Source organism: Mytilus edulis, chromosome 14, assembly GCF_963676685.1.
Source record: "Mytilus edulis chromosome 14, xbMytEdul2.2, whole genome shotgun sequence".
NCBI lineage: Eukaryota > Metazoa > Mollusca > Bivalvia > Mytilida > Mytilidae > Mytilus > Mytilus edulis.
In genome coordinates, this window is record NC_092357.1 from 64,825,684 (window position 1) to 64,931,845 (window position 106,162).

General features: G+C 32.5%; 5 protein-coding genes and 1 long non-coding RNA gene across 6 annotated transcripts; 4 read left to right on the forward strand and 2 right to left on the reverse strand.

Moving 5' to 3' along the window:
* The first annotated feature begins 31,761 nt into the window (after positions 1-31,761).
* LOC139503839 (uncharacterized) lies at positions 31,762-34,691 on the forward strand. Its single transcript, XM_071293780.1, has 3 exons — positions 31,762-32,317; positions 33,052-33,228; positions 33,985-34,691. Exons 1-3 carry the CDS (start codon positions 31,868-31,870, stop codon positions 34,495-34,497), a joined length of 1,140 nt encoding a protein of 379 aa, XP_071149881.1. The 5' UTR covers positions 31,762-31,867; the 3' UTR covers positions 34,498-34,691.
* A 3,319-nt stretch (positions 34,692-38,010) lies between these two features.
* On the reverse strand, positions 38,011-42,510 carry LOC139503840 (uncharacterized). The gene is made up of 4 exons (XM_071293781.1): positions 42,358-42,510; positions 40,508-40,596; positions 39,374-39,555; positions 38,011-38,911 (listed from the first exon to the last, which is right to left on the reverse strand). The coding sequence occupies exons 1-4, from the start codon at positions 42,378-42,380 to the stop codon at positions 38,327-38,329; spliced, it is 879 nt and encodes a 292-aa protein (XP_071149882.1). The 5' UTR covers positions 42,381-42,510; the 3' UTR covers positions 38,011-38,326.
* An 81-nt stretch (positions 42,511-42,591) lies between these two features.
* LOC139503843 (tubulin delta chain-like) lies at positions 42,592-60,336 on the forward strand. Its single transcript, XM_071293785.1, has 12 exons — positions 42,592-42,795; positions 46,276-46,371; positions 47,073-47,125; positions 48,321-48,399; positions 49,366-49,424; positions 50,990-51,131; positions 52,188-52,340; positions 53,432-53,527; positions 55,336-55,408; positions 56,354-56,498; positions 57,470-57,630; positions 60,205-60,336. The coding sequence occupies exons 1-12, from the start codon at positions 42,701-42,703 to the stop codon at positions 60,271-60,273; spliced, it is 1,221 nt and encodes a 406-aa protein (XP_071149886.1). The 5' UTR covers positions 42,592-42,700; the 3' UTR covers positions 60,274-60,336.
* Positions 60,337-63,222: 2,886 nt separating this feature from the next.
* Positions 63,223-68,316, forward strand: LOC139503842 (tereporin-Ca1-like). Its single transcript, XM_071293784.1, has 3 exons — positions 63,223-63,307; positions 65,880-66,133; positions 67,829-68,316. The coding sequence occupies exons 1-3, from the start codon at positions 63,274-63,276 to the stop codon at positions 68,231-68,233; spliced, it is 693 nt and encodes a 230-aa protein (XP_071149885.1). The 5' UTR covers positions 63,223-63,273; the 3' UTR covers positions 68,234-68,316.
* Positions 68,317-69,801: 1,485 nt separating this feature from the next.
* On the reverse strand, positions 69,802-78,839 carry LOC139503841 (uncharacterized oxidoreductase YtbE-like). The gene is made up of 7 exons (XM_071293783.1): positions 78,750-78,839; positions 77,131-77,332; positions 76,358-76,486; positions 74,057-74,164; positions 73,217-73,435; positions 70,983-71,130; positions 69,802-69,959 (listed from the first exon to the last, which is right to left on the reverse strand). Exons 2-7 carry the CDS (start codon positions 77,319-77,321, stop codon positions 69,900-69,902), a joined length of 855 nt encoding a protein of 284 aa, XP_071149884.1. The 5' UTR covers positions 77,322-77,332; positions 78,750-78,839; the 3' UTR covers positions 69,802-69,899.
* A 2,518-nt stretch (positions 78,840-81,357) lies between these two features.
* Positions 81,358-96,564, forward strand: LOC139503844 (uncharacterized). The gene is made up of 3 exons (XR_011659202.1): positions 81,358-82,482; positions 94,456-94,581; positions 96,320-96,564. It is a non-coding gene; the product is annotated as an uncharacterized lncRNA (long non-coding RNA).
* Positions 96,565-106,162: the final 9,598 nt, after the last annotated feature.

Sequence of the window (106,162 nt, forward strand, 5' to 3'; positions counted from 1 at the left end):
GGTCTGTTCGAATAGCTTTTTTTTACAAAACGTTCTTGACGACAGTTTTGTAAGTTGGATGATGAAAATGAATATCTTTGAAAAAATATATTTGTTTAGTGTGTGTAAACTAGGTTTTATATTCTTCAACCACTGAACATTTTTAGTCTGCCCTTCCATGAAATATTTATTAGAATTTTTTTAAATGTTTAAGAATTTTCGAAAATTCCACGGGAGAATTTTTTTAAATGATTAAGAATTTTCGAAAATTCCACCACATAACCGATCAAACAATAGTTTTAAGTTGAATCAATGCAGAGAAGATCATTAACTGATGCCCGTTAGCTAGTAGATACGTGTACATTTGTAATTTATCGGTTTTTAAGGGCAAAATTGGAATGGCTTCATCCCTACAATGGCTTCCATTTCTACGATTGTGAAAATGAACTGGCGTAATGGGGAGATAATTTTGACGAAGTAGAATCTTGACTGTCTCAGACTTAACCCGTACTTATTTTATAAACACCGTTTTAAGGCTTAGCTATGAATGAATAAATTTCACACCAAGTTAACAAATTATACAATTGGTTTGCTCGTAGTCAGTTTGTGTCAGAAAGCACTTTACCATGATGCGAAATAAATATGCAGACACCTGATATGATAAAATATATAGCAGGTCAATTTCTTTTAAATGTCTTACTTCATCTTCAATAAAAGAAATAAAGGAAATCTCCTAGACGCCAAACTTCATGAAATGCTCACTTTGCATGTAACGAGTTAGTTTGACAAGAAATCTGTATAATTAAAATGCAAAAAAATAGACCAAGTTTTTTTTTTAATTATAAATACGATTTAAAACGTTTTAAATATCTTTTCAAAAGAAAAATCATTGTCAAGCTTATTGACTGAAATGTATTATATTTAATTAGAACACTATTAAAATAATACATATAAGTGTAATGGTATGATTATGTGGGTCTTAATTTTAGCAAAACAAGGTTTTATTGTTGTTATGACATAATTTTTTTGTAATTTTTAAAATATTCAAATGATCTTATTTAAAAGTTGGGATTTTTTTTTCTGTTGCATTGGCAGTATTCGACATGTCACAGTTTAACTTGTTTGTTTTATCAAAAATGCACTAAACACCAGATAGACAAAATAAATTTAGTTTACATTGCTCCGTGTTAAAGGACGTACTTTGACCTACAATTGTTACTATTTATATACTCTGACTTGCATAGTTTTTTCGTTTGCATTGTTTTGCATTTGTTAGTTCGAGGCGTTTAACAGCTGACTATGCGGTATAGGTATTTATCATTGTTGAAGGCATTACGATGACAAAATGTTGGTAATGTCTGTGTCATTAGGCCTCCTTTGGATATATACATATCCTATCTTTTTGTTTTATATTATGACCACGGCCATGGTTCTTCAAAAGGCCTTCGTCAGTTAAAATGTAGCATCTGTTTACGTAATGGTTTTTATCTAAGATACCACGTGTTCCTGGGCTAGCTTTTATTCTATGTATTTAAATAAGATGACTCATGTTTCTGGAAAGCTTTAAAAGTTATGTTGGAGAATACAACTTCCCTGAACGTATTTCGTCAGTAATAACACGTGTTTCCGGTAGGGAAAATGTCAAACAGTGTGGGCTGGTACAACTTCTCCTCCGAGTGGACAGTCTGTCATCACCAGACTGAGCGGCCTGTAACAACTTGTCCTCCGAGTTGGACAATTTGTCACAATCGGACATTATTGCTGGTTGGTACAGCCTGCACCAAATACAAAGTAACCATCGACATTATAGCTCTACTAGCACTTGATATTACTACCGCCTAGTGGCCTAATTTTTTTTGTAACTCTGCATTTGAAATTTTTCAGTAATATAACATATTTGAAAGCATGCCCATCCTTTAAGTTGAAGCACTTTTAAGCTATATGATTGACCTGTAAACATACATTTACTGACTTTCCTCTTACAAATATGATGGACTTGTACAAATACATGTATTGACTTACTTCTTAGCTATATGATGGACCTGTACATATACATGTACTAACTTACCTTTTAGCTACATGACATACCTATACTAATGTAATAAACCTTTTTAAATTGCTTCCATTTTTCTAATTTTCAAATATCTCAAATCGTACTGTCTTGTTCATTTTACCTGTTGATACTATTTGCAATGATTTTTTGTCACTTTATGTTTACTTATTATTACATACGATATATTTATTATGAGATTTTCTTAAATTCACATTGTATCAAAAATCACTATAATAGCAAGATGCGGAATAAATACGAAGAAACCTGATTAATGTATTTAACTGGTTAACATGCTGAAATATAGTCTATTTTTATTAAATGTCTTACTTGATCGTCAGTAAAAAAAAGTCTTCTATACGCAAACCTTTATAAAATGCTTACTAAGCATGCCGTTGATTATGGTAGAACTTTAACAACATAAGTTAAACTTAAAATCAAAAAAGTCAATTAGACATGAATTCTGTATATTAAAAATGCAAAAAAAAATATCGACCAAGGATTTGCATTGTAAATAGGATTTCAATAAACGTTTCAAAATGTATTTTTAAAAGAAAATCATTGTCAAGATTGTTGACTGAAATGTATTATATTTGTTTAGTGCACTATTTAAATAACACTTGGAAGTGTAATGATATGTTATGTAGGGTCTTATATTTTAGCAAAACAAGGTTTTATTGTTATACGGACATATATGCGTTGTAATTTTTAAAATTTACAATTTATCTTATTCAAAAGGTTTGGTTTTTTCCTTCTTAACATTGGCAGTATACGATATGTCACAGTTTGTCATTTTTGTACTGAACATTAGATCTTTAAAAAGACAAAATTTAGTTTGAATTTTCTATGAGACGACGAAATGTTCTAACGCATTTTAAAAGTCAATTTGACTCGGATTCAAAAACAAAAATATATAAATATATATATGTCGTGTACATTTTGTTATTTTGTACAGGTTATTACTTGTACAAAAACTTTGTACAGGTAATGACTTGTATGACGTGATCACGATCATACAAGTAATTACAAATATAACTATACAAGTAATTACTTGTACATTTTTTGTGGAGAAAAAGATAATAACTTGTACAACTCCCTATCTTTAAGTTGTATTTGTAACTTCTTTTGTTTCAAATGATTTATTCGAACACTTCTTTCTTTGGCTTTGTTAGATTGGGATACTTTTGTCATTTGTAAGGGTTTTTTTCATTTACTATTTTTTCGTATTTATTCATTTGTTTGTTTGTTTTTTCTTTGTAAATATCACTCAGTGTATGTATTTTAAAATTTTATTGTGTTTGTTTTTCTTTTCTTTCAAGTGTTTATTTGTGTTGATTTTGAAATGTGAGAAGATTTCCGACGAATGCAATGTATTAAAATAACATAAGCTAACATGACACCTTAGGCTAATTTAGCTAAAGAGATATGCATTTGCCTGTATTGCACCCACCCCGATAGCTGCGGAGAACATCGCCTTGACCACCATTTGCAATTGATATTGTACTGCTCTCCTGATGTTAACTTAGTTTAGTGAGAGAACATCATTCATATAGCGCAAAGTAAAGTTAATGGATACTACTAACTTTATTTTCTTTCTTCTTAAGAAGTTCCCTTATGAAGTCAACCTCATAAGAATACAGTAATAAGTAGGCAAGAAGATGGCCACAGTTTGTTCTCATTGAAATGCCGGTAGTTTGTTGAAAAACACGTCGACCAAACATAACAAATAAGTTGTCAATCAAGAAATCAAGCATCTTGATGATTAAAAGATAAAGGCTCCAATGAGCCTGTATCGCTCACATGATATTTTTATTTACAATTAATGCATGAAATAATGCAACCGTTGTACTTTTGCTCCAGTTTCAGAGATACAAGTCAAAAACTGAAGTTTCCCTCTATGATCTATTCAGTCTAGCCATGTCTGCCATGTTGGTTGACAGGCAGGGTAATCGGACACATTTTTGAAAATTAAATACCCTTATGCTTATTGAGGCCAAGTTTGGTTAAATTTGTTTCAATTAAGGAGAAGACTTTTGTAAAAGCTGACAATTTGTTTTACTTTAAAGAGACATAACTCTTTATGGGGTCAATTGACCATTTTGGTCATTTGACTTATTTGTAGATCTTACTTTGCTGAACATTATTGCTGTTTACAAATGATCTCTATCTATAATGATATTCAAATAATAACCAAAAGCAAGAACATTTCCTTAATATTACTAATTCAGGGACAGCAATCTCACAATAGTTTGGTCGATTTGTCTGTAAATTACAGGACAAAGATATATCTTAACCTGAAAAACATTTTTATCAACGTCAAAATTGCTCTAAATGCCTTAATTTCAGAGATATAAGTCAAAACATTTTACGAATATGTTCTAGTTTTAGCTATGTCGGCCATGTTGGTAGGCAAGTGAATTCCTCGAACATATTTTTTTTTTGACAAGATACCCTTATAATGAGTGTGACCAAGTTTGGCTAAAATTGTCTCAGTAGTTTCAGAGGAGACGATTTTTGTAAGATTACAACTTTTACTATAAAGGACAATAACTCCTTAAGGGGTCAATTGACCATTTTTGTCATGTTGACTTATTTGTAGATCTTACTTTGCTAACCTGGGAAGTGTGGTGTAACAGTTCAACAGCCTTAAAGCTAAGTAATACATTACTTGTTTAAAGGGAAACGATTTCATGTTAACATCAAATAACTCATAGAAGAATAATGATTTGTAAAAGTTATTATCTTTTTCTGAGTACAAATTATACTAGTAATTACTTGTACAATTGTCTTTGTACAAATAAAAACCTGTATGATGGCTTCATACAAGTAATTACTTGTATACAAATTTTGTACAAGTAATAGCCTGTACAAAATAACAACATGTACACGATATATATATATTTATATATACTAGAACACACCCGTGATATCGCGAGTCCGTGACTGAATTAAAGTAAATCACTATGCGTATGCCTTTTTTTAGTATTTGTATTGTCATCTGATAAAGTCATGCCGATTATAAGATGCACAGTTTTCTCGTCTTTCAAAATCTTTCTGTTTGAATCCGTCGACCTGGAACCTATCAATTATTGGTGATATTAATAATTTGGAAAACAAAAGGGCCTGGAATGGAGTATTTTTTACTCAACAGTATACAGCAAAATTCTGAATACACCGTTTAGTGGTGCGCCTGTCAGATGCGGAACTTACAGATAAGGTAATTACGTGGAAAACAAATGGGCCTGGAGTGGTGTAATTTTTAATCAACACCATTGAACTATATTAGTTATATATGAAGTTGAATTATTTGATTCATCGTTTTTACTCGATGACGGCTGACAAATTGGACCTCGTTATTTTAGTATTATAGATAAGAAACTCGAATTTCATTTATTGTTCATTACTTAAAAAGATGTCATCATAATGTTCATACTAGATATATTCAACAAACACACGTTAAAAGTATATTTAGCGTTTCATTATACATTTTTTTCCCTATTTGAAATGTTTTACACTTCTAATTTTTTAGAGGGTGTTTTGAAGTCTACTGTTCGATATGAGTCCAGGCTCCGTGTTGAAGGCCGTACTTTGACCTACAATTGTTACTGTTGATATATTGTGACTCGCATAATTTTTTCGTCAGTTGGGGCGTTAAAAGCTGACTTTGCAGTACAGGTATGTCTCATTGGTAACTGCCTTGCTCTAACCTATGATGTGTCATTAGACCTCCTGTAGATATATATAGCTGTCCCATCTTTTTATTTTTATGACCATGACCAGTGTTCTTCAAATGTCCATTGCAAGGTATAATATAACACCTGTTTCCGTAATGGTTTTCATTTAACAGGACTCATACTCTGCTCATGACATCTTTCTTTTAAAAAAAAATGAGGTAAAAATACCCCTCCTTTGCATTAAAGAACGCTTAATATATGTCGATTGAGATATTCATTAAAGGGAAAATTCACGATTTTTTACTTATGGTTTAAATATGTTCATTATGACATAATATATATATTCACAAAGTTTTATCGCTATATGTGCAGTAATAAAGGAGAAATTCAATAATTAATGAAAAAATATCAACTACTTCCTGTAGGTCGTGACGTTTTCTCCTGATTTTTGCATGCCGGGATTTAAAATACAATCATTAAAAGTCTTGGTTTTTAATCATATTTTAACGTAATCGTAAGCGCGCCGATGACTTATGCTTTATCTAATAACCATCCGATAATAAGAAGATAAAACGCACAGACGTTCAATTGTACTCATTCGTGAGATAAATTATCTATGTCAAACGTATATATTCGAATTATATTTGTAGACAACACAAAAAGTTATAAATTTATTTTTAATAAATGCATTTTCGGACTGATAAGGTGAACAAATTAAAGTACAATAATCTGTAAAGACAATATGTTGGTGTACTATTATTGACCTTTTACTATCTCTGCTATGGCTAGGTTTATACGATGTGTGTATTCACGGTTCTGTGGCAATACTCGTAGATGGCTTGTTGAAAGGTAAATTGTTATTTGCACTTCGGTATTTAACCACGCCTCTAGGGCACACCTTGCTAGGTGTGACTGTCTATTCGGATCAGTGGTAGCATTTAATACACACATTAAAAATACATATTCAAGTTGGTGACAAATAAAAATTGGTCGCCGTGGAATTATTTAATTATATTTGGTGCTATTATTTATTTGAATTCAAATAAGTTAATTTACTAAGAAATACACAATTTTCGGTTAAAGACGGGAAACTTAATTCATATGTCAGAATGAAATGATATACAAGTCTTGTCCTTGATTTATGTCTCATAAAAAAGGGGGACTTAGAAATTAGAAATAGCTTTACTAAATCATTTTTATTTGTCTTTATTAGGCGAAAAAATGTACGAGAACACTTACATTTAGACTTTTGAAAGCCATGTATTAATTAATATATGAAACTATCTGAAGATAACTCTACCGAAGCGGAATATAATATGTACGAATAAAGAAAAAAATATTTTTGTAATGGAATCGAAAAATTACGAATAGATATTCTTTTCAAGTGTGATAAACGTCAACCAAATTTATTCATAATGGGGAACGTCCTTATTAAAATCTGAGACAACTATAATAATCGTCGTCTCCCAACGTATATATATACTTAAATAACTATTTGATCAACGATGTTTAAAATTAAAAGACAACGAATTTAATGTTATCTTTCCCTATTTTTGAATGTTATTATAAGTCTGTTCAACTTGCAAGAATACCCCTAAAGCGGACAAATATCCGACAAGCAGTTTATTCTTTAAATTGCTGTCATTGAATATCAAGAAAGAAAATAAATCCCGAAATTGATACTCAATAGTTTTCCTAGAAAATATTCACATTCCTTGGGGATTATAAGTGTACGTCCAGTTGCATATATTTTACATGAATGTTGGAACAATTGTGATGATGACGAATTTCGTCCTTTATTCGAGAACAATTTAATTGATATATAAATTTGTGAGTTTACTATGTTCTTAACTTCGATGAACCAAAGCAAGTTATAAATTGACCTGTATTTAAATCAATTTGTTTCTTTTTTTTCTTCTTCTTCTTTTGGTATACAATAGTCTATCGAATTCGTTGATTACATACTGTTGGCATACATGGACTAGTCTATTTACAAAACTTTTACCACAATTTACACAAAATGTATGTTTCTTTCTTATGTTCAATGTATACATGTATACACATTTTAAATTGCGCTACTGACTATAGTTCCGTAACTTTCTACCAGGCGTATGTATACACGAATCGTCGACAAGTGCGCACATTTTTTTAGATCAATAATTCTGGTATGTTCCAATCTGTCCTAAACTATTGACAACGAGTATATATTACATTTTCCCAAATTAACCCTTGGAAAAATATGTAAATAGATTTGTATTTCTTCAATTATTTTTTTTTGTATTATTTTTTTTTTATAAATAATATTCTTTACACCAGAAATGTTATTTATAATCAAGCGTATGAGTTCAGTAATGACTAGTATATTATATCACTTTCGGACACGCAAGACAAAAATGTATATTATACATGCACCTGATAGTTCAAAATGGAAAGTTATAAGTAACGGTCGTGTACACTGATCAGAAACGATGCATGAACTTGCAAGCCCGCCGGACAGGAAATCGATTGAATACCTGGACCTTACACCCCTTCCAATACCTTTGGGAGTAATACCTTTAGCCATGCTGGTGATCAGATAAGGGAAGATCCGAATTTATTTAAATAAAGTTTATTACTTGAAAGAATTATGAACGAATTAGATTTTCGAAAACAATTTCCACGGAACACTTATTTATCATTTTATGATTTGAACTTTGACTTTTTAACTAATTACAATATTATCAGTTTAAAAATAACAGACTATATGGTTATTTAAAAATATAAGACCATTTTCCGTATCAAGTTAGTCAGTCAGATAAAACAACCGTACGATTGACAAGATATCGACACGCAATTACGACTACATCGTTTACTGTAGTTTTGTTCCTTTGTGGTTTATTGACATATCGGGATTTTTCATCGGAGAAGGTGACAAGATGGCGGAGAGTAGAGAACTGATACTCAAAATTTAAAATCGATGGTGATCTCTTATTTAGCGGAATAAAACTTTAATATCTATAAATTTGAGCATTTTTATACAGAATGGACATAATATCAATTTTTGATTTTTTTGCGAAGTTTCCCTTTAAATGTCCTTTGGTAGATTTTCTGTACAAATACATGTATAAACTTACATCTTAACCATACAATGAACCTGTACTCAAACATGTACAGACTTACCTTATACACATATGATGGACATGTACACATACATGTACAGACTTACTTTTTAGCCATATGATAGATATGTTCACATACAAGTACAGAATGACATTTAGCCATATGTTTGATATGTAAACATACAGGTACAGACTTACCTTTTAGCCATATGGTGGACATGTACCCATACAAATACAGACTTACCTTTTAGCCATATGGTAGACATGTTCAAATACATGTACAGACTTACCTTTTAGTTATTTGGTTAACATATATAAAAACTTACCTTTTAGTCATATGGTGGACCTATACAATACATGTCCTTACCTTGACAAGCAGTGGTTTACTTTTTTAAATTGTTTCTTGGAAAGATAGTTGTCTAATGGCACTCATACAACATATTCCTATATCTACAAACTAACATCTTAACCATACGTTCTCGTACCTGTACTGGCGTACATCTTAACTATATGATTGACTTGTACATTTATTGTATGACAAAATATCCGTCTGACGTCATAGTAATATCAGACTGTGTAAGTGAGAGTGGCTAGGGTATTGACTGTCATGCATCTCAATTCCGTAGGATTAAGGTATGTCCCTTGAAAATTATGCTTATCAAATTGCACTGAATAATGTGTTAGATACCATCTCCCATATCAAAATCGTATCATGCAGTTATGCACATAATCATGATATTGTGTTCCTCTCCTCACTTTCAAATCATGCATTTTATCATTATCATTTGGTAGTCAATGGAATTATAGTGGTAGCATGACAGTCTTGGACATTAAAGCTTAATATTAAATAAACAACAATCTAAATGTTTGGTGTTTGGTTCTGGCTGTTATGGTTCAACACAATTAAATATAGAACCCCATTGTAAAAACAGACAACTCTCTACTGTCAGAAAACACTGCCAAACATCCAAACATATTAACCACACTGATCTGTGTCCACACTTGTTATTATTTGAAAGATGAACAGACATTGTAATTAAAACTAGAACATAAGCTTCATTTTTTAAATCTTAAGATAAGGCAAACCGATTTACTTAGTGCAGTTGCAAATAGCATGCCCGTATTTATAGAAAGAACGAATTTCAGCCATATTGTAAATTTTTAAAACTGAGCATGTGTGTATCTGAATATCAGTCAGTCAAATAAAACGGATTTATTGTAAAGACGTTATAAACAATCAGAGAAAAGCACAAACTTTTTCTATGACAACATATATTAAGTAAATAGTGTAGACATGATGAAAGATCATAAGTTGTTATATATTATTGCCAAATAAATAATAAAACTTTAGACATGTTTACATCTTATGGTATCTATTTTAACCGTACGGCCTTCAACAACGAGAACAATAACAAATATCGTATAGTATGTTATAAAAGGCCCCAACATGAAATATATGAATTAATTCAATTGAGGAAACTTTCAATGCCTACCTTTATATCACAAAAACATATTCAAGATTTGCAATAAACTGCTTCTCATCACAATACAATAACAAGAATGTGTCCATAGTACACGAATGCCCTATCGGACTATCCTTTTATATGTTCATTGGACCGTAACATTGGGCTCAAAACTCTTATTCGGTGTTAAAATTAGAAAGATCATATCATAGGGAGCATGTGTACTAAACATCAAGTTGATTAGACTTCAACTTCATGAAAAAACTACCTAGACCAAATCTTTTTAATCTGAAGCGGGACACACGGACGAACGGACGAAAGAATGGACCCACAGACCAAAAAAACATAATGCCCCTCTACTATTGTAGGTGGGGCCTAAAACGTAGTTATTCAGCGCATCACATCAAGATCTGTGTAAGTGAGAGTGGCTGGGTAGTTGGCTGTCATGCATCTCAATTCCGTGTGACTAAGTTATGTCCCTAGATAATTATGCTTACTAAAGGAAACAGAATTATGTGTTAGTTTTTTACATCCTGTAGGATTTTAATTTGTAAAGTATCATTGGTTCTTATTTATTAATGCTTTCATATCTGAAATGCAATGGTGTTGTCGATTTGATAACGTATAATTTGTTAAACAGGTAACTACATGTACTACAACTGTTTTGTGTGACAATTATAACAATTAACTTAAATTATTATGAATTTTAAAGATTAGAAAGAGACAGCAACCAACAACACAAGAATTCAGAGAGCTTGTTGAATAAAGATAAAATAGAAAAAATTCAGAGATCTTGTTATGGACATTTTACAACTAAAACCTACTAGAATGGGTTACTCTTTATCATTAAAGTTAGCTATATTAAATGTACGTCTAAACGCCTTCCAAATACATCTCTTCCGATGCATGCAATATACATGATATACCTGATATGTTTATTAATATACTTTTGTTTTACTTTTACCAGGCTTCGGAGAAGACATTTTCAAAAGAGAAGAACTAAATAAAAATAACAAAAGCTGACTTTCTAGCTCATCTAGCTGATAAGCATCATGTCATGCATTGTAAACTTTTTACTATCGATGCTAAAACAGAAAAGAAGGATCCTTCGCTATTTTTGTGGACAATCCAAAGTAAGAAATCACAACCACAACAGAATACAAATAAACTCATACAAATAGTACATGCATGCGTATTCTCAAACACCATCTCCCATATCAAAATCACATCATGCAGAAATGCACATAATGTGTTCCTCTCCTAACTTTTAAAAATCAAAGATGTGGAACACATTTTATCATTATCATTTGGTGGTCAATGAAATTAATGTCTCCATGACAGTCTTGGAAATTAACACTAAATACCAAATAAACAAAACTGATAATGATTAGTGTTCGTTTCTGACAGTCATTGTGCAACACATTTAAATATAGAACCCTATTGTAAAAACAGACAAATCTCTACTGTCAGAAAACACTGTCAAACATCCAAACATATTATCCACACTGATCGGTGTCCACACTTATTATTTGAAAGTTGAACAGAAATTGTAATTAAAACTAGAACATAAGCTTACAGTTTTTTACAATCTTAAGAAAGGCAAACTGAATTAGTAAATGCAGTTGCAAATTACATGCCCATATTTATAGAAAGAACGAATTTCAGCCATATTGTAAATTCTTAAAAAACTCAACATGTAAGTATCTGAATATTAGTCAGTCAAATAAAACATCAGAGAAATTTAAAGCACAACCATTTTCTATGCCAACATATGCGACCTACCGAATTGGACTATTTGCCGGATTTGTTATAACATGAGTAACACGACGGGTGCTACATGTGGAGCAGGATCTGCTTACCCTTCAGGAGCAGCTAAGATCACCCCCAGTTTTTGGTGGGGTTCGTGTTGCTTATTCTTTAGTTTTATATGTTGTGTCATAAGTACTATTGTTTTGTCTGTTTGTGTTTTTTTTATTTTTAGCCATGGCGTTGTCATTTTATTTTCGATTTATGAGTTTGACTGTCCCTCTTGTATCTTTCGTCCCTCTTTTAGGTAAATAGTGTAGACAAGATGAAAGACCATAAGTTTTTATATATTTGCATAGCAATACTTATAAGTTATGTTTTAAGAATTTAACAAGAACATCATTCAAAGATCTAACTACGGTGTTAAATGGGTCATTATTTTATAAAAGGCCCAGACATAAAAAAAGGAAAAATTTCAATTGAGAAAACTAAGGGAACGACGTTTTAACTTAAAAAGAACAGGTGGGTAAATTTTCCCCCTACAAAAAATATTCTGATGGAGAAAATATAAAAGGTCACCCTGATGGACAAAAAGAAAAGTATTCTGAATTCGGATTTTTAACATACTTTATGTGGTTAATTTTTGACGAAAAAATTGATTTGATAGACAAACTAAAAAAAATCTGACTCGAATAAAAAAAATATCCTCCCGCCTTTTGAAGTTTAATGGTTACTCCCTAACGGCCTCACATATAACAATTATATGTTTTGCAATATTCATCGTCTCACAAAATTACAAGAAAACGTAGTTACTCAACGTATCCCATCCAGATCTTTTTAAGTGAGAGTGGCTAGGTAGTGGGCTGTCATGAGGCTGAAGCCAGTAGAACTGGTTTATGTCCCTTTAAAATGCTTGTGAGATGACACTTAATAGTGTGTTAGTTTCGTTCATCTTGTATGATTTTGATTTGTGAAAATAGCATTGATTCTTATTTATATAGGCTGTCATTTTTGAAAAAAACAAAATTATTGTCAACTGGAAGTTGCATGATTTGTTAAACAGGTTACTACTGCAACTACATGTTTTGTGTGACAATTATAACAAACTTTGGATTTTGAATTTGCTACTGTTTAAATTGACAGCAACCAACAGTAACACACACAATTAAACATAGATCTTAATATGGACGGTCTACATCTCAAACTACTAGAAGTGGGTTACTTATTGTCAATAAAGTTGAATGTTACGTTATGATTTCTTCGAAGAAAAAAACCCTTTAAAAATTTAAACGCCCTCCAAATATGTCTCAGGAGTCTTCAGTTGCATACAATATCCATGATATATTTATTGATATTTTTATTTTTATTTAACCAGGATTTTGAGAAGTCATTTTTGAAGGAATAACTTATACAAAATAACACAGAAGTTCACCTTCTAGCTCATCTAGCTGAAAAGCATCATGTCAGTCATTTTCATTGCTTAAAACCATTAAATATCTTTTGAGAAATATTTCGATATGTAGACGAAATTATATACTAATGATACTGAAACAGAAATGATGGATCCTTCACTATTTTTTCCAACGTAAAAATCACCACCACAACGGAACACAAAAAAAAAACCATGTAAATAGTACACCCATGCGTATTATCAGACCCATCTCCCATATCAAAATCACATCATGCTGAAATGTATACAATGTGTTCCTCTCCTAACTTTCAATAATCAAAGATGTGGAACACATTTTATCATTATCATTTGGTAGTCAATGAAATTAGTGTCTCCATAACAGTCTTGGAAATTAAAACTAAATATTAAATACATAACACTGCTAATGCTTAGTGATCGGTTCTGACTGCCATTGTGCAACACACTTAAACTGGAAGATGTATGATTTGTTAAACAGGTAACTAGTACAACTGTTTTGTGTGACAATTGAAACAACGATAATGAAGACCAAAAAAAAACAAAACAAAAAAACCAAAAAAAACACCTGAATTATCAGCAAGAGAAAGACATGTTAGAGTAGCAATAAAGTATCGAAACACACATGCAACCCACGTACGTATACAGCCTTCAGCAATGAAAAAATGATAAACAATATCGCGTATAGTATGTTAAAACTTATTATAGGCCCGACATAAACAAAATATGAAAGAATTCCATGGAGAAAACTAGCGACTTAGTTTATAACAAAACAATTATTCAATATATAAAAAGAAGATGTGGTATGATAGCTAATGAAACAACTCTCCACAAGAGACAACAATAACACAGACATTAACAACTATAGGTCACCGTACGGCCTTTAACAATGAGCAAAACCCATACCTCATAGTCAGCTATAAAAGGCCCTGAAATTACAATGTAGCACTTTTCAAAGAAAAAAACTTATTTATGTACAAAAAATGAACGAAAAACAAATATGTAACACATAAACAAACGAAAACAACTGAATTATAGACTCCTTACTTGGTATAGGCACATACATACAGAATGTGGCGGGTTAAACATGTTTGCGGGACCCCCTAAACCTGGGACAGTGGTATAACAGTACAACCTAAGAACGAACTATATAAAAATCAGTTGAAAAGGCTTAATGAGTTAACGTATCACATCAGAATCAGTGTAAGTGGGAGTGGCTGATGAGTGGTATGTCATACATCTCAATTCCCTTGAACTGAGTTATATCCAGGGGTCGAAATTAGCGCTGGTCCGGTGATCCGAGACCAGTAGAAGTTGCGTCGGACCAGTAGATTTTGAGTCATTTCGAATACCGGTATGGAAATGAGACTGTTCAATGACGACTTTTATTTATTGAAGGCACTAATTTATAAAACACAAAATTATTGTATTTATTGGCTCTTAGTGATGTTCAATAGCGTATTTGAATAAAATATCAAAGAGTTAAATTAACTACAATACAAACAATTATTATCTCTATTTTAGAACATGTAATTTAAACTTGTTGAAATGAAGTTAGTTTAAAAGAAATTGTCAAAGTAAACTTTAAGAATTCCTTTTTTTTATTCTAGATTTATTATGCATGTCTCTAAACATAGTATGCGACGCGAAACAGTTTATGAGGTGTTCTCATATATGCATTTGATACGGTGAATTTATTATGGATATATTTCAGACTTCATTTATGTAAAAAATCTTTAGAGGAGAGCATTTTTTGTTTTGTTTGTAGCTCTATTTTAGAATATGTAATTTAAACTTGTTGAAATATGTTTAAAATTTGTCAAAATAAGCTTTAAGAATTCCTTTTTTTAATGTAAATTTATTATGCTTGTCTCTTTACATAGTATGCGACGCGTAACAGTTTATAAGTAGGTGTTCTCTTATCTGCATTTGATACGGTGCATTTATTATGGATATATTTCAGACTTCATTTATGAAAGGAAATCTATAGAGCAGAAATTTAATTTTCTTTTGTATCAATTTAAAATGTAGATTCAAATATTTTTCACTTCAAACGATAAACTAAAACTTCTTCAAAACTTATATATGATGTATAGTTCGGCGTCCGCAAAAAAGAAGCCAAGGAAAGTGTTTATCTCTTCTTCACAATCCGTATTTCATTGAATCTCGATATTTATCATGTTTATGATTTTTCTAACAATGACGTTTTACATCCATAAGCCTACAAATGACATAGCGGGTCACATATATAGATTTTGAAAACTGTTTATTAGAAAGAGACAGCAACCAACAACACAAAAAAACCCAGTAAGAATGTCTGGGACATTTTACATCTGAAACCTACTAGAAGTAGGTTACTTATTAATTATAGGGATGACCTTTATTCACGATAATTAATTAGTGATGAATTGAATATGGAAATGGGGAATGTGTCAAATAGACAACAACCAAGCAAACGAGCTTAAACACAGCCCAGGGCCCCCAATTGGTTCTCAACACAGTAAGAAAACTTACAGCGACAGGCGGTCTTCTTCGTATGGCCTCCAAACAAAAATGTGTAATTCTCAGTAGAAATGGACATTACACTAAACGAAACATATAAATGAACTAAAATTTAAAAAAAATAAAACCAACAGACTAATTAACAAAGGCTAAAGGTTCCTGGCTTGACACATGCGCAAACGCAAAGCAGGGTTTAACATGTTTGGTGAGATCTCAACCATCCCCTGTACCTCTACTAGCCTCTTGTAGAATAAACAAAAATACGACAATACCTACAGTAAACTCAGTTTCGACTAAATCTACATACATGTATTTATAAGTGAAATGTGCGAAATAATCAGTCGACTACAAAGCATATCAATTCCGTAGGACTGAGTTATGTCCCTTGATAATTATGCTCAGTAAATGACACTGAATAATGTGCTAGTTATATATATACACATCCTGTAGGATTTTAATTTGTAAAATAGCATTGATTCTTATTTATATAGGCTGTCATATTTGAAAAACAATGCAATTGCCAGTTGGAACATGTATGATTTGTTAAACAAGTAACTATATATATAGGACCCTATGGCAATAACACACGACAACTCTTTTTGTCAGAAAACACTGTCAACATCAAAACATACTATCCACACTGATCTGTGTCCACACTTGTTATTATTTGAAAGATTTAAAAAAAATCTCAATTAAACTAGAACGTAAACTTACAGTTTTTTTCAATCTTAAGAAAGGCAAACTGAATTAATATGTACAGTTGAAAATAACCGTACGATGACCTATATAATTACTTCATTTGTGTAATATATCACGTCTAATTTTGTTAGCCCCTTCGTGGAGTTTTTGATGATGTGATGACTTGGTCGTTTTTATAGTGATTAATTCATTTGATTATAGACCATGCGAATATTTGATGATTAATTGATTATTAATTCCATGATATCTAGGACTGTGTTTCTGATTATTTGAGTTATCTTGTTTTTTTATAAAAAAATAATGCCGATTATGTGATAATATTGACAAAAACATTTTGCGATTATGTGTTTACCTATCTGTCTATTAAATATTATCTCAATACACACCAAAAACTACCTCCCTTGACCAGAACAAAATTTCATATCATTCATCTGGAAAATTGTGTCCTCAGTGCATAAAGACAAAATTTCACCCAAAATGTATATATATATACAACTCGTCTAAACATCAACCCAACAATGTTAGATCTGTAAATTTGCTTTCGCAAATTTTTGGTTCTTCCCTCGTCGGGATTCGAACCCATGCTACTGTGATATCGTGACACCAAATCGCCTGCACTGTAGCCTTCCCGCTAGACCACACGACCACCAGGGCTCTCAAAAAAAGAGCTTTCGCTATATATGTTTTGTAATCTTTAAAATATTCAATTCATCTTATTTATAAAAGTTTGGTTTTTTTTTTCTCTCTCTACATTGGCATTATCGACATGTCACAGTTGAACTTTTTATTGTATGACAAAATGTACTTAACACCAGATCTTTAACAAGACAAAATAAATTTAGCTTAAATTGAGACAAAGAAATGTGCTAATGCAGTTTAGAAGTCAATTTGACACGGATTCAAAAACAAAAAGCGATATATATAAGAAACTCGAATTTTATTTCATTGTTTTTTACAGGACAAGATGTCTTCGTAATTTTTATGCATAAAGATATTCCACAAGCACACGTTATAAGTATATCTGGCGTTTCATAAGACCGTTGTTTTTCCCTGTTTAAATTTTTTTTCACTGATAATTTTGGGGTGTTGTATAGCCTACTGATCGATGTGTGTTAAAAGCCGAATTTTGACCTACAATTGTTACTGTTGATATATTATGACTTGCATAAATATTTTCGTTTGAATTATTTTACATTTGTCAGTTCGAGGCGTTAAATAGCTGACTATGCGGTAATGGTATATATCATTGGTAAAGGTCTTGCGCTGACCTATGATGTGTCATTGGGCCTCTTGTGGATATGTAAAGTTGTCCCGTCTTTTTATTTTTATATTATGACCATGGTCAGTAATCTTCAAAAAGGCCTTCGTCAGGTACAATATAACACCTGTTTCCGTAATGGCTTTAATCTAAGATGACATAAATGTATGTTCTTGAACTATATTTTATTCTGTATACTCTTCTCATGAAATCTTTCTGTGAAAAAAAAAATTAAGGTAAGAAATACACCTCTTTTGAATTAAAGCACACTTTATGCAAGTCAACTGGGATATTCATTGATTGTCACTTGGTATATTCTCTGTACAATTGTTAGGACCCGTACAAATGCATGTATAAACTTACATCTTAACCATACAATGAACCTGTACTCATACATGTACAGACTTACCTTTTAGCCATATATGATGGACATATGTACACATACACGTACAGACTTATTAAAAGTATGCCAAGACTTAAAGAAAATTAATAGAAACAGATAATACCCGCAAATATCAGCAACACGAAGACATGTTAGAGTATCAATAGAGTATCGAAACACACACGCAACGGTACGGCCTTCAACAGTGAGAAAAAACCCTAAAGCGTAAAGTATGTTATTTAAGGCTCTAACATAAAAAATATGAAACAATTCAATTGAGATAACTAGCGACTTAATTTATAAATAACGAAACAAGTATTCAGGTTTTGCCATAAACTACGTCTCATTACATGTTAACAATTAGTTAGTCGACGTGTAACATCAAGACCTGTGTTATTCAGAGTGGCTGAGGAGTGGAATGTCATGCATCTCAATTCAGTAGGACGGAGTTATGTCACTTGGTAATTATTCTTAAGAAATGACACATAATAATGCGTTAATTTTGTACATCATGTAGGATTTTAATTTGTGGAATAGCATATTCTTACTTATATCTGAAAAGCATAATATATAATTTGTAACTACTACAACACTGTTTTGTGTGGCAATTATATAACAACATTAAAGATTATAAATTTATAATATTAAAGAGACAACAACCAACGGCACAAGAAACCAAAGAAAAAAATACCAGGCTTTTGAGAAGACATTTCTGGAAGGAAGAACTAATAAAAAAAAAAGTAACACAATTGTTTGCCTTCTAGCTCATTAGCTGAAAAGCATCACGTAAGTCATTGGCATTACTTCAAATCATTAAATATCTTCTGCGAAACAATCTTGACATTTGTGCGAAATCCTTGCGAATGATACTTGGAGGATCCTTAGGTTATTTACAGTTTCATGAAAATAACGGGAATATTTTTTGTTTACTTTAAAATTAAAAATGCCATCATATTTAAATGGTTCACGGCATACATTACGCGAAAAGAAAAGAAAAACAGATAAAACCCACAAATATCAGCAAAAGGAAGACAACTTGGAGTATCAATACACATACGCAACCGTACGGCCTTCAACAGTGAGAAAAAAAATATTGCGTATAAAGATATAGAAATATGTTTTATGACTGCCATTGCGACAACGTACTCTCCATCCAAGTCACAATTTATAAAGGTAAACCAGTATAGATCAGGTCTTCAACGCGGAGCCTTGGCTCATACCAAACAGCAATCTATATTATGTTATTAAAGGCCCCGACATGAAAATTCTGAAAGAATTCAATTGAGGAAAATTAATGCCTAATTTTATATAACAAAAACACATTCAAGTTTTGCCATAAACTACGTCTCGTAAAATTACAATAAAACTTAGTTAGGAAGCTACCATTTGATTTTAGGGGGGTATAGGATGAAACTGGGTAAAAGGCAGGTCATGAATTTTGATTCAAGAAAGGCAGGATGCAAAACTTTGCGAAAAATGGCAGATAGACAATTTATGTAAAAAAATAAAAGTCAGGATAATCTAATACAATGAAAAATAAAAAAAGGCAGGAAAGAGATTGAATAAAAAATAGAACAAAATTGTTCATCCTAGATTCCTCCCCCTTATTTTTACCGGTCTAAAACTCAAATTGTAGCTCCCAAAGTCAAAGTTTAACATCAAGATTTACTTGGGAGTTGACTGTCATGCATCTCAAATCTCAATAAGACTGTGTTATGTCCCTTGATAATTATGCTTACGAAAAGACACTGAATAATGTGTTAGTTTTATGCGTTCTGTATGATTTTAATTTGTGGAATATCATTGATTCTTACATTTAAATGATGTCGAATCAGAAAATCAATAGTATTGTCAACAAGAACATGTATGATTTGTTAAACAGGTAACTAGGACAACTGTTTTTGTAGCAATAATAATAACATTAAAGATTGTGAACTTACACATTTGATTGAGACAGCAACGAACAACACAAGAATCCAGAGAGCTTGTTATGTACAGTTTACATCTTCAACCTACTAGAAGTAGGTTACTTTTTATCATTAACGTAAATGGCAGCTATAAAGTTTGAGATAGAATATGTAAACGCCTTCTAAATATATCTCTTCAGTTGCATACTATATACTGATACATTTATTAATAATTTTTTTTATTTTACCATGCTTTGGAAAAGACATTTTCGAAGGGTGAACTAATAAGAAAATAATAGAAAGGTAGCTCCTAGCTCATTGAGCACAAAGGCATCATGTCAGGCATTGTTATTACTTAAAACCATTAAATATCTTCTGAGAAACAATTTCGACATGTAAACGAAATTTTTACTAATGATACTGAAACAGAAATGAAAGATCCTTCACTATTTTTGTGGAAAACCCAAAAGTAAGAAATCACTACCACAACGAAACATAAATACACCCATGTAAACATGCGTATTCTCAGAAACCATCTCCCATATCAGAATCACATCATGCAGAAATAATGCGTTCCTCTCCTAATTTTCAACAAGAGTGCACACGCTAAAATGTCTCGCCTTCTTTACTAATCATTGATATTATGTTGATACTCCTAAATATAAAGCTTTATTACGACTGTCGCATAAACTTAACATGAACCATGAAAATGAGGTCAAGGTCCGTTGAACCATATACCAGGCAGACATGTACAGCTAACAATGCTTCCATACACCAAATATAGTTGACCTATTGCTTACAGTTTAAGAAAATAGACCAAAAAACAAAAACTTAACACTGAGCAATGAACCGTGAAAACCAGGTCAAGGTCAAATAAAACCTGCACATTTAGATCATAAAATATTTCCATACACCAAATATAGTTGACCTATGACATATAGTATTAGATAAAAAGACCAAAACTCAAAAACTTAACTTTGACCACTGAACCATGAAAATGAGGTCAAGGTCAGATGACATCTGCCCGCTAGACATGTACACCTTACAATCATTCCATACAACAAATATAGTAAACCTATTGCATAAAGTATGAGAAAAACAGACCAAAACACAAAAACTTAACTATAACCACTGAACCATGAAAATGAGGTCAAGGTCAGATGACATCTGCCCGCTAGACATGTACACCTTACAATCATTCCATACAACAAATATACTAGACCTATTGCTTATAGTATCTGAGATATGGACTTGACCACCAAAACTTAACCTTGTTCACTGATCCATGAAATGAGGTCGAGGTCAAGTGAAAACTGTCTGATGGGCATGAGGATCTTGCAAGGTACGCACATACTAAATATAGTTATCCTATTACTTACAGTAAGAGAGAATTTAACATTACAAAAAATCTGAACTTTTTTTTCAAGTGATCACTGAACCATGAAAATGAGGTCAAGGACAATGGACATGTGACTGACGGAAACTTCGTAACATGAGGCATCTATATACAAAATATGAAGCATCCAGGTCTTCCACCTTCTAAAATATATAGCATTTAAGAAGTGAGCTAACATCGCCGCCGCCGCCGTAGCCGCCGCCGGATCACTATCCCTATGTCGAGCTTTCTGCAACAAAAGTTGCAGGCTCGACAAAAATCAAATATGTGGTACACACTTAATCATTATCATTTGGTAATCAATGAAATTAGTGTCTCCATGACAGTCTTGGACATTAAAACTAAATATTAAATACATAACACTGCTAATGCTTAGTGATCGGTTCTGGTTGTCATGCATGGTGCAACACAATTAAATATAGAACCTTATATATGGGAAAACAGACAACTCATTCTGTCAAAAAACACTCCTAAACATCCAAACATACTTTTCATACTGATCTGTGTCCACACTTATTATTAAACAAAAACCGTAATTAGAATTATAATGTAAGCTTACATTTTTTTACAATCTTAAGAAAAGGCAAACCGAATAACTTAGTGCAGTTGCAAATAACATGCCAATATTTCTAGAAAACACGAATTTCAGCCTTATGTAAATTCTGAAAAACTGAGCATGTGTGTATCTGAATAACAGATTAGTCAAATCCTAATGAATTTATTGTAAAGAAGTTATAAACAATTTAAGTTAATAGTGTAGACAAGATGAAAGATCATAAGTTGTAATTTGTTATGGACAAATAAACAATAAAACTGCAGACATTTCCACATCTTTTGGTATTTATTTTTTTTTAAATCACTCAGACAGTTACTTGGTAATTTTTTGGGGGGAAATATCGATTTTAGTTGAAATGATAGAACATTTTTTGAGTGAGAACTCACTTTTTCAGACATTAATAAAAAGAAAAAATTTCAATTGAGAAACTTAAGGTAATAAGGGCCGGGGGTAATTTTCCTCTAAAAAAATTCTGACACCAAATTTGAAGGAAAAAAAAAGTATTGTGGTCACGCAGATGACAAAAAACAAATATATTCTGAATCCAGTTTCCCCATACTTTATATGGTTCAGTTTTGACGGGAAAAAAATGATTTGATAGACAGACTAAAAAAATCTGACTCGTACAAAAAAAAACCAATACCCTCCCGCCTTTTGAAGTTTAATGGTTACTACATGTACCTATCGGCCTACCTTATAACAAAACCATTCAAGTTTTGCAATAAACAGCGTCTCACAAAATTACAATCAAACGTAGTTAGTTTACTCAACGTATCAAATCAAGATCTGTTTAAGTGAGAGTTACTCGGAAGTGGGCTGTCCTGCAACTTAATTCCGAAGGACTGAGTTATGTCCCTTGACAATTATTCTTATCAAATGACACTGAAAAATGTGTTCGTTTTGTGCATCCTGTAGGATTTTAATTTGAGGAATAGCATTGATTCTAACTAATATCGCCTGTCATAGTTGCAAAACAAGGTTATTGTCAACTTGAATATGTATAATTTGTTAAACAGGTAACTAGTACAACTGTTTTGTGTGGCAATTATATAATAACATTAAAGATTATGAATTTACATGTTCCTTAGAGACAGCAACCAACGATACAAAAATACCAGCAGCAAGCATGTCTGGGACAGTTTACATTTCAAACTTACTAGAAGTAGGTTATTTATTAATTATAGGGATGGCCTTTATTCAAGAGATGATAAAATAGTGATACATTGAAAATGGAAATGGGGAATGTGGCAAAGAAACAACCAATCTAATTAAAAACCGATCTCTCATTGCTCCCGTTTTCTGATATGTCACGCGACATATCAGAAAACGGGAGCGATGAGAGATCGGTTTTTAATTAGATTGAGAAACAACAACCCAACAAAAGAGCTAAAAAAACAGCCCAAGGCAACCAATTGGTCCTCAACACAGCGAGAAAACTTGCAGCGGCAGGCGGTCTTCGTATGGCCGCCAAACAAAAATGTGTTACTAGTAGAAATGGACGTTACACTAAACGAGACATATAAATGAACTGAAATTTTAAAAAAAACAACACCAGACTAACATATACCAGACGCTCCTGGCTCCTGGCTTGACACATGCGCAAAAGTAAAGCGGATTTTAACATGTTTCGTGAGATCTCAGCCATCCCTGTACCTCAAGTCTCTTGAAGAATAAACAAAAACACGACAATATCTACAATAAAACTCAGTTTAGACTAAATGTACAATACATATATTTATAAGTGAAATGTGTGAGAAAATCAGTCGACAACAAAACATTATATGTTAGCTCCTCATTCATGACTATGATATTTATTGTATATTTAGTGTGAGTTCGTGGTCTAGTGGTTAAGACCGATGGCTATAGTACTGAATGTCCTGAGTTCGATTCTAACGCGGGGTGCTGAAAATATCAGTACATCAGAAGGATAATTTACAACCTCTCACACACATCTCTGGTACCCAGACTGGAGTTTAAAACTAGAATGGGTACTTTGGGGGCCTCGGTTGGTCAAAGTTGTCCGCTACTTTGACCCCGAGATCAAGCATCTGATATCTCTCTGGTTTGTCTGTTTCCACCGAGTGGCTTCCTCCACCATACTAGCACTACCTTTGTGTTGGGTGGGGATTGATTGTCCTTGTAAAAATAATTGTCGTAAAAAATAATAATATACGTTAGTGACACACGTCTCCATTAATCCCTATTCTAATGCAATTTGGATGTAACTATTTTTTTCATTGGCTAAAAGTTGCCGTCAAATCCACAGTTGACCAGGCGTAACTAAGGAGGGACCCGCCATTTTGAATTGATTGAATCAACAAATGTTCGATTACTACTACATAATTGAAAATAAAACAACACCAACCTCGAATATGCCGTTTTAATGTAATTTTATCCCAATTTGAAGCGTACAGGTAACGTAATAACCTCCAGTTTGTAAGTTTTCATTTGTATGACGTCACGTTTAGCCATGACGTCTTTGTGCCAAAATCATTCATGAAGTTTCGCGGATTTTTTTCTTTTTGTCAAATTTAGACATTTTTTCAAGTTTTATCGTATTTTTTCTTTTTGTAATGCATTAGAATCGGAATAACAGTACTGTAGTTGAAGAGTGTCCACCGTCAATTTTGATTTGACGGTCGCAAATCTCCGTTTTACTGTCTCCGCTACGCGTCGCCAGTAAAACTTCATTTGCGACCGTCAAATCTACAATTGACGGTGGCAACTCTTCAACTACAGTACTGTTATTCCTTAATTAAAGCTTTCTTACAAATTGACGAAAGGTACGTATGCTTGACGAATCATACGTAAGACTCGTTTTAGGGATCCTTTATTTTGACATATTTAGATAATAGTCGTGGAATTTCGGACAATTGTTCTACATGCAACGACACTTATTAAATTGGACTTTTCTTGAGATATATTTAGAATTACGGGACGTACGATAGGTTAAAATATGATACCACCAGGTCGGAGGAGGTAACACTACAAAATATCCTAAATACATCTAGTAGTCAGATGAATAAAATGTCCCTAAAAGACTAAAAACCGACCCCTCCCCTACTCTTCAATATTACAATGTTGCACTGTTTAACCTCAGAAAATGTCAAAGCAAATACATTGTCTTCTTCACTTACAGAAAAATAAGAAAAAATTAAATAAAACACAAATACTTCAATTCAAATTTTTCAACGCTCAAAATAATAAAATGAAAATGAACAAAAAGGATTATCTTCATACTTTGCCATATGCTGGAGCTCGTTTAATAACTTTTGAATCATCGCCTCTCCTCTGGTAATATTCATCCACCCCTAAATGTGTATATATGATACACCGCAGCAATGGAACGAATATTTTAGCGTATAATTGCGTTTTGCCTATAGTCCTGAACATTCATGAAATATTAGCCACTGGACGATAAGTGACAACTTCGCGTCTATCTTCCAAACATGTGTACTGTTAAATCGTCATTATATTAAAATCCACAATGTATATTGTGCAAAATTGTAGATTTATTTTCTTGATATACAAAATCTGTTTTTCTAGATTTATTCAACATTACTTTTTAAAAACATTGTAGCATCAAATTTTTTTTTTATCAAATCTCGATATTCCACTTTGACAATTTGCTGAAAGTGTACTATACAAAATATAAAAATAAATGTGAATCTTGTCGTTAAATTTAGACTAACGTACTTCAAAATGCCATTGAAAAGTTAATCGTGAAACTCGTGCTTAAAAAATTCACGCTGAAATGTGTGTACTCGTGGATTACGGAAGTAACGTATCGGACGTAAGTGTATTTGACACTATTTTTTTCTGTTTGATTATATTAAAATCGTGTATTATTTGCAATATTATTATTTTTGAAAAATAAACTTGATTTAGAAAAGAATGCTGTTTTACTGGATAAAACAAAGACTCTTTTAACTGTTATTGTGGAAATGAAATGCGTGCTTCCTTTACGTTCGTTCGTACCTTCCGTCAATTTGTAAGAAAGCTCTACTGAGAGAGTATACATGGATGCCACTGTACGTGGCAGCTTTCGAGTGGTTGTTCGGATAACGGAGGCATTTACCAGTACATATATATACATACATACTCCGTTATATGATGTTCCTTATATTTGAAGTCCGGTCCACATTCTTCTCTACACGTTGGCGCCCAGTATTCTCTATTCTTTATTTACTATTCGCGATATCCCATAAACGATCATTTCATGTAAAATACGAATAAACATTTGTTTTTACTTTCAAATTCACACTAAATTAAAAATGCATTCATATTTAAATATTTTATATATAACCCGAAAACAGTTAAAAAAGATGAAAAAACTGAACTATCAGCAATAGTGAGACACGTTAGAGTGTCGATGTATAGAGTATCGAAACACACACGGAACTGAACGGCCTTCAACAACAAGAAAAAAACCACATATACCGTATAGTATGTTATTAAAGACCCCGACATGAAAAACATGAAACAATACAATTGCGAAAAATAACGACCTATAACATTACAATAATCTAAGTTTTACAAAAAAACTGTGTCTCATAATATTCCAATTAAAAGTATTCAGTCAACGAATTCACAAAGATATTTTAATTGAAAGTGGCTGACAAGTTAACTGTCGTGCATCTCCATACCGTGGAACTGAGTTATGTCCCTTGATAATTATGCTTACAAAATGACACTGAATAATGTGTTAGATTTGTACATCTTGTAGGATTTTAATTGATTGGCTTGACACATACGCAAAAGTAAAGCGTTTTTTTTTAACATGTTTGGTGAGATCTCAACCATCCCCTGTACCTCTTAATAGCCTCTTGTAGAATAAACAAAAACACAACAAGTGCTAATACCTACAGTAAACTCAGCTTAGACTAAATATACAATGCATGTATTTATAAGTGAAATGTGTGAGAAAATCAGACGACTACAAAACAATATATGTTAGCTCCTCATTCATCTCCATTCTCTTTATTTTATGTTGTAGCACCCCGTTATATTATATTCTTTATATTTGACCTCCGGTTCCCATTCTTCTCTACACGTTATATGTTGGCGCCCAGGGGTTGAAGACATAAAACTTGGCTCAGTGCTCGGAGCACAAAATTCATGCTCGAAATATGAAATCCAGCATTTTGATTGGTTGATTTTAGAGTATGAATACACAAAACTGACTCGAAAGTTTTATGACTTCAAGGCCAGTATTCTCTATTCTTTATTTCCTATTTCCGAAACCCCATCCAGACTATCATAAATGATCGTACAATTTGGAAATTAGTATGGAGTTCATTATCACTGAACTAGCATATATTTGTTTAGGGGTCAGCTTAAGGACGCCTCCGGGTGCGGGAATTTCTCGTTACATTGAAGACCTGTTGGTGACCTTCTGCTGTTGTTTTTTTTTCTATGGTCGGGTTGTTGTCTCTTTGGCATATTCCCCATTTCCATTCTCAATTTTTTCATGTAAAATACGGAAAGATTTTTTTTACTGTCAAATTCACACTAAATTAAAAATGCATTCATATTTAAATATTTTATATATAACGCGAAAACCAGGGACTTTCTATAAAAAAAAATAAACTGAACTATCAGCAATAGTAAGACACGTTATAGTGTCGATCAATAGAGATTCGAAACAGCAACGAAAAAAAAATCACATACCGCTTAGTATATTATACATTTTGTAAAAGGCCCGAACACGAAATATATATATGAAAGAATTTAATTCAGGATTCCGAAACTTAATGCCTAAGGAAGCTACAATTTGATTTTAGGGGGTTTAGGATGAAGCTTCGAAAAAAGGCAGGCCAGGAGTTTTGATTTAAAAAATTTAGGATGTGACACTTGACAGTTTATGTAGAAACAAAAGTCAGGATAATCTCATAAAAAAGGTAGGATCGAATAGAATGAAAAATAAAAAGGCAGGACAGATTGAACAAAAAAATAAAAACACAATTTTACATTCTAGACCCCCCCCTTTTTTTTCTTCACCGGCCTAAAAATCAAATAGTAATTTAATTAACGTATAACATCAATATTTGTTTTAATGAGAGTGGCTGAGAAGTGGGATGTCATGCATCTCAAATCTCAATAGGACTGAGTTATGTCCCTTGATAATTATGCTTACGAAATAGCATTGAATAATGTGTTAGTTGTGTACATCTTGTAGGATTTCAATTTATGGAATAGCATTGATTCTTACTTATATATGTTGGCATATCAGAAAATCAATGGTATTGCCAATTGGAAGATGTTTATTTGTTAAACAGGTAACTAGTACAACTGTTTTGTGTGGCAATTATTACAACATTAAAGATTATGAATTTACATGTACCTAAAAACCAGCAACAAACGACTTAACCAGAAAGCTTGTGATGATGATTTTAAAACACACACCTACTAGAAATAGGTTACATTAAGTTTTTTCAGTTGAGGTTAACTATGAAGATATCTCTATAATTGCATGCAGTATACATGATAATTTCTTAATTGTAAGAAAAAACAAAAATTGTAATTTCGTTCTATTGTTGTACTATTATACCACTGCCCAGGTTATAGGAGGGTTGGGATCCCTCTAACATGTTAAACCCCTCCACATTATTTATGTATGTGCCTGTCCCAAGTCAGGAGCTAGTAATTCAGTGGTTGTTGTTTGTTTATGTGTTACATATTTGTTTGTTCGTTCATTTTTTGTACATAAATAAGGCCGTTAGTTTTCTCGTTTGCATGGTTTTACATTGTCATTTCGGGGCCTTTTATAGCTGACTATGCGATATGGACTTTGATCATTGTTGGAGGCCGTACGGTGACCTATAGTTGTTAATTTCTGTGTCATTTTGGTCTCTTGTGGTGAGTTGTCTCATTGGCAATCATACCACATCTTCTTTTTTATATGAACTAGAACATAAGCAAACTTAAAATGATCAAAACAAACAGACAACGTCATAGCGTATGGCAACACATCGATCTTCGGGCTTTTTGGATAGAAACTTTAAAACATCATGTCAGAACAACAAAACTCAGACATATCTGGCGCTAGTTCGACAAAATCTGGAATATTCATGTTCAGTATGGAACCGTCACACACTTGAACAAACGTCTAAAATCGAAATGCCTTTTGTGTCTGTAACAGGTACCATAACATCAGTAGTCCGACAGACATGATATACTCATTAAACTGGCCCACACTACAAGAAAGAAGACCACGCACAAGATTAACAAAATATATGTTCTTTAAAATAGTACATCAAATCGTAGCAATCCCATCTGATATTCTCATACCATCAGAAAGTAGAACCAGCTTAAATCATCATATGTAATTTCACTTTCAGACCCATTTCAACCAAAGTACTTACATTTAAAAAAAAACCATCCATATTCCATAACCCAGTGGAATTTAATGCCAATTCACACAGTCACTTTCAGAGAAAGCTCACACCAGCTGCTCTCCACAAATCTATAGCTATAAGTAGAACAATCCGATATATACAAGCAATGCTAGGCATTATAGAATTTCACACCAAAAGGAACAAGGAAAGAAAGAACAGCATCTGCAGCAGTATATATATACTCATAGGAGCTAAGCCCTTTGGGTCGGTTTTAGACAAAAACATGCAAGCATTATTTCTCTCAATCTCTCGCCTGGATGGCTCGATAGAACGTAAAATACTGGGAATTGGAAATTAGTTCGAATTTTGACAACTCTTTTATTTGTCGTATAAATAAAATTTTACAAAAATATCAACTGCCAAAAGCAGAAGAAATTATTGAACATCCTCCATCAAAATATATGTGGAAAAAAACAATTGAAAACATCAATAAATGAATACTGGTCTTCAATTTGAACAAAAGAATGTAACACAAAATCTACGCTTAAATATTTATCTCTTCAAAAAGATAAGATCAATAATCCACATAACATTTGGAAATGTGTTAGAAATAACCAATATGACATAAAAAAAAAAAAAGGCAGAATTGAAATGTTAGCTAGTACATGCTCCAAAGTACTAGGGCAACATTTAGTAAAAATACTATTCATCCAAATTGCAAGCTATGCAATGAATCTGAAGAAACATTGGAACATTTCCTACATTTCCTGCATTGTTAAAGCATAATTGATGTTAGGCAGCAATATATGGATAAATTATTCAAAATACTACGAGAGATAGAAAGGGGTAGTAAAACAAATGTTATGATAAATAATCAACAGTTACTATTACTTAAAATTGTATTAGACTGCTCAGCACTATACACAATGAGTAATCAGCCAATAGACAAATTGCTAGATATAGAAAGGAAAACACAAGACTTATGCTACCATTTACACATGAAGCGTACACAACTTTTTTAATGTGATATCAAGTGACATGAAAATATAACAGTAATATTAAATATAATAGTCTAAACAGCCTGCATGGGATGCCAAGCTAACTAGTTCAGTGTATGAATATCAATATACAAAATAATATGATACAATTTAACATTTGCCTTGGCAGGGCACCTATTGGCTAGAAATTACTAGGTTGTAAAATTTATTTATTCATATAGTGGTAAACCAAAGTGCCGCAATTTGTGATGTGTGCACTGATATTTTTTATTAATATCTTTTAATATATTATCAAAGACATTTTAAAAAATTATATTTTTCATATCGTAAATATAGAAATATCCACTTTTTCGGGTATTTAGAATTGTAATACTCAAACGACTTACCTCCCCCTTTTCTCATACCGTCACGGTGACGCAAAACTCAAGTTGAAATAGTGACAATAGTTATAGTACTATACTGTTTTGTGAAACCCAAAACTCTTTTTCATTCTTTTCTTTATAAATATATACTTCTACAGTTATGCATTTATTGCCTTCTAATAACGATTTTTTTTTTTTATATAGGCCTACTGTGAGTAAATAAGTTAACGTTGATTCAATGTTGAATAAACGTTCCAATTACAACGTTGAAATGATCAACGTTAATTCAACGTTGAATGTTGGTTTATTCCTGAACGTTGAAAATGTTACGTTGTTTCAACGTTGAATATACGTTGATCACATTTCAACCTCATTTCAACGTTTATTAAAACGTTGAGTGCCTGCTGGGCATTCAACAAGTGGAGTGCTCCGATAAAACGGAGGTATATACCAGAACAGAACAGAACAGAACAGAACCAGACCAAATGTTTCATAATGATGATTTGATTATTTGATATCTAGAACTTTTATTTTGTTATAATTTAATTTTGGATGTAACACGTCTTCTGATTGGCTGACGTTATTTTGTTATCAGCCCATTGACATAATTTAGTCATGTGACCGTGACGTCATCAACGTTTTTTCATTGTTTTCTACGGTTTAAAATGGAATAAGTGTTATATTTTTTCTGTCTATTCGAAATAACATATATAAAAAATGTGGTGCACACTGTAAAATAACCCGCTACGCGCGTTATTCAGTGTGCAGCAAATTTTTTATGTTATTTCTTCATAGACAGAAAAAATATTACAGTCATTCCTTAATTAAAAAAAATAATGATTATGTGATAATATTGACAGAAAATTTTTACGATTATGGACTCCCCTACGAGGGGCCTCTATTTTCAGAGGCTGTGTTCAGGTGAAAAACTCTAGTTAACTCTAGTGTAGAGTTGATCTAAAAATAACCTCATTATAATATGCGCACGATCTATTTCGCCAAAACACTTACTCTAGAGTAGAGTCTCAACAAACATGGATGATCCTGTTCTCATAACAATTTTGTGTGAAACGTTTTTAAATGAAAATGACCATTGTACACTCCCGATTCAACTATTATCACACAATAATGTTATGGGAGCCCTTTTTCAGTTACTGCACGGGAAACGCTGGGATGTACCTCGTATTGAAGGCTATTCGGAACGAGTTATTGCAAGGTTCATTACTGAGGACTACAGGGTACATTTTAGAATCAGCAAGGACATGTTTGAAACCATTCATGAGGCAATTCAACCGAAATTAATATTTGAACACAGAGGAGGAAATGAACAAATATCGCCACGAAAACAGCTCTTACTTTTTCTGTGTTACATGGCCAACAATGAAACATTCAGAGAGCTTGGACAGTACTTCGGAGTCGGGAAATCTACTGCACATGTTTGTATTGCAAGGGTTTTGGAAGCCTTTTGTGAAATCTTTTTAGATGTATGTATACAAATTGTAGTAGGAATAAGATGTATTTTGTTTTTTCATCGTGTCCATTGATTTTTTTCCATTTTTTTTCCTTCCGTGATAAGTAAATATTTATATATGATTTACAATATATTCAAACTTGTGTTATTACATGTGCCTGCTCAGCGTGTACATTTTATTATACATGATCTATTTATGAACAAAATAGGAATTAATGAAATGAAGAAACCTCATTGATATAACACAAGTTTGAGATACAATGTACCCCTAGATTTTTATATTGATAAAACAAAAGTATCAGTATTAAATTAATTAACTTTATCAGAGACATATAATACAAAAATGACCACAAATTTTATACAGATCTACGTATACACATCCATACCAATCTGATTTGCTAGGCAACTATAAATGCATAGACCATAGTGAAATTCAAATTCATATTCAAAGTTTTATTTAAAGTTAATCATGTCAATATTATTATTCAGCAAACATTCATAATACACAAGCTGTAATGAGCTACATGTATATTACACACAAATTGCATATATCAACACAATTAATTCATACACTACAGCGTATTATCGTTGTTTAACATATTCATTGTCATGATCATGTGTTTATCTGTATATGGTTTATGTATACTTGTGATATGTGTTGAATAATTTTACTTATTCAATGCCTTGTAAGCTTAATTTAATGTAGGTAATCACTAAATTCTTTGCTATTGTCTTGTATATTTTCAGATAATACAGTGGCCTAGTCTCCAGAGGCAAGATGAATTATCAAGAGAAATTCAACTTCTACATATGCTTCCAAACATCATTGGGGCAATAGATGGAACTCACATAAGGCTTAGTTCTTGTCCTTCTAATGACAATGACTATTACAATAGAAAGGGGTTCCCATCAATGCAGCTGCAGGTATGATAGTCATCTGAATTAATGCAATATCATATTCAAGACAAGACAAGACAATTTATTCTTTAAAACCACTGTATACACATTGGTACAAAGAAACACTTATTGCCGATTTTTAAATTTTATCATCTCTTGACACAAAATTAAAACATACAAAATATAAAAGTTGCAGCAAAGGAGCTGTGTTCTGTGTCAATACTGAATAAGTTACAGATTTGAAATCTAAGGAAAAGAAAAGTTGGACAGTGTAACACACAAACACAAAGATACATTAACTAAAAGATTATAAAAAAAAGTACAGTTAGCCAACCAAAAATAGAACAAGACAGCATATATACTGAACTCCCATTGAAGGGCACAATTGGCTTGTCCTCTCAGAATCCCCATCATACTGCAAGTTGGCCTGTTTTACACTCACTCAGGTACACTTCAAAATACAGGGATAATCCTATATATATAGTATATACCATGTGACATAGGTTACTAGCAGTTAATTTATTCCAATAGTATTGAAAGCAATGGATGCATCCAGGTTAAACATAAAACACTAACATGAGTAAAATTAGAAATACAATACGTGTACTGGTATATTTATATCACAATATTATGAGATAGAATATATAAATAAATGTCGCAACTCTGTCTCCTGATATCTCACATAAAATTTTCATTGTAATGATGTACATGTAAGCAATATATTGTTATGAGTTTTTCCATTATTTTTGTAAATAAAAAGTCTATTTTTTTTTTATAACACAGCTAGTTGTTGACAACACCTTGAAAATTTTGGATGTATACAGTGGATGGCCAGGTTGTACACACGATGCTAGAGTTCTACGAAATAGCTCCTTGTGTAGAAGAGCTGAAGGTGGAGAACTTTTTGGACCAAATAAAGTTATAGTAGGAGACAGTGCTTATCCTGTTAAAAATTGGCTGATAACACCGTTTAAAGATAATGGTCACTTGTCAGCAAGACAGAGAAGATTTAACAAAGCACTTTCTTCCTTTCGTCAGGCTGTAGAGAGGACTATTGGCCATGTAAAAGGACGTTTCCGAAGATTGCGGGAGTTGACTATTCATGAACCAAAACAGATAGTTCTTACTATTCTGGCAGGATGTATTCTACATAACTTGTGCATTATTGCTCACGAAGACATTGACCTGTATATTGATAGAGACAATGACAATCACCCAAATAATTATGTAAACATTTTCCAAAATGATGTAGGTGGAGTTGAAATCAGACAGCAAATGATGGCCAATCTACCATAATTGTAATAAATAAACTTCCACTGTAACATGTGTAATGATTTCGTTTTGTTTAATGTTATCTAGATAAAGGCAGATGTGGTGTGAGTGCCAATGAGACAACTCTCCATCCAAATAACAATTTAAAAAAGTAAACCATTATAGGTTAAAGTACGGCCTTCAACACGGAGCCTTGGCTCACACCGAACAACAAGCTATAAATCTGCATTAACTTGTTCAATTTACAATCACACCTTAATGCAGTGAGTCTTGATTTATCCTTATAAATGTAAAGCTATATGCAAACAAAAACAAAATTCTACACATTCTAAGTACAAAGAAATTTGTTTAACATTATCACCTCAGTTGTGTTTTTAGTATTTTGTTGGAGTGTCAAGCTTATAAAATTTTGTGTTTATTGGTTTTGATTTTTATTGTTTTTATATTCTTTTAAACCACTGGCCTAGGATTGAGAGGGAGGGTTGAGTACTCACAAACAAGTTTTAACACCATTAAATGTACCAAGCCTGCATCCTGTATTTTCAGTGGTTATTCCATGTTGTTATATTTTTTATGTGAAATACTTTATTTACTTTAGCATTTGTGACAGTTTTTGAATATTTGACATATTTCCTTCGCCATTAAGTGCTCTTTATGTGGTATGGGCTATTGCTCACTGTTGAAGGCCACATATAAAAAGAAAGGATTGATTGGTTGTTGGCTGCTTTACGCCACATTAGTAAAACGAAAGGACATGGGGGTAAATGTACACGAGACAATATCCCATCGTTTCAATATTAAAGTAAATATCTGAAAGACACTGGATGTTCTTCAACCATGAGACTACCTGTACATTGAAGCAAGCTCACTGATAAAGCAAAAAATAACTATCTAAGAACAAACACACTGAAACAATAATAACACATACCAAGAAGTTAACAACAAAACAAAGATATCCACTGAGAGGCAGTTGACAAGATCTGTACCATACCCTTATGTTCAAAAAGTGGAAACACTAAAAAAAAAAATAGCAAAGATACAATAATAACCAATACAGAATAAGAGCTTATTCAGCAGGTAATATCATAGAACCATCTAAGACAAGTTTGGTTAAAATATTCATAGTGGTTCCTTGAGTAATTAGGCCCAGTTTTAAACTATGCTCATCTATGGCGACCACCTTGGTTCTTGAACAGGTTACGGTACACAATTCTGAAAGAATGCCACCCTAAGTATCCTTCATGCAAAGTTTGGTTCAAATTAGCACAGTTGGTTCAGAAATCAATTGTGGACAGACACAAACTGTGATGGGGTGATTACATGCCCTTTTTCATGTTTGGCACAGGAGAGCTAAAACAAATATCTAGTACACTACAGCCCCAACTGGTATGGATAAATTCTGTCAATGTTATTCCATTCTGCTGTACATTTTAGATTGCATATATGTAAACTTTACATTTATGAATGCAGAATCTACTATCCAAAATTCCGTATAAATGCACTGCCAATGTATGTTAAGCATCAATTAATCTTCTTGATAAATGATCAAAGGCCAGTAATGACCCCTGTACTTGAAAATCAAAAGTGGTTCATCCTTTCTAGTGGTGAACTATTGTACCAAATTTGAAGCTGACCAGATGCAAGATCTTAAGGGCCTGTAAGATAGTTATGGACCAACAGTATGGGCTTTGCTCATTGTTGAAGGCCCTATGGTTACCTAATATTGGTACTTCCTGTGTTATTTTTGTCTCTTGGGGAGAGTTGTCTCATTGGAAATCACAACACCACTTTTTTTTCATATACACTCATACATGAACCAATGTACTACTACATCACCTTCATAATATTGTTGCCTGTGTGTAATAAATAAATTTTATAGCTCCACAAGAAATGCCTTAGATACGAGCTAAAAAATATTGAAACAAAATTGTTAAAACTTTTATTTCAACAGAAACATAAACAAAAATTGTAAATTGGTACATACCATTGTACATTTTAAAAATAAATTTGTAAAGTAACAATAAAAAAAACATTTTGTATATAAAATGTATGTTTTTGGCGTATAAAAACACAAACAGTAAAAAACAACTGTAGATGGCGACATTAGAAACAATGTCCATCCAGCACTACAAAGCCCTTATCAATTCATTTTTTACGGTCCAAATGTTGGAACTCTTCAAAGAAATCTGAAATCCAAAGCCTTACTGCATATCTACAATCATTTGCACAAAGTAAAGAACAATGCCATAAATAAATAAAATTACTGAAACAAAAAATGAATGGAGATTTCAGAAGAAGAAAAAAACTAGTAACATGAGTAATTCGACAATTTTTATCTACATATAGTATTAAGGAACAATACTTTATAGAAATAAATTTGCTGAAACAAAAAATGAACAAGGAGTGATGGAGACAAGGTAATCTACAAATGTAACACATGGAGGGACAGACAGACCGATTACAAATATCTCTGAACTTCCTTTGAACATGTACAGTAAGAATAAAAATAGCACTAAACATTGCATAATGAAATATTCAGCAGATTTACAGCTTGATAACAGTTTTACATCTAAAATGCAAAAGACCCAGGACCTGACAAAAAAAATCACACCCAAGTTTGAGAACTATAAATTTTACTCAGCTGAAATAAGTAAAAATACCCTGATTTTTCAAATTCGATTTATGATTACTTTTCTAAAACATGTGAAAGGACAATAGCTATAAAATGGGTCAATGATCCTTTTTTGAAATTCAGTTATATGCTTATCATCTGTACCCGACAGATTTTTTATATTTCATATTTTTAAATATTTTCTAATCATAAAGCAAACCCTGATCTTTGATCTCTCTGATCTAATTTTAGACATGTCTTTTCTGTTCTACAAGACGACAAAAAATTGTAAATTGATACCAATTATGATTATTGTTATTAGAATTTTTTTTAAATTATCAAAAAGGTTGATATAAATCCCATGAAATATTTTGGAAACACCTAATATTTAACGTTTTTGAATAACTGTTATGTGAAATAAGACAAATGGCAAAATAGAAAACGATCAGAGTTAAAAAAAATTATAAAGATATATTTGATGTTACATCTACATCTGTTGTTCAGGGTGTTACCATTACAAAAAAAGCAATTATTTCTTTTATTATAATATCAACCCCTATACAACATACAATATTAAGGATTATGTACCCTTTAGAGCCCAGAACTTCAAAAGTGAGATTCAAACAACATTTTAAACAATTAAATCTGATTCATTTTAAAATTTTGATGAAAAAGCACCAAAATTATGAAATTACCTAACCTATTATAAACTTATAATATGCACATTGTTTTCAATATAATTATGAACAATTGAGAAACATTAAGGTGGTAATTTAAACTACAGGGAGATATCTCTGTAAAATCAGCAGAACGTTTTAATGCCCTTGTGTTCTTAAGGGAATATTAAGCTTCTCAGTGATCAAAATAAATGTTTGTCAAACTGCTATATAACCAGTGTAATTTTTCTGATTAAACGGTTGGTTCAATTTTTTTGTTTTTTTTATATCTTTGTCAAAGGGTCAAAGTAAATCCTTTGTCAAAATTTTAAGAAAATCAAAAGAGCCAAATTACTTTTAGTTAAGGTGTTAGGTACCACCTTAATTTCATTAAAATCTGTCGAGTATGAATCTCTCAACATTTGAAGTCCTGGGCTGAAAAGGGGTATATAATCCTTAACCAAAGACAATTCTCACAAGACTGCTTCTCTTTCAGCAAGGTGAGCTCAAAATGAAGTAACGGTTATCAATAACAAACAAGAATCAATAAGACCTTATATTAAATATCAACATTGGTAAAAAACAATTATTCTTTATCTATGGATTTCTCCAAAATGTCCAAAAGTCTATCCATCCTTTTAATTCTATCACCATGCTGTTCTTTCATCAAGTTCACGACATTGTTATTTGTGTCTTGAATTTCAGTTATTATTGTTGAAATTCTATCAGATTTACATTTTGTTTCCTTCTTCATTCTCTTCACACTCTCTTTTCCAGGCTTGGTAGATGATGATGTACCAGGGGCATCTTCATCGGCCGTACTAAATTTCTCCACAACAACATTTCCACTTTTTTTACTAGTATCTACCATCACACAGGGCATTGTTGAAGCCTTGTTTCCATATAGCCTGTTAAATGCATCAAAATGCTTCCACGTACATCGGTTATTGCCTGTGTGATTGTTTGAATCCATTACTTCTTTGTATTTTTTTTTAAGATTTTTCCATTTATTGATAACCTGTTTACTAGAAACAGTTACTCCTTCCTGATTCATTTGTTTTACTATTTTTCCCCACAGTGTATCATGTTGTTTTGTGCCATTGAATGCATCTTCCATATCTCCACGAATGGTCATCAATAACTTCTCTTCTTTTTCGGTCCAATTGTGGATCTAAGTAAAATATAAATAATTTAATGGCATATGATCACTACCAGAAACAACATGTACAATTTTGAATATATATATTTTATTTCAACTTAGTTTTTCCATTAGTATTTTATGAAATTCTTCAAAATTTAAGACCAGTGAATCTGTTATCTGTACATGATTCACTGGGACAGATTGGAGTCCGTAGGCAGATTCAATACTTTGTAAGGTACTGACATTATCAGAATTTGAAAGAGACGAAAAACATACTGTTTCCTCATCGGAATAATCAGGGGTACATTTTGTAGCATGGATAACTTTTTGTCTATATAAATATAATTTCTCATGTGTAGCAATGTTTGCGTTCAGGTTCCTTTCCATCAGTTGTTCTTTTGAAAGACCTTTTATTAATTTCTTGGTCTTTTTCTTTATCTTCTTTTTTTCTTTTTTCTTTTGTTTCTTATCACAGATATTTAAATTGTTTACCGAATCAGTAATTTCCTGAACTGGAGGGTTTTCAGTTTCTGCTGGGCTCTCAGGCTGAACATTGGTGCTTCCAGGCTCATTTTCTGGGTTCACAGGTAGAACTGCTTGCATGGTATCAAAGGGATCTTCATTTCCAGTGTTTCTTATAATGGCACCATATACTACTTTTTTCAATTCTGGATCTGTAATTAATAATTCTATACTCTTAATATATTAAAAACACAAGTTAAAAAGAATTTATACAATGTATATAATAAAATAAAAGAAAAATGCCTATATATCATGTATATGAATTTCAATAGTAATTAGCACCAATCACTTTTTGTGAAAACAGACAGATTGTTCTAGCAGATATGATCTACATGCATATGTCAAAAATATCATAAATACTGGTATGTCCATCATGCAACAGTCTTCAGGAAAAAAAATTCAACTTGCATTTTAAAAAATTTCTTAACATCAAACTGGCTTGATATTTCTCATTTTTTGGAAAATTTTGAAAGCCTGACCATGATGTATCTGACCTGGGTCGTCAGGCTAGTGGCCAATTCAAATACAGCTGCAGGGAATAAATCAGAGGCAGGCTCATTTTAGAAACCTGTATAGCTCACCTGAAGACAAAGTGATTTTTTACAGAAGAGTTTAAATTGACTTTTTCATAAGGTCTTCTGTTAGTTTGTTTCAAATTGGTAAAGTGGGCTCAGAAAAAGATCTTAGTGGTTTTCCTGCAGGTTCCTTTGTTCGGATTTGTCTGTGTTTAAGCACTAATGCACATTTGAACATTTTATTATTCTACACATAATTTTGAATGAAGTTTAACCCTACTATTTTATAAAATGTTAGATATTGCCTTGTATCTTTGCAGGTGTGATGCTGTCTTCTCAAACCGGTACTACAGTCATTGCCAGTGTTGAAGGCATCTTGAACTTGCATTAAGACGAGAATATTTTCTATGTGTAGAAGATCTCACTTCACATTTCAAGATGAAGAATAGCAATGAAAGTGCTGTTCCTTTGCTCCAATATTCTTCTTGTACATGTAGTTTCCATTTTATGTCAGGGTCATGTACACAGTCACTATTTCCTTCCTTACACATTTAGTATACTAAAATAACATTGATCAACTTAAACTTACCACAATCAGGAGCGTTTATCATAGCAGCCAACTCTGTAGTTATATTGCCTTCATAAGTTTTATTAGGGCCTACGATTTTTATTTTCACACTGAAATTGAAAATTTACATTTTAATTCTAGATTCAAAAGTGCATCATAAATATTTCTCCTCTGCTAACCATATTTTACATTATATATAAAGTCATATATAAGCATCTAAAAAAGAAGCAAAACACCATAAAAAATAAAGGGCTGCAGCATGATAGGATTGAATTTTTTGACAAGGGAAAGCTGAACAAGTCTGTCGAGAGCAAGTATGGACATTTATTCGTTCATAGTGTATTAATCAACTTTTTTTGATGGAGTTAAGCCTGTCAATTGAAATTTTATCGTGTGGTTTTTCTATGTTGTGAACTCATGCTATTGTTTCAGAAAAAGGGAGAAGGGTTTGGTACCATAAAAACGTTTAATCCAGCTGCAAATGTTTGCACCTGTTCTAAGTCAGGAATCTGATGTACAGCAGTTGTCGTTTGTTTATGTAATTTATATGTGTTTCTCGATTTTTTTATATAGATTAGACAGTTGGTTTTCCAGTTTGAATGGTTTTACACTAGTAATTTTGGGGCCCTTTATAGCTTGTTGTTCGGTGTGAGCCAAGGCTCCGTGTTGAAGGCCGTACATTGACCTATAACGGTTTACTTTTTTAAATTGTCATTTGGATGGAGAGTTATCTCATTGGCACTTACACAACATCTTCCTATATCTATAGTACCCGGTACTTGTTTAAAATTGTACCTCTTGTAAAGAGAATCTCAATATGGTCAATGAAAAAATTACATCCAAATTCGATGCTGAATGGCAAGCTACTTTTCAGGTACTTTGCATGCATGATGGAGTTTGAATGGTAAACAGGACATTTTCATTTTGATTGCCCCTTGCTGTCGATTTTATTGATTGGGTCTATTCATTTGTTAGTCAAACTAGATTAGTAGATAGCCTTCCATGTCTGATGTTCAGGCCTATGCTTTAGCGTACATCAAAAGCGTTCATCAATGTTATAATAGTGAACAGAAATGCCTATGATATGGAAATCTATGTGATAATAAGAAATGAGAACTGTAACTGTGTAGATAAAGTGTTGGTGGGGTATGTACAGTGTACAAAGTTTTGGTTCAACCAATATATTTTTTTATCTAACAAATCATTGGCAGATCCACAGGGAAGGGGGGCTTCCGGGGGTTGGAACCCCACTTTTTTTTTTTGCCGATCAATGCATTTGAATGAGAACTTATAGTTGGAACCACCCACCTTTTTAAAATGGCCGGATCCGCCCCTGCAGATTGTATTAGCAGCTGATTAGTGCACCATTGTTATTGTGACCGTGTATCTATAAAGTGGCAATAATTCATAGTATTTTAAAGAGTATAATTCACACTGACTTAAGACAACAGTGTCAGTGGAATCATCTGACAGAGTTGGCAAATACATGAATACCATACCTGGAGCCAGGGGTTGGTTGGACGAACCCCCCCCCCCCCCCCCCCCCCTTGAAAACAAATAAGCACTGTTAAAGTCAATGTTCGGTTCGAATTGTGACTGTTAAGGTCGAGTTTGTGAGTCAAACCAACCCCCCTTTGGAGATTCCTGGCTACGGGCCTGAATACAGGATAGGTACATGTATTCATGTAATATAAAAAAAGGTATAAACATTTTGACTATTTATTTCATAATTTGTATGAAAAATGACCGCCTGCTGATTTCAAATAATTCAATTCATCAAGCGTTTTCATGAAATTGTTGTTATTTATGTCAACGATGTGATGAAAATCTTTAAACAAGAGTAAAGTTCTTTTTTACAATCTGCAACTTACATATTACTTCCACCGGTCGCCATTTTGAAACTCTTCCAACCCTGACAAGAATCTGGGTTCCACGAGTTAACGGGTCACAGGTCACATTACGTCACGAGAGTACGGATCTTACTTGTCCAGGTGTTGATCGAGTACCTAGAGTTAACTCTAGAGTTTCACCTGAACACGGCCATAGTGAAGATATTAAACGCGGAAACTTTTTACCGGAGTTGTTTTTTATTTTTTATTTTATTCATAACATCCGGTTAAAATTCAGATCTCGGTCTGTTTTCAATGGTTTTCAATTATACATTGTTTTGCAGGACAACGGCATTGTTATGAACAATGACTATTTTAACTGAAGATGTCAGCAGTATTTCTACATGTCGGTCAATGCGGAAACCAAATAGGAAAGGCTTTCTGGAAGAAAACATCACAAGACAAAGCTGTTCATGAAGGGTACACAAAATAAAAATCTAGTCACTTCGGCACCCACTGACCCAGTGACCTAGTCAAATTTGCACCCCATACAGTTATTTCGTCTCTGAGTATTAACAACTTTTTATGTTTTGCGGGTAAACTATTAATGACCTTTTAACTTATATTTTCTCCTCCATGATAGACCATGTAGACTGTCTGATTGAATTGGACCGACTTGTCTCCGGGCCAAGTTGTCCAGCATTCTTTTTGTCACCCCTAAAAGAAGTTCCAACTAAAACAGAAACTTTGTTATAAACATGATAAACAATGCCATACTATCCAGCTATCTGTTCCCCTATTTAAAATTACACAACCATAACAAAGGAACTTCTTTTTCATGACTACTGCACAATTGCTAGCAAAAAATTGGCTAGTAAACGTACAAAATTGGTGCAGGAAAAAAACCAAAACAATTTAGATTACAAAGAAGTCTTTTTTTTTATATTAATGGTCATGAATTATGAGATATTAATTAAACAATATAAAAGAAAATAAGAAACATAAGCCATAAGCATGATAGGGCCTCACCCTTTTATATTAGGCACTGGCTACGGTTACATGGAAATGTAACAATAATAAAAATATTATTGTTACATTGGAGAGTCAGACTAAATGCCGGAATGCATTGTTGGGTAAGGACCTGATTAATTACGAATGTAACAATAATTATTGAGGCTACGGTTACATTGTGTTATTGTTACATGAAAAACAGCAATGTACGATGGGACTAGAAATATGTACTACGTCTAGTAAATAATAAAAGTTGAAGACATTTATTTTATATATACAATACTATAGGGTTATTGCATGAATATTGGGGAATATTGTCCCGAGTAGAATCTTATATTGCACGAGCTTGCGAGTGCAATATATGTTCTACGAGGGACAATATTCCTCAATATTCATGCAATAACCCTTTTATTGTATAGCAATATAATATTTGAAAGTAAAAATTGGTTTAAACTAAGATTTTGTCGTTGATGACGTCATGAATTTTGAAGATTTATTGCACTAGTGCAATATTAGAATTTATTGCACGCTAACTTGTGGTTACTTTCTGTGGGAAATATTATATTGCTATACAATAAATACAATTATCATATACTTAGACTAAATAACATATGATTTTTACCGTATGATAATAGCATTAAATTAAAGTATTTTCCATATTTTTCGAATTGGTGCTAAGCGGGCTGATATGAAAAGTTTATCACATGCTTCGATTGTTATCACATGCCTTTCCGTAACGTTATCACATGGCATTCCGGTGATACTCGGCAAATTCCGGAAACTACACCTCAATGCTACGTTTTCAGTGAAAAACATTACAAAGTAGTGTACAAAACAATTATTTGAATACTGGAAAGTATGTTGTGTAAAATAATTAAATAAGTTTTTCTGAAACATTATTTAGAAAGTTACTTTAAAAAAGTTGACTTTTCTATACAATGTTCATTATGTATATTGTTGAATTATTTTTTTGTCGATTTTTCCATATTAAAATGTGGGTTTTTTTTCTCTGTTGAGGCATATGATAGAAAGATTTCATATTGAATGAATCAAATTTTGGGTCCGACGTCCGTGAACTTTTTACTCTTTCAACTTCTTTTTGGGAACTACGTAGAAGGATCAATATATGAATCTGTTATTTTTCTCTACTGTTGAAGCATATGATAAAAAGATCATAACATGTCATTTTTCATATCGCATGTATTATCAGCCCTCGGTCAATATCAGCCCTCGAGCCATGCGGCTCTTGGGCTGATATTGAACCTAGGGCTGATAATACATGCGATATGAAAAATGCCATGTAATAATCTGATATTATATTACATACACTTTCTTTATTTTGTATTTACAATGACACGGTTTCTACATATCCAGTAAGTGGTATCTTTTGAGCCATAAACAATTTATTTACCAAACTTGGTTTGATTAATGGTCCATGGAATGAGGAAAGCCTATTTATGTTATACACTTTCTTTATTTTGTATTTACAATGACACGGTTTCTACATATCCAGTAAGTGGTTTTTGAAGCATGTTTAAATCCGACACATCAGGTTTTAAGAATTCTTTCACAATTTCACAACAAAAACGAGACAAGAGAGTTCGAACAGGCAGAGGCAGACATACTACATTCATTCAAATAGCAATGCAAAAAAAGCAAACATGTCGTTGGAAGAAGAAAAAAAACAACGTTTGACACTTGGTCTGTGTCAATTTAAACTTTTAATTTATAACACGAATGTAATTTAAATCTCGAATGGATATTACAACCAATTGATATTCGTATATAGGTTAAAAATACCTAATCTTTGGTTTGGGCGAGCTCCATCTGATTTTGAAACGAAATAACGTCCTCCATATAGATACATGTATACAGAAATTTTCAGTATTTTAGTTCACAGTCAGCAAACTTTGCTATATTTGATGTATCAAATATTTTAGTACTGTGTTTGTATAGCTGTATGTAATTTGTGTCTTGATAATTGTATCAGTTTCGTTTCAAATGCATCCCAAGTTTTAAATTGTTCACCCAAAACAAAATTGGTAATAGGAATCTCTTCATCAATTGTTCAAAGTATAATGACAGTAATAAGAGTAGGTGTGCAATTAAATACTTAAAAGTGAACACTTTTCTCAGCCCAAATTCTCAACAACAAACCATTGTACTATATATATTTCTTTTCTCAGCCCAAATTCTCAACAACAAACCATTGTACTATATATATTTTTCGCCTTTGGCACTTCTACTCTGAAGTAGTATCTTTAAGAACATCAAAACCATTAATACGCAAAAGTATAAAAACACAATTTGTTTTAAAAATAATAATATTTATTATTTATCATTATTACAATTATTATTTAGTACATATGAAAGAATTGAACAACAAACTATAGAAGATTTAAGTTTAATAAATCTAGCGCGCATTACTGTCTTTCATGAAACAATAACGCAATGTAACCGTAGCCTCAATAATTATTGTTACATTCGTAATTAATCGGTTCCTTACCCAACTTTGCATTCCGGCAATTAGTCTCCAATGTAACAATAATATTTTTATTATTGTTACATTTCCATGTAACCGTAGCCAGTGCCTTTATATTATAGTAAAATTTTAAAAACCAAACATTGAAGTGCTGCTAGCTATAATATCATTGTATGTATAGTGAATGAGTACTTCTTTTTAAAATTTCACGAATCTCGTTACTTCTCCATATCAACATGATCAATTTCAAAAAGAGAAGTCACTTCTCCCTATAATTCTGAAGTGCACAAATGTATGTGTGAGCCCTGATAGATAATATGAAGATGTGGTATGAGTGCCAATTAGACAACTCTCCATCCTGATGCATACCATGCATACATTGATATCAAAGGAGTAAGGCTGTGATAATATATATTTTCTGTCTTTTTGTTTTACCATCACCTAAGTCTCTATTTTTTCGATTTTAGACACACTTTCATACACCCTGATGGAAAACAAAGATCTGTACATGTAGATAGTGAGCCAAAAGTTGTACAAAAGGCGTGCAAAGGTCTTAAAATAAGGTAAAACAAGTATACAGACAATTCAGAAATGCATTTATTATTGTGATTGTTCAACAATATACTCATTATTACTGTCAAAGGGCATATTTATTATTACAATATATCAATTTTATAATTTTTATTAGAAAATGCTATCAACTTGATCTAGAATTGAAATGCATGTTGGTTTTTTTTGGACGCCTTGATCTCATCACAGTTTTGGCAATAATAAAAATTTGCAATGCTATTAAAAATAAGATGTGCTGTGATTGCAAATGAGACAAATGTCCACAAGACACGAATTGATATTCAATCAGCAATGATACTATAGGTCACCATACCATTTCTTGAGCAAAACCAATAACTGCATTATATAAGCCATGATAGCAAGCTATAATTTGCATTAACATGATAAAGGTAAAACAATTCAAATGAGATAACTAACATCTTTATGTATGTAGAAATGAAAACAAAAATAGTCTTCAGCGACAAACAAGTACAGTACTAAATATTTTACCAGTAGTATCTTCATGCATTTATTACATGTATTAGAATAAGGCCCGCTCCCTTTAACATGTTTAACACTTCAAAATCAGTATTACTGTATATGCTAGCGCTCCATTCAATGATTTATCAAAATACATGACCACCTAAGGCCTCCTTTCAGTCGTTTTCTGATAGGTCTTGACTCTGTCAAGGCTCTTTAATATTTTTTTTTTCAGAGATGGAAACATTGTATCTGGAAAGAGAGGAAGAGGAACAAATTGGGCATTAGGTATATTGTCATAACAAAGCAAGAATTTTTTAAGCATAAAATCTAAGACGAAACAACATTATTTTCCTGTAAAAACGGAAAATGTATATTATTAAGTTTAACCTGTACACTGTTGTTCATGTAAGTTGTAACATTTTGAATAATTCTGGATGGGCTACTGTTATTACATGAATATCGTTGAACATGATGCACTAGTATATCATCTTAGCTATAGTTACCCAGGCCTATTACAAAAACATATATTTCAGCTAACATAAACCACTGAAAAAATCATTCATCCAGTATGTTTTCAACAGCAGGTCATCTTTATAAATTTACCTTGATTCAAATGGATTTCAATTTGAACTGGTCAATTGTCGAATTCAGAAAAGCAATTACAAAAGTTCATATACTTAATTGATAAGATATTTAAAGCATTGAACCAGTGTTCTTTAAAATTATTTGGATCATCTTCAAAACTTTTGAAATAGTTCCATAATGATGACATCGTATTTCATGATTGGTCTATCATCAACATTATTTTCAAAACACGCTCAAACTTTTATCTTTTGAGGAAATAATTTCTTTTACAAAACAAGTTTTCATCATATTATATAACCGGCTCTGCTGGGCGATCTGCTTTTACGAAATTGGCGCCCATTAAACTGAATCCATCAATGTTACCATATATCAAATTTGAATTTGCTCTCTGCCGAGGTCTGCTTTGACACCCATTTTTATCAACCTGATAGGCGATCTGCTTTTACCAGATTGAATATTCCCATAACAGATTAATCAATTGAATTCGGCTGCTAAAATCGTTTGCCACATGTTGTCATAGTTAAATCATAATAAAATGCGATCGTAAACAGCATTCTTATCCAGATTTCAAAATATTTTGACAACAAACTATGAAAAATTATAGTTGCCTTAATCGGTGACAGAAACTTTTCTGGAAATATCGATTTTTATTTTATTTTCCTGAATTGGGAATTCATTTTCATGTACATATTTTTGGGGCCGCTGAGCGGCCCTAAACTATATACTGGAATCATCCCTGCACATTTTTGGCAATAATAAAAGCCTCGCATTAATTTCTGAATTTACAGTATCTGACAATTCCAGTATAGACATGGACATGTTTTATATTATTTGGGGATGATTGGCAAACAATTTTTTCGTTGGGAGATTCACACATATTTTTGATTTTTTATAGGTTACCATGGACTAAAGAAAAGTGGAGAGGATCACATACTAGAGGATACTGCCAACCAAGTCAGGAAAGAAATTGAGAGGTAATAATATGTTTATTGCAGAAATCGTAATAACAATAGTCATGTTAGTATTGCTATAATTGTTATTTTGATTTTTATATTTATATATTTTTGTCTTTTGATCAGAATGCAGAACAATTTTTCAATTTGCTGTAATTTTTATGTTATAAAAGAAGTGGGGTGGGGTCATTTAAATTTGATAGCATCTACACAATACACCTAAATACATAAGTAGTTATCCTTCATAATTCTTTATACAGCCCTAAAGCCCAATTGACATGTATTGCACTGTGGAGCAAGGTTTTAATAACTGACTTTAATCTGATTTCCAAACACTAGGACAAAACTATATAAAAAAAGCAATTAAGGCTGATATGTTGCCACTTGCCAAAAGTAATTTTCTTTGCCAGATGCCACTAATTCTTGTATAGGTCAAAGGGAAATAATCAAAGTAGTATTGTTCATTCTAAAAGAAAGAGGTGGAAGATGCCCAAGGGATATTCAAATTACAAATCAAAGACAAAATACTGAGGCCATGGACAAAACAGTCAAGAAAAAACATCAGAAAACCAAAAATTGTTTTTTATTCCTTATCAACTCATCAAATAATTCTTCAAACAGAAACATAGGTTGTTCATCAGCAAAAATTACATATTGTGGGTAAAGGCGAACTAAGAATTAAAGTGTAGAATAATACATATTTTTATAGGCTTGGTTGCTTACTAACAAAATTGTGAAATCAATTTTCTGCTAACATTAAATTTTTTCCTCATTCCAAGAAAACAGGTGCTCACAAAAATGAATTAATCTACATTTTGTACAGTATTAACTGTTTGATATATTTCATCAATTATACAATATAAACTAACAACACTGTAAAAAGCAAAGACCTTTAGAGATCAACACAATCTGCCACAGTAAGTAATTAGGTGCAAAAGGTACAATATTTCAAAATTAGCCTGGTTCTCAAGAAGTCTTATTTTACAGATGTGACATGTACAATGGTTGTATTATGATGCACAGTTTGACCGGTGGAACCGGTTCAGGTCAGTATTTGTATGTATGTAGGTACTATATATATATATAGCTCATGTAAATGAAATGACAAAGTTTTGTTATCTCCCCTTTTTGTTATGTCCTTTGAATGTGATTTTTTTCACATTTCGAAGTTTCATCAATGCTGGGATTGATTTTTAGCTGAAACTGGTTTGTAAAATTATAATCTGCATAATGATACATCTAAAAGACTTGTTTTTATAAGCATAATCTACATGGTCATATACATAAACATTGAAGTCCATACTTAAAATAATGAAACGATTAAATTCAGCAACATATATTTCACAACTGTTTATTTATTCTCATTGTTTTGTGGATTCATTTATTTTTGTGGGTACCAGTTTCCATGGATAATGGGAAAGTAACATGTTCATAGATATCTAATTTCGTGGTTTTGCTGTGTCTGTGGTCTGCATACAAGCCTATAGAAAATTTGTCATTCGTTGAACATTTAATTTTGTGGTTTACCTATATCCACAAAAAATTTGTATCCAATGAACAATAATAAATCCACAGTATTCCATATATATCTTGATGTGAAGTAATTGAGAAAAGGGAGACAACCCAAACCAATCACAAAACGTTATAATGTTCCTTTTGTTGTCTTTTTATACGCCCGCCAAAATTTTGACTGGACGTATTATGGTATACAAATGCCTGTCCGTCTGTCTGTCCGGCGTAAACATGTCGCACCGTAACTTGAGAACGACTTATCCAAGTTTCATGAAACTAAATATAGTTGTTTCTTATGATGGTCAAGCTAATTGTATACTTTTTAGTGAATTTTTTTTTTTAGTTACCGGACTATGTAACTTAAACATGGGGTTGGTTTTTTTTCACATGTCGCACGTATCTTAAAAAGGATTTATGATTATTGCTTAAAACTTTACACACTTCTTAGTAATATTAATCTAAAGATCTGTTGACTTTTTGGTTTTGATTCAAAATTTTATTTTAGAGATATTGAGTTTTTTGTAAAAAAGAAAAGGGGGGGGGGGTCACAGGTTGCGCTGTATCTCAAAAACTATTTATGGTTATTGCTTAAAACTTTACACACTTCTTAGTTATATATCTAAAGATCTGTATAATTTTTGGTGATGATTCAAAATTTTATTTTTGAGTTATTGAGTATTTTGTAAAAAAGTTTTTGTTTTACATGTCGCAGCATATGTCAGAAACCATTTATGATTATTGCATAATATTCACACACAAGACGACGGGCGTATCATGCACTCATGGGCCAGCTGTTTATTGTGATTTGTGGAAATATCAAGCACACTTTTTAATTTGCTTTATTAAGATCTATATATTCTTATAAAAAGGATTATTCAATTATTATTCCTGTATCATGGGGATCATTATCAAACAGAACCTGTACAACATACTGTGCAGCATCATTCCAGCACAGAACCTTTCATATATTTGTATATTTTTGGACTAGGATCTCGTCTGTGTGAGGCCATGAGGTAGAAATATCCCATGAACCACCTGATTTCCTGTAATGTGAGGATTTGTACCAAACATAACCTTACATAGACTTGTGTATTTTTAGGATTAGGATCTTGTCTGTGTGAGGCCATGAGAGAGGAATATCCCATGAACCATCTGATTTCCTGTACTGTGGCGCCATGTTTGACAGGAGAAAGTCCATTACAGAACTATAATGCTTTGCTAACACTGTCATACCTTCAAAGGTAAAATAACATGTAATATTTGGGACATTTTATGATTAGCTTAAAATCTTCTAACATAACATCATTTTAAAGGGGCACTAGCTGTCAAATTCATTGTAACCGATTTGACTCAAATTCTCATATTTGGTTTATAACAATGTAAAACATTTATCCAAACTATCAAAAGTCTAAAATAAACAGTTTACAGAGCATGGGGTAGATAATATATAGGTTCGTATCGTGTGTATTTTAGTCCAGACGCCATCTAATTAACTATCGATTTGACCTCAGATGACCATATAAGCGATGTAAACAAAAATAAAGATACGAATAGATTAAACCAACACGTGCAATCGCATTTTTATAGGTCTGTTTGGTTTTATTTTATAGATTAAAAATAGACGTTTCTCATTGTTTTTAACCATATAAGAATGATTTTATGTGCATCGAATTAGTAATCCAATGATTTACCGTAGTTTCACTTTCATTGTTGACATTCTTTTCTTTAAATAAACAGTACACGTACAATGCATGCGTTGTCAATCTCTACATAGGGGTTAACTTGAAGTTCACATGAATACCGGTTAGAATGATGATGACGTTTTCACTTGCAAGTGAATCAGTCAAAAATTATGTTTAATCGCTTATTTCAACAAAATTAAAGGAAATTGATTGCTAAAAGCAAATTATTATTTCATTATTCCAATTTGATTAATGATTGATCTAAAAAAAAATCATACTTTATTTTTTTATACATATCGTAGCTAGTGCCCCTTTAATATGATATTAAAGAAAAATAAGAAACAAGAAAAAAAAGAAAACGAAATCTAGGAATAGATTTGGTTTTAGAAATTTTAAAATTTAAATACGCAAAAATATTGAACAGTTTTTTTGTTTGTTTTTTATTGGCAGTTTCTTCGTTTTCTCTACATTTTTATTATATATTTTTAACTATTCCTAAATATTTTATCAAATTTATAGCCAAACTATGGATATTTTGAAATTGAAATAATCTTTTACAAATGGAGATTTTGTTTCAGAAATATATTTATAAAGACAAATATTATTCTTTTTCAGGAATACTGACTGTGTTGTTCTGACCTATAATGATGATGTTCTCGGAAAACTTCAGAGAAAGATGGAGAGTGTGTCTTTTGATGCCATGAACACTTCTATAGCCTCTGCTCTAGGTGGAGTATTCCTGCCCACAGATACCATGACACCAAAAAGGTTAGATTATCTCCCTTATATAAAGTGACCATGTTTCCTTTGATGCCATGAACACCTCTATAGCCTCTTCTCTAGGTGGAGTAGTCCTGCCCACAGATACCATGACACCAAAAAGGTTAGATTATCTCCACTTACAATCAAAAGATTTTTTTAATATTACTCTTTTACGTATGAATAAAAACAAAACTATAATTTCATGAAGTATACAAATACCTAATGTTAATTTGGTGGCGTACCAAAAATATTGGATTTGTCTGTTTATAAATTAGAAAAGAATTTGTATAATACTGACATGAAAAATAGTTTGAATTGTCTCCCCTTACTCATAAAATGTTTTTTTTTTATGGTTCTTTCTTTAAAGATTAAAAAATAAACAGTTTTTCAGCATAGAGATTTAATTTATTTGACCTTACTTAATACAGTAAAAAAAAATCACACTATACACAAATTTTTAGAAATAGTACCCTCATGTATACTAAGGGGCATACATAGTTTCTTCCCCTAATCTATATGTCATAGTCATATGCTTACACTTTCAGGTTTGATGCAATCATTTGTTTTAGAAAAATGTGTAGGAAATAATAACCCCTTTAAACAAGCTAAATGATGTCCGTTATTTCACAAACAATGAATGGATTGCTTCCTCTTATGTTAAAGGGTGTAAATAGTCTCAAAACTGTAAAACATGTTCAACTGCTTACAATAAATAAAAAAAGGTTTGGTTGTCTCCCCTTGCATTAAAAATGAAAAAAAATGTTGTCCCCTCCTCGTAAAAGATTTGATTCCTGTTAAAAAAAGTTTTTAAAAAGTTTTGATTGACCCCTAGTAATTGAACCAAAATATGGTGTTTAAAGTTTTTTCTCAAATCTACAATAAAACTGTAACATCTTTCCTAAACAATGTTGATTAACTATGGGAAACAAGTTTAAATTTATAAATTGATTTGCCTGGAGCTTACATGATATAAAATGTATTTCCTGTAGCATATGATAAAACTGGAAAGCAGACTTTACAAGCTTAAGAGGAGTTAATCAATGTATGCATTACATTTTTGTATTCTAATTGAAAGTTCATACTTTTTATTATTTTAGTGGACCAAGTATTGGTATGGAACCTTGGGAGATGATAAGATCAGTTTGTCCTCTTCCAGCAAATAAATTTGTACAGGTCCATCATATAGCTAAGAGGCAAGTTAATTATTAAAGTCAAACATTTAGGCTTAAATTAAAATATTGTTTGTTTGCCCTTTACCAACCGACTCTTTAAATTCATTCCGCCTGAAAATCTTTTATTTGTGTTTACCAGCAAGATTTTATTTTATTTAATTTTTTGTTCCTACCAAAAATCTTATATATGTATTTCCCGCTCAAAACTATTTTACTGGAATTCTCGGGTTTTATCTTTCATAATAAGGTCTAGTCCGTTTGGTATCACATGAGCGTTTGACATGAATGGACACTTGCATTTGGAGTTTCAAAGCATTTGTTTGAAATCGATGTTCAAAGCTTTGAAATCATGATATATAAAAGAATGTTACTCTGTGTCTCTATACTTTAAGAGCAGGGTTCATTCAAAAAAAGTTTGTCCAATACTAAATTATCAACATGTGTACAAAATATTTTGTGAACAGACTTTGTATCCTATGTAGGGATGGTCTTTGGTGGTCCATAGATTAGGATGATTATGTTAACGATGCCTTCGACCAGCATTGATATATTCTGATTTATATCTGACATGAACCAAAGGTCTGTAAAGGGGAGAATATTTGGCAGTAAAATCGCCAAGTTTTTCCGTACACATCATTTATAAATGCGATGTAAAATATGTGACAATTGAGTTTCAAGTCTTGTAGCATTTTTATTGGAAACACAGGCACACACGAAAATTTAAACACTCTAGGGACTTTTTCTACTAGTAATGTACAATGTATTTCTGCCCGGACATATTTTACCAGGACAAAGTTATCTCTTACAGAAAAACTGTAGGTCTAGGTAAGCGTACAAGGTACATATTACAGAATATTAGTGCAAGTTAAAGTTCTTAAAAATTCCAGGTATGTAAACGCTTAAAATATGCCGCACAGCCCCATTTTTTATATTTGAAAAAAATTGTAGTGCATATGAATTAACTTCACATTCTACAGGATAATTTTTTTTCAAAACTTGGGACTAATATACTAATAGTCCTAGAAACTTATTAGCAAAAGCATACTTAAACAAAAGCAGTACAGACAAAAATGACATCATGCAGATTTTGTATCGATAAAATAAAATATTATACCTACCTGCCTACCCATGACAAAAAATGTACCGAGCTAAGTTATTTTTTGGGAAAGAAAAATAAAATATTTTACCTACCTACCTACCCTGTTTCAAAACATAGGGTCGGAAAAGGGCAAACAAACAATATTTTAATTTAGGCCTTTAATACTGTAAATTCAGAAATTAATGAGTGCATTTATTGGTTTGATTCTTGAAGTAGGGACACAAATACAAGATTGTTTGTGCTATTTCAGGATAATCTGCATACAAATACAATACATGTATATGTATTTTAATATCAAAAATGTGATTTCTTATAATTACAAATCTCATGCAGTCACGTTATTTGCAGTTATAAATACCTCACAATATTTTTTGAATTTACAGTATGTACAAGCACCTGCTGGACCTGATAAATCTTGAAAGGATGTCTAAAATAATTTGCAAAATGGTCTTCATTTAGTACTATAAATTCAGAAATTATTGCATGCATTTATTATTGCGATTTTAATTTTGTGTTATTGAGAAAAATCCTGTTTTAAGTCATATAAAATATTTCAAAATGCAAGTTTAAATGATTGCAATTATTACCTTGTCACATTTTTCGCAAAAAATAAAAACATCGCAATAATTTCTGAATTTACTTTAGTAGTTTTAGCTTCACATATAGTGGTGCTCCAATTTATAGGAGATGTAAAATACTAATCAAACATTTTTTATTTTTGCTATAACAGTAAGCTGTCTTGGGCAGGACTACAGAAACAGATGAGTCAAGGCATTAGACGACATGATAGCAAAGGAAATGTAGTATCCTTATATATAATGAGTATCAGGGTCATAAACATGTTTAACCCCGCGTTCATTATCACTGAACTATTATATATTTGTTTAGGGGCCAGCTGAAGGACGCCTCCAGGTGTGGGAATGTCTCGCTACATTGAAGACCTGTTGGTGACCTTCTGCTGTTGTTTTTTCTACGGTCGGGTTGTTGTCTCTTTGACACATTCCCCATTTCCATTCTCAATTTTATCACAATTAGGTTTACAGAAAAGATAATAATAGAAAAAAGAGGGGAATACAGTAATATAGACAGAAAACTAAAAAGGCTGACTATTTGATAGATAGAGCTGCAATTTAAAGAATAGAGAACAAAATATAAAGTGGAAGTGAAATGCCTAAAAAAATTAAAGAAAACAAAAATGAAGGACATATAAAATAGAAGATGTGGTATAATTGCCAATGAGGCAACTCTTCACTAGACCAAATAACACAAAAGTTTACAACTTTAGGTTACCATACTGCCTTTCAACAATGTGCAGGCCCATACTGCATTGTCAGCTTTAAATGGCCCCAAATTCACAAACTATGTGCAGTTTTATGAGACCACATTTTATGATGTCCCATTTATTGGCATTATGTTTTCAGGTCAGTGCGTATAATTGTCCGTTCGTGCAGCTTCAGGTTAAAGTTTTTGGTTGAGGTAGTTTTTGATCAAGTCCAATCAACTTGAAACTTAGTTAACATGTTCCCTATGATATGATCTTTCTAATTTTAATGCCAAATTAGAGATTTTATCCCATTTTCACGGTCCACTGAACATAGAAAATAAAAGTCGGATGGGGCATGCGTGTACTGGGGACACATTCTTGTTTACTCTTCCTTGGGAGGTCTCTTAAAACAGATTTAACTGTATATTATTTAATGGATTCAAGAAGAGAGAAATATTCACACATTTTCCTTATACAGTATCAGTTTGGTAGTATAGGTAATGTAGTGATAGCACGAGGTGACAGTACAGAGACATTTTACTCCCAGATGACACAGGGGCTGGAGAAAAAGTTCCGTAAATCTTTCAACACTGTCAGCTGGAACCCCTTCCCTATAGATATTTGGACTGGTATGTGTAAAGGAACATGTTTATATAGCATTGACAATTACGTTTCGAGAGATATGATTATTTAATTGTGTGGTTATGCCGAGCTCTGCATACTATCCTATAGAAAATATGTTATTCTTTGAACATTTGATTTCCTGGTTCCACTGAACCCACAAAATCAACAAAAATTGGTACCCAACAAATAATAATGAATCCACATTACACTGAAATTTAAGGGTGTCTTTTGAGAGAACTCAAAAAGAATAAATGGCAATTCAGTAACTACAAATGTTGGTGACCTTCTGCTGTTGTCTGCTCTATGGTTGAGTTGTTGTCTCTTTGGCACATTCCCCATTTCCATTCTCAATTTTATTATCTTTTTATAGGAACCATAAATCTATATGTTGATAAGGTATAAAACAAAAACTAATAACCAACTGTTCAGGAAAACATAAGATCACAAAAATACTGAACTTAGAGGAAAATCAATTCTGAAAGTCCATAATCACATGGCAAAATCAAATAACAAAACGCATCAAAAACGAATGGACAAAAACTGTCATATTCCTGACTTGGTACAGGCATTTTCAAATGTAGAAAATGGTGGATTAAATCTGGTTTTATAGCGCTAACCCTCTCACTTTGATGACAGTCTCATCAAATTCCGTTATATTTACATTGATGTGTAAACTAAACAGACACAATAAATATAATAGTCAAAATATGGGTACATCAGTCATCATTGTATAACAATTTTAAAAGGAACAAATTAACAGAACACAAAAACATCTATCTACAAACACATTTAAAAGTATTTTTAAGAGTGAGAGAAGTACATACATAATGTACATTGGAGAAGACGTTACTAAGTTGTAAAACTTCTGTCTAATCCATTTGTCATTTTGAACAATAAAATATGTTTAAACTATGTACATTATGTATCAGTAGAAGTTTTATCATATACATGTATCTTCAATAATTTATTGTTTCAGCCAAACCCAACAGTATTGGACCAAAAGACACAGCTTCAATTACAGTAGCATCCAATTCAGAGTCAATAGTAGAATACCTTGAGACTGTCTATGAAAGGTCAAGGGTCAAATTTGCTGCCAAAGCATATCTCCATTGGTACAACAAGTATGGAGTAACCAATGTAAGTAGAATAGTGTTTATAATTTAATTTTGGATGTAGCGCACAGACTTGGGGTCAATAACATTGGAATGTAATTAATTAAATTACACATTACATTGCAAAAATGAACAATTACATCAATTACACATTACACTGTTTTTGAAATGTAATTAATTAAATTACAATTACTTTACTAAAGTAATTAATTAAATTACACATTACATTTCATCATGGCATTTTTTAACAATATTATACATGTATAAATAATGCATGTGTAAAATATTCATGTAAGCATAGTTTAAAGCGTTGCATTTGATAATCATTAGCTATTTTAATGTTTTGTCTTTAGTCTGAATCTCTCTGGTCTGAACACTTTGACAGCAATTCTAAATAGCTTTTCGACAGGAGCTAATGTGGCAGATATTGCTTGATCAGAACATGGAAGTTCTATGATCAGAAGATCATCATATTGAAAGGAGGGGGAATTGGTTTCTATTAACTTGCCAATACATCAAGGGGTATTTTGACATTTGAAGTCATTTAAATTAAACATAATATGAATAAAGATATAATACATAAATCATAAATATTTTTTTTTTGCATTAAAAATATCAAAAAGTGTCCTTGTCACAATATTGAAAATAATTTTTAGTACAAATAATGTATGAATAAAGTCTTAATATTAGCAATATTTTGCTAATTAGATAAAAATACATGTAACAGTGGCATTGCCCCTGGACATTTTAATCGAATTAATTGCGGTTTGTTTTTACAGCTGTTAATTTTTATTTCTATAATCCTTTTGTGTATACTTATTTGACAAAATGATTGTGTGCAGTGGTTTTGAATACAAATGAACTGTCTAAGAAAGATTTTTCACAGTGACACTTTTTTTTTTGGTTTTTGTTAAACAAGGAGATTAATTACTTATCAATCTATTTAGTTAAACGATCTTTCTTAAAAACTGAACACTTATATATGATTCTCACATTTATTTAATTTATAATTAAATAATAATTATTAAAAAAAAAACATCTGCAGGTCAAATATATATTAATATACATTGTAACTTCAGTATAAATTATAGACTTCATATAATGAAAAAGTATGTGATATCAATATTTGAAAAACAAGTATTATTTTACAATTTATATTATTAAACACAAATCATTATCATTAACACCATAAAAGTATATGTAATTGAAATGTAATTCAAAAGTAATTGAGCATTACATGCTTTTTTCAATGTAATTAATTAAATTACCATTACATGTAATTAAAAAAATGCTCAATTACACATTACATTCAATTACATGGAAAACTGTAATGCATTACACTTAATTACCATTACATTTTCAATTACGACATCCCTGGTAGCGCAACATGTCTTCTGATTCTCTAACAGTGTTTTGTCTATCAGCTCATAGACATAATTATGTCATGTGACCATGACATAATTATGTCATGTGACCATGACATCATTAAAGTTTTTCATGATTTACTCTAGATTGAAATGGAATTTAGAATTAGATTAGAAGGAACGTCTGTAACTACGTGGGTTATTCAGTGTGCACCACATTTTTGATAATATTTCTTCATAGACAGAAAAAATATTGCAGTCATTCTTTTAATACACTGCAGCTGTGCTACATTTTTTGTATTTGGGCTGTCAAATCGCATTGTCCGTTTAATCATTTGTCATAGACAATCACTCACCTTATATCAACTTGTTTATGACCTTGACACTGCATTTTCGTAGAGTTTTATTTATGAATTCATTAAAAGTACAGGTTAGCTGACTTTTTGACCTCATATGCTCCAAATTTAAAAAAGTTATGAATTTTTTATTTGGAACAGTTGTAGGATTGCAGCATATAAAGAAAAACCCAACAATGTCTTGAGCTAAATAAATAGAATAACTAATCAAAGAATTCAAATATAGAAAAAATTCAACCCGTGACCAAACAACATGGAATTAACTCTTGCGCATGAATTAATGTGTTACAGTTATTTGGTCACTCGTTGAATATTTTTCTCTGTTTTCTCTGAATTTTTCAATTAGTTATTCTATCAATAAAAGTTTATAAATTGTTTACTAATTGTTTCTGTTCAAAGTAAAACTGAGAATGGAAATAGGGAATATGTCAAATAGACAACAACCCGACCATACAGCAGACAACAGCCAAGGCCACCAATGGGTCTTCAACTCTGCGAGAAAGTGTTTTTATGATCTCACTTTCACCATGAATGCTTGAAGTCAAATATTTGAAACTCATGGATGTTTAGTATGGAAACAAGTGTTGAGCTATACATGTATAACATAAAGTGACAATAGTGGATTCACACATAAAAATGCAAAAAAACAATTCAAATTCAAACTTATGTCTAAATAATTAATCAATGGTAACAGATATGCAGCTGATCATTGCATGTCAAGAAAAACAAAGAATAATGATAAAGTTGCTTTTGAAATCCTGGTCTGAAATCAAAAACAAATTTTTTTTAAAGTTTGTTTTTAAATTTAACATTCAAAGGTAAAAATATGATATAGCAGAACGATGTAATTTTTTAATATCTAATTTCTGTCTTTTTCAGGAGGAATTTGAAGAAGCATTTGATGTTGTAGAAGACATTATACAGAATTATAAAAGTGCATTTTCATAAAATTTAAATGACATTTATGATTTAATTTTTTATGATAATCAAAACAAATGTGTGTCTTATGTCTTTATGTTAGTTGTTGTTTTTGTTGAGCTTGACTTGTATAGCAGAAAGCTTAACATAGGGATAGTGATTCAGTGGCATTTGCTAACCTCTTAAAATTTTAATATTTCAGAAGGTAGAAGACCTTGATCCTGCATAATTTGTATATAGATGCCACAAGTTTCCGTCTGTCATGTGTCCATTGTCCTTGACCTAATTTTCATAGTTCAATGACTACTTTTTTGTTTTTGTTTTTTGTTTTGTTTTTCTAACACTATTAGCAACAGGTCAACTATATTTGGTGTATAGAATTATTGTAAGGTGTATTTGTCTGTCAGGAAATTATCATCTGACCATGATCTCATTTTCATGGTTCATTGATCGATCTTTATTATATATAACTCTTCCTGATTAATATAAAAAAGAAGATGTGGTATGATTGCCAATGAGACAACTCTCCACAAGAGACTAAATGACACAGAAATTAACAACTATAGGTCAACGTATGGGCTTCAACAATGAGCAAAGCCCATATCGCACACTCAGCTATAAAAGGCCCGAAATGACAATGTAAAACAATTCAAAGGAGAAAACTAAAGGCCTAATTTATGTACAAAAAATGAATGAAAAACAAATATGTAACACATAAACTAATGACAACCACTGAATGCTCTTCAACTTTGTACTTTATTTGGCTTTTTTAACTTTTTTGGATTTGAGCGTCACTGATGAGTCTTTTGTAGACGAAACGCGCCTCTGGCGTATATACAAAATTTAGTCCTGGTATCTATGATGAGTTTATTTACAGGCTCCTGACTTGGGACAGGCACATACATACAGAATGTGGCGGGGTGAAACATGTTAGTGGGATCCCAACCCTCCTCCTAACCTTGGACAGTGGTGTAACAGTACAACATAAGAACGAACTATAAAAATCAATTGAAAAAGGCTTAACTTATCAGATGGATAAAAATACAAATACTACAAATACAAGTGGACGTGACCTGGTACATCCAAACAACAAAAAGACACTAAGTACAGATCTGAGAGTACTCGGAGTTACTGACAGCTAGTTCAAAGCCACTATCAACTAATAAAAAAAATCATGCATCTAAGACTAAATACTCAACCCGTACACATCCAACGGATTGAGTGTAAAGACGCCATAAACAGTCAGAGAAAAACATGACCTTGTGCAATGCCAAGATACAGGTATCGACAGATTGTAGATCTATGAATGTGTATATGTATATAACAATAATATTTAGTTTGCTTTTAATTTACTGATAACAAAATTAATATTAGTACCAATGAAAATAATATTTAATGATCTAATTACAGTCATGTGTTGAATTGGTAACCTTTTAGAATAAGTTTATTTAAAGGTTTGATAAGTTTACCAGGATCATTTCTAAATTTTCGGGCACAGTAAACAGTACGGCTGTAAAAATGAGGAGGTGCAATTCCGTTTGAAATAAGTTTTCTACAGGTACAACCAAACTTCAAAACCAAATCTTTATATATGTGGAAGAATTTAGTAAAGGTTTTAAGTAATTTGTGATAACGAAAACCCTGGCTTAATAATTTACCAGTAATACATAGATTATGCTCTTTAAAATCAAAAACGTCACAACAGACATCGGCATAGCGAACGAGTTGTGAAATATAAACACCATAAGATGGTGCCAAAAACATCACCATCCAAAAAGGGAAAATTAACAGTAGGGAACGAAAAATCGTCCCTTTTGTCGTAAATTTGAGCGTGGTGTTTCTTGTGTAAAATCGAAATATTTAAAGCTAGGAAAGGACAGTTTTTAACCGTTTAAATTTGATTTGTTGAAAGTAAGTTCCTTTGGATAAATTTCGGCAGTATATTGAGAAAATTCGTGATTATTTAACGAAAAAATATCATCAAGATAACAGTAAGTGTTGTTGAATTTATCAACTAAATGCAATTTAGACGGGTCTTTACTGAGTTTGGTCATAAACTGTGATTCATTACAGTACAAAAACAAGTCTGCTTTTAAAGGGACGCAATTAGTGCCCATAGGAATACCTAAAACCTGTCGATAAACTTTGTTGCCGAAACGTACATAAATATTATCAAGGAGAAAATTAACAGCTTCAATCTTCTCATCACACCTCCAGTAAGTATATCTAGCATATTTACCTTTCTCATTAGAAGACTTTATGAGTTGCAGCAAATATATTTGCATTCAGATTTACCAAACGACCATTTAATTAAATCGTCAAATTTTGATTGATAAGATAGTGTGGAAGTGTAGTGTAAAGAGTAGAAAAGTCAAAAATGTCAACAGAATCAAAAGGACCATCAAAAGCACGTAATTTATCTAAAACACCCAGAGAATTTTTTACACTCCAAAAATAGATTATTCCACCTTTTTCATATACAATAGTTTATGATAAGCTCTTTGATAGTAGTTAAGGAACTTGTTAAAAGCATTCAAAGATTAGTTGCCGAGATGAAACTATATTTTACTGTTTTTTGTGTAGTTTAGGTAACCAGTACATAGAAGGGACCTTCAAATGTTCAGAAGTAGCCTTAAGCTGTGATGTGGTTATGATATGTTTGTTAACTATATGGCTCTCTGTGGGGCGCATGGACTTGAATGTAGATGAATTTAAAATTTTATTCTTAAGAACGTCCGTGTAGTATTTACGGCATACCACCACCACATTGTTGGCTGCTTTGCAACTGGACATGCTCTTTAATTGGTACGAATATTTTTACTCCTGCTGTTGTCCTGTTGTCCATACCATATTTTTCATTTGATAATATTTAAATGCATGCATATGTTGCATGCACACATTACAAATGTAACCGTGTAACCTTGGTTTGTAATCTAGCAGAACAAATCAAATAGGTTATCAAAATCGTTAGAACAGGAGCAAAAGGTTATCAACATATACCACTTAAACGTAATCCTAACGTCCACAAACATGAGAGTTGACCTTCTGTTATGTTGTCTTACTGGTATGTACGTGCACACTTTTTTGTCAATATTTGCATTGAGCATGCTGAGGAAGTCAAGTTTTTAAATATTTGTATACCCCCGAAAAAAAAGTCTGGGCGTTTTTCAATAAAAAAAAGTACTTTCATGTCCCAGCCACTTTTTAAAAAAATGTGTTTGATCTTTGCAAGTAATTTTTTGTGCAGTCAGTACATTGAATTAGATATATCATTTTTAAGGAAAGAAACAGTTTATTTTTTTAGAGGGATTGATAAGAAATTGATTCCTGAATGGTCCAAAACAACCAAAATGGCATGTCCCTAGACCGCCTGTTCAACATTCATACTCTCAAATATCGTAAAAAAATGTAGAAATAAATATTAATTTTACTTAATATAAGTTCTTTAATAATTCAAAAGTATGTTTAGAGCCAACATATTTTAATAAACAGCTTTTAACATAGGATTTTTTTTATTTTAGAAGGTGTGTCCCTAACACAATGTCCACTACAAAACGAAGTCATTAAAACTTGCTTATAAACAGTTTTATAAAATCAATGTAATTTTTTGTTTGCAAGAGATATAAACATTAGGGTCTTACAAAAGAAGTGATGCTTTTATAACGGCAATTGAACTGTTGGTAAGAAAAATTGAGCACATCAAATGGACCAGAGTGATACCGTATTTTTGTAAATGTCCACTACGAAACGGGTCAAATCTCCTTCAGTAACTGGTTTTAAAATTATGAAAAAAATATCAGTGTACAGCTTAATAACGCTTTTATGAATACAGTAAGTCTTGTTACTATTGCAATATTGGGGTTGTGAGAAAAAAATAAAACATGTGAATACGTCCCCTACGAAACAAGTTTGGGAGAAAAACGTTTCGTAGTGGACACTATATATCACTACCTTGCAGTCTTTTTTTACTCTTTTTTCAATTATCTTCGTGCAAAGCAAATATCAAAGGTTAGTTTCATGTAATTTTTATTATGTTTTTATTAACATAGAATAGGGTTGATGTCAACTACGAAACTTTTTGTCCACTACGAAACGGTTTTGTCAACTACGAAACGCATCAAAATGTCCACTACGTAACATGAGTTGTACCTTCATATGTGAAGTACTGTCTAATCTTTATCGATAATAAAATGGTTCTCCAATTCAGAAAAAAATGAGATTTTTCTAGTATATAAAGTAAACAAACTGGAATTTCTATAGGAAACATTTAAAATTGCAAAAATATGTGTGTTTAGAAGCAGTTTCGTAGGGGAAAAAAGTCCCCTACGAAACAGTACACAAATTATGAAAATAATATCATTTTAAAGAGTATTTAAGATTGCACTTTTTCTTTACAAACAGGTCTATAATAGAGGTATTCAAAATAACTCTTGAAAATAAATTTTAGACTAGTTGATTTTCCAATTTTTTTTAGGTCTGAAAGGAACGCTTTTATTGAAAAACGCCCATATATAAATCGCCATGTCCGATTCTCGATTTGGCAGTCCAATTGTAGAACACAACTTGTAACCGGGTCAACATTTTAAAGGTGGGATATTTGAAATAACGTCATCAACGGCGTCTGTGACATCAATATTTAGCATTTTTAGGTTCAGTCTGTTGTTACGGGACAATTTTTTTCAGAAATCATTACCTTTGTAAAATTTTCTTTCTTTTAAATTTGGATAAATGCTTATCTATAAATAACAAACAGTATCAAGAGCAAAATTTGAAAATATGTTTTGTCAATTTTTCCGTAGTTAAAGGTACCGGTAAATTCAGAAAACCGCTTCAGATGCATTGCATTGATAAATTATGTTTTTTTTTCATTTTACTGTTAGATAGACATTTTTTTTTGTTAGTGCAAACTTTAGCTAGCTATTTAGCAGATTTAATGCACCATGTTGTACATTAGGAAATGACTGTACCAAATCAGAAATATGACAGTTGTTTTTTTAAAATTAATTTGTTTTGTATATTTGAGCTTTTGATTTTGCCATTTGATAAAGGACTTTCCGATTTGAAGTTTTCCTTGGAGTTCGGTATTTTTGTTATTTAACTTAATATTACAGTCAACATTAAGATCCAGTCTCAGTCATTTGATACTTCAAACTATAAAAAAAAATGTGTTCCTATATATAGTATACGGATGCCCCACTTGCGCTATCATTTTCTATGTTCAGATGACCGAAGTTATTACATATGATTGATAAGCATTTGGACAATTACAGAGGGACATGTAATATAAATGCATATTTGTAATTAAATTGCGCTTGTTACAACATTGATAAGGATGACAACTCTGAAATCACTAATGCTTTTCATTTGGCAGATCTAAGATGAAAGGTGGCAAAATTTGCCGAGTCTTGCCTATAATTGTAAGGCATTTGTGATAGCTAAAATCTTCAGAGTTGTTATGCATTCACATGAAACCGAATATAATCTGTGTTACTTGGAAGTTAAGAATATGTGTTGACATAAACGTACTATTATAGTGATTTATAAAACTTAAATCCGTTCACAAAGTTCTATTTTCAAAATGCCTTGAAAAGCAGTTATGTTTTCTTTGAACAAAATTGGATGTTTCTAACTTTCAGGGCTATTTGTCCGAGTGACTGGTTTGATAGACTGGGCAGCTGCTATAGCAGCGGCTGGAACGGCTGCAAGTGCTGTTACTTCCGGTGCAAGTGTTCTTAATGGCCTTTTAGGTGGTTCCGGTTACAGTGTTGCCTGTACGGTGGAAGTAGAAAACTGGACCAAATACCCTTTGATTTACCCCGAATCATACATCAATGGTGGCATTATTCAAGCTCCACCGGTGGTAGTGAGACCAGGACAAAGGGAGCAGTTCGTAAGTAGCAGACTCTCATGACCGGTCTAAACGTTTCTCTATACTATTAACACAGGGAGATGTAGTATGGTTGTCTTATGGTTGGGCAACTCTCCACCAGAAAGCATCAATAAATCACCGTATGACATTAATTTGCGGACACTTGGAACTTTCGAACGAACAAAATATTCAAATTTTCAAACATGTTCAGAATTACGTAAAAAGGTCAAACAGATTTCTTATGCCTTGATAGAGCGTTATTATTGCTGACACAGGACGTCATCGTTGCCATCAATCCACAAGTCATCGTCACAGAAGTATACGATTTTTCAAACTTTCTTTTTCCTTTTTTACTTTGTCTCCTCTTTGTTCACCTATGAAAGCTAGTATTATATTGTATAAACTGTTTGTTTTATATGCATGTCCATTATATTATACTATTATTGTAACTTTATATTGTATTATGGAAAAGACTTCATAAGTATGATTTACTTGTGTCTAATCCATTTTGCTTTAATTCAGCAAATAAAATATGTTTAAACTAATGAACAAAGAGTAAAATCAATAAAGTATAGTCAGCTATCGCAGTCTCTGACATGAAAATAATGTAAAAAATTCAAATGAGGAAACTTCAAACAAAAGTTCTGATTGATGACTTAACAACAAACGAAAAACAATTTGTCAATCAGCAACCTACGACATCCACTTAATTGCAGGTTTCTAATTTTGGACAGGCACAAAGAACGTTACGGGGTTATCATGTTTTAATTAATCATATTCACTATTCAACCCGTCCCTAAAAATGGTGTAACTTGATAAAAAAAACATCAGAAAAAACTGTTAACATCAATTTTAACTGTTCACCAAAATATGGTACCATTTATAAAGGTTTAGCCAAACATAGATCTTCTCAGTAATTAAATTTGTAAAAGAAAATATATTTAAATTCTGTGTGAATAAGTACTGACATCACCCATGTGACCGACAACAGCACATGATATATTAAATTCGATTATAAGATAAGGACTGAATATAAATTCCGATAAAATAGAAATGATCCTGCATACAATTGTTTATAATAGTTTGAATTTCCAATTGACCGTTTTATTGGATAAACTTTTAGCGTTTGTTTGTCCGACCATGTTGTACCACTTAATCAAATTATATAGTAAATGCCACTAATACATAACTTATCTTCATCTTCTTTGAACTTACAATAAAGTTTGCAACAAAAGACAAATAAGAAATATACATTATTATTATCGACTCCTAGGAGTCGATATTAGAAGGACAGTCAGTGCGTGAATTTTTCTTGCTACCTGATTGAAAGATATTACGAGACGTGAATAATCAAAGTTTATTGATTGGTTAGGACAATCCAAACCTAGTAAATGTCCTTCAATCCCGTAGAGTATCGGATTTGTCCTCTCTATTTTAGCAATTAGATTTTGCCTGGCATCAATCATGCATATTCATGATATTGGTACACAGGTAACTTTTATCTATAAATAGTCGAATCTTCTGGAGTTTCGTAAACAACAACATTAAACGATATATACTACTTCATAACATGTGGTAAAAATTGTTGATTGATGCACGTGCTATTCTAGTAAATGAATTAATCTACAAAGCGAGAGCACTTTCCATTTTCATCAGCTAAGAGTCGACTAGCCCTTTTTGAAAGGCTAATGCTTGTATTTTATATTTCATTTGCAGGTAGCACACAAAACCGGAAATACTGCTACAGGTACATACGGAACTGCATCCTGGTTGATATCGTCTACTGGTAAGAGAGCAGTCGTCATGTGGAGTTGTCCATACAGTTTTGATTTACACAGCAACGAACTAGGCGTTGGGCTAACAGATAAAGGAGTAACACAACATAAAGACTGGTTCCAGCAAATGGAGACTGGAACAAGCGGCTCTGGTTTAAATTTCCGACGCGGAGAATATTACCAACATACTAAAACAATATCAATAAAGGACAGCCAATTCGAGGTCACTGGAATAATGGGGACCAGTCATAAAGCTAAAGCTCGTATCATCGTCCGACCGTTTGAGTTAAATGATCTTGCAGACTCGTTGAAAGTTCAGGTTGAGAAAGGACCTATTGTTGGGTAGCTTCATTATTGTACAATGGTCGATGTTTTATTGGATTTCCATATTACTGGAAAAAACCTTCAGTAAAAATTGTTAGACAGTCATTAAGGTTTATGACTCCTTCTGTAGCCATTTTTGTAAGAATTTTTCAAACTTCAATTGTATCAAAACTACAGATATAATGAATAATAGAGATAGGCCATTTAGTACATATACCAAGGGGAAACTTGTTGGAAAGCATAATTATTTACTGTTTCATTGCATTTACTAGAAAAAGAGTACTTTGTGGCAAATGAACCAAGATTTTTATAGAAATCCACAGCCTTCAATACAGAGATTTTCGTTATAAAATTTGAAACATAGATAACCAACTTGCTTTTCTATGATGTGCTAGTGTTCATTTTCTACAAAATGTTGTAACTAACCTGAAAATTCCGAAATACCTCGTGCTGAATCATTAAATTCGAGCGCACCCTTAAAGGTGTACTTGATTTGTTCCATATTTGTATGTGTTTAAACCAATAACTACATTAATAAACTTGTTTTTAGGAAATCAATGCTAGCACTGCTTGCAATAATCATATACCTATCAGTCATCAAATTGCCAAATATGAGAGTACTAGGATAAAGGCTGTGGATTTTCTATAAAATTTCCATATGTTTAGCATTGAATCAACACAGGCGGTTTTTAGTTATTCCTGTTTATTTTTACTGTCAGATTTTAACATATCACTCCCGATTAGGATCTGAGCATCCTTAGTATGTTTGAGTAGCTTAAAATGTTCCACTATTGGAATGTTTACCACTATTTTTGTATTCTTGTAACTAATTTCAACCAAAAGCGCTTCGGACACATGGAATTTGTAAAGTGCTGTATTCCCTTGTTTACATTACTAGGAAATCAGGACCTTATTACCCTTCGGGAGTTTAACCCAAATTTTTGATGCGGTTCGTGTTGCTCATTTTTTTCTTTTTCTTTCTGTGTTCGGTTTCATTATATTGGTTGTTTTCGTCGTTTTTTGTTGGACTTTTATTGTTTTTAGTTTGGTTTTGGTTGTACTCTTGGTATATTCTTTATTATTTACTTTATATCTCACATATACTCTGGTTTAGCTATATTTACATACTAGTATACATATATACACGCATGAATTCAAACATGGATTTCCTTTTGTTTATAGTTATATGTATATGATCGTATATCTTTTGCACACATGCAGTTATATGCAAGGCCGTTCATGCTAGTATGTTAATTGTATCTTTGGACTTTTCGTAATTTGAATGTTCTTTTCAGTATGTTATTTTTAAAATACGATTTTTTATCTAACCGATATAAACATAAATGTTACAGCTAACGTCCCTATAATCGGTCTTTCGGTAAAATTGATAATTATAAAGTGAAATTATCAGATATTAAACAAATACTACAATTTATATCCACTCAGCAACAGTTTTAACATTAATCAATAACATATTTCATTTTAATGTTATTCGTTGATCTAATCCAACCATAAACTACATTCTTAAAAATAAAGCAAACATTTAAGTTGTTAAACAAATTGCGAAATAGTATCTCACAAATAAAGAAACTAATGCCTAGTAGTTTATTAACTCTAAATTCAAAATTACAAATTATACATATTAAACTATATTTTAAACAATATCAGTTTAATTTCATCATCTTTCTTTAGCCAGTCCAAGGCATTTTACAAGGATTCCAGGTACATGACTTGTCAGGGAAACTATTCTGTAAAATAAATTGTAATCATATAAAACAATTTGTTTATAATATGGCATGCTTAGGGACGACATCAAAAGATCAATGTAAGATAAAAAAAACACTTAATTCAAATAGTTTGGGGTGGGGGGTTGAACTGCTGCAAGATTTGGTTATCCGACATTAATTTTTACATATATCCATATGGGTCAATCAATTTTTCCCAAATTAAGTTAAGAGGGGGGTGAGGGGGTCAGTGAAAAAACTATGTGAATTAACTTTCTTATCCTTCATTGAACTTTTGATGTCGTCCCTTAGGATTTAAACAATAGACAACTTTCGAGTTCGATGCATTTCCGCCAAAAACTTTGGTTATGGTGCACATCATTCGTGCGTTTAGGGGTGTTTAGTGTGACAATCTGTATACACGAGGCAATCGGATTAAAATTTCCTATCCTGACTCGAAGTGGCTGCGTACTTGTACATTCCGCACAGTCTAACGGAAATTACACTTTAGCAGGGGTTTTACTGACAATCGGAAGACGAGCAAAAGTAACAATATTTCTATTACCAAGTCACCTCTGAGGGTCCTTGACTTATTAGTAGTTGTTATATGTTGTCGATATTCCAGTTTGTTTTTTCGGAAAATTAATATGAAAGTCATTGTTAAGAAAAACACAGACTATCAAGATTCCAAATAGCATGAGGCATTATTTAATGTCGATCTCTTTCTTAATATCACGATAACTATGCTACGCAAGATCGGCTTTATGTTCTCAGGTGTTTTACAAAATAATGCCAAGCTATAATCAAGATCAAATGTACTTTCCGTTTAACACTCCTCTCATACATCTTGTTCAAGAATATAACTTTGAGAATGAAACCGGGAATTGAGTCAAAGAGACAAGACCCCACCAAAGAGTAGAAAACAGCCCAAGGCCACAAATGGGTCTTCAACACAGCTAGAAACCACGCACCCAGCTCCGTGCTTCGGTTTCAGCAAGAAATTTGTTTTCAGTAATTTGATTTCAATTTTTTAACCCATTAACTTACTAATACGGCCATATCGTCATCCGCTATAGTCCAATCAAATACTTTCATGTTCTCATCTATTCGATTTGGTTTTCCAGATTTTGGTATGGTAATAAACCCATGTTGTATACTCCATCTTATAAGGATCTGTGCTGTTGACTTGTTGTACCTATAAAACATGAGATTACTTTATCATTTTCCCTTTCTTCATGAAAAGAGAGAGGCGGAGGATACCAAAGAGACATTCAAACTCATAATTAAAACAAAACAAACAAAATATTTGTTTAAGGTGGTACCCAACACTTTCACTAAAATTAATTTGGCTCGTTTAATTTTCATAAAATTTTGATAAAGTATTTACTTTGACCCTTTAACCAAAATATATAAATTTCAAAAATTTTGAACCAACCATTTTATCAGGTAATATATCAGATTGACAAACACCAATTTTGATCATTGAGAAGCTTAATATTCCCTTTACAACACAACGTTATTAAAACGTTTGGCTGATTTTATAGAGTTATCTCCCTGTAGTGTTAGATACCACCTTAAGACTAACAACAGTATAGAAAACACAATACAGGAAAGAAACTCAACGATTCGCTATAAACCTTATACAAATCTCACTATTTTAGTTGTCATGAGCAAACAACGTGTACAACTAGTGAACTAGGAACTGGTGAGCCAATTATGTTGAACTTTAAGTTGATGCATTGCCTCACATTGATGTTTTTGACTGGTATTCTGTATGAAGTCTAAGATTGAAACTTGGAACATCTGTAAACTACCGTCAGTCCTTACTTACATTCCCGAGTAGAGTCTACGTATTTTTTTCTCACGATCATAGTGCTCTCGGTATTTTCTTAAAATACCTTTCACACAGCGTAATCATTTTTATACTAGCTAAAGGTTGCATGAAAATACTAGTCGATTCCGTTTAATCTTTTTTCAACATATACTGCAAGAATGTGTACTTTGTGGCACACTTATTGCTTGCAAGGCAAATTCAAACTCGCAATCTTCGCGTTCTCTAAAAAATTATGAATGAATTGGTCGTCTTTGGCAATCAACATCTTCAAAAATTCATGTATAAAGCTGTTGCATCAACCTCTTAAAAAAATCATTTATCAAACATTAGCATCAACCTCTTGGAAGATTTAAATATCATAGCTGTGGTAAAGTAAATTAAAAAAAATGGACAGTAAGGACAACTTATTTTAAAGTGGCATGCTAAAACATCTGATAAAATGTTTGCTCTTGAACGAATGATGTGTAATGTAAATGTTCCGGACCATATGAGTATTTGGACCATACGCGTATGGTCATGACCATATGGGTATATACTCATATGGTCGGGGTAATTAACATTCTGTTACAGCTGACTTGTAATACTTCTAAACTCTACATATGGTATGACCGCTCATTAAAAAGACGCTATCATATAGGTAATTTGATTATAATATTATGATAAAAAGATTAGCTAAATAAAAATTAGAAGTTTCACAAAGTGTATTTTAGTTACTTGCCAAAATTACATTTTATACCGATGGTCATTACCGATGACAAATGCCGATTTGTTATTACGGGTCAATTGCAATATGTCGACTTAAATAATTAAATTCCAAAAATTGCTTAATGAACTGTTACACAAGACGTTACTGGAAAGTAACGTAATTTATTTTAAATGTCTTGTGAATATGGTGTATTGCAGTCATTTTGTGATATTTGAGATCTAGTAAGAGCTTCTCAAAAACACCGTAGAGATCAGAATGGGCAAAGACATATCACTGTACACAGCTGCAAAAAGACTAGCTTTTCCCTACCAAAACTCACAAAAGCAAAAAAAAGCCATGATACCGTGTGTTAGTAAATGTCATCCCAATTCTACATGCAAGAATGTAACTAGCGATGAAAACTAACTATTGCATCAATATTTAATTTTTACGTAATTTTGAATTATAAAATTAACAAACTGTCATGTAACCATCATTGTTTTTTAGATAAAGTTTTTGTATTAAATTCAAACGTTTATAATGTAATTTGAAAAAAAATATTTAAATGGTCTAAATACTCATATGGTCCGGTCCGTTAAAACCAAACGAGTATTATACTCATATGGTCCGACCATATGAGCATACGCGTATGGTCGGACCATATGAGTATACGAATATGGTCATGACCATACGCGTATGGTCCAAATACTCATATGGTCCGGAACATAAATAAATAACAATATAAGAACAAACCATACGTACTTGTTAGCAATTTTCACAAGTGTAGGATCATCAAATCGTTGTCCTTTAACCAAAGGAGAATATCCCATTACGGTAATTCCCTTCTCTCGACAGTATTTCACTATTTCCGATTTCTGTTGCCATGGATGCAGTTCAATCTGGTTCACTGATGGTGTTGGAAGCCCAGCAGATTCTAAACCCTCCAAATGTTGAACCCCAAAATTAGAAACACCTACTGATCTGTAAATCAAAAGATAAACAGGAATACAAAAACCATATTCAAATTGCCGACATTGTGTGCAATTTTTTTTACTTTTGAGCTCAATGGAGAACAACTCCTCAGTAGGACAAAACAGGTGGTACAAGCATTGTGTGTTGTGTGATATCGAACATTGTGCGTACATTAAAGGGGTACTACCTACGAGATATATACACTTTATTCTTTTTGTTCAATATATGATCGATTAGAAAGAAAAAAAAACGTATTTTCGTGTGTATTTGATTTCGTTGTTATAAAAAATGCATACACGCCTATATTATTTGTGATTCGACGTACAATGTCAGCACAAACTTGTATCCCATGAATAATAATTGTCTGGTAGCAGTCGACATTCATATCCTTAGTCCTAGTTGATCCTCTTTGCTGAACCTACCTATTGGTTTTATAAAACTATATAGAAAAATATGAAAAAGCTGGTTGCTCGTATGATTTTCCTATCCTTTACGTGGAACTGACGATTCCGCGAATTCCTGTCTCGTTTTTCGTCTGTTCTTATTTAGTATCTTCATTTTTCCTGCCTCATGATGTAATAATAAACTTTTTAAAATATCACATCTTCCTATATCTATGACATCCATTACCTGACCAGACCTTTCTGTTTCAACTCTAGCATAGCTTTGTATGTTTCCACAACTTGACCACTGCTTGGTGAATGTATCAAATACAGATCTACGTACTGTAAATCAAGCCTTGAAAATAACACATATTTAGGATTTAGATCTTAGTAAAATGGACGTACATAACCCCATAAAATATGTGGAACGTTTACTTCCGCGTTTATCTTAAATACGTTCTAAACCTTTTTAGCAGAGACATGAAAGAATACAAACATTGATTACTAATGCATTAATGGTTTGAATTGCTTTTTTAACAAAATGTCTTCGTCAAATATTTATAATTAAAACATTTCGCATTATCTAGGTTATCTGAGACAAAGACATCACTTTTAATAGCTTCTTTGATGGGTCGAGTCGTGTTACTCAATCTACAGTTTTATATTTTGTGTTTTGTGTCTTTTTTGTTTTTGTTTTTTCCCATTGCGTTATCAGTACGTCCTTGACTTGTGCGTTTTTGTAACCTTGTGGTATTATCTGCCTTTCTTTAATTAATAAACAAACCATTTTTTTCAGTTCCACTCAGTTCAGTTTGACAAAAATAGTGAACGAAAAACAAATATGGGAACCACTAAATTACAGGCTTGGAACAAGTACAAATACAAATTTAACATTTATAGATTAATATAAAAAAAAAGAAGATATGGTATGATTACTGTGTTTAACAGCATATCATTAAAAGCGGTAAAAATAGCAAGCATGTAATTAGCATATCAAAATTCCTTTTGGTTCATTTAGATGTTTTATTCTCAAAACATTCACTTGATTATTCTAGTGTCTAAAGTTAAAAGATGTTCCAATGGCTTTAAATTTTTTCATTTAAAGATTATAAACTTTTCATTGAAGTGCATAAACGTGTTTGCAACATTCTAATAAACGTGTTTGCAACATTCTAATTATAACATGTAGCTCATTTCAAAATGCATTAATTAGATGAGTAGCAAAATTATTTATTTTTACAGTTGACGCATGTTTCTGTGCGTTAGCTATGCAAACTACTGGCAATTGTTTAAGGAATGACTGTAATATTTTTTCTGTCTATGAAGAAATAACATAAACAATTTGGTGCACACTGAATAACGCGCGTAGCGGGTTATTTAACAATGTGCACCACATTTTTTATGTTATTTTGAATAGACAGAAAAAATCTTACAGTCATTTCTTATAATTTAATTCTAAGTTCCATTTTAAACCGTAGAAAACCATGAAAAAATGTTGATGACGTTACGGTCACATGACTAAATTATGTCTATGGTTTGATAACAAAATAACGTAAGCCAATCAGAAGACGCGTTACATCCAAAATTAAATTATAAAAGAATAATTGTTTACATCTCTACATGTTAAACTGCTATTTACAAAGCTACTATGTTATGTAATCTATGAATATTGTGTTAACAAAAATTATAAAAAAATACACATCTATTTCCATGAAAAGCCATCTGTAAATTGTGGATAGGTGCAAAACTTACTATGGAGTTTGTTTGGTTACTATGGAGTTTGTTTGACTGTGTGGAAGTATTATTACAGAGGCATATACAGTCACATATTCTATAGTATTTGATTATTTAAAGATTCACGTAGGGAAAGTTAAAACTACAATGATCTTTACCAAACATATTTTTTTCATTGAACTCCCTGTGGGACTTTACATGTACCGTATGTCTAGTATGAATTTGTAGGTTGCCTTTATGATGCATTCATATATATTATAACTTGAAACTCTGGCGTGCGATCCACCCTTGTTCAATCCGATTTTTTTAGTCCTGATCTTGAGCGGATTCCTAAAGAAAAAATCTGAGGACACGAATACCCGTGCATAAGCTTTGTATTATTCAAATATATAATAGGTACATGCCTCTAGAACGTTAAGTAATTCACTGCCAAAATTCAAATTCTGTCTGCGTGTTGTGATTCTTATCATTATGTTTGAATTTCATAACATTTGGATAAGGAAAGACACTGTTAAAGTGCGTAAACGACGCAAAAAATATGGGCGATTTAGAGCTAGACATGTTTGCTCTATGCCCCTGTAAAGTATGACACCTGTCTTTTGTTAAACATTAAATTGGTCCCGTTTTGTTTGGCTTGTCTGGCTTGTTTTACAAGATTACTGTTTCATTGACATATGACCCAGATCTTCATTTATTCGATGTATAAATGATGGTAGGTATATATATATGTATAATAGATTTGTGTTTCTCACTTGAATAGCGGCTTCCAAAACCAAAAATAATAATATAAAATGTTGAATAAAGAATATCTTACATTTTCAAGCTGCGGTTAAATATTTTCTTACACCGACTGTATCCATTATCCCATAACTTGGTGACAACGAATACGTCTTTTCGATCAAATCCGGATTTCTTTATACCCATACCGACATCGGCTTCATTTCTAAAATGCAATAATTTCAAATTAAAACCCGTATGTACCGCACGACATGATTTTGTAAAAAAAGGATCTTGATTAAAAGCCTCTCATCTATTTGTCTTATTTTCGAAAGAATTTTTAACTATTTTTATCCATTTTGTCCATTAATATATCCTTTTTATTCCAGCTACCCATTTTTCTTTTCATTTTTTTTCATTTTTCTTTCTTTACTTTTTTGCCTTTTAATATTCTTCACTTTTCGCCAATTAATACTGCTTAATATATGAACCCCTTTCAGACCTCTAAAGTAATTCAGGATGTCGATTTCTTAATGATTGCAACTTTAAGTGATACGCCCTCATTTTTCGTGGCCCCTGTATCCACCCCCTGTTAATCAGAAGCTTAAAAAATATTTAATATAATGGGTTGCTGTCTTTTGAATATCCATGTTATTAAAATGTGTCCATCTAATGATAAATATAGTCATGCTAATACAAAAACAAATATCTCGCCAACAAAAGATAAATGGGTGGTGCCTACCGACCGTGCCAGGGCTGTATTGCCAGTCAAGGTCGTCAAAAACTTTCATTTGTTGTTGGGTGGTGGCAAATATCAAGGAAATCACCAATCCCTAATAATTATATACATGTTCATGTACATGTACCAACCCATAAAATTCAGCCGTATCTATTAGTTGATATCCTTTCGATAGAGCGTACTGGACTGCTTTTTCTGCCACTCCTCCGCTCCCAGACGATGCTTCATACATACCAAGACCAAACATTGGCATACACACTCCATCGTTTAAAGTCAATCTAGAGGTTATGTCTGTTGCAATAGATACCATTCTTTTCGTCATAATAAACTATCCTAAAATTGAACAAAAAACACAACCATTGCAACAAATGAACTTCCGTTACTTAAGTTAGCGTAATATTTCCGACAGAACGTACCGCAAAATTTATTGTGTAGATTATTAATTTAACATAATATTTCCAACAGTCATTGAATGTATACAGAAAAGATAGTGAGCAAAGTGTATCCTAGATGATAGGTTTTATGCACATTGATATCTATACATATGTTTGTCTTGACAACGACAAAGTTTATAATTCGCCTTGTTGACTATTAATATTTTCCCCAATAATCATGATAATCAGAGAATCTTTAAATCATCTCAAATTGTAATAATTGAGAAACACTTTATACCAAAGCCACGCCTAAAAATAGTTTGGTGGCTAAAACCCTACCCAAAGGTAGAGAGATGTGGGCAGGAAAGCATTTTGTTCGGCAAATGTATTTTAGTCTTAATTGATGCCTATCTGAGTGACTAAAAAAAACTTCCACATCAATCATGAAAATAAAAGATGGTTTTTTTTTCTAGGTAGGCACGGTTAGTTCTTAAAAGTCGTAAAAAATGCAAACAAAACAAATCTCCAACTTGAACGTTATCTCAGATCTTCAAAAGATAACGTATAAACAATTAATCAATATTTCTATCTGTTAAATATAATGTCATTAATCTAAATGTTATTGTTTAGTCTATATTTTACAAACTTTTCAGTACCACAAAGTCAAGATACTAGAAGTCCCCTACTACATGTCCTAATTATTGTAATTTATACATGTATCTTTGCAATAACCGTAATTACTTGATACAAGTAAGATAGATGATAGATAATACATTTAATTCCAGGCTAACGCCCTCGTGACGTCGGTGTTTCCAATACCTCTGTACCATATAAAGTATATCGTTTTGAAAAAAAATTAACCGAAACGAGCACGGGGGCTAATAAGTGAAGGGCCTGGTGGGTTATTTCCGTTCTTTGTGATCGGTGCATTTTCGCTATCGTGACGCGTTTTTCTACAGATTTGTTTTTATATTTTCGTGATCCGTGATGATGGAAATTTATTTTCTCAATCTGTTTATCGTGATTGACAAAAAAATCAACTCATGACTTGTGATGAACCCCACCCCCCTTTCTGCAATCGCTATCCTACATTGGCATTTTATATAGAATAGCGACTGTCATTGACAGTTAAACCTCATCTGACGCACTAAATAAGTCATTTTATTGCTTGGCAAAATTTTGGTGTGTAATTCCCTTGTTCTATATTTTGACATAAAGAGCGAAACGTTATTTGAAAATACTAGACAGACATTTAAAAGAATCATTATACCGTAGAAGCTGAAAATTGTCATGCCAACAGTGATCCTTCTCAATTAGAAGTTTCTACTTTCCTTATCAAGCAAGATTCATTAATAAATTATAGCTTGTTATCTCACCTTGTAAAATGAATTGGTTTGTTTACATTCTACTTTCACTTTCACTTCACAAAATTACTCCCCTTTAGTAAACCTAAATACCAAAATGAATAGTGTCTAACATTTAACAAAAAAGAACCCTTGCCAATATCACTCTTACAATAGTGTTTATTTGACATTTATTTTGGAGGGTTCGGATGGGGTTTACAATAGGCTTTATTTAGAATAACTTGATGTGTAAAACATAGAGAATATAAAAAGGCATAAAAAAAAATAATGGATAAAAAACAGAATTATGGCCCGGTGTTCTCAAATAAAAAAAAAATATGCAAAAATTAAGAATAGAGAAAAATGACATAAACAATATTAAACTTAAGAATGAAAAGATGGCCCCCTTTTTCCCCACCTGCACTAAGTCTTACTCCCATTCAGTTAATCATCTATAAAAAAAATTATAGAAGTTGTATGATTGCCAAGGAGACAGATTTTCACAAGAGACCAAATGACACAGAAGTTAATAACTACATGTATAGGTCATGACAAAATAAACGTTACAAAATTAAAAGTGTACAAAAATATGAACGAGAAAAAAAAACATTTTACACGGCAACAAACATGACAAACGACAACAACTGAATTGCAGGCTCTTTACCTGTAACGGGCACATACATACATCATGTGGCTCGATTAAACATAAAAGCAGGATCCAACCCTCCCCTTTTTTTTACCTGGGACAGCGGTGTAACAGTACAACACGTCAAGATAAAACTATAAAAGTAAGTTGAAAAAGGCTTAACTCAACATACGGGTACAAATAGAAGATCATTAAAAAAAACCACACAGAGTGTACGTGGCATGATACTTGTACACCCAAACAACAAAAAGACACTAGGAACAGATCTGAGAGTACTTGCAGTAACTGACAGAAAGTACGAAGCCAAAACCAACTAATAAAATATCATGCATCTAACATATATTATAATAATTAGCCTTCAAGTTGCATTAGGTGTCCGACTGAATTTTCCGCGCAAACAATAATAATATGATGGGTTTTTGACTTAAATCGGCAAATACCTCATATTATAATTTAGGATGCTCTAGAAACTGTGGGATATATGCAAATGAGACAGCAATCAAGCGATAAACATAATCAATTAGTTGCGAATAATTCTTTTTATCTTTTTAAGACAACTATGGGTGACGTATTACACTTAACAACATATGGTTTACTTTTACAAATTGTGACTTGAATGGAGAGTTGTCTCATTGGCAGTAATATCACATCTTTTTGAAAATTTGTAACCGTTATTTGATAATTATGTGTGGGGTCGTATTTATTCTTTTTTCTTTGTATACACATGTTTTGTGTACCTTCTCACATTTGGAAAATCACTGATTCTACACGTCTACAAAATCTTCTTTTTCTTATTCCAAATTGAACGTCACTGTCAATTGCTTTTGTAGATATTATTATTTACATAGTGTGCTAGTGACCTAATACGGTATAAATGGGGTCAGTAAATTCCATATGGGGTGAGAGCGAAGCTCGAATCCCCATATGGAATTTACTGATCCCTTATATATACCGTATTACGTCACTAGCACACTATGTAACGAATTTATCTTACCGACTATCTAAACGTGTAAAATTTAGACTAGTGACCTCTCAAAATGAGCAAGTCTTCAATACAGTTAGCATTAACATGATTAAGAAACTTTGATCCTCCAAAAACAGATGCCAACAATGACAACTTGTTAGATTTAAATCTGTTTTATGAATTTATTTCACTTTATCATCACTTGCTCCGTCTGTTGAAACCTTTAAGATTTTTTTCTCAGTACTGGGTGGTTTTTTTTTCTAAAGGGACCTACATGACCTAACACCACTACTTACCGTGTATGAAATAAGCCCCGCCTCCTTATTACCTTATATGGAATATAAAGGGACGTAATCTTCCTATATCTACGTAATTCCACTACTAACCGTGTATGACATTAACCCCCGCCTCCCAACTAACCTAATATTAAATATACACGGTTTCCACGAGGACGCTTTTAACCAATCATATTCCTAGAAATGTATAGGAGGTAAGATAAAGGAATTAAGATATTAATTGAAGTCGAAATCTGACATATCATATCTTGTCATCAGAGCCCCACGTTCACATATTTATTTGAGTCTTTGAGACTGATGCATATGCAAAGCAAAAAAAAAAGGGGGGGGGTCCCATTTGCTTTTCGTTCATCTGGCCTGAACCATTTCGGCTTCATTGGAGGTACCAGGGAAATATTCCCAGCCGGCACAGCTCCAGTCCATCATTTGACTTACTTGGCAAATTGGAGACTGCATAGACTAGATAGAAAGTCATGAAAGCTCCCTCTTTTATGATACCAATGAGGGAGCCTCAGCTGTAGCTGCTCGAAATGAGTTCCAAACTGTCACTGTTCTTCAAACTGACACTACTTCCGGATTATAATCCACGGATATTTCCTTTCATTGATCATGCCTCGAGTGTACAATACTAATAGCAAACAAATCGAATCAATTGCAGAGACATTCCAATAATTTCTCTTTACTTTACATCAGCTCTGGGACCAAATCGATCAGAGAGAACTTAATTTGTTTCATCGCAGAGATCAAAACCAATCATTTGGCACATAACAAGCGATGAACTATCAATAATTTGTTTTTTGGAAAGGAAATAATCTTTTATCCTAAATGTGTTTAAGAATTTGGAAAAACTGCAGACAAATTAGAAGCTAACTATTGGTAGTGATAATGCACCGAGGTTACATGTATTTTCAAGATTTAGTAAATTAGATTATGGAAAAACTGCAGACACATTATAAGCTCTCAATTACATGTAACATACGACGAGACTATTTTCAAGATTCGGTAAACCACATTGAATGACGAATAAATCATAATATATAAAACAAAATCAGTGTTTTTTATGCGCTTATTTAAAGATTTTGTGATTCTACGTGTAAAATTGATGTAGTTGATCGGAAATACAGGATTCAACGGAACAGAAATGCAGTGCATACTATCACTTAGTTAATTATGTGTACGACTTTTGTCGTGTATGTTTTTCAAGCACTTTTTAAGAACATGCGATAGATTTGACGAGAAGCAGTTATTTAAATTTACGATTCATAATTTTTCTTTCTATCTGGTATCTTTTAAACAGTGTTGAAGTTTGGAACAATCGAAAAGGAACATTTGAGGAGATCTACATATTAAAGCCATTATAAATTGAATTATTTTAATTAACTCAATGTACATGTATTTGTCAAAATACCATTGACCAATGATAAACCATAACAAGGAACAGCTACTCTACTTCTAAAGGGATTCAATGCAAAAGTGATTTCGTTTAAGAAATATGTTAATCGTTATTCAATTTAGAGGACTACTGCTTTGCAAAGTCTGTATTTGAACAGATATAAATAAGGAGGTCAAATGTTTGAACACCAAAGTGTGAAAGTTGAATTTCCCGTAAACAAGTATTGATATATGATGTCGTTATTTTTGCTGAAGCCCGTGTGACTTTAACTGCAAATGTCAATATTCCAATATTAACTTATGTAACAAACATCCCCCTTGCTGTTACTTTTAATTACAGTTCGCTTGGCGTTGTATATTTTAAAAACGTAGAAATGACAATATGAGTGCAGGACATTGAATGGCAATATCTGGATACTATGGAAGTTTTAACCGTTTTTGCAGTGGTCATGGCCTATTTTTGTACAGGTTTGTATTTAATACATGTACTTTTTTACGATAATAACACATTTGGCACACATCGAAAGATTTGTATATAATTTGTCGAGGTATGTTGAATAAACACACAAACATTAAACACGAAAACCGAAAAAAAAAGAAAACAAACTAACACAAACGTTCTGTATACAGAAATTTAGTAGATCACTTAAATATTCCTTCATGCATATGATGTAGTGGTTGATGTTTTGTGTACGCGTGTTCTCCTTGTTCTGCACTTCTCTACACAAGAATGCCATTGGTGTAGTTGTTGGTGTTTTGTGTACGCGTGTTCTCCTTGTTCTGCACTTCTCTACACAAGAATGCCATTAATGTAGTTGTTGATGTTTTGTGTACGCGTGTTCTCCTTGTTCTGTACTTCTCTACACAAGAATGTCATTGCTGTAGTTGTTGGTGTTTTGTGTACGCGTGTTCTCCTTGTTCTGCACTTCTCTACACAAGAATGCCATTAATGTAGTTGTTGATGTTTTGTGTACGCGTGTTCTCCTTGTTCTGTACTTCTCTACACAAGAATGTCATTGCTGTAGTTGTTGGTGTTTTGTTTACGCGTGTTCTACTTGTTCTGCACTTCTCTACACAAGAATGCCATTGACGTAGTTGTTGGTGTTTTGTGTACGTGTGTTCTCCTTGTTCTGCACTTCTCTACACAAGAATGCCATTGATGTAGTTGTTGGTGTTTTGTGTACGCGTGTTCTCCTTGTTCTGTACTTCTCTACACAAGAATGCCATTGATGTAGTTGTTGGTGTTTTGTGTACGTGTGTTTTCCTTGTTCTGCACTTCTCTACACAAGAATGCCATTGATGTAGTTGTTGGTGTTTTGTGTACGCGTGTTCTCCTTGTTCTGTACTTCTCTACACAAGAATGCCATTGATGTAGTTGTTGGTGTTTTGTGTACGTGTGTTCTCTTTGTTCTGCACTTCTCTACACAATAATGCCATTGATGTAGTTGTTGGTGTTTTGTGTACGCGTGTTCTACTTGTTCTGTACTTCTCTACACAAGAATGCCATTGATGTAGTTGTTGGTGTTTTATGTACGAGTGTTCTACTTGTGCTGTACTTCTCTACACAAGAATGTCATTTTCTAGAATTATAATGGTTGCTATGATCTAAACTATAGTACATTCGACCTTTGTGTTTATCCTTTAATATACAATCATTGTTCTTTCGTTAATTTGCAAATCACTTATCAGTTTAAAAGTTAAAACCCCTAGACGTCTTTTATCATTTGTGTGTGTCGTTTGGTTGCTGTCTTATAACATTAAAAGATCTGAAGGCTATACAGATTGCAACATTACATTTCACCCAGCTACATGCTTGTGTGATTTACCAATGACAAAGTCAGAAAGTCAGCTGTTATATATCTTGATAATTATACCCCCGCTTTGAAAAAGGGGGTATACTGTTTTACCTCTGTCTGTCCATCAGTCCGTCCGTCTATTAGTCCGTCAGTCCGTCCGTCCCATGAATATCTTTCGTCACATTTTTCTCTCGAACTACAATACAAGGATTTCTGCAATTTGGTTTCAAGGTTTATATAAATCTGCTATACCGTGTGATGTGTTTTCAGATTCATCACTCGACAACTTCCTGTTTACCAAACACTTGTATGATTTTACACATGTAGCCAAGTTGAAAATTTTTGTCACATTTTTCTCAGGAACTACAATACAAGGATTTCTGAAATTTGGTTTCAAGGTTTATATAAATCTGCTATACCGTGTGATGCGTTTTCAGATTCATCACTCGACAACTTCCTGTTTACCGAACGCTTGTATGATTTTACACATGTAGCTAAGTTGAAAATTTTCGTCACATTTTTCTCAGGAACTACAATACAAGGATTTCGGAAATTTGGTTTCAAGGTTAATATAAGTCTGTTATACCGTGTGATGCGTTTTCAGATTCATCATTTGACAACTTCCTGTTTACCGAACACTTGATGTAGTCAAGTTGAAAATTTTCGTCACATTTTCCTCAGGAACTACAATACAAGGATTTCTGAAATTTGGTTTCAGGGTTTATATAAGTCAGCTATACTGTATGATGCGTTTTCAGATTCATCACTCGACAACTTCCTGTTTACCGAACACTTGCATATTTTTACACTATTAAAATTATCCACTTGCGGCGGGGGTATCATCAGTGAGCAGTAGCTCGCAGTTTCACTTGTTTAGTCAATTTCGAACGGCGCCAAAGAGAGATCTGTAAAATTCTATGTAACATTTTGTCATAACTGTCTTACACAGTCCAGCTTAGAGCTAGATATATAGACACTTGCATATTGTACAAGAACGTTTTTTATCAGATCTAAAACCAGCAAAGCTCGGGCCTATGACTAATTTAATAACCTTATATAATTCATAATCTTATGTAATGGCGTTCTCTATGTAGTATACGATTTATATATTGTTTGCATCACTCCCTGAAAGTTGAGCGTGTCTTCGTCAAGTTATCTATCATACTCGAAAGGTAACTCGCTTGCTGAGAATTGAACATTTAAGACAATATTTTCATGGAACCAGTCCAGAACTTTATCGAAATATAACCAGATCATGTCATTATACATAATTCTAAAAAATATCAGACATAAAAAATGAAATTCCAACATATCTTGCCCTTGACCCATTCGGGGCCTTGAGCGGCCCAAGACTGTCTGCAGAAAGACTATATTCGTGCACTGCGCGCAGAACTTCAACAAAGCTATGCTTTGAGCTAGGCACTAAAGACATCATTCGTAAATATAGCTCAACATGCAGACTTCTAATACGTTGAGGTATTTCACATCCAATTTTTTTATGGAAATATTCTTTATAAAGCACAAAGGTGTCAGTATTCACCTCAGAAACTTACAAAACCTTTGAATAGACTTATTAAGAAGGGATATAATTACGATACTGTTGTCAAGTCATTAAAGATTGCATATTTTGGCGTTAATATTGAGTCACTGATAAGGTCTTTGCATCGGAACTAAACACATTTATTCTAAAAACAGTTGTTGGCATGACACGGGTTATGTTCTTCTCATATATGTTATGATGGTATGATACTAAACCCCTAACGGGAAGGATTGTGCCTGATGTTCATATGATGAAATCATAATCTTTCAGTCAGTTTAATTGAAGTCTGGAGCTGGCATGTCAGCTAACTGCTAGTAGTCTGTTGTTATTTATGTATTATTGTCATTTTGTTTATTTTCTTTGGTTACATCTTCTGACATCAGACTCGGACTTCTCTTGAGGTGAATTTTAATGTGCGTATTGTTATGCGTTTACTTTTCTACATTGGTTAGAGGTATAGGGGGAGGGTTGAGATCTCACAAACATGTTTAACCCCGCCGCATTTTTGCGCCTGTCCCAAGTCAGGAGCCTCTGGCCTTTGTTAGTCTTGTATTGTTTTAGTTTTAGTTTCTTGTGTACAATTTGGAAATTAGTATGGCGTTCATTATCACTGGACTAGTATATATTTGTTTAGGGGCCAGCTGAAGGACGCCTCCGGGTGCGGGAATTTCTCGCTACATTGAAGACCTGTTGGTGACCCTGTGCTGTTGTTTTTTATTTGGTCGGGTTGTTGTCTCTTTGACACATTCCCCATTTCCATTCTCAATTTTACTAGACTACATCAGATTAATTAATGTCTGTAATTTACTGAAACCCCTATATATATGGTCTTTCAACATTAAATTGGACCGGTATATTACAGCCATAAGACAATGCCTACCATTTAACGGAATATAACCGTGATTTGCTCTAATGTTAAAAGTCTCGAAGGTATATTTTCCTCATTTAAATCCTTGACAACCGTAAAGTCGTCAATTATCGTAAACAAGTAATTGATTGCAGTGTGTACATGTACATGCTATAGGAATTATCAGTTCTATACGACTTATTTAATTTGTATTGACAAAGTATTCTATTCAATATATAAAGTGATACAGTTGTTGACAGTTTACATGGTAATGTTGAAACAAGTAATAGGTTGCATTCTACAGAAATTCACATTACTTTGAGATTTATGTAATTTGTATTGACAAAGTGTTATATTCAGAATATAAAGCTACAAAGTTGTTGACAGTTTACATGGTATCGTTGAAACAAGTACAAATGTAATAGAATGCAGTCTATAGAAATTCACATTACTTTGCGACTTAACAAAGTAATTTATTCCATACAGACAAAGGCTTTAAGCTGAACAGTTGTAAAACGTTTGCACCATAATGTTGATACAAGTAATCATTTTTATTTAGTCTGTGACTTATTTAATATGTGTTAACAAAGAATTAAATTCAATGCAAGTAAAGCCAGTAGCAACACCAGATATTTGCAAACGGGGCCCCACTGACTGCTTAAGAGGGGACCCGCTTCAGTCATGTTTCAGTGATTCCCTAGATAATCAATTTTTCTAACAAAAAGGGGGACCGGACCCACTTGTTTTTCCCTTACATTCTCCTATGAAAGCCATACAGTTACTAAAAGATCAAATTATAATGTTGAAACAATTAATAAATTGAAGTCTGTAAAAATTCACATTAATCTCCGACTTATTAAATTTGTATTGATAAAATTTCGATTCCAAGTATCGCGATACATTTGTTAAAAGTTTCATCTTAATGTTGACACAAGTAATGAAAACAGAATGTTTGTCGATAAAAATTTAAGTGCTACTCCGCTTAAGAATCGTGATTCATACATGTAGATTGGAAACCTTTTTTTTATATTTGATATTTTGTTCAAAATGCAAAGTTATATTTAAAATTACCAAAGATGTTTCCTTTAACCCTTGGTCATGGCAGATGTTAATTATATGAAATGCACTATGAAAGTCTAAATGGGGAAATAACTCCATAATATTCACTTAATTTTGTTATATTTTTCATTCCACTTCTGAATCATTTCTTTTCCGAATTGTACATTTTAAATTGTTAGCGTTTTCACGCTACTTTAAAGTGCTACTTTAGTGTAATTTCGTGGCGGTCTGTTTTTATTGGTGAAGGAAGCCAAATACCTACCTACGATAGGAAAACTGAAATTCCTAGTCCATGAAGATCGGAGTCGTGTGCACCTGCACGGGTGGGGTTCAAACTTACAACCTCCAGTATTGACTGGTTAGAACTACTTAACCACAGGCCACCTTATTATACATGTCATTTTCCTACTATTATATGTTTTGCATGAAATTCTCAAAACTTGATCATTTTTCTTAAAATAATTTTGATGTTCGGTAAAAATAACTGTAACTAACCACTATACTCAGCCACTATAACCCTAAAGGATTATGTAACCTTTTGTTGATTCAATGCTAAACATGTTAAAATTTTCAAGAAATTCCACAGCCTTTTTCCTTGTACTCTCATATTTGGCAATTTCGATGCATGATCATGAGATAGAGGATTATTGCATGCAGTGCTAGCAATGATTTCCTTAAAATAAATTTATAAATTTAGTTATTTTGGTTAAAACAAGTATAAATATGGACCAATTCAAGTAAACCTTCTAGGGTGCGATCAGCTTTAGTGACTTAGCACGAGGTGTTTTGGAATTTAAAGGTTGTTTAGGACTTTTTGTTAACAATTATAGACGCTAACATGTACATTATAGAAAAGCAAGTGACTGAGTAATCTATGTATCAAATTTTATAACAAAAATCTGTGTATCAAAGTCTGTGGATTTTCTACAAAAACTTTGGTTTTATTTTCACCAAATTCTCTTTCTCTACTAAATGCAATTAAACTATTATAGATAATAATGCTTTGTAAGAAGTGTTCCCTTAGTATATATGTACAAAATGGGCAATATATACAAAATGGGCAATATATATTATTCATTATATTTGCTGTTTTGATACTATTGCAGATTCAAACTATCGTAATTCACAGGATACAGAAGGGGTCATAAATCTTAAATAGAACACGCATTTGAATGTACTCATTCCTTTTCATAAAACTTGATTTAAATTCAATTTAATTTAAATCTTTATTGCCATAAAACTACATATATATATTTATATTATGTGACACAACATAACAAAATGAAAATAAAAAATAACAACAAGATCATTAATATACATAATAAAAGTAAATATTTTAAGAGTCCCCTGTTCTCAGTTCAATAGACTGTTTTAAAAAAGATCCTAGCTTATGTACCTGAATGTGTGAAATTGGGTTGAGTGTATATGTTATTTTATCCATGTCATTTAAATGTATAAAGTTGATATTCTCATTTATCAAAAAAATCAAAAATAAACATTTCTAGTATTATGGTTTCTATTACAATATAAAAAGAAATGAATTTCATCTTCAATTTGTTTACAGTTTTTGCATAATCTTTCTTCTCTTGGTATTTTAAGGTATCTTCCTTTTTCTATTACTAGAAAACGTACAACTTTAAAACGAAAACCATTTTGGGGTTCATATTTCACTGACTTCTGGAAAAATTATAAGGTTCTGCTCTTTTTCAAACATTTCTGACCAATCCTATATATATATATGTCTATCAACTTTCTTTTCTATACTCTATAGCTTTTGATGAAATCTCGCTCGAAATAACCACACTGTTTAAGTTCTGTAAATGACAGTTCATATAAATCAGCAGTTAAATGCTGTGTTACACCTTAATATCGGAGCATTCATTGCAATCTAGTAACACTCCGCTAAGAAAATGTTTACATCGATTCTATTTTTCTTGTTTCATCTCTAACAATGACATTCTACACTTTATTTTCTTCTCCAGTAATAAATCTATATAATTGAAGACAACGGTTTGTTGAAAGCTGGTAATGAGACGTATCTGACATTTTCATTATTTGTAAACCTCCCAAGAGAAGAGTCAAATTGATTTCTTCCACAATAGTAATTCGTTTACTTTTTGTTTGTATTAAAGCCAATTGGAAAATGTTGAAAAGATCAGCTGATCTCCTTCATAATAGATATAAGAAGATGTATCATAAGTGCCAATGCGACAACTCTCCATAGTAACCAAGTCACAATGTGTAAAACATAAACAACTTTAGATCAAATTACGGCCTTCAACACAGAATCTAAGTTTAAACCGAACAGCAAGCTATCAATGGCACCAACATGACTAGAATAAAACAATCAATATAAAAAAGAAGATGTGGTATGATTGCCAATGAGACAACTATCTACAAAAGACCAAAATGACACAGACATTAACAACTATAGGTCACCATACGGCCTTCAACAATGAGCAAAGCCCATACCGCATAGTCAGCTATAAAAAGCCCCGATAAGAAAATGTAAAACAATTCAAACGAGAAAACTAACGGCCTTATTTATGTAAAAAAATGAAGACAGGAAAACCAACGGTCTAAAATATAATTATATACAAGAAAACAGAAATCATCATCAATCGACAACTACTGAACCATTCGTCTCAACTCGGCCGATTCCGTCTACCGAGGATTGCCGAATGCTACTGAACATCAGATTCCTGACTGAGGATACTTTAGGTGTAAACACTTTTGCAGAGAATGTTTTCATCGATTCTATATTACTTGTTTCATCTCTCAATACTATTCTACCCTTTATTTTCTTCTTCTGTAATAAATCTATATAAAAAAATAATCTAATTGAAGACGACGTCTTTTGAAAGCTTATAATGAGACGTATCTGACATTTTCATTATTTGTAAACCTCCCTAAAGAAGAGTCAAATTGATTTCTTCAACAATAGTAATTTTGTTTGTATTAAAGCAAATTGGAATATGTAGCAGCCGATCTGCTGATCTTGTCTACTTGGATGATTAAGAGAAACTAACGGTAAAATAGAGAATGGAAATGGGGAATATGCAAGGTCAAACAGATGTCATGCAGAGAGCATGAACTTCATTACAAAATTGCTTGTATCCACGAGGACTCGAACCCGGGTCAGCGCGTTAATGGACTGAGCTAGAGATGTACTTCCTTAGCTCAACCGCTTAATTACAGCTGACTAAGATCATTTGAACTCCCACATGTTCTAAGGGAATCAATCCCGTCACACTTCTGCCACCTCTTACAGTGTAATTTCACCCCTACATGTACTTGCTATTTGGGGTATGAAATATGAAGACGTCACATACATTTGGAAGGGGTGCTACAAAAATTGGCAAACAAACACTCTCCACACTAGGGACTATGGACAAAAAAATCAAAGGACGATAACTGTGTACTCGGACCTATTGTTATACATTTGTCATTGCTTGACATGTTACAGATTACTTCAAGAGTTCTACTCATCGTTTTAGACTGTACGGTGGTCGAGCTATCATTACTAACTTATTTCATACTCAAAAACCCATTTTACATTAATTAACAAATTAAAAAACGTTCAGTTTTGATTTCGATATTTGAGAATTATAAATTTGCCTAGCAGAAGTAGTATTACTCAGTGGCGGATCCAGAATTTTTCAGATGTGGAGGCCCACAGCTGACTGTCTAAGGGGAGGACCGCTCCAGTCATGCTTCATTGATTCCCTTTATAATCAACCATTTTATCCAGAAAAAGGGGCACCCTGTCCCCCCTCTCACCAGCCTCTGATTTTCTTTCAGATTCCTACATATTTATATCATCTTTATAGAAAGAAATAGCATTTGATTTTTTATATAATTATATAAAAAAAAAGATATATGGTATAATTGCCAATGAGACAACTCTTCACAAGCGATCAAAGTACCAATACACTGTCAGAAAGTACTCTTTCCATATAGGAAAAAGATACTTCAGAAAGCTGAATAAATAACGTATGAAATTCCAATGACACGCCGTGGCGATGATAGCTTCAGTTTCTTTAATGTTCCAGACATTTAAATCTAAAATTAGATTAGTTTGACACTAATTCTATGGAATATAGTCCCTTGTGGTCTTACATAACTTGTAACGGATCACATTACGGTAATTGGATATAACACGTAAACTTCAACGCTCTATGACTTAATATCCCGTGTCACGATGAGGCTCGACAGGGAATACATGATGGATTTGTAAGCTATGAAAATAAATGATTGATAGGTGAAATCAAATAAGATCATGGTAACCATAAAACATTATCATTTAAGGTCTTAAGATTGAAAAATCAATTTATATTAAATTTGTTTTCGTTTTTTTTTGTTTCATTGGTCTCTTATTAGGTCGGAGATATTTTAAGCTCGGTCTTTGTTAAACATAGCTTTTTATCACGCAAATTGAGTTCAAATTGAGAATGGAAACAAGGAATTTGTCATAGAAACAATTTTACAACCCGACCAAAGAGCGGACAACAACACAAGGCCACCAATGGGTGTTCAACGCAGTGAGAAAATACCACACCCGGAGAAATAGCATGTGAATTTTTTTTTAAGAGATTGAATGATCTTAAAAAAAATATGAAATTTCTTTTACCTTTTATTGTATGATACATGTAGGTAATTAAATGAATGTAAATATATATCATTTAACAAAAATAAAAAAAGAAGATGAGGTATGAATGCCAATGAGACAAGTTGAACCCTCCACAAAATACCAAAATGACACAGAAATTAACAACTATAAATCACCAAACGGTCTTCAATAATAAGCAAAGCCAAAACCATAAGCTATAAAAGACCCCGAATTAAATTACAATATAAAACAATTCAAACGAGAAAACTAACGGCCTAATTATTTATGTATAAGAAATGAACGAAAAACAAATATGTAACACATAAACAAACGACGACCACTGAATTGCAGGCTCGTGACTTGGGACAGGCACATACACACAGAATGTTGCGGGGTTAATCATGTTAGCGGCCGATCCCAATCCTCCGCTTTACCTGGGACAGTGGTACTATAACAGTACAACAACAGAACGAACTATAAAAAAAACTTAACTCATCAGATGGATAAATATACAAGTGGAAGTGGACGGATACTTGTACATTTTCAATAAAATTAAAACGGATATGTAGAAAAGACAGCAACTCAACGATACAAACAAATCAGTGTATTATTATTTCCGAATCACAGAAATGTAGTGTGGGTAATATTTGTTATAGTGTTTACACAAAACCTTCGGATTGGATAACACCGTCCTAATCTATTGTAATGCAACCGTTAACGTGTAGTTTGTTTTTTTCAGTTTTGGGTACAAAAAAGATACAATTACATTTTATATAGCCGATGATAGATCTGTAAACAAATGAAACACATCGAAAAATATCGTGGAGACTCTTGAATTTGTGAATGACTTTTAAGAGTCCAGTTACAACCGTTTCATGCATGATCAATAGTTTAATTAAAATGTTGTGTGATATGCATATATATATGTGTGTCTTACTTGTACTTGACCGACTCATTCGAGCAAACCTGTCTGTTTTTTTAATAATAAACGCCAAGTGCTATAAGCCTTAGTGTTTTCTTTTTAAAGTTTTTGGTTAATTATGTTTGAACCTGGCTGGGATCAAACTCACGAGATCCCGTGCCTTAGGGAAGCATGCTTAACTATGAGACCATATAGCTTAAAACGCGATAGAACACGGTCGTACTTCTTCAACACATTGTCTTTACGAAACACCTAGCTCATCAAGTGAGCTTTATCACTAAATGGTTAAGTCGCAACATGGTCTAGAATTTCTTAACCATTGAGGCGATATTCAAGATAGTTATATACCCCTCTAAGGCATGTGGCATACCATCGATGGAGAATTCGTCCGTTCGTTTATTTTAACGTGTGTACTCTCATTTTTCGACAATTCGTGTTTTTGTCCCACATTTGTATATGCAAATACTAGATTTTTTCACAGAAGTCTACCTACATGATAAATATAAACATTTGCACGACCTCCTATTTATTCTTCAGCCGAAATGTACATGTGTGTAGAGTTTACTTTTCCCCATGACATCGATGTTATCATATCCGCACACGTGACCTGTTGTTTAATTTTTTTCAAACCCCTTTTGATAATTGACCTGTTGAATTATATTGACTTCGGACTTTGTCTTCGGTGAATATAATCAGTTCCATATGTATTTACCTCGTCGAAAGTCCATACATTTGTATTGATTTCAGTCAATATACTTTTGGGTCGACATATCCTCGTATGCTTTATTATGTATTAATCGTTCGACGTTACGCGCGGTTAATGTAACTATACGTCTTGAACTTCTTATTTTCTAAATAGCTTTAGCAAATATCATTTTCGTGTTCAAATTTATTTCACATATTAGAACAAAAAGACTAATGAAATATTTAATGTTTATCCGTACTATTTATCAATATGTATGTCGTGTTTAGTTATAAAAACAAGCGGATAAAAAAATGCTGGTATGCAAACTAATAACCATTTGCCACATGTGGAGCAGGATATCTGCTTACCCTTCCGGAGCACCTGAGATCACCCCTAGTTTTTGGTGGGGTTCGTGTTGTTTATTCTTTAGTTTTCTATGTTGTGTCATGTGTACTATTGTTTTTCTGTTTGTCTTTTTCTTTTTTAGCCATGGCTTTTGTCAGTTTGTTTTAGATTTATGAGTTTGACTGTCCATTTGGTATCTTTTGTCCCCTTTTTTTTTAAGTTTAGAAAGTATACATAGCTTAGGCAGTGGAATAAAACATTCATTTCCCTTGGCCTCGGGAGATATGAAGATTTGACAACCCTCGAAAAATCATATTTTCCTCGGGCAGAGCCCTCGTGAAATATGAATATTCTTGGGTTAACAAATCTTTATATCTCCCTTCGGCTCGGGAAATAAATGAATAATATTGTACGTTGAGAACAAACATGCTATGCCAGAGGAGGTGTTTCATGATGGTGCCGTGTGCAAAAAAACAACAAGTCACGTGATCATTATAACTTACATCATCAACGCTGTAAAGGAGAACACAAGAGCTGATAGTAGTAGTATTAGGTTTTAAACAAAGAGAGTTATCTCACATGCTTCCAAACTTATTGATTAATTGACAATCGCAAAAATACTATTCTTTAATTTTCAGAATGTCATGGACTCATGTGTTATAAATGTGAAAACGAACGAAACAATTTTCTGTGTGTTGGAGAATATAATCTGAAGCAATGTGACTCGGGATTTGATACTTGTCAGACGACAGTGTCATACTCAGGTAAATATCGTATGTAAAGCAGAGTGATTCATTTGTGATTCAGGAATATATTATACTTGCAAGACAGCCTTGACATACTCAGGTAAATATAATCTAAAGCAAAATGATTCTTTTGTGATTCAGGAAAAATATACTTGTCAGTCAACATTGTCACACTCAGGTAAATATAATATAAGTAAAGTGATTCATTTGTGATTCAGGATTCGATACTTGTTAGACGACAGTGTCATACACAGGTGAATATAATCTGAAGTAAAATAATTAATTTTTGATTCAGGATTCGATACTTGTCAGGCGACAGTGGCATACTCGGGTAAATACAATCTTAAGTAAAGCGATTTCTTTGTGATTCAGAAATCAATTCTTGTAAGACAACAGTGTCATACTCAGGTATAATACAATCTGAAGCCTTTTGATTCATTCGTGATTCAGAAATCAATACTTGCTGGACTACATTGTCATACTCAGGTACATATAATATAAAGTAAAGTGATTCTTTTGTGATTCAGGAATTTATGCTTGTCAGACAATATTGTCATACTCAGTTAAATATAATATAAGTAAAGTGATTCAATTATGGTTCAGGAATCGATACTTGTCAGACAACATTGTCACACACGGGTAAATATAATCTTAAGTAAAGTGATTCAGGATTCGCTACTTGTCAGACGACAGTGTCATACACAGGTTAATATAATATAAGTAAAGTGATTCATTTGTGATTCAGGAATCGATACTTGTAAGGACAACATTGTCATACTCAGGTAAATATAATATAAGTAAAGTGATTCATTTGTGATTCAGGAATCGATACTTGTCATACGACATTGTCATACTCAGATAAATATAATCTACCGTAAAGTGATTCACTTGTGATTCAGGATTCGATTATTGTCAGACGACAGTGTCATACTCAGGTAAATATAATATAAGTAAAGTGATATTCCTTTGTGATTCAGGAATCGATGCTTGTCAGACAACATTGTCATACTCAGGTAAATATAATATAAGTAAAGTTATTTATTTGTGATTCAGGAATAGATACTTGTCTGACACCATTGTCATACTCAGGTAAATACAATATAAGTAAAGTGATTCATTTGTGATTCAGGAATCGATACTTGTCATACGACATTGTCATACTCAGGTAAATATAATATAGGTAAAGTGATTCATTTGTGATTAAGGATTCGATACTTGTCAGACGACAGTGTCATACACAGGTGAATATAATCTGAAGTAAAGTGATTCATTTGTGATTCAGGAATTGATACTTGTCAGACGACACTGTCATTCTCAGATTTAATATTTTACAAAGGCATGTGATTCATATGTGTTTCGAATTTGGTACCTCATAGACAACGTTGTCATACTCAGGTATTATAATATAATCTAAAGCAAAGTTATTCGTTTGGGATTCAGGGATATGCTTGCCAGACGACAGTGTCATATTTAGGTATAACATAATATAAAGCAATATAAATCAGTCTGGCAGGATTCGATTCTTGTCAAAAAACGTTGTCATATATCCAATATTTTATGGTAATATTCTTTACAAAGTACAATAATGTCGGCATTCAAAAGCTAGTTATGATATTGTTGTCAAATAATCAACCTTATGCGGAGGCGCTATGTAGTAAACTAAATGTACATTTTATTACGAAATTTTCAATATATCACAATTTACAATGCTTTTAACATGTTGAGTTATGTGTTATTTATTTCTCTTTTTTTACAGAGGTAAGCGAACAGCTTTCAATAATCAAGACCTGTACGAAAAATTCCTCGTGTCACCTGCAAATAAAAGAACATTCGGAATCCGTCCCATGTGATCAAACCGGAAGTAGTTGGATATGCACCACGTGTTGTAATGAGGACGCGTGTAATTTAAACAATGCACCTAGTAAAGCCTCGTTCTCATCCGTTCTGTCATATATGAATATATTTTTGTATTTATGCATTAAATGTATTATCTAAATTTTACTTTGTGTTTATCAATCATTGTATTTTTACAACGAGCAAAGGTACAGTGAAATTTTTTTTATCAAATGAATGTAATATCTAAATATTGTTTTTCCGTCTATAAAGAAATAACATAAAAAATGTTGTGAACCCTGAATAACCCGCATGAAGTGCGCCGCGAATTTGATGTTATTTCGAATAGACATGAAAATGTTACAGTCATTCCTTATAATTTTATTCTAAATTCCAATTTCAGGAGTAAATCATGAAAAAAATGTTGATGATATCACGGTCACATGACAAAATTATGTATATGAACTGATAGACAAAAAACTTTCAGCAAATCAGAAGACCTGTTAAATCCAAAATTAAATTATCATCAAACAATCGTAAAGGTATATAGGAAGATGTGGTGTGAGTGCCAATGAGACAACTCTCCATCCAAATAACAATTTAAAAAAGTAAACCATTATAGGTCAATGTACGGCCTTCAACACGGAGCCTTGGCTCACACCGAACAATAAGCTATAAAGGACCCCAGAGTAACTAGTGTAAAACCGTTCAAACGGGAAAACCAACGGTCTAATAGGTATATGAGTTAGTTGATAAGCCATTATAAAACGTATACAGTTTTGTAATAAAGTGAATCCTGTTGATATAATCTTTATATACACAGAGTCTATGAATTTGTCGATTTTTTTGGAAATTGAAAGAACAGGGGGGTCTCACCGTCATTTAAGCGGTCTCATGTATGTTTTCGCTTTATATATTGAATATCCAACTGTTACTTCTGGTCCTCCGTAAACATGGAAGACAGGAAGCGTACCCAAACTCTTTTTAGTCTCTACATGTACCTATTAACTAACCTTAATATTAGGCAGATTTAGAGATCAAGGGGCTGTCACCACAATCTAATTAAAAACCGATCTCTCATCGCTCCTGTTTCTGATATGTCGCGTGGGAGATCTAACGAAACCGGCTTTGAGGTCACATGTGAGTGAACTAAAAGTCATGAACTTATAAAGATATGCAAATGAGTTGACGACCTATTAATAAGCCAATCAAAAAAGTTTATGAATTATTATGACTGACTATTTCGTCGTAAATAAAATGAGTTACATCCCTTTGCCTTACGTTAAACTTCCAAGATCGTGGAAGACTCAATTTCATTGGTCGAAAAAGACACACCTACGAGGTCACTCACATGTGACCTCAAAGCGGGTTTCGTTAGATCTCCCATGCGACATATCAGAAACAGGAGCGATGAGAGATCGGTTTTTAATTAGATTGCTGTCACCATTGCCCTGTGCCAATTGTCCTGAAATGTTGACAATTTTTAGCTTAAAAGTGACAACCTAAGCCCTCCGTAAAGGGGAGGATACAGCCATTTTGAAAAGGAGGGGGGGGGGGGGGGGCTCCACCGTAGATATGAAAGATGACCTTATTCTGGGAAATCCTTTTGATATCTTTTTATATATACAGAGTCTATGAATTTGTCGAATTTTATGGACATTGAAAAACTAGGGGGGTCTCACCGTCATTTGAGCGGTCTCAGGTAGGTTTTCACTATATATTTCTTTTTTCGGGGTTTTCCATATATTTATATTTATATTTATATATCTTTCTAGAGTAATCGGTTTTGTTTTGGTTTTAAGAAATGTTAGATATAATTTTATATTTTTTATGTCGTTTTATTGATAAAAATGTATATTATATAGTCAGACAAATATGCAACTTACATAAGCATTGATACGGGTGTATATTCGGACAACGAGAGTTTATTAAGACAACTTGAAGGTGTCATAAAACGATTTCCTACATTGTACGTATCTTTTTTATTCCTTTCTACTATGAAAATTATGCTTTTTAATGTTATTAAATACTTTATTGTTTTATGATTTTCAACTAAATTTGATTATCGCAACGCGGGTAAATTATCACGTTGTGATTGGTTTAACACCGTCACGTGGTGACCCCGTATGAGACCGTACTGGGGGGTTAGTAAATTCCATAGAGGGTTCATAACGCGTTAATGGTGACTTCATCTACATGTAATAATGTTGTGTTTCATTGTTTATTTTTCAACAAAACGCAGCAGAAAAAGACTAGCGTACGATAAATTCGTTCGCGGTTAACTACTGACCCCATACTGATCCATAGAGGGTGAATAAAATTCATAGGGGATCCGGCCTCCGCGACCTCACCCCCTATAGATTTTACTAACCCTCTACGGATCCGAAGGGGGGCAGTAGTAACCCGAATAATTCAGTCGTTATATTCCGCTGATCTACGAAGGCTACAACCTCGTGTGGGAGAAAATCGGACACGGAAAGGGCTTGAATTATTCGAGTTAGGGCAGTAGCAAACCATATAACTTATAATATCGAACTGACTGCTGGCAGCCGGTTGGATATTGAATATCATTGCCAAGAATTAGTCCGGTTTAAGGGAGGTAATCCAATCTTATTGATAAAATTCCTACCAAGAACAGATAACTCGGAGTACACATAGCTATCTCAACATCCCAGCGTGCATGATTACATAACGAGGTCTGGCAATTAACACCTTGTAGTTTTTGTCTCTTATCTCAAATTTATGTTATAAACATGCAAAATAAATTTGCTTTCGGTTTTGACAAGTTTACTAGTAAAATGTAACAATTTACGTGTCATCTTATTCTACTTTAGATTTTAATGGTGTTTTTTTACTCTAATACCCCGATTTATTCATATTTCTATAGGAATAGTGTTATGCTTTTTTTTGTGTATATGCTTTTTTTTGTTCTAATATCACTTATTTTAATGGTAATATTTGAAGGCCTGTTTTTGTTTCTTTTGTCTCTTAAATAACTTGAATATTTGGTTAAGAGTTTGGAAACATTCTTTTTTTGTTCTGGCTGTCTGTAACATGTTTATAAAATAAATAATTTCTACTCCCTTAAACAGAACAATATGTAATAAATAAGCATTTTATAGCAGCATGTGTTTTTGTTATGAATAATAGGTGATGTGTACGTCAATAAGTCAGCAACCCAACTACAAAAATAAAAAGTAGACATTTAAAAAGGGATAAATACAGTGGCAGTCCGGAACAATAGTTGATACAATGTAACAGGCACTTAATCGCCAATATCAAAGTTTCTAATAAATTTAACGAAAGCAAGCACAGATCTGCCATAAATTTCTGCTAAAAACTGAAGTTATAACGAAAACACTGACCAGCCGATGTTCGTGACTTCAAATATTTAAGAAGATAAGTGTGTTTACTCTAGTACGACAGTTTATTTCAAGACTATTACAATGCAATAAACATGATGATAAACAAGGTTAGCTATATCAAGCAGTCTATTGTAATAAAATGGACTGAGCTAGTTTTCCAAATGATTTATATAGTTTTTTCTTATATTGTACTGTTTCACCACTGTCCCAGGTTAGGGAAGGATTGGGCGCCCGTTACTGGCATGTTAAACAACGCCACATTCGGTATGTATGTGCCTGTCCTATGTCAGGATCCAGTAAATCAGTGGTAGTCGTTTGCTGCTGTGTTACATATTTTTTATATTGTACATGAATAAGCCCTTGGTTTTCTAGTTTAAAATCATTTGTCGTTTCGGATTTTTTTTAGCTAAATATGTTGTAAGGGTTTGGTCATTGTTGAAGGCCGTCTATGGTGACTTTGCTAATATCTGTGACATTTAGTGTCTTGTAGAGAGTTGTCCCATTGGCATTCACAAAACATCTTTTCTATATCAACTATATAAAAACTTAATAACAATATATTAATAAACATATAAAACCATGCTAACGACCAGAAATTTTCGTTTGGTGATAGTAAAGACTATCTTGGTTTTTTTTTTTTTTTTTTTTTTTTGGTATGACAGAAAACTAAGTCTATAACCATAAAAGTACAATATCTAAAAATACATTTTCAAACTTTAATAAATTTACCACTCCGTGCCGAATTTTTTTAAAGCCTCCGAAATTTGTGAATCAATATATAAACAACTATAAATATATATTCATTTACAAATTGATCAAACAGCAACGTAGAAAACTTTTTTTTTGTTTAAACCTACAAGACTTTAGTGACGTAAATGCTTGAAATGTTAAAACAAAAACAAAAATGGAAAGAAAGCACATTTTTTTGCTTATATACACAAGATAAACAGCATATAAATACCATCTGGGACTATTGAAAACTGTCAATATATTATGTCCCAGATATCATCAAATGATGGGACGAAGGTTAAACTTTGCTTATTATAATCAATATTTTCAGTTTAATACTCAAGATAAGACGGTATACGAGGCTAACTTGTTTTGTATATACATCCTTAAAAAAAATATTACTAGAATACCCCTACAGATGTCTGATACAATGGCATTATTTACAGGATAACATATGATATTATGATATTTAAATGAATGAAGATGTACAATTTCTTTGATATAAGAGCAAAAAAAGGGAACACAGAGAACTAACTGAAAAATGTTTATAACCTTAAAAAATAAAGTTCTTGGTTTTTTTCAAGTAAAAACATAGACCCCCCCCATCCCCCTAAACCCAACTTCCATGACCAAACCCCCACCCTTGTAACGAAACATTGATTTCTTGCCTAAATTTACTCAAAAGTGTTTTTAATTATCTTGTAGACAACTTTCACTAAATCAATCAAGGATCTACCATAAATTTCAACCAAAAAGTAGTGAATAACGAAAAGGAATAACACGCATTAAATCAATTTAAAGTTAAGTTAACTTTGTATTAAAATGTCTACTTTCTGCCGCCAACAGTTTCTTTTAAAAGAACTACTAGTTTTTCTTTCTTCCGCAGTTTTGTTTTTATGCCAAATGCTAACAGTTTCTGTTTAATTTCTTCGACTGACAGGTCTTCAAAATCAACAACCTCGTCGGTTGATAAGGATGATGTGACGGAATTTACCGTTGGTACATGGAACTTTTCGTCTGCGGGTTGTATCTCTTTCGACACATTCTTCTTCTTTTGTGCTCGGGTTACATGGATGTGGTGTTCCCACCAGTCGTCATTCTTTTTCACATAATTCCTTCTTTCCCGTTCCATTTCGCTGCATAAGTTTTCTATCCGCTTTCTAACTTTAATCGTATCAATAGTGCAATCCATCTTAGAATCGTATTCAAAACAGTGTAGCTGTGGCCATTGATTGACAACCTTAAATTATCCCATTGACTGGGGCAGATTAGGTGAACGTGTGTCTGTAACGACAACTGCTCACTACTTACTTATTATAGAATTTAAACTGTGGGGTCACCAAAGGTTCTTAACGGCTTTAATATTAAAATAGTTCGAAAAATTAATCAGGAATAACTTTATGTTTTGATTTATATTATTGATATAAATCAGAACATCGTGTTATTCCTGATTAGTTTTTCTTATTTCTTTATTTAGGTGTTGAGAACCTTTTGTGACCCCACAGTTTAAGTGCCTTTAACAAGTACATATAGTGAGCAGCGGTTTTGAGGGAAATCACACTATCTGGGAATTATCAAACACTATGCCTATAAAAAAAAAAGAAGATGTGGTATGATTGCCAATGAGAAAACTATCCACAAGAGACCAAAATAACACAGCAATTAACAACTATAGGTCACCGTACGACCTTCAACAATGAGCCTGCAAAGTCCATACCGCATAGTCAGCTATAAAAGGCCATGAAATGAAACTGTAAAACAATTCAAATGAAAACTAGAAAATCCCCCATTTTTTAATGAATAAAACCCCATATCTCGGAAACGTAAAATCGAAAATCTATAAAATTGTAAAGGGAGCTAAATTCAATAGATATGAACAATTCACCATTGTTTCGTGAGGACTGCTGAAAGCATTATTGAGTTATTGTCCAAAAACTGTAAAAAAAAAAAACCAAACACCTTTTTTAAATGAATAAAACCCTATAACTCGGAAACATAAAATCTAAAATTCATAAAAAAAACGAAAGGCAGCTCACGTCAATAGATATAAACAATTCACAAAAATGCCAATTGGTTAAAGCGTCCGACATGTTGACGACGGACGAACAGACGGATAACGATATACCATAATACGTCCCGTAAAAGAGCGCATAAAAATTGAACACGTACTATACAATTGGCTTTAAAAGTCTCCATCAAGAGAAATATTTAACACACACACACATGTATTTATTTAGAGTTACATGTCTAACAGAGTACTTCTAAATAGTAACCAACACATTAATGGTCAGTCTCGTGAAAGAATATTCCACTCATATAGACAAATGTTTTGTTATGATGTTCATGTAATATTTGCCACTGAAAGTTTTGCAAAATTCAAGAAAACAATGGGAAAAAGACCCAAAAATAGTAATTAATAGTTCAGATGTAGGTTCGTGTTCAGATCACCCAATGTGCTCTCTTGCCTGTCGACAGTGATACAGTGAGATTGTCGGATTCCGACCATGACGTCTGAAAAGGACAACCAGTTTTTTAATACAAAGGTGTTGGTTCTTTTTTTTTAAAGGCCAATATGATATTGCAGAGAGTGTTTAAATTAGCACACAGATTCAATCAGTTATTTTTAAATTAACTATTATTAACCAGTTTTGATAAAAAAAAAAGTACATATACCGTAATGAAGATAAATGTGATAAAAGAATAAACATTCAAAGAAAAAGAGTTGCACCAACAGAAAATAGAAATTGCAACCTTACTCTTAATTTCATCGAATCTCAAAATTTAAACTCTTACCAGAATTTTTAATCTATCTTACAGTATAACTCGGGAGTTTCTAAGTGTAACTCGAGCTTTAACAAGAACTCTTACTGGAATAAATGTTCGAAATCAAAATAGAACTCGAAAAACTGTAAGTCGAACTTAATTTGGTTCGATTATGGAGCGTTGTGTAATTACGGAAATGTTAACCAATTTTAAATTTCTTCCGAAAATGGTGTCATTAAGGGCTGTTTTTAAAGTGCCGAGTTTGTGGCTTTTTAAACACGGCATTTCAGGTTTTATCTTCCCGGTGCAGACAAGCTAGTGAATTCATTCTTTTTGCAGTCTAAATGGAACGTGTTACTTTTCAGCCCGGATACCCTCAGTCTTACGAAGTAGAAGATTCTTAATCTGCAAGCCGTAAATAATTTCTTTAATACAGCATGAGGCAAACATTCGTTTTCCCTATACGACAAATGCAATTAAAAAATTAAGATGACTTCAACTTTGACAATTACTTTATAATAAACTGTTACTGTATGTAATGTTAAAAAATTTCGATAGTTTGATAAAAATATCAATGAATAATCGAAATACCTTGAATTTGTTTTTATTCATTGATATTTTCTAGGTGAAAGGGTTTAATTCAACCCAATAGTTCCAAGCATTGCAAGAAATGCTCCTATGCTAGCAACGTCGTTTTATAACGTTAGTTATAGTTCCCGCCAAAATTCGATAATAAGATTATTTCCGTTTTAGCGGATTCAAAACATCGGTGACCCCCCTTTTTTATTTATGCATTTAAAATCTCCCCTGAAGCTGCAACTTATGTAGAAGTTTGAAGGGGAAAACATTAGTAGATTTTTTTTTATTTCAAGAATAATCTATAATAAATAGAAATTAAAAATGGCGGGAAACGTTCAAAGGCCTTTAAAAATAAGGAAACTGAGAAAAATAAATATGTATAAGGTAAAAGTTACAATTGACTGTTTCATTTATACCAGTTAAACATCGTTTTTCAATAATTTTGCCTTAAAATAGCAACTTAAAGCGCTATTTTTATATTTCGACATAACTAGATTCCTTACTTTTTGATGACGTCATATCTTGAAAACAACATCGGTGACCCCAATTTTTTTTCCGTCGAAATATTGAAATAAGTATGTACTTTCTACATGCAAAATTTCAATAAATCATTATTAGTATTATAAATAGTGTGATTTCCCTTTAAGGTTGTCAATCAATGGCCACAGCTACACTGTTTTGAATATGATTCTATTAGTTTTCTTTTGATATATTGTTTTAATACTGTCATTAACTTTTTCGACCGCCTGACCGCTAAACTTTCAAATCTATCCGTAATTTGACACGTAAAATGGGATGTGATAGACGATCGTATGTATATACGGAGTAATATTTTCAGGACAGTATACATTCCGTTCTTTCCCGATTTCGTAAATTCGTCTGACATGACTGGTATATATGGACTGTAAACACATGTATGGAGAAGAGTTTTACAAAATTCTCTGCGGGACACTATAGCTGATCAAAAGTACATACTTCAATGGCACATATCATCCTCAACGTCTTTTTCAGAAATATAAACTTTTTTCATATGTAATTTGGGTTTGACTGTTAATGGAAATGCAATTTTCAATCCACGTCCACTGGCGTTCAGGTTGTAATGCCAGTTCTTGTGTAGTGGTAATTTTTCAAAATCATCCAAACTTTGTAAAACGTAACTGTTTTCTATACCAAAACAATGTCTGAAAACATCAAGGTCAAATCTAATTATCACAGTATTGTGCTTCCCTCTAAGCCTCTGTTGTATAGCCAATTCAAAGTTGCGAGCTGATAACGCCAGACGTGAATCGTCGATTTCTGGTGTATATAGAAGGTATTTAACAAAACTTGGTTAAGGGCATACGATACAATTTTGAACCTGTATTTACAAGTTGATGAAAATTTGCATATAGGCTATTTTTTATCTGATTAAATCAAATATGTAATAAAAAATATACATTCATGTGCTACTTTTTGAGTAAAATGAGGTCGAAATTTTGTATTTTTGCTCAAAATTCAGATTTGTGTAAGTAATTTCTTTTTCGAAAGAAAGACATAACTTTTTTGTTTTAAAAGATAAACACAACTTGTTTTTTGTTAAATAATCGGTAATTTCTGTATTTTATAAGAATCATTAAAAATTATGCAATTTTTATTCCGAAATAACTCTATATTTATCAAATGTTCATGAATAGAGGAAAAAACGTCATTTTTTGCTGCATGTTTATCAAAATTAAAAGTTTTATAAAATTTGGGTCACATAATCTCCTTGATAATTTTGTTAAAAAGTATTATAGTTCAATACAAAATACAAAAATATTTTTCAAAATAAGCGTTTTCTTATTCAACATTTAGTCTCTCATAATTCTTAATAGAATGGTACTTGTAATTTATATTTGTGTATTGTCTGTTTTATAGTGTGTATATACTCTGTATGTACTGTATATTTATGTATTGCAAGTAGTGAGACTTTAATAAAATATTGAATCTGAATCTTCAACAATCTAATTAAAAATAAATCCTTTAATTGCTCCTGTTCTGATATGTCGCGCATCAAGAACAGGTGCAATTGGCCGTTTCAGAATCTAAAGCATCATGGGTAATTTCATTGTTCGTACCCCAAAGTTAAAATAACGTTACGTCATTGGTTGAATTTCCATGGTTTATAACGTTTTAAACCAATCAAAACGCTTTGGTGTACGCTTTTGAAAATATTACCCAGGATGCATTAGATTCTGAAACGGCGAATTAAAGGATTTCATTTTTAATTTAATTAGATTGCTTATTCAAAGACAACAATCTGAAAAACAATGAATTGTGACTTTTTGTCCTGTGACTTTTTGTCCTACATT

Bases quoted from the DNA above. Each gene is read 5' to 3' on its own strand.
- LOC139503840 (XM_071293781.1), bottom strand. From the start codon at position 42,380: ATGGCGACCGGTGGAAGTAATAT. The intron at 40,597-42,357 runs GTAAGTTGCAGA...TTTCAATTTCAG, and splicing joins GCGACCGGTGGAAGTAATAT to TGTGAAAATAAAAATCGTAG. The intron at 38,912-39,373 runs GTAAACAATTTA...TATTTTACTTAG, and splicing joins TTCAGGAAATTACTGATTCG to ATCCACAATTGGACCGAAAA.
- LOC139503841 (XM_071293783.1), bottom strand. From the start codon at position 77,321: ATGACGAAAAGAATGGTATCTATTGCAACAGACATAACCTCTAGATTG. The intron at 74,165-76,357 runs GTAAGATATTCT...GTTATTTTCAAG, and splicing joins TTTAACCGCAGCTTGAAAAT to GCTTGATTTACAGTACGTAG. The intron at 69,960-70,982 runs GTAAGTTAATGG...TTTATTTTACAG, and splicing joins ATGACGATATGGCCGTATTA to AATAGTTTCCCTGACAAGTC.
- LOC139503843 (XM_071293785.1), top strand. From the start codon at position 42,701: ATGTCAGCAGTATTTCTACATGTCGGTCAATGCGGAAACCAAATAGGA. The intron at 42,796-46,275 runs GTACACAAAATA...TTTCGATTTTAG, and splicing joins GACAAAGCTGTTCATGAAGG to ACACACTTTCATACACCCTG. The intron at 49,425-50,989 runs GTCAGTATTTGT...GTGTATTTTTAG, and splicing joins GACCGGTGGAACCGGTTCAG to GATTAGGATCTTGTCTGTGT.
- LOC139503842 (XM_071293784.1), top strand. From the start codon at position 63,274: ATGAGAGTTGACCTTCTGTTATGTTGTCTTACTG. The intron at 63,308-65,879 runs GTATGTACGTGC...TCTAACTTTCAG, and splicing joins TCTGTTATGTTGTCTTACTG to GGCTATTTGTCCGAGTGACT. The intron at 66,134-67,828 runs GTAAGTAGCAGA...TTTCATTTGCAG, and splicing joins CAGGACAAAGGGAGCAGTTC to GTAGCACACAAAACCGGAAA.
- LOC139503839 (XM_071293780.1), top strand. From the start codon at position 31,868: ATGGATGATCCTGTTCTCATAACAATTTTGTGTGAAACGTTTTTAAAT. The intron at 32,318-33,051 runs GTATGTATACAA...GTATATTTTCAG, and splicing joins TTTGTGAAATCTTTTTAGAT to ATAATACAGTGGCCTAGTCT. The intron at 33,229-33,984 runs GTATGATAGTCA...TTTATAACACAG, and splicing joins TCCCATCAATGCAGCTGCAG to CTAGTTGTTGACAACACCTT.